This window comes from Amblyomma mixtum, chromosome 4 (assembly GCF_055824585.1).
Source record: "Amblyomma mixtum isolate Tamu chromosome 4, ASM5582458v1, whole genome shotgun sequence".
Taxonomy (NCBI): Eukaryota; Metazoa; Arthropoda; class Arachnida; order Ixodida; family Ixodidae; genus Amblyomma; species Amblyomma mixtum.
In genome coordinates, this window is record NC_143015.1 from 144,082,582 (window position 1) to 144,226,760 (window position 144,179).

Here is a 144,179-nt window from a genome sequence, read left to right on the forward strand (position 1 = left end):
AATCTTTTTCACCCACAAAAAAACTCGTACCCTAGCGGTGACTGACGGAACTGTTCATGCCATTTCTCATCGTTTGAATCACAGTAAAGCAGTTTATCCACCACAAGCACATAACACCGTGCACCTAAACGATTTCCTCGCCCTGGCAGCAAAGGACTGTAAACGCCTTCCTGCCAACGCAATTGATCTTGCGCATCCACCACTCTGCAATGCATTCATTAAAACAACTCTTTGAAGAACAACTGCTATAACCACCCCTCATGTAACACCCACGGGGGAATTTGGGGTATAAAGAAATAAAACAACTACATAATGTTTCCAAATGAAAGCTGTGTCGGTTCCAGAAATAACTCGTCGATGGAGAATGGTGACGACCAATGACTAGCCGCGCATTGGCACCGATTTCCGGATTAATCCGCGCTGCTTCTGTACCCGGCATGGTACCCGCCATAGGCGCAGTCAGTCTCTGCGCATGCAAGAGCGTGGCTGCTGTTCCCGCGCAATTATCCCCTTTGTCCCCGCATTAGGTTCCCGACGCTGATTAATAGAACGATTATCTATTGAGATGGCATAGTAGAGGGTTTTCGTCGGCGATCTCCCCACACGCTCGTCTGGAAACGAAGGTTTGTGTGCCCTCATATGTTTGGCCGTTCTCTCCTCTGGTCCCCTACCGGCAACGCCAATAGATGAGACGCTGACGTGACGCGGAAGAAAAGCTGCGCCTTGTGTTAAGCCTTTATGATTAAATGGAGAGAAGGGGTGGTGGTTGCAAGCTAAATAGTACAGTGTACTATAGTTGGATACTACTCAAGAACGCAGCGGCTTTTAACCATAAAAGGACCCCCTTCATTCAATGGCGTCGGCCAATTCTCATGACCCTGCTAGCGTGACTATGCAGGGAGCGGCGCAACATAGGAGAGAGGGGTATCTCCAATCACAGAAGGATCATCCGATCATCTACCACTCCCTGCTTTGTCATCCGCTGCCTTCTTAAGTTATTTATACCCGGAGTTGATTCTAAGAGAAAGCAAGCATGGCAGCGGCGGCAGAAAGTTAGGTGGGCGAATGAGATACACTCTTCGAGATACAGTGAGAAGTTTGCGGAGATAGTGGTCGCAGCTGGCAAGGGACAGGGTTATTGGAGAGATATGGGAGAAGCCTTTGCCCTGTACGGGGCGTTGTCAGGCTGATGATAGTGATGAAGTACTATTAGTTCACTATGTCCATAGCTTACCCTGGTTGCCGGAAGACATAAACAGGATGGCGCCAGCATAACCTTTCCCCCTCCTTCTGACCGGCAGGTCGGGGTCATTATCGGATTTTCAGGAAAACCGGGTGACCCCGCTAATGTGACATGCGACGCGATCACCATGATGCTGCGCGCCGCAGTTTCCTGCATAGCCTGGCCCTTCAAATGACGTCACATGAATAGGGCTATTCGTGACAGAAAAACAAAATGTCGCTTTGATATAGGTCTTCTGCTGTGCATGCCAGTTAAGGCATATTATTACTAGCACGTGCAATGTAGGTCTCTTGGTGTTCCCCACTTCTGCTTGGCCATATTTTTGCCTCCAGTAGGTGATAAATAAGATAATAATAATAACACATTTTCATGCTTTCCGGTCAAACACCTCCCAGTCTACATGTGTTTCAGTTAAGAAAAGCTTTTCTGTGAAAAAGAAAAAAAATTGCAAGGGGTTAAAAAATCGTGCGGGGCTTTTTAGACGGGTTTCAGAAATCTGGAAGTCAGCTACCTTGCCTTGTAAAGCAACAAATCTTTCAGCGGCGCGACGCAGCTCGTACTGAAGGCAGAATTTGGATGCCGACATCCATAGACCTTTCCACGACCCTCAAAGCGACTGGATTTTGAGCTGTGTGAAGAACATGGGGGAGCTTAATCGTAAACTATCTCCCACTCTACAAGCTGTTATCGATAAGCTAAACTAGGTCATTGGCAAGCTAAAGTCAGTAAGATAAATTAGTAGGTCGTGAAGGTGGTTTTCTGTGACTCCAAAAGTCTATAGACAAGCGTCAGGCCGTGACGTCACGGAGATGCGGCGGCGCTGTAGTCAGCAGTGACTTTCGTTGTGTAGGCAAAAGCGGGTACCATGTGCCTTGGGTATGCCATGCTTGAGCGTTTTTGAAAGCATTTTGCAATATTCCGGCAAGCTGTGGTGTGGGTGCTTGAACCGCAATGCTGAAGAAAGCCAGCGGCACACATTTCCACAAGTTTATCGCATTTAGATATGGGCCAAAGCGATCCGCAGCCTCGCTTTGGCCCATCGCTTTGGCCCAAAAGTTCGGCGACGGATCGGCTGCGCGGCTAGTATTGCATTTCTGCATCGAAATATGATAGTTTGCGTCTCTTAATCCGCATCATAGCATAGTGGGCGAGTTGGTATTGCATCTTTAAGGAACGAAACAGCGCAACTAAAACGAAGGACCAAGAAAAAGAGAGTGCGTGTTCGTGTCTCTCTTTTTCTTGGTCCTTCGTTTTAGTTGCGCTGTTTCGTTTCTTAATCCGCATGTCTGCTCTTCAGTCGCGAGGCGAACAGTGCAAGAATCAACGTCTGCAGCTTGTTCGCGTTCTGTCGGGCTCTCATTATGAGAAGTCAGGACTCGACATTCCATATGGGTGTGACCGTAAATTCAACGCAGGGGACCGTTTTCAGGCGACAATCACCCGGACTACGTCCCGGGCATCTCTTCGAACTAAAAAAAAAAAACAGCTGCTGCTGCCAGTCGCCTTAAGCATTCATCGGGCCACTAAGCGCGACGTTTGAAGCAGCACTGTAGTCCGGTAGTAGGAATATAGCACGCGTAGTTTTTTCTCTATTTTCGCTTCCACGAGCTTCAACTTGTACGTTTTTTCACCACCTATCCAAGAAAACGATTAAATGTCGCTAAGGTATCGGCAAAATCATGCAGTGTTATTTCCCATTTTACCTGAATTTTACAATTACTGGTCAATCAGAACCTGGCGAAAACCGCAAATACCAGACCAAAAACCAGTTATTAAGCAGAATAAGGCCTGCAATCAGAATGACTTAAAATATTTAGCGCTGCAGAGCAAACGTAACTTCGTTCTAGCTCGAGGTAAACTTCTATCCATTCGCCTGTGCACCTCTCAAAGCCAAGCGAATAAAAAAGCATTTTTTCAGACATTACCAGTGAAGATCGCATTTGCATGACTCATTTAAAGTAACTGCATGGTTTCAGTGTCCAGTAGTGTTCGGCGTTCTCCACAGTGAAGTGGCTGCACGAGAGCATGCAGGCACATCACAAAGGTTCGTCACGGGAAAAAGCTGCCTCCCGTCGTCCTTCTTCATGCACTTAGCGATCGGGTATGCTGTATCGCCTCAGATGTTGAGACTGCAGACCTGTATACCTCGTGCTTTCTCGGTTTCATTTTATCAGCCAACCTAGTCGACCGCCGTAGCCGCGCCGTTGCTGCCAAGCACAGGAGCGCAGAAGGAAGCCTATGCAGCGCTTCGCCAGATAATTCCGGCTGGCGAACAGGTTGAAAAAGTGCTGAACTGCTCTCTGGTCACCAACAGAAATGTTTCTAACCACAAGCGACGCGCACGCTTTGAAATATGCACGCAGGCGAGTTGGTTTCGGAGGCAGCATCGCTTGGCGCGGGGTAGGCATGCTACGTTTTTGCCTACACCCCGCGTCGCTGCCGTCCGCAGCGCCACCTTTGTTTACAAACATTACGCTTGTCTATAGGGCGCTGCATCTAATTTCTGCCCCTAAAATAGTTCAAGCCGCCATGGTATAGTTTTAGCTTTGTACGGTGCCTAATCCAGATTTCTCCAACCCTTACATGACAGCTGTCGTCTTATCAGCACGAATGCTTGTCTTGGAAAAGCGGCTCCCTTTCAACGCTTTGTGGGGTACCCTGTTTAAGGATGCAAGCACCCCTTACCCCGAACGGGCAATCCTATCACCTGTCAAACCAAGTCACTTCTTTCTCTGAATCAGCTTTCTCAGGAAGAAGTATAGTTGGATACAATGCAAAAAAAAAAAACTCAAAGGAGCCCTTGCAGCCAATGGCATCGACCGATTCTTTTCCTTGACCCACCTCTTTGGACCTGCTAGCGTGAAATCGCAGGGAGGGGCACACGGAAGGGGGATAACGACGGTTTAACCGGATTAACTACGGGGTCTTGAAAATCGACCACCGGTATGTGCCCCTTCCTTCTTCAGTTGTATCTCACTATAGGGGTTTGTCTGTGACATGCTTCTCCAGCAAAAACTGTGAGTCACCCACTGATAACACTGCCGAAAGCCGCCGAGGCGTGGCTACAAAACCGGGTGATTCTTCGAAGCCAGGCCACTTTCACGTCAACCGTCTGATAGTTGTGTCCACTGTCCAGAAGCCAGCACTTTGTTATGAAAGGAACACATGCGGCGAATGCTGAAGCCAAGCCAGTTCCCGCCATGTCGTCAACGCCTCCGGCCGAAGATGCCGCTGTCTATTCCGTGCCTCCGTGTCGAGTCGTGTGGGTGCCGATCAACCACATAGACCTCACGCAAGTGGACTCCAGCGCACTGGCAAGGGACACTGCATTGAGCGATTACGTCGCCTGGTGCCACAGCGTAGAGTGGTACGGGCCGTCGCATGCCCCGGTGCAAGTTAGCCTGGATGCCGACATACGCTGCTGTCGTCGAAGACGTGTCGGCGCATCGCCAGGGATGCTCCTGTGTCACTGCACGAGACGAGCCAATGTCCGAACAAGCTCCCGGAGGGCTCCTGGAAAGCTCTGCCTCGACCGAAGACGATGTCTCGTCAGTGCCACGTGGAAGCGACTCCAGGAAGAACGACGGCCAGGGTACGTGCGAAGAAACACCAGGGGATGCTTCCACAGCTGCCGGCGATGGAGCTAACTGATGATGTCACGCTGTGTGTACCATTACGTCGCAATAAACGTAAACTTGACTGACGCCCTCTAGTGTGCGAGTTTCAATGGGTTCAACATTATTTGCCCGGACTCTCTCTACAGTGATTGCTGTATGCGGTACTGAGCCGGAGTTGCATCCAGCGTCGTAGCGACAATTGATATAAGTAAAATATGACTACGATTCATGTGTAACCTCTGGTGCAAAGCGGTGGTGACGTTTACTGCAGGCTGCGAAGGCAGTCAACAGAGTGAAGCAGGACAGCTGTTAATCTACTCCATGACATTTAGATGCAGCAGGCTAACAGTTCGAACTGTTGGAAACCATTTTCAAAGCAGCCGCCGCGGTGGCTCAGTGGTTACGGCCCTCGGCTACTGACCCGAAAGACGCGGGTTCGATTGTCTCTCATAGCCTGAGTCGCTTTTGGACGTTAAACCCCATAGACCAAACCATTTTCAAAGCAGCGAAGCGAGGCCCTTGGTGCATGCATCCGTGGAAGTCAGAACTTTCGGAGGGTATAGGATGGGAGTTCCTCGCACCGTCAATAGTAACGTTTACAGAGCGCCATAAACACACACAAATAAAAGCAGAGACGTACACAACACAAGCGTTCTCTGCCTCGAGACCATGTTTTAACCGGAAAGCATTGGAAGACCGAGGCGAAAAATACAACAGAAGATTTTCTGTCCTCACAACATATTTTCTGCATGGTTCTGCTCATGAACTTGTAGCAACAACAGAATTTTCTGTGCTTATTATAGAAATGTTGCGCACAACTACAGACTAATGAAAATTACTACAGAAATCACTACAATCCTATAGTCGGATATAACTTAAGAAGCAGCGGTTTTTCCCGGTAATAGGACCCCCCAACTAGGTAATGGCGTCGGCCATTTGTCATGACCCAGCTGTGCGACAAAGCAGGGAGTGGTAGATGAAAGAGGACAATCCCTTCCCTCTAGGATGGGGGATAGGCCGCTCCCTGCATTGTCAGCCTAACACATTCATGAAAATCATGCGACGGAATTGGTTGGAAGGGGTCCTCTTACGGGGAAAAGCCGCTGCGTTTGAGTTGTATCCGACTTAGAGATGTAAATTTTCAACAAATTTTGAATGGCATGAAAAAAAATATTCTTTTAAGGGTTTTTTTCATGGAAAAGTGGAAATTTTGCAAAGCGTGTTAAAAGCAGATTTATTTGCAACAGCACAACGATCAATAACAATGCTCCGAAGTTCAGTTGAATATGCAGTTATAGATGTCATATTGTGAAACGAACTTCTTGTTCTATTGCACCGAGAAGATAAATAATGATTTGCACTTCAGGCGAATATGGAGACATAAAAATCATATTTGTGGAACGAACTTCTTGTTCTATTGCACCGAGAAAGGGAACATGAAAACTGATCTATTAGTCACTCCATATCGGACTCACCGTCGGAGTCACCGTCGCTGGATGCGGCACTACGCGCAGCAGCATGGATTGAAGTTGTGTCCATAGCTAGGTTCGAGTGCGCATACACGAGCTTTCGAACGCGTTCCCCTGAAAGCCTGTTCCGAATCCTTGTATGGACGTTTCCGAAACGTGACCAGTTTCGTTCGCAGCTGGAGGATGATGGTGGTATCTGCAGCAGTCGGCAAGGGAGTTAGCGGCTGGTTGGTGCAAAGGCCTTGCCACCAGGTAGATGGGGCCACGTGCTTCGCTGAGTCCCAGACCCCTGTCCTGGATCAAATTCCTGCGGATGTCCTCTACTCTGCTACGTTCGAAATCAAGAAGCTAGGCTTGTATTTGGCTAAAATCTCCTACGTGCACAGCAGCCTAATATTATTTACGCTGTGTGTGTCGCGCTCTAGAATTTGCAGCCATTTTGTTCTACTTCAGCCGTGAGTTCAAGTATTAGTGTGTTTTTAAGTCAAGCCTGGATCTTATATGTGACCTGGCCTTCAACCCGCGTACTCGCAGCACGAACGTTTTAAAAGCACTACCTGGCACCGGCGATGACGACTGCTCTCCAATCGTTCAACGATGCACGCTGCAAAGGTTTTTAAAGCAAAAGCAGAAACCTAAACTGAAATCAAGTAATCATAAAACCTTGAAATTGCATTGTGAAATTTTCGATGTTTCTATTTTTTCTCGACTGAAAAAAACTTAAAAAAAAACGTACTGTACGTACGCCATCAGTATCACTGGAATCATTGTGTGTAACATTCGATCCCGGCCGCGGCGGTTGAATTTCGATGGAGGCAAAATTCTAGACCCTCCGTGTGTCGTGCAATTCCAGTTCACGTTAAAACGCCCAGATGGCCGAAATTTCCGGAGCCCTCCACTATGGCGTCCCTTATAGCCTCAGCCGCTTTGGGGCGTTAAAACACCCATAAACCATAAACTAAATAAGATGGGTTTACTGTTCTCTACTTGGCCGCAAGGGGCTCTTCACACAGCGACAGGAGGTTTAGCCCCATCGTCATCATCACCAGCAGGTTTCTGCGAGAAGGAGGGGAAGACACGTCGTCGAACGCCGGCGCTATAAAAGGAAGAACCCAAAAGGTGGTAGTCGTCAGTATACAAACGTTCACACTTCACTCTGCTACGTTCTCCTCTGGCCCTCTTGTACTACTTCTGGAACGCCGGCCGCCCATAGACAACTGATATCCCGTGCCAGGAAGCCGTCGACTAGACCTTAATGAATGACTCCCGAGATATAAGGAATTCCCAGTCAGCGTTCAGTGGTGAGTGCGTTACACTTTTGAGATGTGGAATGCTTTAAAAAGTGTTTTTCTTTCAAATATTCCGTTCTATACGCCAGATATGCGTCTGCATTCAATGTTTCAAGGAGCTGCACGACTTCCCCTTCTTACGGGCTTGCATGAACAAATGAACAAAGCGCGTGGAGCGCGTTTTTGCAGTGTTCGACTCGACGAAGTAGGCCGCCACGGTGGCTTAGTGGTTATGGTGCCGGGCTGCTAACCGGAAAACGCGGCTTCGATTTCGGCCGTGGCGTTCACGTTTTGGTATGGAGTCGAAATGCTAGAGGCCCATGTACAGGGTCGTCCACTCTTTAGTTAGAAGGCGCTAGCGCATGGCCGTGATCTTTGGAGGGTCGCTGCGTCCGAAACGGCTGCGCATCGAAGCGAAGTGGCAGATGACGCGGAGCACCACGTCCAGGTACACCTTCTCCTGCGCCACTCTGCTGCGATGAGCGACTGTGTCGCACGCGGTGGCCCCCTGAAGAATGCGGCCATGCGCTAGCGCGTTCGCGTTAAGATTGGACGACCCTGTACTGTGCGTTGTTCCGCCGCCCTGCGCTACGGTGCCCCTCATGCCTTGAGTCGCTTCGGGTCGTAAAACCCTACAAAGCCATAAAACCTAAACGAGACATAGGCCGCGTCTCCATGATTGTGCCAAACAGGGCAGGCCCTATCTAGTACGTCGCCACGTGGTCGTCCCTAGCGTCGTGCAGGAACGTATACCTTGTTTCACACACCGAAGCGAGACTTGGAGTGCGCCTCCGTGGTTCCGCCACACCCGGACGCCTTGTGTTATCGAGCCCTACGAATCAGACGCGTATCTAGCGTTGCATAAAATCTGAGCTTCGAGACGACGAAGCGGCGCTTAGGCCTTGGTTCCGTCACACCCAGACGCTCCATCTTGAGGAGCTTGATTTAGTTTGATTTATGGGATATAGCGTTCCAAGCGACTCAGGTTATGAGAGATGCCGTAGTGAAGGGCTTCGGAAATTTCGACCAGCTGGGTTCTTTAACGTGCGCTGACATCGCACAGTACACGGGCCATCTTGAGAAGCCTTATGTACAAGCCGCGTCTGGCGTCACATAGTGTGTGTTAGTTGCTCAAGGTGATGAAGTTGGGCCTAGGGTGCGTCTCAGTAATTAGGAGAGCAGAAAGTTGGGCTAGTCGGTTGATACGCATACTGAAAAAATTGCTCAGAAAAACGGCGACAAAGCACTCGTCCTTGTCTTCTCTTTGCTTTGTCCTCGTTTTTCTGCACAATTTTTTTAATACTCAGTAATTAGGCCGCGTCTTCAGGGCCACACGTACCCTGGAGTCTCTTGCGTTGCATAGAATTTTCTGTTGCTGGGCGCACCGTACCTTATCAGCCCTGGCGTCTCTCGATCCATGTGTTAAATAATTCAGGGGGCACTTTGGCTCTCTAAAGTGCTGCAAGGCGAAAGCGTTTCCTGGAGCACTGTGTTTTTATTTACTTTTTTGTTTTTCATATTTTTTTTTTTATTTTGCTCCTTTTTTCTATTGATTTTTATTTTTATTTTCATATCTTATGCTTATTTTGTTTTTATTTTTGTTTATTTCCTTATTTTTATTTTTCCTTTTCTTGACTTTACTCCTTTTATTTTACTTATGAAACCCATGCATTCACAAGATGCGCCTTTATTCATGCTCGAACCTTGAGCCTTCTTGGCGGAGTGGTAGCGTCTCGGCTTCAAATGCCATAGGTCCTGGTTAAGCAGTGACGCCGAAAAACGGACAAATCTGCCGACGCGTCTGTCGACACGGCGGCCGACGCGTCTGCCAACGACAGTATGAGGCATTAAAGACTTTCGCCTTAATATGACGAAGCGACGCTTCTACACACATCCCTGATTCTGCCACGACGGGTCCCCGAGTTAACGACTCCTGTAGTAACGGGAGCCCTTCTGGTGTAGCTAAATTTTTTTTTTTATCGTGTTCGACGCGATGAAGCAAGACGGCGTCTCGGTGAATTTTCCCTGACGGGCGGTGTGCACCGCAGAACAGTGCCCTAACAGGCCCTCGCGTCTCTCCACCTCCGTAGGTTATTCAACCGTGTTCAACACGACGAAGCCAGCGCGTTTCTGACTGCGTCTCGCCGGGTTCGTCGTTTAACGGCGCCCTTCTCAAGAGCTGCCAGTCTGGCGCCTCGTGCAATTTTCAGATGCGTTGCATCAGATGAAGCGCCACTTCGAATGCGCCTTCCTCACTGTTCTACGACCGGTGCTCCGTGTTGCTGAGCCCTATTTGAAACGCCTTTCTGGCACCACAGAAATTTCTGTAGTGTTCGATACGGCAAAGCCACTCTTATACGCGTCTCCCTGATTGTGCCACGAAGGGTATGCATGTTACAAAGCTCAACTTTAAACGACGCGTGCTCCATGTTACGGAACCCTATTACGCGACAGCGTATACAGCTCGTTCAATCGAAAAGCCGTCGGTGTCGTCTTAGTCGTAGTGGTAGCTGCAGCTGTCGTAGTTGCCACAACTTAGTCGCCGTCGTAGTCTTAGTCGTAGTGGTTGTCAGCAAAATTGCCGACGATTACGTAACTTCCTAATAAGAAATTTGAGCGCAGCACATCAGCTGTTTCAGCTTTTCGATATATTGAGGCAAAGAATTCGAGCAAGACATGTGTGTACAATTACAGACCTGTTTTTCACGCATATTTCTTCCTCAAGAAACACTCCGCGAATAGTTCTTCACTGTCATGAAGGAAGCTGTGGTTAGAAATTAGAAATTAAAAAAAAACAATAAACAGTAAGGGAAGAACTAAAGAAAACATTAAAAATTAAAAGTAAAAAGGAAAAAATAAAATATGAAAAATAAATAAAAACAAACAGTGCGCGAGGAAACGCTTTCGCCTTGCAGCACTTTAGAAAGCCAAAGTGCCCCCTGAATTTTAACCGCGCCGATTTCTGTCTCCGCCTCCGCACAGGCAGTGTGTGAACGGCCGAACGCCTGCACCGTTATCGTGGTGCTCCCAGTCCATTGTGGGCCAACTGCGACAGCCATGACGTCAAACCAAGCGTAACTAAAGCTTTTCGCTTGTATATCCAGGCTTAACCAGAGCTAAGCCACTGCCAATTTTATTGCGAAAGCAATACTACTTGCACTTTCACGCCGTTGCGTGCCGCGGCCGGTGACCACCATCGCGCCGCGGCGGTGACCACCATTGACCTTCATTTGACCTTGATTGCATTACATTGAATTAGATTTGATTGGACTGGATTGGATTAGATTAGAATAGATTACATTGGATTGGATAGCGGAATGAATTTGATTTGATTGGAATGGATTGGATGGGATTGCATTGGATTGGTTTGGATTGGAGTGGATTGAATAGGATTGGAATAGATTGCATTGGATTGGAATGAATTGGGTGGGATTGGATTGGTTTGGATTGGATTGGAGTGGAATGAATTGGATTGGAACGGATTGGACTGGATTGGTTTGGATTGGATGGGAGTGGAATGAATTGGATTGGAATGGATTGGATGGGATTGGATTGCAATGGATTGCATTTGATTGGAATGGATTGGATGGGATTGTATTTGTTTGGATTGGATTGCATTGGATTGGAGTGGAATGGAATGCATTGGGTTGGATTGGATGGGATTGGATTGGTTTGGATTGCATTGGATTGGATTGCATTGGATTCAATTGGATTGCATTGTATAACCGATGCATCACCACAACTCTAACCACAGGCACCACCACCAGCTACACTACGAGCTGTACAATGGCGTATGTACGGATATTGCTTTCGCAATTACCGGGCTTAATTAACCAAGCTAAGCCACAGATTTTTTTATTGCGAAAGCAATACTACTTGCACTTTCACGCCTTCGCCGTTCCGCGGCCGGTGACCACCATCGTGCCGCGGCGGTGACCACCATTGACCTTCATTTGACCTTGATTGCATTAGATTGGATTAGATTGGATTAGATTACATTGGATCGGATTGGATTGGAAATTTTTTTATTGAATGTAAGACGGCGAAGCGAGGCATTAAGCCGAAAACCTTTAATGGCTCAATCCTCCGTCCGTTCGGCGTTACATCCAGCGCCTGAGGTGACTCATCGACGAGCGCAGCTGACGTCATAAAACGGATGACGGGTGTCCACCGAGATATGTGAGAAATACAAATTTCCTTTCCTCAAATACAATCTACTTTTTCTTCATTATGGCCCCTCTTTCTTCTTTCATTCCCACTTCCTCACCGTACGGTGCCGTTCAGGTGTCCACCGAGGTGACAAATAATTACTGTTCCATTTTCTTTCCTCAAAAAACGTTGCTTTCAAAGGTGTTTCCATCCTCCTTCGTGCAGACTTTCCCAAAGAACCAGCCAGACACTATTTTCTGGATACCGGGACACACTGGAATCGAGGGCAACCAGAGGGGCGACGAAGTAGCTCGCGAGCATACGAACCGAGCGCTTCAACACGCGGCCCATGAGGAGTTCTCCCGGGTAGTCCCGGAGTATTCGGAGATATTGAATTATTACAGAGGAATGAGGGCAAAGTATCCTCCCCCACAAAACCTTTTAAATCATCAAGAAGCAGTATGCTGGCGGCAACTGCAAACGGGAACCTTTGCGAACTTACATATATTAAGCAAAATGTACCCGGATCAGTACAGGGACATATGACCATGGTGTGGGGCCAAACCCACCCTATATTATATCACGTGGGAATGCAAAAGAAACGAGGCTTTCCATAGAATACAAAATCCGAGTGCGGAACAGTGGGAGAGTTAGCTCTCCAGCGGCAACCCGGTTCTCCAGAGAGAACTGGTCATCCATGCCCAGCGAGCAGCCAAACTCAGCGGTGCCCTGGAATAGGGGCGCCGACCTCTGTCGACCGTAATAACTTGCAAAATAGAGCAAATAAAGTTTATTCTATCCTATCCTCTCCTACGTTCTACTCCTAAAGGCGAAGCTTAAGCGTCGTTAATTAGCATTAAACGAGTATTTAGTCACTGATAAGTATTTAGTCATTAATCAGTAAATAGCCATTATTTAGTAATTAGTACTTAATTATGTGGGACGTCATCCAGTGGTGACGTCGCCAGTGCCACTGAAGCAGAGGTGCGGAAAACGCTTTCGCCTCTACGCATTTTAGACAGTCAATGTGCCCGCTGAATTTTTTTACGCGTGTTTTCGCGATTGTGCCGCACAGTTTCGCCGCCGTGAGGAAACTTAATGAAATGGGGGCGTCTCTCGCGCAACACGGAATTTCTGTTATCTACAGCGAAGTGAGACGTAGACCACGCTTTCTTGACTGACCTGCACCCCGCGTCCTATGGCGCTGTTCGGTGCAGGCCAGACGCCGGTACGAAATTGCACAAAACGTTCTCTCGCAATCACATGCGTCTAAGCGAGACTCTTCATCCGTATGGCTTTTCATTGGTGTTGGTATCTCTTACCGTGCGCGCCTTGTGAAGCGCAGTACGTGCTCTCTGGTGTTTGGCCTGTCAGCACAACGCCGCTAGCCAAGCTGCTGGATGCTGCTAGGGAAACTCATCCCTCTGATATCTTTTATTGTAAGTGCACTACTAATTCTCAAACGGGTAATTTTTGCTTTCCCTCCTGTGGTTAGGTGGAAATTGTACATCTTGAAAAATTTAGCGCGACACACAAGGACAGAAAGAGTAGACGACACGAGCGCTGACACAGTACCGCTGGGTTATTAAAGTCGAAAGGTAAACATGAAACAGAGCCCAAGGAACTAGAAATGTAATTTAACAATACTGCAGTTTTTCAAGATGTATGTTAACCAACTCGCCCAATCTGCAGTATTGTTAAATTACATTTCTAGTTCCTTGGGCTCTGTTTCATGTTTACCTTTCGACTTTAATAACCCAGCGGTACTGTGTCAGCGCTCGTGTCGTCTACTCTTTCTGTCCTTGTGTGTCGCGCTAAATTTTTCAAGATGTATGTTAACCAACTCGCCCAATCTGCAGTAGTGGAAATTGTGCGTGCCTCGCAATTTTTCTTTTCTTTTAATGTCATTCTACTGTGCTGTCGTCAGAGTGGAGGGCCGTGACATTGTTTCTACTAAGAACCGTTCTGTCATTTGTTTGCTGAGATCTCAGTGTAAATTCTCTGACTAAATGTTTTCTTTGACTAAATGTTTTCTTTTTTTTTTCAAATGAGCAGGACACCATAACTCTAGTCGTGTTTCGCTATTAAGGCGAAAGCCTTTCATGGCTCCTGCTCGCGGTGTCCGTCCGTGCGCTGGAATCGCGCCAGCTGTGGCCTCTCCTCCGCGCAGCGGCGCAAACTCTCCCATACTTTCCTTTTCCTGAAATTCATTTTCTTCACTACGGCCCCTCTTTTTCTCTCTTCTTTCACTCCCACTTCCTCCCTTATTGTATGGTGCGGTTCGGGTGTCCACCGCGACGGTTGGTAGGCAGCGGCTCATACGGCCGCATCAACAACACAACAGCGCGATTCAGGCGTCCGGTGACCCAGGCGGCCAGTTTGCACACTTCCTTTGCTTAAAAAATTCAGGGGGCACTTTGGCTCTCTAAAGTGCTGCAAGGCGAAAGCGTTTCCTGGCCACTGTTTGTTTTTATTTACTTTTTATTTTTTCATAATTTGTTTTATTTTTTTGCTCCTTTTATTAATTTTATTGTTTTTATTTGTATTTTCACATCTTATTTTTATTTTGTTTTCATTTTTGTTTATTTTCTTATTTTTATTTTTTATTTTCCTTTCCTTGACTTCACTCCTTTTACTTTATTTACGAAGCCCATGCATTCACTAGATGCGCCTTTATTCATGCTGGAACCGTGAGCCTTCGTCGCGGAGTGGTAGCGTCTCCACTTCAAATGCCAAAGGCCCTGATTCGATTCTCACACTCGGCGCAGTTTCGTTTTAAGCAGTGACGCCGAAAGGCGGACAAATCTGCCGACACGGCTGCCGACACGGCTGCCGACACGGCTGCCGACGCGTCTGTCGACACGGCTGCCGACGCGTCTGCTAACGACGGCATGAGGCATTAAAGGCTTTCGCCTTAAAATGATCGGAGTGTAAAACGCCAACGCCAGTGAACACAATGAACGCCGAACGGGCATCGGCGACGGTGACGCCGCGAAACGGGCGCCAAAGAGCTGCGCTCTAAAACACCACAATCAAAAAAGCGACCGCAGTCGCCAAAGACTTTATTAATAAAATCCGCACATCCGGGAAGTCCGCCACGCGCCGTGTGGTTCGGGGAAGCGGCGGTGGGTTGACCACAAGGCTTTCGCCAAGCACACTTTAGGATTTTCAAAGTGTCTTCGGTCATTTTTTTCCCTTTGTGTCATGAAATGGTCACAAGTCCAGGATTCGGGGCATCCATTTTAATTATGAGAGCACTGTGACATACTCGACGATGTCGTGCATGACATCGTCGAGGCAACACAGACATGTTGATCAAATTCAAATTCTTTATTTACATTTAAAAGTACACAAAGATGTGTCCAACACTGTCAGGACCATTTGAATCTTCGAAGAAGTGAGTCGATCATACGCTCGAAAGTGGCCGGATCATTGCATAGACCTAACGGCATTACTTTAAACTGATGCGGACCGTCGGGAGCAATGAAGGCCGTTTTTTCATGGTCGATGTCGTCCAAAGCGATTTCCCTATAGCCGGAACGACGGTCGATAGATGAGAAATAGTTGGCTCCATGAAAGCAGTCAAGGACATTGTTTGTACGGGGTAATGGATAGACGTCTTTAGTGGTAATCGATCCAAAAGTGCAAAGTACCATCTTTCTTTTAGAGCGCAGCTCTTTGGCGTCCGTTCCTGGGTTTCGCGTCGTCGTCGGCGTCGGCCTCGTAACCAGCTCCGCCCCCCTTTCATCCCCCCAGCGCTAGCAGCGACCGACTGATAACGACCGACTGATACCGCTGGATGCCGCTGACGCCGCTAGAGAGTCAAGATAATGTGACTGCATAGAACACCGTCGCCGCCATGCAAAAAGAGGAGGAAAGGGTCCCCCCCCCCTGTTCTTGTGTCGCGGATAGGGTGCTCTTCAGTTGCCGACGCGCCGGTTATTTCACGTAGGCCCCGGCACGTCGACGAATACGTGACCACCTTCCCACGGCTAGACCTGGTTCTTAGGGCTGCGGAAGCGAGGGTATCATATTGTTTGTGTCGGCATCGGCGGCGTTGTCCCTGAAACCAACTCCGCAGCTGGGGTTGACTCACTATCGAAAAGGTGAAACAGCTTATTTGCTGCGCTCAAATTTCGCATTAGGAAGTAACGTAATCGTCGGTAATTTTTAACTAGGACCACAGGGGATGCCCTCTGATTTGAGGAGGGCCCAATAATGTCCTTGACTAGCATCTTAACTTCCTTTGTCGTCTAGCCGTGTCTTGAACGGGCTTGCCGTCACGTACAATTAGATGTGAGGTGCTGGGGAATCATCGCCATGTTGGTCTGGGAGCTTCAGCGTGCCGCGTCTACCACGGTAGCCAGCCTTGTGTTCCCGGTCAGCACCGCCGGGCTGTGCCCAGCCCGCCTGACTGGAACTGACCTCGCCGTTCGCCCCAACCTCGTCCTCCGCCCTAAACACAATACATGACGAACTGATCCCGCCGACCAGACCCTACGCGACCCGACCGATCAGAGACACGTGCGCACACAGCCCCCTGCCCATGACGTCTGGTGCGCCCATGAACCTTGGCCGTCGGCTCAAGGTGACCTGTAGCCCGGAAGCTTCCAGGACCAGCGCTCATCGATCGTCATCTGCTCATCTCTTTCATCGTGGCGGCAAGCCCTGCACTTTCTTCTCTTATGCGTTCATCCACCCTGTCACGCCCATCGTCACGTCCTCTATTTCATCGCCACTGCCGTTCTCCTAGTTCGCGCGATCGGGACGATCACTCGGTAGCCCCGGGTAGTGTCACGGACTAGAACACGACAGAGTGCCCAGTGGCGCGGCGTGGAGCGCCCGCACTCGACCCGCCGCCATTAGATCAATCCTCGCCATGTGCCATGCAGTCCTGTCGTCCTCGGGCTTGCCGTCACGTAACAATATTATTTTAACCTGTCAGATTTGCAAAACACACAGTCACCAACATTCTGGCAAATTTTATGATGGCACATACCAATTCATCCTCCTATTTTGTACCCGCCGCGGTGGCTCAGTGGTTCCGGCGCTCGGCTGATCGCCCGAAAGACGCGGGTTCGATCCCGGCCGCGGAGGCTGAATTTCGATTGAGGCGAAATTCTACAGGCTCGTGTACTGTTCGATGTCGGTGCACGTTAAAGAACCCTAGGTGGTCGTTAATTCCGGAGCCCTTCACTGATGTTCTGTCTGTCTTCTCTTGCATCAGCAGGAGGCCTTGGCGGTGGGGCCCTCGGTGCAGATGCAGAGGGCGCACGGGTCGGCAGTCCACCTGCGGCTTCGTCACGTGGGTGTTACAAAGGAAGCTGTGGGCCGCTTTCTCGGCACCCAGGCAGCGGTGGCAGTCCGACCACGCCATCAGGTGAGGAGGTCTGCGAACAGCTCGGCCGTTCCCAGGCCTACTTGAGTCACGTGACTAGGGGGAGCGGGTATGGAATTTTCCTTACCAAGTGCTCTTGATTCGCCGAAGAAAGCTTGACATCACTCATCGCCGGAGTAATATGTTTCGGTGTTTTCTATGTCAATCTGTAATGTCCAGGCTAAAGTGCGATTTCAACGCAAGTAATTCACTACAATGCACTTGCGGACTATTTATTATTCAATTTTAGTGCGTTAGCCTATTTGCCGCATTCAGTGGTGTTAACAGCTTGTGCAAGGATGGTTTTTTTTATTTGATTCTGCATTGTGGTTCAAGATAATTAAAGTGGAGTACTGCGTGCGAATAAATCCTTTATACCAGACATAAACCTCGCCTTTCGGTTAGCATAGCCCCTTGCACGGCGTAGAGCGGTGGGAAGGAGAAAGAAGTGGTGTTAATGTTCTTTGTTATTTCACTTCAAATATTCTTTTGTTGTTTTTCATGAATACATTTTTCAAAATTCACGTTTGGCTCCGATATTTTGTCGTAATCCTATGAAACTTTCCTTATGTATACCACTATACCTTGGCCAATCCCCCCACGTGGGTATGTGCCATTATAAAGAGGTGAAGAAGAAGAAGAAGAGGGCAGACATGAAGCGACGTGCTTAAACTCTTGAGTGAGTGAGTGAAAAACATTTATTGCTCCAAAAATCAGGTTTTAGCGGTGGGCCGATGTCGTCATGTCTTCGGCCTCTTCACAAGGTCGGCGCCCCTATTCCAGGGCACCGCTGAGTCTTGCTGCTTCGCAGGCGTGCTGCACCAGTGCCCTTTGGGCCGTGAGCTCGCTGCTGGTCAGCAGGCCCTCCCATTGTTCCGCATTCGGGTCATTTAGCTTGTGAAATGCTCTGTTACGTTCGCATTCCCATGCGATGTGATATAGAGTGGGGGTTGCTCCGCACCACGGACATGTGTCCCTGTATTGTGTAGGGAACATCTTATGTAGTATGTATAAATTGTGGAAAGTCCCTGCTTGCAGTCTCCGCCAGCAGACCGCCTCGTGCTGTGTTAATGATGTGTGGGGTGGTGGGTATTTGAATCTCCGCCCTCTGTAGTAGTTTAATATTTCTGCATACGTTGGTTCCACTGTCATGGGGTCCTCCAGGGTTTCTGACTGCCCTGCTCGGCTCGTGATCTCGCGAACTAGGCTGTCTACCCTCGAGTTACCCTCTATCCCGGTGTGTGCCGGTATCCAGAAAATCCTGTGTCTTAAGGTCTTATTTGGAAGCTTTGCTTCGAGGAGGATGCTCAGCGCTTCCTTGCTTATTTTGCCCTGTATGTAGTTCCTGCATGCTGCTTTGGAGTCTGTTAGGATTATCAAAGACTTGTTCCTACGGTAACCTTCGGCCGCCGCTAGAGCTACGGCAGCTTCCTCCCCCTCCGTTACCGTACAGTTTCTTAATGTCGAGCTGCTAATTGGTTCCCCCATGTAATCTACCACTGCTGCCGCGACTCGGAACTTTCTGGTCCTGTGGTCCCATGGATAGAGGGCCGCGTCTGTGTATACTGTGTTTTCCATTGTGGCTAGGTTCCGCTTCACATAGTCTGCTCTGGCCTGCCTTTTAGCGGCATGGAGGTTGGGATCCATGTTTCTCGGCAGAGGGCTGATGTCCAGTGTCTGGCGGACCTCGTCTGGAATGCTAGCTGTTCTATCTGCGATCCCTTCTACATTGTGCCCTAATCTCTTTAGGAGCTTGCGGCCGGTGGCTGTCTGCTGAAGCCTGGCTATTTGCGCACTTAGCTGGGCTTCCGTTAGTTCTTCGAATGTGTTGTTTAGGCCCATTTGTAGCAGCTTTTCATTTGATGTGTTTCTCGGCAGGTGGAGTGCCGTCTTGTACGCCATTCTTAGCAGCGCCTCCGTCTGTTCTTTGTCTTTCTTGGTCATGCGGTGGTATGGCAACGAGTACGTGACTCTGCTGACTATCAGGCTTCTGACGAGCTTGATCGTGTCGCTTTCTTTCATCCCGCTTCTGTTCTGTGATACCCTCTTTATCATGCGGCTTATTTGTTCTGTTGACTTCTTGAGTAGGCTAATTGTGTTGGTACATCTCCTGCTTCCTTGGATCCACATGCCCAGGATGCGTATCATATCCCTTTCTGGTATATTTTGGCCTTCTAACTTTACTGTCAGTTCCTCCTTGGTAGGGTTGGACCCTACCCTAAGAAGTTCCGACTTTTCTGTGGAGCAGGCTAGGCCCCTTTCCCTCACGTACTCTTCTACACACGTTGCTGCTTCTTGCAGTCTCTCTTCCTTTTGTCCTAGCGAGCCTCGATTCACCCAGACCGTAATGTCGTCGGCGTACATCGCGTGCTGGATGCCATCGATCTTGCTGAGTCTTCTGGCCAGTCCGATCATTGCAATGTTGAAAAGCACTGGTGAGATTACGGATCCTTGCGGCGTGCCCTTACGTGGGGTGGTAAAGGTGTCGCTTCGCAGGTCTCCCAATCCCACTGTCGCAGTGCGTTCTGACAGGAAGGACCTTACGTAGTCGTGGGTTCTTCTTCCGCAGTTGGCGTTGTTTAGGCCTTCCATAATGGCCTCGTGGCTAACATTGTCGAAGGCCCCTTTGATGTCCAGGGCCATGATAATGTTTTCGCCAGTTCTAGGTGCCGTGTCTATGATCTCTTCCTTGATCTGCAGCAGGACGTCTTGCGTCGACAGGTTCGCCCGGAAGTCGAACATGCTGTGCGGGTACTGTTCTTCGTCTTCCAGGTATTGTTGAATTCGCCTGGTGACGATTCTCTCGTACAATTTGCCAAGGCACGACGTGAGGGAAATGGGTCTCAGGTTCTCAATCTGAAGCTTCTTGCCGGGTTTGGGTATCATAACCACGACAGCGTGCTTCCACTCCTTCGGCACCACTCCCTCTGCCCACAGCGTGTTGAGGTACGCCGTGAGCTGGTCGATCGCCTCGTCGCTGAGGTTGCGGATCAAGGCGTTCTTGATCTTGTCTGCGCCGGCTGCTGTATTTCTTGTTGTCGCGCTTATCGCCGCCTGGACTTCCTTTCTTGTGATCGGCCGTTCCATTGCGGGATTGTCTGCTCCTTGGTACTCCCCATTGTAGCCCTGGGGGTTGTCCTTGCCGTAGCATTTGATGCGGACTGCTTCTAGCAGTTCTTCGTCCGATCCTTCTTACTGGTAGGGCAATTTCTGAATTGCCTTGCCACTTTCTGCTTTTGTCTTGGTTGGGTCCATGAGGGCCTTGAGTATGCGCCACGTCTTCGCCGTGCTGTGCGTGCCGTTCAGTGAGCTGCTGAACTGCTGCCATCCCTGCCTGGCCAGTTGCGTGGCATACTCCTCTGCCTTCATCGTGATTTCCGCAATCTTCTTTTTGAGTTTTCTGTTTAGCTTTTCTTTTTTCCAGCGTTTGGTGAGCCCGCGTCTTGCCTCCCATAGCCCGAGTAGCCGCCTGTCCACCTCCGGTGCTTGTTCTGTTCTATCTATTTCCTTTGTATAGAGTTCTTGTATTTGTTTCAGCTGTTGGCTCCACTCCTCTATGGAAGTGATTTCCCCTTTTAGCCGTTCGCTGTGCTTGCGGAAGGCACTGGTAAGGTGGGCCGTTCCGATCTTCTTTACGTTGTCTGCTTCGATTGCCGTTCTTAGAATGTAGTGGTCACTGCCAAGGTCTTCCAGCAGATTTTCCCACTCGGCCTGCTTTGCTCCCTTGATAAAGGTGAGGTCAGGGCAAGTATCTGGACCCACACTGTTACCTCGCCTAGTTGGTTGGTTTTCATCCGTTAGGAGGTCGCAGTCTATGGTTTCCGCCGCTACGCATATCTGCTGCCCCTTTTTCTCAGTTTTTTGGTATCCCCAGCTCGAGCTCCTTGCGTTAAAGTCACCCGCGATTATTAAGGTGTTCGTCTTGGCTAGCTTATTCGCCTCCGAAAAAAGCTTGCTAAAATCGCCATCCCTTTGTCTGGGGGGGCTGTAAAGGTTAACTATGAAAGTGCTTTTGGCCTTGTGTTTCTTTTTGGGTATAATCTCTGTTATTACATGTTCTATCTGTGTGCCCTCAATCTCCTTGTGTTCTATGGTGACCAGCTTGTTGCTGATGAGGGTGGCGGTGCGTCCGCTTTCCTGGCATGTATAGCCCCTCAGGGTGGGTGTTATGTTAGTCTCCTGTAACATGATGATGTCTGGTGTTGCGTGTCTAGTGTTAATGAACTGCTGGAGGAGTCCCTGCTTGCGCTGGTATCCCCTGCAGTTCCACTGCCATATGTCTAGTTGGTTCTGTCCTGCCATATTGCGTCACTACTTTTTCCACTTTGGTTTTCTGCTCCGAATCTTCTTTCATTAAAAAGCCTGTCTCTAGCGTCATTTGTGGTTTTTTGTGTGTTTTGGCTTTTGACGTATGTTCGGAAGTTCTGATCTTGCAGCGCTACTTTCTGCTGCATGTGTGTCATTTGGTTTTGCATCTGCGTTTGCAGTTGCGTCATTTGATTTTGCATCATACTCATAAAGCTCTCTAATTTGCTTTCTAAGCTCTGTGGTTGTTGTGTATGCTGCTCCAAGGGCGGGCCCGGCGTTCGCGGAGGCGAACCCTGCCTCTGGAGCTGCATCTCCCTTATGAGATCATCTATTCTTTTTTTAAGTTGCCGCGTTTCCTCGCGACAAAGTTCGAGCTCTTTTTTTAGAGCCTTGTTCTCATCAGCTAGTTTCTTGTCATTATTTGTCTGATTTTGCTGACCCGAGTGCGGAAAGAGTGATTTGGGAGGGCCTGCTCCCCAGCTCACCTTCACTCCACTCTTCTTCTTCTGTTGTTTTTGTTGTCCCGGGCCTCCGCTTCGCTCTTGAAGTGTCCGTATTCTGTGCAATGCAGCGCACATTCAGGAATCCCAAGTTGTCGGAATTCTTCTGGAGCGCTCCGCAACAGCCTACGCATAGCCAATGGGTCACTTGGGGGTGGCATACACAGAAATGAAAAAATAAAATAACAGATGACTGCCTGGCGAAATCGAAGAACGCAATTAGCATAATTTTCTGATGCCATAAGACACTTTCTTTTGCCTTCGTCCATAAACATATAGTATAAATATAAATTTTTGTAACAGAAGTTTAAGTAGTTATTAGACAAAATTAAGTCATAACTACTGACTACAGAAAAGTACTCCCCAAAAAACTGCAGCACTACTGAAAAATGCTACAAAGCAACCGTAAAACTCTCTTTACGAAAAAACGACTTGAAGGAATTGGTGAGCGCTAAAAACCACGGAAAAAGTACTAACACACAGGAGGAAGCGCTTCCGTGGTTCTTAGTGCTCACCAATTCCTTCAAGTATGTAATTCCAACTAGCCCCAGTAGTAGCTCTTTTGAAAAAACGACAAAACATTTTGTCGTATTTTTCACACGATGCTCTAGTTTTTTTTTTTTTTCCGACTGGGTAGCTTGGGTACACGCGCGTTTGTTAGCACCTACAGTATAAACCCTCTGACATATATCAAGCACTACGTTTTGGTTCCTGTTAGCAGCTACACCGCGCACCAACATTCATCGCGCTACCATATCAATGCTCGTGTACTCCACATTTAAATGCTTGGGGAGAGGTCGAAGCCCACCGTCCCTCTGAAATCAACGTATTAAATCTCTGGTATAGAGCGACCTCATACCAATAGCCAAACAGTACAGTCTATTATCTATTAAACTGGCAAGTCTAAGAAACGTTTGAAGCAGGTTTTTATGCTGGCATAACTATAACATAACTATAACTATAGCACCCAGAATTCACAGTTATATACTTCACAATCATCCCATTTTAGAAGTAGAAAGCTATAAGTACCTCGGAGTAACCCTCACGAACAAACTTACTTGGTCCACTCATATAGCTGACATCTGCTCATCAGCAGTAAAGAAGTTATGGTTTATTAAAAGAAAACTCAGAAACTCTCCCGTGAGTACCAGAATCACTGCATACAAGGCTTGTGTTAGGTCCCGACTTGAATATGCGGCAGCAGTGTGGGACCCGCATAACAAGAAAGACATTGCTCAACTGGAGCGTGTTCAGCGAAAAGCAGTTCGTTTTATTTATGGGAAATATAGAAGGATAGACTCTCCAACTGCATTAATTCGAAAGAGTAATTTACAGTTCTTGGCAATAAGAAGAAAAGTTACCCGTCTAGTACTGCTTCATAATTACATGTCTGGAAATTTGAAGGCAGATCTTCCTGATTGCGTGAAGCTGGCGAGCACTAGGAGAACACGTCATGTACATGAGCAGTCATTAGCACCAATTTTTGCACGAACTAGTGGGTTTAAGAACAGTTTTTTTCCGAACACTGTCGCGGAGTGGAATGGCCTTCCTTCGGGTCTATGTAAGTCTAGAAATTTTGAGAAGGAGCTCAAGAACTTATTGTATGGCTCCTAGTATCTTGTTTGATGACTCTGGATTTGTGTCCTGTTTACTGACTCGCGGTGTTGTAGCTGATGCTCTTTTAGAAATTTTTTTAGTTGTATGCCCCTCCTGCTTGGGCCAACTCTGGCTTGCAGTATACTGAAATAAACATTATCAATGCAATGTGACAAAACCATGGAATCCGTAGAATGAATTTCATTTTTCAATGTTAATTTACCGATGCTACCTTCTTGCAAGCAAATCTGGGAACTTTAATATTTTTGAACGTAATTATTTTCACAGTCGGCTAAAATTCTTATTAAGTGTCCATCGCTGTGACAATGCTGCACATAAAGAGCGAAAATTATATCATCTGTTTAAAACCTTGTGGTTGATGCGCAAAGCAGATTCAATAGGTAGTCAGCTATTCCCTACGTAGTACTTTTTAAAAAAGCACGAAACATGCAGAAACGTAGAAGAAATAACACATATTCTTGACGTGGGAAATAATAAAGTTGGACGGTAGTATGCCCTTGAAGTGTGTACCTTTGTGTGCGTATGACCCGGCGTCAAATGTTTATTTAACACGACCTCGGTGAGGGAGTGGCCTTTCTTTGCATCCGCTGTTCAGTGCTTCAATATGAACTCTGTACCACTTAATACTGCGTTCAGAATTAGCCCGTATATATCTATTCCAGCCTACGTGGTATGACCCCAGTGAAATTAAATTTCTTTACTAATATCGTTTCGGTTTCACACGCATCTGTTTGAAATATTCTGTTCCCAATCTGGTTACTGGCTTGCTACAAGTAAAATTAGGTATGTTTGTGTTGTTGGGAACAAGTTGCCCTAAATAACTCTTCGTTTCAAGTACAGACCCATGATCGTAAACATCGGTGTGCATGCGTGTTCTTCTTCGCAGGCCGCATCGGCGTTTTGGATGTGCAGGCATTTTCAAGTCGCCTGATCTGCCCCAATACGCTACGCTGGCTTCTAAGGGGGTAAGTGTGTGGACGTCACTAGCCTGGAAGGCTAACTTAGTTGCCTTAAAGGCAACAAGAGAGATAAACAGGGGAGGAGTTTGAATTCCAGCCGAGTAATCTGACAATGAAATCCAGAGGGGCTGCACTGCATGGGTTGCTTTGGTGCCTTTAATTCCGGACAGTGTAATGAGGGTTAAACCCCTATATTCATCGACCCCCGCTAGGTGTCCGGGTCTGTTAGGCATCTAGGATATTGTCATTGATTAAACAACGCATCTTCAAATTTCAGAAACGGTCGAGCTGCTTTCATATCTGTCTAGCAAACTGGCTCACCTGAGCAGCTGGGCAGGAGTTAGTAGTAGGATATAGTAGTTCAAGATATCAGGCATCAAGCCAATCAAAAGCAGCCTGGAACAGAGCAAAGTGAGGAAATTTTCACCGAATGAGCTCTAGACTACAGCTGATACTTTAAAAGAACCCTGCGGCGCAGTAGGCACACATTTAGAGCAACAGATGATGGCCTCGAGAGAAACTGCAACGTGTTCCTAATGGGGATCAATTGATGGCAACGATATGCGCGCACTATACAGTCAAGCACCGACGCAGAGTACTTCAAAATAATTGTAGTGCGTGTTGTTCCTTCAGAACTTAGAAGAAATAAAAGCATTCGCTGCTCATTACGTTAAGGTCGCGTTATTAAAAAGTTACCGAAGGCAGCTATTCCTCACTGCAAGGAATAGGCCGAGTCCAAAAAGGGTATAGCACACTGAAAAAGATGTTCCAGGATTTTCTCTAAATTCTCCACGATAACGCCCGCTTTCAAAACCACGTCTTCAACATGACCACCTGGAAGATTATCGAAAGGGCTTGGTCGAGCTTCTGCACAAGTCTCGTTTGGCCCGGAGCTCGCTTGACCTGGAGTTCTGGTTACTTACGTCGTGCCGTCTGTGTACAAAAATATCAAAGAAAACAGCATTACATGCACTAATTCTCTAAGTCTACGCACAGGTCCTAAATAGAAAAATGCACTGGTACCGTTATTTAAAAATATTTTATGCATTTTAACAAAAGCCAGATAAATTTTAAAGTTCTGCTGGGTCGCCACCTCACGATTAGTGGCAACAAGACTGCTGATGTGTACAAGCGCGCAACAAAGAAATCAAGATAGTTATTCCGCCCTGCAAATACTGCATGTAGCTGGCACAATGTGAACTAATACAATAATTGCCAGTTCGGCAGAGATGGTCGCAGCAGTGATAGCCCCGCGAGTTTCTAAGCAGTCGAGCAAGCGGTTGAAAATTTCTTAAGGTAGTGTTCCCCTCAAGAAACCTTTGTCTTTCTACTCTGCGAAGATTTGCTTCGCCCTCGTTCGAACATGTGCCCTTCGCTGTCTTCCATGATCCTCGGCTCCTGTTGTCTCTATAAGCATTTCTAGCTATATGACAATTAGTGCGGCCGCCGCGATGGCTCAACGACGCTCGGCGCTTGAGCTGAAAGACGCGGGTTCGATCCCCGCCGTGGCGGTCGAATTTTGATGGAAGCGATTCTTCGATGTCAATGCGATGTCAGTGCACGTTTAAAGAACCGCAGGTGGTCGAAATTTCTGGAGCACTTCACTACGACGACGCTCATAGCCTGAGTCGCTTTGGGACGTTAAACCTCCATAAAATAAAAAGACAGCTAATGCGCTTACCTGAACCTTTTCTAGTTGTATGTATGCACACCTGCCTAAAACTGAGCCCTCAAAACAACAAAATGAAAACCTTTTTTTTTCTGTCTAAACATTCAACCACAGAGCAGAACGATATCCTCTGCATTTTTCCCTTGGCGACTCGCACACCGCTACACCCATTGCAAAGCTGCGCTTCTAGGCTGCAAGGAAAGAGTTTCTGAGAGGCTAGGTCGTGTTGTGGAAACGTCTGCGGTCATGTTTAAACCACGTTTTCTTTATAGGGTTTTAACGTCCCAAACCGACTCAGGCTATGAGGGACGCCGTAGTGGAGGGCTCCGGAATTTCCGGTCACCCGGGGTTTTTTAACGTGCACTGACATCGCACAGTACACGAGCCTCTAGAATTTCGCCTCCATTGAAATTCGTCCGGCGCGGCCGAGGTAGAACCCGCGTCTTTCGGGCCAGCAGCCGAGAGCAAAAAAAAATGCAATACGAGAACACTTTGGCAACCAAGGTGTTGAGAGGCGAAAGCCGAGGACACTATGCCGTGACGACTTTCGGTGGATGTGACGTCTCACCGTTCCCGTGGCAATATCGACACGCTTTGTTAGCGGACGACAGTATGAGCCATTAAAGGCTTTCCCCTTAATAACCAGTGAGCCATCGCGGCGGGGCCTGTGTTTACACCAGGGATACTTGCTTGTGCACAGAGGGGAAGTATAGTAATGTTCTGCTTCTATCTTGAAACCATTTCTTCAAGCAGCAGCAAGTGGCTGTGGTGCCGAGGCAGCCTTGAGAAAGGGCCAATTGCTGTCGCCACGTGGGTGCCGCCGCTTCTTCGCCACCGTGGACTTGATGATAGCAGTGACGATGACGACTGCATGTGAGGAGGACTCCGAAAGTTTTGTTTGTTTCTAGACTCATCTCCGCCTCAGCCGAAGAAAGCGGCAATTTTCGCTTACCCCAAAGTGCGCCATTTACTTCTGAGATCGCAGTTTAAATAAAGTCTTCAATCAATCAGTCCACGTTGCTTCCTGTGAAGGAGCCGTCTTGCACCCGAGCCCACCGCTCCCCTCAATCGAGATGGTGACTTCCAGTAGAAGTCGCCCGCGGCCAAGACTCCGACCGATTATGCTAGGGCGTAAGCGCTCCTGAGTGGCTAGTCCCGAAAAGGGTCACTGGTTGTGCTAGGCCAGTTCACCCCCAAAAATAACTAACTTCTCGCCACTCTAATTTCTTTCTTTTTCCTGAAATTCAGCTGCAATCAGAGCAAAAAAAAAAGTGAGTTGATGAGGTCACCCCCCCCCCCCCCCCCCCCAAGACAGTAGGTTTCTGTGATACTCGAGTACAGCGTTACCGCGCAGTTGCGACTTATTTTTAGTCATATTTGTCTGCGTTCATTTCAAGTGTTACTGCCAACATAGTGCACCTCGAAAAATTAACTTCTTAGTAGGCTCTGCGTGGCACGTGTGTGCGTCGCGTCGCCCCAATTTTGGCTGAATTAAACAGTAAAACGAAGACCCCGGCCAATGCCTAATGCACGTAATTGCCGGCGTTCGTCTCATCTTTACTCGAAGCCAAATCATTCTCACCGCAGAAGACACCTGCTATCTCCTCTAACGGTCCACGCTCCTCACATTTGCAGATATATAGATGACGCCTTCTTTTGTAGCTGAGTGGCAGCCGGATGTGATAACTCTCTTGAAACTGAATTACACCCTTGTTACGAACACTTGTTTGGCCACCTGTAGAGTCTGCGGTACTCGCTGTGATCTCAATACCCACCTTTTTACTCTGTCCTTCAGCAGCAGCAAAAGCCTGTGCCCTTCGAACCGTCAGTGCGGATGCGGAGGACCTGAGCTGAGCGTTGATAGCCCACCTTACGTTCGTTCGTCGTGTGGGTGCCGGCAGATGTTTGCCCGAATCCTGGCCGGTTCAACCAAGGGGCGAGCTAAGGCGCCACTCAGAGGTGAGCAGAACCGCTTATAATTTGGCCCACTATGAATAATATGGCTGTGAAGTGAGCAGCTGAAGAACGCTGGCGTTCTCTCTCACCGCTAATTATGCTGTTGATGCCGAGGATTGCTTGTCATACACTACTATTTACAGTGAGCAGGTATTTACTCTTTTTTATTCCGTACAGGTTGTTTTATAGATAGCGAATATAGGAAAGAGCGATATGTGTTTGATTATTTCATGTCAAGGAGGATATGCGGCTGGGATGAAGTGCAATTAAAAGACGTATTCTTTCAGAGAAACTGCCTCACTACCAGTTTACTTTTTTTTTCTAAGGGGCGGTATAATGTTGCGGAATTGTAGAAATATAAAGTGAAAAATTGGACACTAACAAAGCCATTAGTGAAATTGAATAGTTTATGGCCCTGCTCTCTGAGATAATCGAGGTAATAAGGAAAGCAAAGATGCAGTCACTGTATCTCTCTAGATGTAAACGTGAAGCACACCATGTGAGACAGAGTTTCTTACGATTACAAGCTGACGGCGCTGTACTTAGCCATCATGGATGCTCAAAGCATCATGGGCCGGTGAGCTACCTAATGCGGGACAGTCAGATTTTTTCGGGAGCATAGAGAGCCGTTACTGAAATTTGGAATTCCGAAAACGATGTTCTCCGTGTGCGTGCCTTTGCCGCGTACGTAGTGCGCAAAAGCCATAGTGGCGAAAACACCCCGAAAGACGCGGGTTCGATCCCGGCCGCGGCGGCTGAATTTCTTGAAGGCGAAACTCTAGAAGCCCGTGTGCTGTGCGATGTCAGTACACGTTAAAGAACCCCAGTTCGAAATTTCCGGAGCCCTTCACTACGGCTTCTCTCATAGCCTCAGTCGCTTTGGGACGTTAAACCCCAATAAAACCAAACCAAGCAACAGCACGCGACGCCAATAAAAGGTTTCTCTTTTATTGCGTAAGCAATACTGTATACGCCAGGTCTAACCGGTCGTCGCGGGGTCCGGGGACCCCCCGCTCCTCAAGGAGTCGCCGCCGCGCCTAACAGATGGCGTGACGTCAGCCTCTCCGTTGCTATGGCGGCGTCTGACGTCATCTTGCTCTCTCCACAGCAGCCAGGAGGAGCCGGTCGTGCCGCGCTCCTCGAGGAGTCTCTCCATGGAAGTCACCGACGAAGAGTATATTTCTGAATCTAGTTGCTCTACTGCTTCTGAATAGTTTAACTCTGACAGACAAGCAAGCTAAGAAGGATGCAAGAAAGAGGTTACAACGTGTCCAAGAAACGGAAGAACGAGAAGAACGACTGCGGAAACGACAAGAAGCCGAAGCAGCTAAACGAGCTGTATCGAGTTCAGAAGCTGGGATTAGGCAAGCTAAACGGAATGAAGCCAAGTTGATGTGACCAAGCATAACACTGTATTGCTTTCTCAACCAACCAGGTTTAACCAGAACTAAACCACACCAATTTTTTTCGAAATGCCCTTAAAAAGCCTCTTAAGGTGTTTAAGCAACATTTTTTATATTTTTTTTAAGTGCACGTGTTAAGCACAAAGTATTAGTTGCTGCAGCATGCAATAGTTGGCCAATAGGATAGCTAGCCATCTCTTACTTTGGGCAAGCTTTGCATTTACACGCTTTCCTGTACGTTTGTTGCAATTTATAGACACGGCTTTGAATGTTAGGGCAATCTTCATTATTAACGTCTATTTTTGCATTATTTTATGGCCAAAATTTGTGGTTCCGCAGTCAGTAGTTCACCAGTAGCTTAGAGCGCCAATGGTGGCTGAACTCCCATAAATGGGGTGAAGGCTTTCTCTCTAGGTAATAGTAAGAAACTCTATGGTGTGAGATCTTACGTGGGTATAGTAAAAGCGAACAGGACACGATTAAAGGCAGGCCGCCTGATGGAGCGTTTCACGTGCCCGACTGAGGTAGTCAAAAGTGATCTGGAGTCCTCCCCTGCTGCTGCATTCATAGCCGACGTAGTACTCATTCTGCGACCGTGACAGAAATGTGGTTTACATGGATGCCCGCTCTTGCTGCAGTAACTTATAGCCACTTGTCTTATTGCTCTCCTCGGCTTGTACCGTTTAATGGGTGCGCCCTACGGTGATGCCAGAGCATGCTCGCTTAGAAAGTCTGGAATGCCACTTCTCGATTCCGTTTTCCACACTTATTTCTATCTTTTCATACTCGTGGGATGCACTCGTACAAGTTCACTGGGAGTAAATGTGCCATTTTCTCAAGCGTTCGAAGCTACCTTCGGCGCGCGTGCCTTCGGGCAGTGGCAAGCGAAGCTGAGTCTTTTGACGGCACCGCGGTTACAAAGCCCAGTCGGGCAATGTTTGTTTATTCTGGTTAGCCAAGGTCGCCCTCAAGGCCAATCATCAAGAAATATTTATCGTTGGGACCAAGTTAAGCGGTGCTGTCGCACCAAAAGCAACCTAAAAGGTGGTGACGAAGGTTCTCCCCGGCCTACGGAAAGTGATAGCTTCAGTTCTGCTATCAGTTCCCCACTGCATATCTCGGAAGCACACTCTAGGACATTTTTTCCTTTCGTCAGTGAACAGGAACGAGTGCAACTAATTGGTGTTTCGGTGTCTGTTTGCTACATTATACTATTCTTACCTCTTAAAAAAATAAAAATCATTATAGTTGTTGACAAGAATCGTGACCCCCACAGTTGCAGCAATATAAACGGCATCAGGTAGAAGTGACATCCAGATTTGGAGGAACTAGAACGCGCAACAGCCAATGAACGGAAAGCAGATCTGACGACTTTAGGAGAACGTGCTGCAGTTCGAGTCGTAACCTGTATTGACATGCTTTACCGAAGGATGAGAACAAGAAGAAATGAGTGCTGCAGCCCACTTTGCTGCAGTCCGCAGGCCCACTTAACGCAGTTTGTTACCAAGAAGGGGAGGAGTACTGCGGTACATGGAAGTAATGAACACAACTGGCATAGCTATAAGATTTTTAACTCTCATGTCTGGAACGCCTCCATGTACAAAGCTTGGGAGGTATCTGTGCCATTTTCGCACCATCATCAATGTCGGTGCTTCCATTCCTGAGGTGCTTAATAGACCGGACTCGTTCGTTTTCGTGCCATTTGTCCACGTGCTGCATCGTGGCGTAAAAAATCTCGGTTCAGCAACAGCTTGGACTTTTATTTCAGCTATGCATGCGGGAGCATCAACTAATCAGATGCGCCAAAAATCCAGCAGTCAACACAAAGCTGTGGCAGAACCGCGGGGCAGGAATGCGGCTCCCGAATGACGTCATCACCTTTCCTGCAGCTACAGGCCATCATGGAGCAGGGCTCGATCTAGAAAGGCAAGTCGACTTTCATGATGTACGGAAAAAAGATTTGGAGGCGCCACTTTTCCTTCTCCCTACAGCAGCTATACAGTATTCTCTCTGGTGGATAACAAAAGAGATGGGGGCGGCTGTACCCCTCCCTCGCGTGCACTGGACAACAGGTCACCGTCCCGACAGATCTCATGTGGTACAGTGGCGAATCGTTTGAGCGGGATACACTAGGAAATACGGTGCCCACTGACGTATTCAAGTAAGCACGAAATATGGAGTCCTATCATCCGAAATTGAATCGCTCGCGTTTACATCATCAGCTGACAGCAAAGGGTGGACGGAGGCGGCAGGTCACTGCTGACGAATTCCCAACGCGGCGAAGCGTGCAGCGAAACAATGTTCACCCAAGTGCCCCATCGATTGAGCGACACTCATAGCGACAAGTGCAAACGCTTTTACATTCACACAGAAGAACTGCTCAGGTGTCCCCAGGATATTTTATTCACATTGATCATACTGTCGTATGCTATAAACCAATATGCACTAATATCCTGAAGCATGCGGCAGTTCCCGCTTTTTTACCCGCATGAGTATGGGCGTGATGTTATCGTTCATGCAAATATCCCAACCTGCTGCTTTGTATTGTCTATGAAGCATTCCTATTTCCTTGTGATGATTATAGATTTTTTCTCGTCTTTCCTCTGTATTAGCCACCGGAATGTCACTTTGTGGTATCTAGGGCTTAACGTATATGTATTTAGCTTGTACATATACAACACAACAGTGGTATGGTTTTTTCGCGTTATGTGCACGCTGTAAAAATTCAGGGGGCACTTTGGCTGTCTAAAGTGCGTAGAGGCGAAAGCGTTTTCCGCAACACTTTGACTGCTTCTGTGGCACTGGTGGCGTCACATGTAATTGAGTACTAATTACTAAGTGATGACAAATCACTAATTAATGGTTAATTACTGATTAATGCCGCTTAAGCTTGCCTTTAGGAGTGGAACGCGACAGCGTGTTGTAGCGCTGCCAGGGAGTCCACGGAACGCCACCACCCGTTCGGCGCGATGCCTTGCCATTTGAACGCAACGGTTTTTGATGAGAGGAAATGGAGCAGTAATTCTCTGTCATCTCGGTGGACACCTGAACCGGACCGTAGAGGAAGGGAGGAAGTGGGAGTGAAAGAAAAAAGACAGATGGCCCGTAATGAAGAAAATGAAAATTGTATTTGAGGAAAGGAAATTACGCAGTAACTGTCTCACATATCTCGGTGGACACCCGTCAAAATTCATGGGGGGGGGGGGGGGGAACTTTTTTGACCTAAAGTGCGGTCACTGATGTGTGGTTAAGATGTTAAGCTTCGCCTCTAAGAGTGGAACGCGACAGCGTCTTGCAACGCTGCCAGGGAGTCCATAGAACGCCATCGCCCATTCGGTTCTACGCCTCGCTCGTCGGTAAATTGGTTTTTGAGGAAAGGAAATGTATCTGTCTCTCTTATCTCGGTGGACACCTAAACCTCGCCGGGAGGGAAGGGAGGAGGATGGCAGTGAGCGAAGACACCGTATTCACTAGACGCGCCTTTGTTCATTCCGAACCATCGAGCTGGCATGGCGGAGTGGATAGCATGCTCGTCTCGCACTCCGAAGACCGGGGTTCGTTTCCCAAGCTCGACCAATTTCTGACTCGTTTTTATTTATTTATATGGTCTGACTAGAAAAGTTAATTAGGCTAATTGGGTAATTAAGCAATTAACTAAGCTCAGTTTCACTTACTTGGAGCATCACTATATGATCCCTTCAGGTTGGTTTTAGGTTTGGTTTTATGGGGTTTAACGTCCCAAAGCGACTAAGGCTATGAGAGACGCCGTAGTGGAGGGCTCCGGAAATTTCGACCACCTGGGGTTCTTTAACGTGCACTGACATCGCACAGTACACGGGCCTCAAGAATTTCTCCTCCAAAGAAATTCTAGCCGCCGCGGCCGGGATCGAACCCGCGTCTTTTGGGTCAGCAGCCGAGCACCATAGCCACTGAGCCACCGCGGCGGCATATGATCTCTTCAATTGGTTGCATGGTTACTAGCCAAAGTACAATTGGCCCCGTTTGAAATGCGCGCACTGTGACGTCACGACAATTTCGACCAACTGAAAAGCGTGACATATCTGTCGACAACTGCTGCTTACAGCGATGAGACATTAAAGGCTTTCGCCTTAATAGATAATTATTTTTGTTGAACTTGGTTGCTAGGGCGCTCCACTTCTGAGCCGGAGGACTAGGGTTCGGTCCGTCCTCGGCGGCAGAGTTTGGACAGAGGCAAAACTCAAAAGCGCCCATGTGCTGTTTGATGTCAATGTCCATTACATCTCAGGTCATTCAAATTTATTTCGAACACACCACCACGGAGTCCCTTGTAGCCTTAGTCGCTCCTGGACGTCAAACCTCCCATACTGTACCGTACCATACCGTATGTGAAACCTCCATTCACATACCATACCATGCCGTAACGTACCATGCGGTACCATACCACCTTTTTTTTTAATAACCGACAAGTGCACTGAAGCTGGGCCACTAACGTCCTATGTGGCCCTGATTTGCAGCTCGAGCCCTAGCCCGTGTCTGGAGCGTTATCGCCACGTGGGTGCCGCCGACGCCCGGTTTTCGTCCAGCAGCACCCTACTGCCCCAGCTCTGCGGAAGAACTGAGGGAAGAAGGTGAGGATGACTGCCCATGGCTTTGCCCACGCAGCTGATGCGAAAATGACTCCGTCGTACGTGGTCTGAATGCCCCAACTAAAGAACTGAAGACAAGCCTAGACATATCCGTGTGTGTCGTTTCCTTTCACTGTGTAAGTCTTTTGCGCTGATCCAAATTTCAACGATATCTGGAATCTGGTTCTAACTTAAAATCTGATGCGGAGCACTCGCATCAGGTTCCCGCAAATCGTCAAATAAGAGAGTTCGAGTACTCGGCTACTCAGTGAGATTTTACTGAATCGAATAAGCATGCATGGTTGCGCGTGAAATATTGAGGCGGTCAAAACGTAACAAGCTTTTTCTTTCGGTATATAACTCTGAGCTTCCCTTATTTTAAATATCCGCCTCCCATGTTCTGCGCAATCGTTGCAACAAGGAAGTGAAAGTTCTAGAATCGGCGCGAAGCAACTCTGGTGAGATGTGATCGTTACGTTGGGCATTTTGTTTTTCTGTTTTCTGTGAGAAAAGGGTAAAGCTACCCTAATCAGTTTCGCGAAGTTGTGCTGTTTCATTCAGGATACTGCAAACCAAGCAAGGGGTTTTCCTATTTGCGCGCTGATAAAACAGGACTAACTATTGAAAACTAGTATGACACGACGAGTCAGGGTATTACGTTTCTGCTGTGTTCGTCCTTCGCTACTAACAAGCTGTGTTTCTTTCGTCCCGTGGGTGCCATGAAAGCCGAGGCTGGCTTTCCTCGCCACCTCGGCTATCAAGCGAGTGGAAGCGAAGACTCCAATCCGGGTGCGAACAACCAGCAAATATTTGTCCAGTTCCAAGCTCACTTTAATTGCGTGGCCAGCCAAAGTGTGCGAGCGTTTCTGGCTGCAAAAAAGCATCCCGCTTGCTCCGAAGATACTTTTCCGAGCTAGCTAATGATCGTGGCTTGTGCGCATTGTTGAGGCCTGCAAAACCAGAAAACTCGCGGCATAAGAGTTTGGTTTCAGAGCTTCCAGCCGTTACTGTATAGAGTTACTGTCTATGAGGTTGCTGGCGTCGACCTCCTGTCGGGTCCTATCCGCAGTTTCCAGACTTACTTGAGAGCCAGCGAAGGAAGCTCCATTAAGCATGAAACGGCGGAAGCACCGAGCACAGAAAATCGCAAATGCCTGATAATTCTGTGCACTTAGCACACGAATACTTGCTGTTGGGAGCACTGCCCCGTAGGTCGAGCACAGTAGTGGCTAGCTTTCAGTTCTTCATATTCTTTTAACCCGTACTTTCTATATAGAACGCGGTGCGCGTTAAAGAACCCCAGGTGGTCGAAATTTTCGGAGACCTTCACTACGGCGCCCCTCATAGCGTGAGTCGCTTTGGGACGTTAAACCCTATAAACCAAACCAAACCATCCATTAAACATTTTTATTAAATGCACCTGCGCACGCATTTTCAAAATTTATCAATATCACATACTCAACCCTTCGCTTCTCTGAGGGTATGACCCCACTTCGCCATTTCAAATACCATCAAAGTTTGAATAAGCATACAACATTTAAATTTTTCTTAGTCGTGATTAACTTGCTGAAAAAGGCACCCTGCCATCATTGATAACGGGCCCCAATTCCTTTCCCTTTCCCTACAAAGCCCTTTTAGCTCTAGTTTAAAATTTGCGAGCCTTTTTACGCAGGTTGCGTTCACGGGAACCGTACATCGGAAGAATATGAAGCTGAAGAAATTTTTCCCGGTTCTGAGACAGAACTTTAGATTAAGGCTGGAGGGCAAAATTTCGTCACTGTTTGTGGCTTTCAGAGACTTCCTACAGAAAACAAAGATAAACCATTTTCTGAATGGTATCGTATGTGGTACAGGTTTACAGGCCAGTTGTGACAAATCTGGCATCGAAAGAAAACGACGGGGTACTTTTGGCTGCTCTTGGCCTCTGTGTGGCGACTTTCCAGAACTGTTCGAGGGCAAACAGCTTAGACAGTGCTCGCTACTGGGCGTCTGTTTAATGGAGGCGAACTAACACAGCTGTTAAGACCATATCTTGTTTTCTGCAGAGCACTGCTCCTGTCTAACGTCCGCCTCACGGAGTCACCACCATGATGGGTACGTTGCTTACTTTGCTGGGCCTTGCATTTGTATTTCCTTGGTGCATACAACTCGTTTGGAATGCCGTATCATAGAGCCTCCAGTATAGTATATACGAATGTCTGTTCGAAGTAATTCTCCATCCTTTTGCTCTAGAGGCACGTGTGTGCCCTGCAGTGTCAGCGCACGTATAAGAAAACCAGGTAGTCTTATAATTCACCAGATACTCTCGATTAAACCGTTCTTAGCCTTTTGCGTCGCTTCGGGACGTTAAACACCACATTTTAAATTTGATTGAAGTTGTAGCCAGTAGCGTTGACCTAGCAGCAAAAACATTTCGTGATGACATTGTTACTTAAAATGCAACACACTGTACCTGTCACTGCAACACTAACGGTCTCCCTCTGGATGTGCAGCCCGAGTCCGTGGCGAGTGTGCCACCAATGTTTGAGCAAGGCGCGCCTATGGCGACTGGACAGACGACGTCACGAGGGTGCGCAATGCATCCACGCCTGAAGAAGACATGCTGAAGGTGAGGAAGTCTGCCAGCCGCTCTGACCACGCAGTAGACGCGCCCATTGGTCCATCGTTCGTGCTCCAACGGGTGGAATTTAAGGCGCAGTGTACTGGCCTAAACTCGTACAGGATGGGCATCGACTACGATGAAACTTGTTGGGCAGGCCGGCGAAAGATGGGCAATCGCGATTGTTGAAATGCGCGCGGTAAGTGGTCGATTCATAAACTACCTTTTATGCAATAAATGCGCGTATTTCATCGGAAACATACAGGCAGTCACAGATTAACTCTTGCGCATGCTGGACTGCTCGTAACGCACCCGTGTTTTGAGATTTCCGCTCCCAGTGTTGACGCTTAATCCGCCTAATTGTACGCATGCGAGACGTGTGCACTTGGCGAGGAGCTTCTCGTGTTCTATCGTAACCCTAAGGCATGGGGTTTTTCATTTTCGATTGCGGTTAGTGAAAGCGAAAGATCTCGTGGTCGTTTTGCCTCTTGTTGAGCAACAGAAAGCTTGCTTTTTTTTGTGTGTGGTTTAGAGTGACGATCGAGCACGAGAGAAACCATGGATGCAGCGTAATCCCTGCCACGCCACGACAGTACCAATGCTGAAATGCCTACTCGCTTCGTTCAGTTGTTTTTTTGTTCCGTATTTCCATTACTAAACAAGCTCTGCACGAGTGGCGCATGTACGCTACAAGCAAAAGGCACGAATGGACCGAAGCAGCAAGGCTGGGTGTCTATAGCGTTCCGCTGGCGATTGCAAGGCCCCAGTTTGAAATCCCTCTGACAGTGACCACATTTCGGTAGGGCCTAGATAGGGGCTGAACGCAAAATCTTTTTGTTTTGGTACGACGTCACTGCACGGCAAGAGTGCCTGGTGGTCTAAAGTAATTCAGAGCCCTCCACTGAGGTTTCGCTCATAGGCTGCGCTCATAGGCTGCATGCTGCTACGGGATCCTAATACTTCATTATAACCTACAAGAAAAAAAGAATAGAAGGTTAATTGCTTATGTTTCTTCTGCAGCTATAAAAGCTGCTGTCGTGTGGATGCTAATCAGTAACTACTCAGGTATTTGAAATCTACCTCGCCTTAGGGAATTCGCCTAAGCACAATTACCGGCGAAAAACCCACAGTGCTGTCAGTCTCTCTTATTGCGCAATACGGCCGAAACGGCTGAGTCAGCGTTGCGTGTTGAAATCTTTGCTTCTTTTCTATCCTCCACCAGGCTGGGTGTCTTTCTCGGAAACCAACTCCTATGGTCTTCCTGGTTTTCGCAGTGACATCGTCACGTCAGCGGTTGCGACTCCCAGCTACACCTCCAAGATCGGCTCCAAGGGGCTGCGGTGTGCAGCAGCTGAAGTGCACACGCGCACCCTTCGTGGCAGAAGGTGAGGAATTCTTCCACGCGTCGCGAGATGGCGCCAGTTAAGCTAATGCCCTCCGTGAATTTGATAGTGGTGTTTTTATGTGTGTGTTTATCCAGCCAGGGCGCCTTTGGTAGGCGCCCGCCCGTTACAAAGGGAAGGCTACATCATCATCATCATCATCATCATCATCATCATCATCATCCCTCTGGTTTGGCAGGAGGCGCCATGATTTTTGCAGATAAAATCGCGCGCGTAAACTTCATTCTTCTTTGCGCGCATTATTCCGCACACTCAAACCAAGTAGTATCCCCCTTCCTCATGTGAGTGTTTATGGAGGTGCGTTAAAGTCTTTGGGAGCGAGGCTTCGTCCAACGCCCACATTTCCACTGCAACTACTTTCCTCACTTCCCTTTAGACACTCCTTCGACATGGGTACATAAACAGCGCAGAATTCATTGTCTGGTGTGTAGTATTCACACACACAAGTTAATGACAGTGCAGCGAGTTATGAAAGAAAATGCAGGTCTAACGTTAAGGGACTGGAAAGGGCAGAGTGGGTGAGGGAACAAACACGAGTTAATGACATCCCAGTCGAAATCGAGAGGAAGATATGGGCTTGGGCAAGGCATGTAATGTGAAGGCAAGATAACCGCTGGTCGTGAATAGTAACGGAGATATACGGGCGAGGCCTTTGTCCTGCATTGGGCGTAGTTAGGCTGATGATGAGGGTGGTGGTGATGTAGTATTCGTTTTGGGGTTCATTATTTGCATTCAAATTGTTTGACGCGGCATCATTCCAGCAACATGAAGGGCAAACCAATAGTTTAATTACTGGCGAACTTTCTGTTATCAAAAACCTACTGACTCTAATTTTCACTTCGGATTTTCAAAGGGCGATCACTTGCCACAGGCTGCCAGTCGGCCCCGAGAAGTGTACTGCCGTGGCTCTCTCGAGTACAATGCCAGCTGTGTTCTCTGGTGGACGCCACACCCCTCGTCGAAGCCCGATCGACGGGTGGAGGCGCAGCGACCACGCTTCCAGAAGCATGTCGGCGGGCCGGTATGTATGGCGCTCTGAGTGTCAGTGAGGCTTCCGTGACGCAACACACGGCAAGAGTTCCAGCATGCGTCGAGGATAATAAGCGGAGAATATCTCATCTCTTAATATTTCATGTATTGTTATATAGGCCAGGAGCAGCAACAAGGAAAGACGCTGTTTTACAACGTATGGCCCAATCTCCGCTGAATTGAAGAATGAGTAATCATCACACGCCCGGTGGACATTGAAGTCTTTAGTATGAAGACTTCGCGAGATATTCATGTCTGCATCCTCCTCAGGCACGTCTCTCTCCTGCCTTAGCCGCCTTTTAATTCATTCATTTTGCTTTAAGCACCTTTCAGCCGTGTTTCTCATGACCCTAATCTTTCATCATCGTCATCATTATCAGCCTGACTACGCCCACTGCAGGGCAAAGACTTCTCCCATGTCTCTGCAATTAACCCTGTCCTATGGCACCTGCACCCACCGTATCCCCGCAAACTTCTTAATCTCATCCGCCCGCCTAACTTTCTGCCGGCCCCCTGCTACGCTTGCCTTCTCTTGGAATCCACTCCGTCACCCTTAAGGAGCATAATCTTCACAGAAGTTCGATATACATATTTACGTGCGGTGCACGAAATCTGCACCAAAGCGCGCATTTAGCGGCTACATCCGTGCGACCGCCTCATCGTGTGCACCATGTGTTAGGAATTGATTGCATTTGGTTTGGTTTGGTTTGGTTTATGGGGTTTAACGTCCAAAAGCGACTCAGGCTATGAAAGACGCCATAGTGAAGGGCTCCGGAAATTTCGACCACCTGGGGTTCTTTAACGTGCACTGACATCACATAGTACACGGACCTCTAGAATTTCTCCTCCAAAGAAATTCAACCGCCGCGGCCGGGATCGAACCCGCGTCTTTCGGGTCAGCAGACGAGCACCATAACCACTGAGCCACCACGGCGGCTGGTTGAATTTGAATGTTTATTTTCAGAGCGACAGCTCTACTCGATGCACCAACGGCGCTCAACACCGAGGAAGCTGTCCGCTGTTATAAATTGACCTTCATCCTTAGACAAGGACAAAATGTGCTTAGGTATATAGTTGGAAAAATAGGCAGACTATCCACGAATGGGAGCCGAATCCACGGCGGCTCGAACAGATAAGCTTTACACAAAGCTGCGCGACACACCTACGCTATCGGCACAGCCCAACACGCCTCATGTTGTTTTTGCTGTTGCCGTGGTGGCATGCCTCATGTTAAACTGCACCACACTGCTACGCTATGCATTGCGGGGAGTCGTCGTCTTCAACTTCCATCTGCTCTCTCCGGCCGCACAGCCCGCTAACCGTCTTCTCCATAGCACAGATCCGTGCTTTCGCACTGATTCCCCGGAGCAAATTAGACCCACCCCCAAATTTTGGCCTTGCCCGATTAGGACCAGACTCGATGTCCGGCCATAATTGAGCTTGCCCCACACGATGGCGATCTCCGAATTCGGCCCAGGTCATTTCCAAAATTTGGTCCGGGACACCATCAAAAGTTTACCTGGGCCATCTAGAATCGATGGTGAATTTATCTAATATTGGCGCGTTTCACTGAGAAGACTGTAAGGGCAGGTTCGTTGAGATGGCGCTCGTTTGTGTTTCTTCTCACGCTCTCGTCGCATGCTTTTGCAGGCTTCTTAAGTCTCCTATACCAAGTGCTAAAACCCCAATCGAATGCCCTATGCCGTTGACTCCAGCAGTTTCATTTTGGCAGGCATCCTCCAAAGTCACCACATTAATGTAACAAAAACTTCCCATTCACCCGTATTATCCCTTTAGCTTTAAAATCTGGCGTACTGTTCAAATATGGCGTACTGTGCAATGTTTCACTGAGCTTCAGGTTTATACAAGCCATTCCACAATGGATTTTATAAACTTATCCCTGCACCTCATTTTCTTCCTCAATCCCATAGAACTGCTTTCTATTAGTATCCATTTTGATACTTTCGTAGTTTATACTATTCAAAGTGATTTCTAATCGAAAGTAGTTCAATGGAAGAAGCGATTCCTGACGTTCCTCTGCTGATCGCCTCTTTCAATCTTTCATTTCCGTTTCTCACAAAAATCTGATAAACCATGATTTCCGTTAAACAAACCGATGATGACTTTGAACAAATCGATGATGATCGAGCGCACAGTCCACAGTCAGTTGGCATGGAATGATCCCATTCTCATTTGTGCGCCTAACATGCACTGCCTTCCTTCGCTGCTATCGGCAGCGGCAGTCTATATTATGCCGTTCTGATTTGGTCTCTCCACGTTAGGCCTCCCAACTAGAGCGCCCGTTCTATCGCTACATGTCTTCCTCCACGACATACTTCTTAACGTCACTGCCTTCCTTCTCCAGCTCGGGCTGTGTGTCCTCCTTGGAAGCCAAAGCTGGGCTGGATCGCCTCCTCTCCGGCACCGGCAGGAGGTGCCAGCAGGAGGCAGTGCATCAGTTGCCGGCAGCGGGGACCACTTCGCGCCAGCCAGGAGGAAACCTGCGTTGATCCAAAGGCGGAGGCATCTAAGGTGAGGACAAAACCGCTTCAGTGTTCCTCACGCTGTGTGCTGTAACGAACTCTCACTGTGACTACCGGCCACAATGATGATGCGGATAAGAAAGTTCCCGTCAGCTGCCTGCGTCCAATGACCCGAATCCACGCAAGAAGGAAATAACCTCTCTCTGCGCCCTGGAGACAGCCTTTCCGATATCAGCCTCCAAGAACTGGATTGGCCTTGCATCACCCCTCGCCCCCAACCTCACCCCACAGGTCGATGAAAAGGGCCCATTTAAAGATAGCTTCTTTCCCAGATCTGTATCGAATGGAATGCCTTGCCTCCTCATATTTCCCTGACATCGAGCATCACCTTCTCATTTCATGAGTTCTTACGATGCCCGTGCACTTGATTGTTGTTTCTGTTTTTCTCTGGCAACATTATCTACATATGGTCGTCATTTCCTGTAAAATGTTTCAATGTTGGTTTCAATGTTGGCAGCATTTCTTGGTTTTGAGGAGCTTTAGTCACCCTATCGCAACATCAACTGCAGTTCTAAAGTAGTATGGTCCACAGCTGGCGCGCACCTGAGAAAAAATTTAGCACATTCTTTCACCGGGTGCAAAATGAACCGCACTACACACTGACCAGCACACCGCAACGCTCGATATGTGGCGACACCTCTAGACAGCTAAGAAATGCAGCTTTTATTCTTCTCCTGTTCCTAGAATTTTGTCCCCACCTGTAACGCTGCAGTGGCCGCTGAATGAAATCTGCATGTCTGCCTTTGTACAGCAGAAGCAGGCGCAGTCTCGGCTGATGGGACCATCGGTGCAGAAGCAGACGACTTGTGCAGACGGGGTGGGCTGTGCAGTCGTCACGTGGGTGCAGCCCTGAAAAGGCGGTCATTTCTCGGCGCAATGGCGATGGTCCGAAACAAAGACAAAGAGGTGAGGAGAAAAGGGAAGGGTTGACTCTGTCCAGACGGTAGGGTCACTCACTTGGCCAACTGTCGTTATCACTGAAGAATGCTTGGCATGCAGCTATTGTTTTAACATACCGGAAAGTGAATTTTGTCAGCAATATTGTTGTAAAGAGAATTCCGCTACGTAGGCAATGAACATCCGTTCCTGTCACGTCGAGCTCTCGAGGTCACGTGACCAGCGCGGGGGTCACGACCGTGCATGCGCATCATAGTGGTAGCGAAGGTGGCCACAAAGTGTGTAGGTCATTAACTGTTACTTCCGGCAGTACGTGCCAACAAACGGCAGCATTACATAGCATAGCCGAAACATTTCGTGATTAATACGTCGGGCAAAACTTTGTGGGTGGTTTGGACGCCAAGGAGGACATCTGTCAAGAACGGTGTCTAATAAATACACGAATAAACAATTCAATTGACTCGCGAACCGGAAGTCGTCACGGCATAGTGTCCTCAGCTTTCGCCTCTCAACACTTTAGTTGTTAAAGTGTCCTCGCAATTTTATTTTTTTTCCATGCCTAGGCGTCGGCTCAAAACCGGTCGTTCAAGCAAAATCTAGGCTAGCAGCGCTCCTTGCGGGGATGTAGCAAATGCTGGACTATGTGGCTCAAAAGCAGACCGTGTGTCCCGAGAACTTTTGACCGGCCCTTTACCGTGCCCGCATGTGGCGGCGCCTGTTCCCGATCTGGGTACTGGATTGCTACTAATAAGATGACAAAAGAGTTGTAGCAATATTTCAAACGAAGTAATTTCTCCTAAATATTTCTTCTTCTAGAGTATAGATGCATTTTCGTAAACAGCGACAAACATTCATTGGTTTACATGGATGCTTTTCGCAGTAGCACCGGCGTTCTGGATGTGCGCCCTGTACGAAGCGGGACTCGTCACTACTTGTCCGTACCGAACTCGGGGTAGGTTTGATTACTACTTCGTTGAACATAGAAAGCTTTCTTCTTTGCCTTCAGCGTTGAAAATTGTCACTTCCCGTTAATGTGCTTTTAAAATGTATGTTGACAATATACGAAGTCTTAAAAGAAAACTAATAACGGCAAGCGAGGGCTGAGTTCTGCTCTGTGTTCTGCTGCGTATGAAAAGGACCTTTTCGCTCCTTAGCATCCGCTTCAGTGCCAGTGAGCCTGATAGACTGACTGAGCATCATAGGGAACAGTGCTATCCCACCATCTGTTGACAAATCTTTACCATTGTTGTAGGCAGAAAAGCGGTTTTGGTTTCGCTCGTTCTGAGCTTGGCGGGGAGATTTAGCGTTTCGCCTCATTCGTCGGCAGCAAAACGTCACAAAAATGACCCACTGTCATTTTGTGCCCGTGGAAATGATTGCGGAAATTGGGGACTTCATTTGCAAATTTTTCATTATCACAGTAACCTTTTTTGCGTACAAGAAAAATGTTTCTAGTATTCCCGTACAACCATGTAAATGTTTAAGCTCATTGCTTGTGTTGATACTCACTTGTGTGTCCCTTTTCTTGAGCAGTGAGACGACCTAGCCTACCTGGAACCGAAGCGTCAGCTCAAGCTGGTACGGAAGTTCCGAGCCCCAGCTGAGGCCAATGGACTCCTGGATCAAGAAGTGCCAACCACTACTACCCTCACCAACGTCCTCTTAGCCCACCACCCGTAATCCCAATTTTTGCCAGTAAAGTTTATCAATCAATCAGTTGTCCGCTCCATACTTCATTGCGTTCCTACATATTGATCATTATAGAACGTACCAATTTGGTGTGCCACATAGCGCACCTGCCTTAGCAGCTAACACTGAGATTTGTCATACGTGTACAGTTATCAGCAGCGTAGCGTTATTTGTCATACGTGTAAACTTATTAGCAGTATAGCTTATGACACATTGTACTTCGAATCGAGCATGCAGAAATTATAACCACCGGCCACCAGAGTTGCTGACGCCCAGCAGTTCCTGTTAAGTTATTGGAGCGGTAATGATCTGTGCGTCTGCCAATGTAATTACCCTTTAATAGGGACGAATAACCGCTAAAGACACCAGGCGGCAGTAGGCAAAACAAGGCGGTGTTGGCAATTCGGCGCTTCCCCTCCACTTCGCCTAGCACAACCGGCACATATCACTTCCGGCACCTACAACGCTGTCTCGTAACTCCTCTAACCCGACATCCTCTACGTGGACGCGGCTGGACATATCCAACCAGGCTACTAAACCGCTGTCGCCGTCCTCGAGGATGGCACCATCGGGGCCGCAGCTACCCTCCGAGCCAACCGTAGAGAGGGGCTGAGGAAGCGTCCATCACCTTGGCGCTCGTACACGCTACATAAGATCCCAACATCGCGGAATACCGGCTCCCAAGATGCGTGGCGGCTTTTGTCCTTTCGGAAAAATATAAACAGCTCGGAGAGGACAGATATCAATGAGTAATTACTCCCTTATTACAAATCTACTTCACCTTGGGGGATTCCCCTAAATATTTGACCGACCCAGTTCCTACTTCGAGTTATTGATCTATTCGGTCTCGTTCTACCACAAGCTTGCCGTCCCGGTTAGCTCAATTGGTAGAGCGACTGCTTCGGCGAAGCGGTGGACTCGGGTTCGAACCTCGGCCCAGGACAAATTTTTCTTTACGAAGTTTATGAGAAAGCTGTATGCCTTTCCTTCGTAGCCGTATGGCTGCGCTCGGGTGGATGTCAATGAGTAATTACTCCCTTGTTAGCATCTCTACCTCCACCCGCGCTGTACCCCCAACTCCTCCACCCTCATCCTCTCCACCCACCTCGCCACCTGTCGAACCTCCTTCGAAAAAGAGGAGGCCTGATGAGACGCCAGCACAACCCATAGACTTGGAAGCAAAATTTCAGGACTTCGCCAAAAACTTAGAAGCTCGGCTCGCAGAGCGCATTACTGCACAGGTCACTGCACAGTGCCAAATTCTGATTGAAACTACCATTACCCGTTTAATGGATACTGTCATAACTAGCATCATGGCCAAGGTAGAGGAGCGTTTACCTCTCCTTGTTCATAGCCTCTCACCGGCCTCTCCTCCCACAGTGCCACCCTCCACACCCCTCCTTCGCCCCTCCACCCTACAGCATGGCCCCTCCGACGGACCATAATTCTTTGCATATTATTCAATGGAACTGCAGGGGCTTTCGGCGTAAGCGCGATCCTCTGCTGCAGATTAACGCTACCTCCTCATCCCCACCAGACATCATCGCAATTCAGGACGCAAACGTTTGCAAACACCTTCCAGGATACGCTCTTATCCCCTCGGACTCTACTGATCTTCCTCGGGTGGTCACATACGTCTGCAACTCTTTGCATTACATGGAACACACAATTACCACACCTATCGCTCACACCTTCATCGAAATTTTACCTCCAACCCCTGCTCAATCTCCCTTGTTCGTTCTTAACTGCTATCTTCTACCACGACAGCCAGTTAATCTACTCCCTCCACTCCTCAAATCCGTGACGCAATTGGCTGGATCAAATCCCCTACTCATTGCCGGTGACTTCAACTGCGCACACGTGGACTGGGGCTATCGGCGCACAAACCACAGAGGCACAGTTCTCTGCAATGAAATGATGGTGCTCCACTTGTCCATCTTTAATGATTTCAGCCTGCCTACGCGGGTTGGTAACAGTGTTACTACAGATACCAGCCCAGATCTCACGCTTGGAAGAAATGTGGCCCACCTGCAGTGGGAAAGAACCCAAACCACACTAGGCAGCGACCACCACCTAATTCGCATAACACTAAGCTATCGCCGCCCTCAGCGCCAATTTACTGTTAGACAAACTAATTGGGACCAGCTACGAAAATTTCGCCAGGAACATGTACAGTCAACACAGGTACCCTTCGACCTACACACCTGGACTACCCAGTTACAGGAGGACATTCGCCAACATACCCAAACGCTAGACACTACCCCAGACACCCCCGTAATTGACAGTAAGCTCGCGCACCTCCTTCAAGCTCAAGAACGCATAACACACAGATGGAAAACTCAAAAACACAATAGGAAACTAAAACTCAAACTGGCACAGCTTCAGACCCAAATAGAACACCAAAGTACCACTCTTTGCAAAGCTAACTGGAATCAGATTTGTGACAATCTCCGCGGCAATCTCTCCACAACCCGTGCCTGGCACCTCTTACGCCACATGCTAGACCCCACGAAATCTAAAACCCAGACACGCCTTAGCATTCGCCGCCTTACTCATAACCACAGGCAGGACACGAACGCCTTCCTCGCGCAGGTGAAATCAACATATACCACCCCAGGTGACCCTTGCAAGCACCCCGAGTACACGGGTCCACCTCAATCCCAGCTTGACGCCCCTATTACAGAGGCGGAATTTCGGACAGCCCTTTTGAAATTACGCAATACTGCACCCGGGGAAGATCAAATTACCAATGCTGCCATCCGAAACCTTGACGATGCCTCCATATCTCATCTAGTCACCCACTTTAACGAGAGCTGGAAGTCAGGTACACTCCCTGCCACCTGGAAGCATGGAAAAATCATATTTATTCCTAAACCCCACAAACCCATCAACATAGAGAATATCCGACCAATTTCTCTGACATCTTGTCTCGGCAAGGCATTCGAACACATAATTCTTGCCCGACTAACCACGTACATGGAAGACAACCACCTTTTTCCGCACAGCATGGTGGGCTTTCGTGCGCATCTATCAGCACAGGATGCCCTACTACAAATTACACATGACGTGCTTGATGACACGATCCCCTACCTCACTAAAGCTATTCTGGCGGTTGACCTCACAAAGGCATTTGACAGGATTCGACATGTTGCCATTTTGCGAGAACTACAGGCACTAGAGGTAGGCTCAAATACCTACAACTACGTTCGCGCCTTTCTCTCGGGCCGCACTGCCTCCCTGCACATAGCTGAGCTGAGCACACCACCTTATACACTCGGCGAGCTTGGAACACCCCAAGGCGCGGTCCTCTCCCCCCTTCTATTTAATATTGCTCTCATCCCCCTAGCTCATAAACTCGCTCTCATCCCACACCTAAGGCATACCTTGTACGCTGATGATATTACGGCATGGACCACTCACGGATCTGATAGAGAAATTGAGGAAACTCTTCAATTAGCAGCTGACACCATCTCCGCTCATGCGTCATCTATTGGGCTCGAATGCTCCCCCTCTAAATCTGCGCTTCTCCTCATAAGACCGAAATCTGCAGCTAATTCGCCCATTCAAATCACTTTACAAGGAACCCCTATCCCCGTCACCCCTACCCTCCGTATCCTTGGCCTTTACTTGCAGGATTCCGGACGCAACGATCATACCCTTAAAACCCTCAAGGCCTCCAAGCAATCCGTGTTGCAACTTCTACGCCGCGTATCCTCCCTGCACAAAGGTTTAGACGAAGCGGATAGCATGAAAGTAGTGCATGCTTTTACACTTAGCCGCATTTTATACGCCACCCCATATCTTAAGCTGAACCGCATAGAAACAGAGCGAGTGAACGCCATGATTCGTCTAGCAACCAAGGCAGCCTTAAACCTACCCCGCAGCACTAGCACAGCCAAGCTCCTTGAATTAGGCATGCATAACACCATTCAGGAACTAGTAGACGCGCACCTTCAGACACAGTATCTAAGACTTGCCGCGAGCGCAACTGGCAGGCATATCCTCGCTTCCCTTCGCATCAACATTCCCGCTAATCAGACATCCCTTATAGCCATTCCTCGACACATTCATACCCCCCTCGTTGTGAAACCTTTTCCCCGGAACATTCATCCCCAGTACCACATCCCTCGCCGCATGGCTCGCGCTAAGGCCCTACACAAGTATTACGGACAAGCCCAGGACGCCATTTGGGTGGACGCCGCGTGCACAACTCATGAAGCTGCAGCTGTTGGTTACAATCCAGCCCTAGCACAGCCCCTCACACACCGCCTTCCCTCGGGCTGTACGTCTGAGGAGGCAGAGGAAACCGCCATCGCCCTAGCCCTTGTACATTCCAATGCAAACTACATCTTTAGCGACTCCAAAACGGCTCTGTTCAACTTCGCGAGAGGCAGGATTCACGCCCATGCTTGGAAGTTGTTGAACACCCCCTCCAAAAACTTACCACGCAGGGTAGAGCTCCAGTGGGTGCCGGCTCACTCTGGGAATCCAGGAAACGAGGCTGCCGATAAATTGGCCCGAGGTTTGATTTGCCGGGCTCAGGACGGCCTCGGTCCAGGTTTCTCGAGAGAGCGGGCGCACACCTTTGCAGAGCTCACGCAAATGCCCCGCTTGGACCGTCGGACTTACCCTCCTCCACACCCCTCCCTTACCCATTCCCAACAGATCCTCTGGAGACGCCTCCAGACCCGCTCTCTCTCATCCCCTCAGCTGCTATCTCTCTACTGTGGCACCTCCCCTGCATGCACCCTGTGCGGCGACCCTCACGCCACACTCTCCCACATCCTTTTCGGCTGCCCTGCTGATCCTCCCCCGCAGGGACAGCCCGCGTTATCAAGTTGGGAGGACTGGGAGGTCGTGCTCTCGTCTCCGGACCCGCCATCGCAGCTTGCTGCGGTGCTTCGGGGTGCCGACGTCATGGACAAACACCGCATGAACGTTACGACGTAGAGTGGGACCGTGCGGTGGTCCAGGGACCCAAGGGGGGGTCTAAACACACTTGCCATGATAAAGTTTTTCTCTCTCTCTCTCCCTTGTTAGCAAGAAAAGGAAAAAGAGCCATGACCAGCAACGCTTTGCCGGGCTTAAAGCCAATTCCAAATAGATGAAAAGGATGAAAAGGAGGAAAACGCTCAAAATAAAAATTAGAGAAAAGCAGGGCAGCAAAAAATAAAAACCATAAAACGACAGTCTAAACTCAAATGTACGCACCAACTGCCCGACGCATTTTTGCACAAAGCTCTCCTTGCACAAAGCTGCTCGCTACCCGAGATAGAATCATCGCGTGGGTTCCCGCGCAAGCCTCGATACCCGAGAAACTTCGCGTTCGTATTGACCCAACAGCTATTCCAACCAAGCACCGGAAGGTCGGACGTCCAAGCCCACGCAAGAAATTTCGCGGTATCGATAGCCCCACACACACAAATTGCGGTTCATTACAAAAACTGCTACTTCTCGCCGCACACTGGATTCACGAGTACATACTGGCGGCAACTGCAGACAAACTGCTCCATCTGACCTACCTCCTCCATTGCTACTACCTTACCCTGACCGTCCCACTTCGTTCAAGAAGCGGGATGACGAAGGCCGCCCTCATTGGCTACCTGCGGGAACGTCTCCCAACCGTGGAAGTACACCCCATCCCCAAGCCACCCCCCTTCCTCATGGGAGGCCGCTCTGCGAGCTGCTCACACAGCTGTCTAAACATGGCTGGTAGACAAGAGCTCTCTGTGAAGCCTAGCCACGTGGACTCCTGGTCAAGCGGGAGCCCACCCTCAAGGACCTATTTTTATTGCGAAAGCAATACTGCGCCAGGTCCAACCGCTCGTCGCGTGGTCCGTGGACACCCCTGCTCCTCGAGGAGCCGCCGCCGCGCTGAACAGATGGTGTGACGTCAGCCTCTCCGTTGCTATGGCGACGCATGAGGTCAGCTTGCTCTCTGCCGCCGTGCGCTCTCCATTGCGTTGCCGACAGTCTCTCTTTCTCTCCCTCTCTGATGCGCAGTAGCAATTGCGCATCGTCAACTGCGTGGTTCGTGGTGTACATAGTGTGGCGCAAATAAACGCGCGCGGTAGAATGCTTCTCCCAGCTAAACGGGTGCATTGTTCGAGCTGAAATTTCGCAGCGAAGTCGAATTTGGTCGGCAAAATTGTTTTATACCACCTGATTCGAACAGTATAAGTAGGATATTCAGATTGTCTGCGGCGACGACGAAGGAAATTAAGCCGCTCTGTCAGCGAACGCACCGGTGGCTCCATCTCGCGTGTTGGTGGTGAAGATTCGGCAAAGGAAGGGGACACGCGAGGTATGAAGACGCTCTTTCAACTGGTTTTTTACCAGTCACAGAAAACTTAGCTTGGCCAAACTAATTTTTCAGCAAGTTAAGTTTTATGTGACCATTAAAAGATCAGTTGAAAGAGCGTCATCAAACCTCCCGAACCTCGCTCCATTGCTGAATCTTCACGGCCAACAAACGAGATGGCGCCACCGGTGCGATCGCCGACAGAACAGCTTGATTTCCTTTGTCGTCGCCGCAGACGACGTGACTATCCGACTTATTCTGTTCGAATCAGGTAAGTACCCCAAGCAAACTGGTATAAAACAGTTCTGCCGACCAAATGCCACTTCTCTGCGAAATTTCAGCTCTAAAAATGCGCCCGTTTAGCTGGGAGAAGCATTCTACCGCGCACGTTTATTTGCGCAACACGCGTTATATAAAATTTGCAGTGGCTTAGCTCTGCTATGCCAGGATATAAGTAGCCTGAGGTGAGGGCGAAGTGTCCACATCTCGGTGGTCACCTGAACCAGAGGGAAGGCACTTCACTGCCCTCTTGGAACGATGGACAACTCAACCGTGCTTTAAGCTAAGTGGCGGTAGTGACAGGCGTGCGCTGCATGCATTCGTATTGACAACGTTGTGATAGAAACGCGGCTGTGAAGCCATAGGCCGTCGGCGTTTATTGTGTTCATTGGCGTTGGCGTTGTCAACGTTTTGCGCTCCGATCATTCTGAGGAAAGGAAGGGGTGCGCGCGGCGAGGCACGCCAGCTGTGCGTAGTGACGTCACTTGATCCTCGCGCATGCGCAGCATGGTCCTGCAAGAGCACGCGAAACGGCGAGACTGTGGGCAGTGTAGCTCACGCAACAATATATGGCTACGCGCAGATGTTGCTTTCGCAATCCTCCAGGTTTAACCAGAGCTAAACCGCAGCCGATATTTTCGCTTGAACACCACCACCACTTTCTCTAGTAATTTTGGCTAACTGTCACACTACCAACGTTCCTCAATTTCTCCCTTTTCTTGTAGGAAACCTCATGTAACTGTATGAAGCTTCGCTAAAGTGGTTCTTGCGGCGTTCTCTGAAATCATTCTAATACGTTTTGGACCCGCCATTGCCGCCGAAAAAAATTACCGAAGACACTTTGGAAATCCTAGTGTGCTTGGCGAAAGCCTTGTGGTCAACCCGCCGCCGCTCTCCCGAACCGCTTGGTGGTGGTGGTGGAAAACAATTATTCACACATGCACTACTGGAGGTGTTGCATGAGCTGACCCAGAGGGAGCCAGCCCTTACAAGTACTAGGTGGAGGTCCCTAGTTCGGGACCCCAGTAGCGTCGGCTGCCGCCCGGGCTCGCGCGACCAAGGCCCGTTGGGCCTGCAGGTCAGAGCAGCCGAGCAGGGTCGCCTCCCAGTCCTCCCGGGTTGGGTTGGGGTGAGGGGAGTTAGCAGGGTTGGAGGGGCAGGCCCAGACCATGTGGTAAATGTCCGAAGACTTCTCCGCACAGTGCGGACAGGTGCCCGAGAAAGAAGGGTCGAAGTGTTTGAGAGCTGCCGGGCACAGCAAAGTATTGGTATACAGGCGAAGCAGAAGCCGCTCCTCCGCCTTTGAGAGACCTTTACACGGGCGGGGTAAAGACCATGGCCAGATTGATAATGTAAAACAAATTATTTAAAGGAGTAAGCGGGAGTGAATTCGAGTTCCTGTTCGTCGGGGACGGAGGGCAATCCGGTGAGAGAGCGCGCGGGCGGCGCCGTCAGCTGCCTCATTTCCCTCAAGGTCCATGTGAGCAGGAGCCCAAACGATACGCCGGTGCGCGGGGTCCCCGGTGTAGACGCTGTTTTGGAGAATGCGGTAGGGTAGATATGGTACCCAGCCCTGCTCGACGTTCCGACATGCCCCTCGCGAGTCGGAAATAATTATTTTTGAATTGGAATCAGATGCAGCCAGCGCAATGCCGACCTCCTCCGCGTGTGTGATGTCACGGGCTCGGAAAGTGAGGCCGTTCACTGTTTTGGATTGGTGGACGACTGCGGCCGTGTACCATGGCTTGGCGCGTCGCGGGCTTCCCGCATGTGAGGTTTTTATACTTTGGTGACTGCGGTGTTCAGTCTTTTAGAGCGAGCTCTTTGGCGCCCGTTGCGCGGCGTCGCCACATGGTGTGGGCCTGCCAGCAGAACCCATCCCTGCCCCCTATCCCAAACCCCACCCGAGAGAAATGGGAGGCAACACTGTCCGGTTGCTGCACCCTCGAGGCCCAAAGGGCCTTAACGCAGCGCGCCGGGGCTGCTGCAAACGCCATTGGGGTGCCTGACTAGGCATCCCACCTAGTGGTTGTAAGGGAGTGACCCTTCAGGTCACGACCCCCAACACCTCTTCCTATGATTAAATAAATGTTTTCACCACCACCACCACGCCGTTGTCCGTTCGGCGTTCATTGCGTTTATTGGCGCTTGCGTTGACGTCTTACACTCCGATCATTTTAAGGAAAGGAAGCGCTCATAACTGGCTCCCTGGGTCAGTGGACGCCTGAATCAATCACACTTTTGTGTTGTTGTTGCGGCTGCAAGAGCCATTGCCTAGCAACCGTCGCGGTGGACATTCGAGCCGCGCCGTACAGAGGGACCATAATGAAGAAAATGAAAATTCTATTTGAGGAAAGGAAATTACCCAGTAACTGGCTCGCATCTCTCGGTGGACACCCGTCATCCGTTTGCAGAGAAAGGGAGAAAGTGGGAGTGAAGCAAGGAACATAAAAAGGGCCCGTAGTGAAGAGAATCAATTTGAGGAAGGAAATTACGGAGGAGGCTTCGCCGCTCCGGGGAGGAGAGGCCACAGTTGGCAAGTTTTCAGCGCAAGGACGGACACCGTGAGCATGGCAGGCTTTCGCCTTAATATCTGCGCCACCGCGCACGCTTCTCTATACTGACTCCATGCAGAAGCATTTACGGCTCCCCGCCACGTGGCCCTGGACACTGTGGGTGATGCCAGCCACATGGTGAAATCATATCCGTGCCCTATACTCACCACACCCAACGTCAACCAAGCTGATAATACCTCTAATTCACTGAATGAAAAACACCCGCCACCATCTCTGAAGCTTTCCGCACGAGAGACACCCGTTTTACAGAAGGAATACCTCCGGCGCTCTTCGCGTGCTTTTAAGGCGGAAGCCTTTAATGCCTCATCGTTGTAAGCAGGAGTTGTCGACAGAAAATGTCACTCTTTTCAATTGGTCGAAATGCTCGTGACGTCACAGTGCGCGAATTTCAAATGGGGCCAATTGTACTTTGGCTAGTAACCGTGCAACCAATCAAAGGGATCGTATAGTGATGCTCCAGTTAATTGCTTAATTAATCATTTAGCCTAATTAAGATAGAGAATGAAGAGGTCAGAAGACAGAGGAAAAGAAAAGAAAGACGCGCGTCGCAGCGACAACAGCGTCCGCGGAAGGAGACGCTGCTGAAAAAAAAGAGATAAGTACGCAGCCGCGTTCGCTCCACCACCACGCACTTCCCCACTCAGTTCGACGTTGCTCGTTTCATATACGTTGTGTCGAACATCCTAGACAGTTCCAACATTTGACAGGTGAATGACAGAACACGATGGATAGAAATACAATGATATAAATATGAAATAGCCTAATTAACCTTTCTAGTTAGACCGCATAAATCAATAAAACCGAGGACGAAATTGGTCGAGTTGGGGAATCGAACCAGGGTCTCCGGAGTGCGATACGAGCACGCTAGCCACTCCGTAATGCCAGCTGAATGGTTTGGAATGAACAAAGGCGCGTCTAGCTAATATGGAGTCTTCGTTCACTCCCATCTTCCCCCTTTCCCTTACGGCGAGGTGCAGGTGTCCACCCAGATATGCGAGAGAGATACATTTCCTTTCCTCAAAAAATAAATTTACCGTCCAGCAAGGCGTACAGCCGAATTGCCGATGGCGTTCTGTGGACTCCCTGGCAGCGTTGCAAGACGCTGTCGCGTTCCACTCTTACAGGCGAAGCTTAACATGTTAACCACACATCAGTAACACACGCAGACAGCCAATAGACGCGTCATTCGCTGGTAGCACTTGAATCATCATTCACAACCACATTCGTGGCAGAATGCTGTACTCAGGCTTTCGCCTTGCACCACTTTAGTCGCCAAAGTGACTCCTAATTTTTATTCTATCGCGTGAGTTAGACTCGGGTTCAGGTCTTCCTCTTTTGTGGTGGTGGAGATGGGGGTCCGTTTGGGCGCGACACGTTGCAGGAGGGAGATGAGACGTAGACGAACTTCTTTGCGGAAATGTACAAGCTGGGTTTATTTACAACTATTTACACATATACACATCGACCAGGGTGGTCGCTAGCATTCAGGACGATCGGGAGCGCCAGGCCAGAGCTCGCCCCTACGAAACCCTGTCCTGCCTGGCCGACTGAACTCGCGCTACGCGTAGCGGCTCCTCGTCCTTCGGAACGTGGCCAGCGCAAAGCTTGACCCTGTCCGTCTCGCGATTCCGACTCTCCACCAAGAGTCCCTGCCCAAGTCTCCCTCTTTGGCGCCAAAACGCCTCCTTAAATAAGTTTCCCCAGCATTCTGGGGACCAACTTAGTGACCAATGAGAGATGGGCTTCTTACAACCAATCAGAGACACGCCGGTACCCACGAGCTTGTTTGCTCGCGAGGGCCGCATGCCTTTGAAGAAGCCGATAGCGCTTTTGCGCTTTTCCACACACAGTGAAACACTTTGACAACACCACAAAAGCACGCAAGCACCACTTCCATCAGCTGTGGCTCCAAACACTCCAGGGTGCATCTGAGCCCTCTGGCCAGAGGCAGAGTAATCACAACTCGTTACCCGAATGACCACTTCCATCAGCTGTGGCTCCAAACACTATAGGGTGCATCTGAGACCTCTGGCCAGAGGCAGAGTAATCACAACTCGTTACCCGAATGACCACTTCCATCCGGCCTCACGACCATTCGTAATTACACTCAGCTGCCTCCCACGCAAGCTTCCCCCTCAAGTGTCCCTGAAGTTTTCTTTCGCACTGTTCGACGCCGCGGTCGAAGGGTCATTGAACTTAACCCCGACAATAGCCGGGGTACGCGACTCGTACGCACTGTCCGCGGAACGGATCCCCTTCCGGCACCCCTCGCTGCCATTGCTTCTTTTACCTTTTGGGGCGGCAGCCCTTTGACCCCAGCGTTTCCTCTGTCTGCTTAAAAGCTACGCCGCCTAAAACATCTTAAGATAAGGACCAAGTCGGCGGCGCCCGGGGGGGGATATGGGGATGGCCCGCTGCCCGGCGGCCCGCAAACTCAACTGCGTGGATGTAATGTTTCCGGCGGTCTAACTTAGTCATTACTCATTAATGACTAAGTGCTGTGCTGCTAATTAACGACACTTAAACTTCGCCTTTAGGAGTGGAACGCGACAGCGTATTGTAGCGCTGCCAGGTAGTCCACGGAACGCCACTACCCGTTCGGCGCGATGCCTTGCCCTTTGAACGCAACGCTTTTTGAGGAAATCAAATGGCGCAGTAACTCTCTGTCCTCTCGGTGGACACCTTAACCGCACTGTACAGGAAGGGAGGAAGTGGGAGTGAAAGAAGAAAGTGAAAGAGGGGCCATAATGAAGAAACTGAAAATTGTATTTGAGGGAAGAAAACTGCGCAGTAACTCTCACATATCTCGGTGGACACCCGTCAAAACGCGGACACACCTGCCGACACAGCTACTAACACAAGTATGAGGCATTAAAAGCTTTCGCCTTAATATTTCCCGTCTTCGCTTCCGCCACGAAGGTAGCCATGTATCAATTTTGGGAACACGCCCCTGGCACGGGGTTGGACGCTAACGACGTCTACGCAGCCAGGGATAACACCCAAGCAGGCCGCCAAACACACGCGTGTGGATACACGGGCCCCAGCCTCGAGCCCTTATAGCATTCATCAACGAAAACAGCCTTTCGGAGCGTGAGCTACACTGGCCGAGGTTGAGCAGTTTCGCGTGGCTCCTGGAGAGCCGTGCTGCGCATGCGCGAGGAGCAATTGACGTCACTACGCACAGCTGGCGTGCCTTGCCGCACGCGCTTGCCTTCTCTTCCTTAAAATGAGCGGAGCGTAAAACGTCGACAACGCCCACGCCAATGAACACAATGAATGCCGACGGCCTAGGGCTTCGTTGTGTGTGTTCACGAAAGAATGCAGGAGATTCCTTTTAGTATTTGCGCCGATTCCTTATTAATGATTCTGAGAAAAATTTGGCGGACGCTGTACCTTCACCTTTAGGAGTGGAACGCGACAGAGTGTTGCAGCGCTGCAAGGGATTAAACGGAACGCCATCACCCGTTCGGCGCGACGACCGTTAGAGAAATCGAAAATTTTCAGGAAAAAAAATGACGCATAAACACTCTCACTTCTTTTAGTGGACACCCCAACCACGAATAATATCATTCTTTTAGCACCCCCCGATTATAGATCGCCGGTTCGACTCACTGCCGCGAGCTAGGCTCTAGCTTAACTAGTAAGTTTATGCTGCACGAAACCCTGAATGGTATGGCTCCATCCGGAAGATTCTGCGGCAGACGGGTGGCATGATACGATTTTTTTCCGACGCGCGGTGCCAACAACAACTACGACGTCGGCGGCTTTGCGACCGAACGAGCTGTATACGCTGTCGCGTAATGAAAATAGCGACGGTGCCGGCCTACAAAAGCGCGCTACTGCTCATAAATCTTACGGCGCACTGACAAAACTGATAATGTACTGTACGTACGCCATCAGTATCACTGAAATCACTGTCCGTAAACATTCGATCCCAGCCGCGGCAGTCGAATTTCTACGAAGGCAAAATTCTAGACTTCCGTGTACTGTGCGATGTTAGTGCGCATTAAAACCCCCCGAAGGCCGAATTTTCTGGAACCCTCCACTATCATCATCATCATCATCATCATCATTTATTGAACCCTTAAAGATCCCGTCTGGGACATTACATAAGGGGGGGGGGTGGTAAGACAGTGGTGTGAAACGGTCATACAAAGGCATGTAAACATAAAAAAGCATAACAAAAATAACAAGATTAACAAGTTTGACGTGAAATTAGCGTCAGGTAATTCAAATAGTACAGAATATATAACGCAAAGCAGTAGTATATAAAATTAAACATTAAAATGTATGGAAATTAAATAAGTGGGAAAACACTTGTGGGGGGATGTCGCAATGCCACAAGCAGTTCAAATTGCAGGCAGAGCATCGCGAGGGAAGTAGCTATAGTATGGCGTCCCTGATAGCCTCAGCCGCTCTGGAACTTTAAAACCCCCATACACCATAAACTAAATAAGATGTGCTCACTGGTCTCTACATGGCTGGCAGGAACTCTTCAAAGACAGCAATAGGAGGCTTAGCCACATCGTCATCATCACCAGCAGGTTTCTGCGAGAAGGAGGGGAAGAGACGTTGTCGAACGCCGGAGCTATAAAAGGAAGAACCCAAAAGGTGGTGGTAGTCAAACGTTCATACTTTACACGTCTCAGTTCTTCTCTGGCACTCTGGTAGTCCTTCGGGAACGCCGGCCGCCCATAGACGCCTGATATCCCCTGCCAGGGTGCCGTCCACTCGACCTTAATGAATGGCTCCGAGATATGAGGACTTCCCAGTCAGCGTTCAATGGTGAGTGCATTAGTTTTTTGATGTGGAGTGCTTTAAAACGCGTTTTCCTTTCAAATATTCCGTTCTATACGGCAGATATGCGTCTGCATTCAATGTTTCGAGGAGCTGCACGAGTTCCCCTTCATACGGCCTTGCATGAACAAAGCGCCTGGCGCGCGTTTTAGAGCGCAGCTCTTTGGCGTCCGTTCCTGGGTTTCGCGTCGTCGTCGGCGTCGGCGTCGGCGTCGGCCTCGTAACCAGCTCCGCCCCCAATGTCATGCTTTTCAATTGGTCGAAATGCTCGTGACGTCACAGTGCGCGAATTTCAAATGGGGTCAATTGTACTTTGGCTAGTAACCATGCAACCAATCAAAGGGATCGTATAGTGATGCTGCAATTGCTTAATTAATCTATTAGCCTAATTAATATAGAGGAGAATGAAGAGGTCAGAAGAAAAGAAAAGAAAGACGCGCGCCGCTGCGACAACAGCGTCCGCGGAAGGAGACGCTGCTGAAAAAAAAAAACAGATAAGTACGAAGCCGCGTTCCCACCACCACCACGCACTTCCCCACTCAGTAAGACGTTGCTCGTTTCATATACGTTGTGTCGAACATCCTAGACAGTTCCAACAATTCACAGGTTAATGACAGAACACGATGGATAGAAATGCAATAATGTAAATATGAAATAGCCTAATTAACCTTTCTAGTTAGACCGCATAAATCTATAAAACCGAGAACGAAATTGGTCGAGTTGGGGAATCGAACCAGGGTCTCCGGAGTGCGATACGAGCACGCTAGCCACTCCGTAATGCCAGCTGAATGGTTTGGAATGAACAAAGGCGCGTCTAGCTAATACGGCGTCTTCGTTCACTCCCATCTTCCCCCTTCCCCTTACGGCGAGGTGCAGGTGTCCACCCAGATATGCGAGAGAGATACATTTCCTTTCCTCAAAAAATAAATTTACCGTCCAGCAAGGCGTACAGCCGAATTGGCGATGGCGTTCTGTGGACTCCCTGGCAGCGTTGCAAGACGCTGTCGCGTTCCACTCTTACAGGCGAAGCTTACATGTTAACCACACATCAGTAACACACGCAGACAGCCAATGGACGCGTCATTCGCTGGCAGCACTTGATTCATCATTCACAACCACATTCTTAACGTACGCTCCCTTGCCGCACATGCCAAGGAAGTACACCACGATCACATTCTGCGCCATTCCTCTGTACTTTGCTTTGCTGAAACCTGGATGGATCCCGAAGAGCCTCTCGAAATCATAATTTCCTATACTGCTGTGGTGCTCGCAGAGACCACAACAGAGCGGCGGGAGTCGCTATCTACTTGCGCACAGGTCTCTCTGCAATACCAGTCGAAATGTTTGGCACGTCACATGAAGTTGGCGAACAGTGCGCCGCAAAGTTGCCCAACGGCTTGCTGGTAGTAGCTGCCTACTTCGCCCCTACCGCACTCACGAAAGACGTCGTGCACTTCCTGCAACTCGCATTAACCGTCCATCGATCCACACCGATGTTAGTAGTGGGGGACTTTAATGTTGACATAAAGACAAACAGCAATTTCCTAACACTTATGCGGGAGAACATCCCGTTCCTCTCGCTCGTAACGCGTCCCACGGCTGTGACAACCTCGCGAGGCACTTGTATAGATCTCGTCTTTGAGAATCAAGCATTGGTGTACCAAGTCGAACATATATCAGTCTATTTCTCCGACCACAAAGCTTCATTCATGACCGTCAAGAACTGTTAGTGGAATCTTTGTTAAAAGAATACGTGTGAAAAAAAAAAAAACTCTGTGATAGCGCATACATGTGTTGCTCGATTTCTTTGCCTCAATCTATCGAAAAGGTGAAACAGCTTTTTGCTGCGCTCAAATTTCGCATTAGGAAGTAACGTAATCGTCGGTAATTTTTTGCAGTGTTGAACTCGACGAAGTAGGCCGCCGCTTAGTGGCCGCCGAAGTAGGCTTAGTGGTCATGGTGCTCGACCACTAACCTGAAAAACACGGCTTTGATTTCGGCCATGGTTTTCGCGTTTCGGTTTTAGGTTTAGGTTTATGGGGATTTAACGTCCCAAAGCGTCTCAGGATATAATAGACGCCGTAGTGAAGGGCTCAGGAAATTTCGACTACCTGAGGTTCTTTAAAGTGCTCTGACATCGCAGAGTACACGGGCCTCTCAATGTGGAGTCGAAATGCTAGAGGCCCATGTGCTGTGCGATTTTCCGCCGCCCAGCACTACGGCGTCTCTCATGTCTTGAGTCGTTCTGGGACGTAAAACCCTACAAAACAATAAAGCCTAAAAGAAACATGGGCCGCGTCTGCATGATTGTGCCAGACAAGGCAGATCCTCGTAGGTGCCCACGTGGCCGTGTCTAGCGTCTCGAACTTTTATCCTGTTTGATGCACCGAGGCAGGACTTGGAGTGCGCCTCCGTGGTTCCGCCACACCCGGACGCCTTGTGTTATCGAGCCCGACGAACGAACCGCGCGTTGCCCCGCCGCGGTGGCTCAGTGGTTACGGCGCTCGGCTGCTGACCCCAACGACGCGGGTTCGATCCCGGACGCTGCGGTGGAATTTCGATGAAGGCGGAATTATAGAGGGCCGTGTACTGTGCGATGTCAGTGCACGTTAAAGAGCCCCAGATGGTCGAAATTTCCGGATCCCTCCACTACGGCGTCCCTCGTAGCCTGAGTTACTTTGGGACGTTAAACCCCAAGAAACCAAACCAAACCGAATGAACCACGCATCTATCGTCCATCAAATCTCGGTTCGAGACGACGAAGCGACTCTTAGGCCTTGGTTCCGCCGCACCCAGACGCTACTTCTTGAGAAGCATTATGAACAAGCCGCGTCTGGCTTCGCATAATGTGCGCTAGTTGTTCAGTGTGACGAAGTCGGACCTATAGCGCACTTCAAAGTACCATTAGGCCGCTTAGGGGACGTCTGCAGGGCCACACGTACAACATACCCTGGCGTTTCTTGTGTTGCATAGAATTTTCTGTTGCCAGGCCCACCGCACCTTATCAGCCCTGGCGTCTCTCGAGTCATTTCGGGTTCGATATGCCGAAGCGACGCTTCGCGGTCGGCCGAATTTTCATGGAGGCGAAATTCTAGAGGCCCGTGTACTGTGCGATGTCAGTGCACGTTAAAGGACGCCAGGTGGTCGAAATTTCCGGAGCCCTCCACTACGGCGTCCCTCATAGCCTGAGTTACTTTGGGACGTTAAACCCCAAGAAACCAAACCAAACCGAATGAACCGCGCATCTATCGTCCATCAAATCTCGGTTCGAGACGACGAAGCGACTCTTAGGCCTTGGTTCCGCCGCACCCAGACGCTACTTCTTGAGAAGCATTATGAACAAGCAGCGTCTGGCTTCGCATAATGTGGGCTAGTTCAGTGTGACGAAGTCGGACCTATAGCGCGCTTCAAAGTACCATTAGGCCGCTTAGGGCACGTCTGCAGGGCCACACGTACAACATACCCTGGCGTTTCTTGTGTTGCATAGAATTTTCTGTTGCCAGGCCCACCGCACCTTATCAGCCCTGGCGTCTCTCGAGTCATTTCGGGTTCGATATGCCGAAGCGACGCTTCGCGGTCGGCCGAATTTTCATGGAGGCGAAATTCTAGAGGCCCGTGTACTGTGCGATGTCAGTGCACGTTAAAGGACGCCAGGTGGTCGAAATTTCCGGAGCCCTCCACTACGGCGTCCCTCATAGCCTGAGTTACTTTGGGACGTTAAACCCCAAGAAACCAAACCAAACCGAATGAACCGCGCATCTATCGTCCATCAAATCTCGGTTCGAGACGACGAAGCGACTCTTAGGCCTTGGTTCCGCCGCACCCAGACGCTACTTCTTGAGAAGCATTATGAACAAGCAGCGTCTGGCTTCGCATAATGTGGGCTAGTTCAGTGTGACGAAGTCGGACCTATAGCGCGCTTCAAAGTACCATTAGGCCGCTTAGGGCACGTCTGCAGGGCCACACGTACAACATACCCTGGCGTTTCTTGTGTTGCATAGAATTTTCTGTTGCCAGGCCCACCGCACCTTATCAGCCCTGGCGTCTCTCGAGTCATTTCGGGTTCGATATGCCGAAGCGACGCTTCGCGGTCGGCCGAATTTTCATGGAGACGAAATTCTAGAGGCCCGTGTACTGTGCGATGTCAGTGCACGTTAAAGAACGCCAGGTGGTCGAAATTTCCGGAGCCCTTCACTACGGCGTCCCTCATAGCCTGAGTCTCTTTGGGACGACCCCGATAAATCAATAAACCAATAGCTTCAAGCACGCCTCCCTGATTTTGCCACAATGGAAGGACTCGAGTATTAAGTGGACGCCCTTCTGGTGTAGCGCAAATTTTTTTGTGTGTTAGACTCGAGGAAGTGCGACTGCGTCTCAGTGAACTTTACCTGAGCAATTTTTTTTTGTGCGTGTGTTCGACAAGATTAAGTGCGACCGCGTCTCAGTGAATTTTCCCTGCCGGACGCATCGTAGAAGCGACCCCTAACAGGTCCTCGCGTCTCTCGAGCTCCTTAGGCTACTCAGTAGTGTTCAACACGACGAAGCCAGCGCATTTCTAACTGCGTCTCACCGGGTTCGTCGTTTCACGGCGCCCTTCTCAAGCGCGTTGCATATGATGAAGCGGCACTTCGAACGCAACTTCCTTATTGTTCTACGACGGGTGCTCCGTGTTGCTGAGCCCTATTTGAAACGCCTTTCTGGCATTACAGAATTTTCAGTAGCGTTCGATACGATAAAGCCATGCTTATTACGCGTCTCTTTTATAGTGCCATGAAGGGTATGCATGTTAGGAAGCTCAATTTGAACCGACGGGTGTTCCACGTTACGGAACCCTATTACGCGACACCGTATACAGCTCGTAGTCGAAAGGCCGTCAGCGTCGTCTTCGTCTTAGTCGTAGTGGTAGTTGCAGCTGTCGTAGTTGCCACAGCTTAGTCGTATTCTTAGTCGTAGTGGTAGTTGCATCAAAATTCCCGACGACTATTTAACTCCCTAATGCGAAATTTGAGCGCAGCACATCAGCTGTTAAGCTTTTCGATAGATTGAGGCAAAGAATTCGAGCTAGACGCGTGTTTACAATTACAGACTTATTTTTCACACGCATTCCTTCCTCAAGAAACACTCTGCGAACAGTTCTTGATTTTCATGAACGAAGCTTTGTGGTCGGAGAAATAGATAAATATATGCCCGACTTGCTGCTCCAATGCCTGGTTCTCAAAGAACATGTCTATGCAGATATTTCGCGAGGTTGCCACATCCGTGGGAGGCGTTACGAGCGAGAGGAACGGGATGTTGACCCACATGAGTGGTAAGGAATTCCCGTTTGTTTGTCTTTACATCTACATTAAAGTCCGCACCCTTCCTACCACCCTGGCAGCTAGGCGGCAGTTACTGGTTGGTCGCGAGAGTTCGCTTACCGTTGTCAGCGGTAACGCATACGGCCAGCCTACATCTCTCTCCCATCACCCTACGTACCTATAAGCGCGATTCATTCGTTCAATGACCCAGGGAGCCAGTTATACGCACCTTTCCTTTCCTTAAAATGATCGGAGTGTAAAACGCCAACGCCAACGCAAATGAACACAACGAACGACGAAGGCCTATGGCTTCAGCGCCGCGTTTCTGGCACAACGTTGTCAATGCCAACGCATGCAGCACACCTCGCACTACCGCCACTTAGCTAAAAGCATGGTTTATGCTTCTTCCCCCTGGTTCACGCGTCCACCGAGATGTCTGAGACAGATAGTGCGCCATTAACTTTCCTCAAAAACCAATTTACCTATTTTGCTCTGTTTCCAAGCTCCCGCGCCATTGGTTTCGCAGCTTAAACCGCGACTAAGGTGTCCATTGTTGGCTACAACGGACAACGGCGACGGCAACACCGCGACACGCAGAAACGGGCACCAAAGAGCAGCGCTCTAAAAAAATCGTATCATGCCAATCGTTTGCCGCAGAATGTTCCGGGTGGTCCCGTACGATTCAGTGTTCCGTGCAGCATAAACTCACCTAGTTGGACCCTAGCTTGTGGCAGTAATTCGAACCGCGAGCTATAATCGTTGCTGCGGGTGTCCACCGAAATGTGACACAGTTACTGCCCCATTTCGTTTACTCAAAATGCTTGCCATTCAATGCTGGAAATGTTTACAAAGGGCAAGGCGTCGCACCGAACGGTCGAAGGCGTTCCGTGAACTCCCTGGCAACGCTGCAACACGCTGTCGTGTTCCACTCCTAGGCGCGAAGCTTTAGTTTCCAATTTTTTGAACAGACTCTTTTCTGGCGCCATATTGCATTTTCTGTGGTGTTTCTCTGGAACTTATTCACCCGCCGCGGTGGCTCAGTGGTTACGGCGCTCGGCAGCTGGCCCCAAAAGGCGCGGGTTCGATCCCTGCCGCGGCGGCAGAATTTCGATGGAAACAAGTCTAGACGCGCATGTACTGTGCGATGTCCCCAGAAGGGGCCCAGAATCACAATGTTAGTTAACTGTTCTGCCTGTTGATTGCATACAGTGAGTTATAATGGTGCTATTAGCGTCGGTAATACCGCGTATATTCCGTTTTTTAATATTTTAATGTCCTCCCAAAAACAACTTCATGGCTCTGATGGTGTCGCCGCACAGTGGCGGGTTTGTAGAAGCGGATATGACATCACCGGGCGCGAGCTTGATGATCGGACAAACAGTAAATATACTGCAAATTGTGTAAATAAATAGAGACACAATTTTTCACCTGTCTGCGTTTTATATTAGATCAACAAAAACAACTTGTTTGCCTTAGATAAAAGCCCTGCAAAGCAAGTAAAATAAAAATACACCACCAGGGGCGCTCTGGCATGGAAATAACGCTGCCAGTCTCAGCAAGAACGAGTTACAGAGAGCAGGCAACCATGGAATACAAACTTCCGCGACGTGCTCTGGCTGGCTGTTTTGATTGGTTGCGCCAGGTGCCGTCATTGGGAGAGCGAAATAGGAGTGGGAAGCCCCGCCAAAATCGAGTTGAGGGCAGCGTTTTGTTTGCTTGTATTTTGAAATTTCTTCACTGAATAACTCCCGTTCTTGTGCATCGATTCCTGTAATTCTTTTTAAGTCAGCATCTTTGTGACATAAAGAACCCACCTGAAGTATAGCCGGTATTCCCCCAGGCAGTGTTTTGCAGCCCCTTCAAAGAACCCCAGGTGGTCAAAATTTCCGGAGCCCTCCACTACGCCATCCCTCATAGCCTGAGTCGCTTCGGGATGTTAAACCCCAATAAACCAAAGCAAACCTAGAACTTAATATTGAATGTGAGACGATCGACGAAGCGAGGTATTAAGCCGAAAGCCTTTAATGGCTCATTCCCCCGTCCGTCCGGCGTCACATCTAGCGCCTGAGGTGACTCATCGACGAGCCCAGCTGACGAAACGGATGACGGGTGTCCACCGTGATCTGTGATAAACACAAATTTTCTTTCCTCAAAAACAATCTTCTTTTTCATCATTATGGCCCCCTCTTTCTCTTTCTTCTTTCATTCCCACTTCCTCCCTTACTGTACGGTGTAGTTCGGGTGTCCACCGAGGTGACAAAGAATTACTGTGCCATGTTCTTTCCTCGAGGAGGAGGAGGATAAACTTTATTTCCGTCGACAAATGTATCTGACGGTGTGGGGTTACAGCCCCATCAAGTGGCCATGAGCCCGTGGCGTTCGGCGACTTCTAGGGCTCTTGTCACAACCCGGATCTGTGTGTCCGAGTCGGAACTGAGCAATGCGGCCTCCCACTGGTGTGGATTCGAGAGCTGCAAGCCTCTAGGGGGGTAGTCCCGAGGGCAAGCCCAGAGTATGTGAGATAGAGTGGCATGTTGGCCACACATTTGGCAGGAAGGGGAGTAGACCCCAGGGTATATACGGGCATATATCGCGGGGTTGGGGAAGGTGTTCGTTTGGAATTGCCTCCACGCAACTTCTTGGGGTTTGGTGAGAGAACTATGTGCGGGGGGATATAGAAGTCTACCTAAGCGGTGGTGCCTGGTTATGTCATGAAATGTGACCATACGATCTCTCGCCGTCCGCAGGACGAGCGACACCACAACCCGGTCGACGAATCCTCGGGCATAATTGTGGGCAGCCTCGTTCCCTGGATGCGACGAGTGCGCAGGGACCCAGATCAATTGGATCGGGCGGAGTTGAAGTTTGGTCGAGTGGAGGAGAGAGAGGGTGACAGGGGAGACCCGGCCTTTGGCGAAATTACGAATCGCAGATTTAGAGTCACTTAAGATGGTCTCTGCAGAGGTGGAGACCATCGCCAAGGCTATGGCCGCCTCCTCGGCCTCCTCAGGCGATCTGACGGGAATGGAGCACGCAACTAGCGGCCGTCCGCAGTGGTTTACAACCGCGAGCGAAAAAGCTTCGCGGTCGGGGTATTCGGCGGCGTCGACATAGACTGCTGTCCGATCTGTTAAATACTTTTTGTGCAGAGACTTAGCCCTGTGCTTCCGGCGAGCGACATGATACTCTGGGTGCATATTTTTAGGAAGAGGGGTAACGATAAGGTTACTGCGGATATGGTGTGGAAGCTGGACCCTGTCGGGTGCGGTTGTTTCGAAGCGTATTCCAAGCTTGTCGAGTATGTGACGTCCCGTGGAGGTGTGAGTGAGACGCTCGTACTCAGAAGTGAGATGAGCTTCCGAGAGCTCCGCCACAGTGTTGTAGACCCCTAATGCCAGTAGTTTATACGTGGGGGTCCGGTGGGGGCGATGAAGAGCCGCCTTGTATGCCTGTCGAATAAAGCAGTCAACGCGGTCCTGTTCCTGGCAGCTAAGGTAGAGGTAAGGGAGGGTATATGTGAGGCGACTGATAACAAACGCCTGAACAAGACGTCGGAGGTCAGCCTCTCGCATGCCTCTATGTTTATTAGCAATGCGACGAATTAGACGAATGGTCTGCGATACAGAGACTGTAAGTTTAGCTAGAGTGTCGGTGTTTTTCCGATTGCTCTGGATGAGGAGCCCCAATACCCTAATGGTGGATACTTCGCGTATGGGCTGGCCACTAGCTGTAATGCAGATGGGAGGATGGCCGTAGAGGCCGGGTTGACCTCGGATGAGCAGCAGCTCGGACTTCTGAGGGGAGCACGAGAGGTCGGCTGCGGCTACATGGCGTTCAATGACATCGACCGCTCGAAAAATGTTGCTTTCAAATGTATTTCCAACCGGCGAGGTATCGCGCAGAACGGGTGGTGGCGTTCCGTGGACTCCCTGGCAGGGCTACAGCACGCTGTCGCGTTCCACTCCTAAAGCGAAGCTTAAGCGTCATTAATTAGCAGTTAACGAGTATTTAGTCACTGATAAGTATTTAGTTATTAATCAGTAATTAGCCATTACTAAGTAATTAGCCACCGCGGTGGCTCAGTGGTTATGGTGCTCGACTGCTGACCCGAAAGACGCAGGTTTGATCCCGGTCGCGGCGGTTGAATTTCTTTGGGGGAGAAATTCTAGAGGCCCGTGTACTGTGCGATGTCAGTGCACGTTAAAGAAGCCCAGGTGGTCGAAATTTCCGGAGCCCTCCACTACGGCGTCTCTCGTAGCCTTAGTCGCTTTGGGACGTTAAACCCCATAAACCAACCAAACCAAACAACTAAGTAATTAGTACTTAATTATGAGGGACATCATACAGTGGTGACATCACCAGTGCCACTGAAGCAGTCAAAGTGGTGCGGAATACGCTTTCACCTCTGCACACTTTAGACCGTCAAAGTGCCCCCTGAAATTTTTTATGCGTGTTTTCGCAATTGTAGCGCACAGGTTCGCCGCCCTGAGGATATCTAATGAAATGAGTGCGTCTCTTGCACAACACGGAATTTTATATGTTCGATACAGCGAAGTGAGACGTAGACCACGTTTCCTTGACTGATCTGCACCTCGTGTCCTATGGCGCGGTTCACTGCAGGCCGGACGCCGGTACAGAATTGCACAAAAAGTTCTCTCGCAATCACATGGGTCTAATCGAGACTTAGAGCACGTCTTCATCCCTGTGGCTTTTCTTTGGAGTTGATATCTGTTACCATGCGCGCCTTGTGAAGTGCAGGACGTGCTCTCTGATGGTTGGCACAGGCATGTTGATCATTTGAATCCTCCAAGAAGGGAGTGGATCATACGCTCGAAAGTGACCGGAGCATTACATAGAACGAATGGAATTACTTTAAACTGATACAGACCATCGGGAGTAATGAAGGCCGTTTTTCCTCGGTTCATGTCGTCCACACATACCTGTCAATAGCCGGAACGACGATCGACAGAAAAGAAATGGTTAGTTCCATGACGGGCAGTCAAGGGCATCATGTGTACGGGGTAATGGATAGACGTCTTTTTTTTTTGTAATTCAGCTGGAGTATCTGTAATAAAACTAAAAGCGCAAGGTACCATCTTCCTTTTTAACTAGGACCACAGGAGAGGCCCACCGACTTGAGGAGGGCTCAGTACTGTCCTTGCCTAGCATCTTATCAACTTTATGTATCATGTAGTCATGTCTTCATCGGGCTTGCCGTCACGTGCCATTAGGTGTGAGGTTCTGGGGAATGGGTTCGATCCCGGCCGCGGCGGCTGAATTTCGATGAAGGCGAAACTCTAGAGGCCCTTGTGCTGTGCGATGTCAGTACACGTTAAAGAACCCCAGGTGGTCGAAATTTCCGGAGCCCTTCACTACGGCGTCCCTCATAGCCTGAGTTGCTTGTGGACGTTAAACGCCAATAAAACAAACCTTCGCCTTGCTGGTCTTGGAGCTTCGCCGTGCTTAGTCTGCCATGGTCATCGGCCTTGTGTTCCTGGTCAGCACCGCCCGGCTGTGCACCTGCCCGCCTGACCGGAACTGAGCTCGCCGTTCGCCCCAGCCCCGTCCTCCGCCCTAAACACAAGACACGACGAACTGATATCGCCGACCAGACCCTACGCGACCCGACCGATCCGAGACACGTGCGCACACAGCCCCCTGCCCATGCCGTCTGGTGCCACCATGGACCTTGGCTGTCGGCTCAAGGTGACCTGTAGGTGACCTGTAGGTCACCTGTAGCCCGGAAGGTGACCTGTAGCGCCAATAAACTCCCAAGTATTTAGCCGGTGGCTGCAGGCCGTACATATGCATGTAAGTGCTAGATTTATGCTGTCACCTCTGATAGTGATAGGGGAGGACACAACACCGAGTTTGCTGAGAAACGCAGCTTTTACAGCGATAACTCTGGAAGCTTTGTTCGAAATCACGTCGTAGTTGGTGCAGCACGCACGCACGCACTCTCACTCACACACACAACCCTAACGCTTGCACCTCGTGTCTATTTACTCCGCATAGCTTCTCCGCCACTCTCAGCAAGAGAAATTCCGCAGTGCCTACCGTTGCGCTATTGTGAGTATAGCGAAAAAAACGGGACGACACCATTCACCCCGAATATCTAACCAGTCCCCTCGTGTGCTGTGGGATTTCGGCGTCAGTTGACGAATCTCAGGTGGTTCAAATTAATCCGGATCCCTCCACTACGCCGTCCCTCATAGCCTGCGTGTTGCTTTGGGACGTTAGACCCCACAATATAGAATTTTAATTTATTGTCACTCCGTAGGCAATTGTCATTTCTTACCATCTGATCTGTTCCATAGTGCGTTCCCGACGGGGTCAACGTCCAGAAAGCGTTCCCAAAGGGATCAATGTCAGACGAATTTTTTTCTCTCTGTGATCCGAAGCTCATAAAGCCTAGCTTCTAGCTAGATGATGAGTATTGATGTTCTGTCTGTCTTCTCTTGCATGAGCAGGAGGTCTTGACGGTGGGGCCCTCCGTGCACATGCAGAGTGCGCCCGGGTCGGCAGTTCACCTCTGATTCCGTCACGTGGGTGTTAGGCCGGTAGTACACCTCTGATTCCGTCACGTGGGTGTTAGGTCGGCAGTCTACCTGCGACTTCGTCACGTGGGTGTTAGGTCGGCAGTCCACCTGCGACTTCGTCACGTGGGCGTTAGGTCGGAAGTTCACCTGCGAATTCGTCACGTGGGTGTTAAGTCGGCAGTCCACCTGCGACTTTGTCACGTGGGTGTTAGGTCGGCAGTCCACCTGCGACTTCGTCACGTGGGTGTTAGGTCTGCAGTCTACCTGCTACTTCGTCACGTGGGTGTTAGGTCGGCAGTCCACCTGCGGCTTCGTCACGTTGGTGTTACAGGAAGCTGTGGCCCGCTTTCCCGCCACCAAGGCAATGACGGCAGCGAAGCGACGGCATCAGGTGAGGAGGACTGCGAATAGCTCGGCCGTTTCCAGACTCACTTGCGTCACGTGACTAGCGGGAGAGGATATGGTGTTTCAGTTACGAAGTACTTGAGGTACACCGTAGAAAGCTTGGCATCACTCATCACCCGTGTAATATGTTTAGGGGTTTTCTATGGCGATCAGTAAAGTCCAGGCTAAATGACTACAATGGACATGTGGACTATTTCATACTGAATTTTATTGCGCTGGCCTATTTGCCGCATTCAATGGCGTCATCAACTGGTGCAAGGCCGGTTTTTTTATTCTTTATTGTGGTACAAGATAACTAAAGTGAAGTACTGCGTGAGAATAAATCCTTTATACTAGCCATAAGCCCGGTCTTTTCGGGTAGTATATCCCCTTGCATGCCGTAGAGCTTGGGCGGGGGGGGGGGGGGGGGGGGGGAACGGAGAAACAAGTGGTGTTAGGAGGAGGTGGAGGGAGGGGGGAGGTAGAGAGATGGAAGAGCGTACTTGACGGTTGAAGTGTCCATTTATCTGTGCAATGGAGCGCACATTAAGACACCTCAAGTTATGTGAATTATTCTGGAGCCCTCTCCAACAGCCTACTCATAGCCAATGGGTCCCTTCGGGGTGGCATAATCAAAAATGATAAATCTTAAGTGTCCATCACTGTGAAAATGCTGGGCATAAAGAACAAAAATTATGTCATGTGTTTAAAACCTTGTTGATGATGCCCAAAGCGGAATCAGTAGGTTGTCAGCTATTCCGTAAGTAGCACTTTTCGGCACGAAATATTCGGGAACGTACAATGAAATAACACATCTTCTTGACATGGGAAATAATAATGGTGGGAGGTAGCATGCGCTTGAAGTGAGTACCTTTGCGTGCGTAAGACCCGGTGTCAAATATTTATTTAACACGATCTTGACGAAGGAGTGCCGTTTCTTTGCATCCGCTGTTCAGTGCTTCAGTCTGAACCCTTTACCACTTAATACTGCACTCGAAATTAGGCCGTATATATATATTTCCTCCTGCGGGGCGTGACTCCAGCGAAATTAAATTTCTTTCCTAATATTACCGTTTCGATTTGAGTGCCCACACGGCTGTTTGAAATTGCCTTTTCCCAACCTGGTTACTGGGTTGCTGCAAATAAAACTAGGTATGGATGTGTTGTTGGGAACTAAGTTGCCCTAAATAACTCTTCGTTTCAAATAAAGACTCATGGTCGTAAACAGCGGTGTGCATGCGTGTTCTTCCTCGCAGGCCGCATCGGTGTTTTGGATGTGCGGGCATTTTCAAGTCGCCTTGTCTGCCCAATTCGCTATGCTGGCTACAAAGGAGGTAAGTGGGTGATCGTCGATATCCTGGAAGGCTAACCTTAGGCTCATTAAAGGCAGCAAGGGAGATAAAAAGGGGAGGGGTTTGAATTCTAGCCGAATAATCTGACCATGAAATCCAGAGGGAGTGTACTGCATGGGTCACCTCGGTGCCTTTAATTCTCGACAGCGGAATGAGGGTTAAACCCTAGATTCATCGACCCCCACTAGGTGTCTGGGTTCGATAGCCGTGTTAGGAGGTGATCCTTTATTAAACAACGCATTTTCAAGCTTCCAGAACGGTCGAGCGGCTTTCATATCTGTCTAGCACTATCTCGCCTGAGCAGATGCGCAGAAGTTAGTAGTAGGAATTACTATTTCAAGATATCAGGCATCTCGCCAATCAAAACTGCTTGGCACAGAGCGAAGTAGGCAGATTTTCACGGCAGAGCTCTAGACTACAGCTGATGCTTTAAAGAACCCTGCGGCGCAGTAGATACATATTAAGAGCAGCAGATGATGGCCTCCAGGGAAACTTTGTAAGACGTTCCTAATGGGGATAAATTGATGGCAACGATATGCGCGCACTACGCAGTCAAGCACCGACGCAGAATATTTCAAAATAATCGTAATGCGTGTTGTTCCTTCAGAACCTAGAAAGAAAGACATTCGGTCCTCATTCCGTTCAGGTCGCGTTATTAAAAGTTACCGAAGGCACCTATTGCTCACTGCAATGGAGAGGCCCAGTCCAAAAAAGCTATACCACACTGAAAAAGATGTTCTAGGATTTTCCCTAAATTCTCCACGATAATGCCCGCTTTCAATCCCACGTCTTCAACGTAATCACGTGGGAGATTATCGAAAGCGCTTGGTCGAGCTTGTGTGCAGGTCTGGTTTGACCCGGAGGTCGTTTGACCCAGAGTTCTGATTTCTTACTTTGTGCCGTCTGTGTACAAGAAAAATCAAAGAAAACAGCATTACTTACATTTATTCTCTAAGTCTACCCACAGGTCCTAAATAGAAGAATGCACTAGTACCGTTATTTAGAAATATTTTATCTATTTTAACAAAAGCCAGGTAAGCCTCATGATTAGCGGCCACAAGGCTGCGAGCGCGCAACAAAGAAATCAAGATAGTTAATACGCCCTACAAATAGTGCATGTAACTGGCACAAGATGAACTAATATAATAATTGCCAGTTTGGCAGAGATTGTCGCAGCAGTTGCAGCCCCGCGAGTTTCTATGCAGTCGATCAGGCGGTTGAAAATTTCTCTTTAAGGTAGTGTTCCCCTCAAGAAACCATTGTCTTTAAACTCTGCGAAGTTTTGCTTCCGCCTCGTTTCAACATGTGCTCTTCACTGTCTTGCATGATCCCCGGCTCCTGTTGCCTCTATACGCATTTCTAGCTACATGACAATTAGTGCAGCCGCCGTGATGGCTCAACGACGCTCGGCGGCTGAACTGAAAGACGCGGGTTCGATCCCGGCCGTGGCGGTCGAATTTTGATGGAAGCGATTCTTCGATATCAGTGCAATGTCAGTGCACATTTAAAGAACCGCAGGTGGTCGAAATTTCTGGAGCACTTCACTACGACGACCCACATAGCCCGAGTCACTTTGGGACGTTAAACCTCCATAAACTAACAGGCAGTTAATGCGCTTATCTGAACGTTTTCAGGTTGTACGTTTGCACACCTGCCTCAAATTGAGTTCTCAAACCAACGAAATGAAATCATTTTTTTTTCTTTGTGTCTAAACATGCAACCGTGGAACAGAACGATATCCTCTACATTTTGCCCTTGGCGACTCGCACACCGCCCCTCCGATTGCAAAGGTGCGCTTCTAGGCTGCAAGAAAAGTTTATTACAGGCTTGGTCGTGTGGCGAAAACTTCTTCGATCATGTTTAAACCAGGTTTTGATCATGGGGTTTTGACGTCCCAAAGCGACTCACGCTATGAGGGACGCCGTAGTAAAGGGCTCGGGAAATTTCGGTCACCCGGGTCTCTTTAACGTGCACCGACATCGCACGGTACGCGAGCCTGTAGAATTTCCCCTCTATTGAAATTCGTCTGCCGTGGCCGGGATCGAACCCGCGTCTTTCGGGCCAGAAGACGAGCGCAAAAAATTGCAATGTGAGGACACTTTGGCAACTAAAGTGTTGAGAAGCGAAAGCCGAGGACACTAACTACGCCGTGACGACTTTCGTTGGATGTGATGTCGCACCGTTCCCGTGGCTATATCGATACCCAAATTATACACCTTTCGGGAATCTTAAGTGTTAATTACGCTTAATTACAGCTTTCTCCATCTACTTCGACAGAAATTCGATGTTTTCGCCATTATTCTGTGATAATTTTCACTATGCCGTGACGACTTCCGGCGGATGTCATGTTACACCGTTCCCGCGGCAATATCGACGTCGGCGCTCTTTCGACGCAATTTCGGCATTTTTGCCTATAATTAATTAACAAATTTTTCTACAGTCATCAAATATGGCTTCTAGGTTTGTTTTTTTCTCCTCTATCGGAAGCAGTCATTGGTTTTCGTCTATGTTTTTTTAGTTCCTGAGTTAAACGCGTGTGACACGCTTTGTTAGCGAACGACAGTATGACCCATTAATGGCTTTCGCCGTAATAACCACTGAGCCATCGCGGCGGGGCCTGTGTTTAAACCAGGAATGCCTGCTGGTGCACAGACGGGACGTATAGTAATGTTCTGCTTCTATCTTGAAACCACTTCTTCAAGCAGCAGCGGGCGGCCGTGGTGCCGAAGCAGCAGTGATGAAGGGCCAATTGCTGTCGCCACGTGGGTGTCGCCGCTTCTTCCCCGCCGTGGACTTGATGACAGCAGTGACGATGACGACTGCATGTGAGGAGGACTCCGAACATTTTGTTCGTTTCTAGACTCGTTTCCGCCTCAGCCGAAGAAAGCGGCAGTTTTCGCTTACCCCAAAGTACGCCATTTACTTCTAAGGAGTATTCGCGTAAACTAATAGGCTTTGGTTCTGTTTTCTTTAGTCTACACAGGTTTTTCAAGTTTGAAGTAAAGTTTCAAAAGAAAGGGCGGTGGCTGTGGAAGAGCAAAAAAATTAAGTTTATGGCGGAATTAAGCAGTAAAACGAAGACCCCCGCCAATGCCTAATGCGCGTAATTGCAGGCGTTCCTCTCATCTTTACTCGAAGCCAAATCATTCTCACCGCAGAAGACATCTGCTGTCTTCTCTAACGGTCCACGGTACTCACATTTGCAGATATATAAGTGACACCTTCGTTTCTAGCTGAATGGCAGCCGGATGTGATACCTCCCTTGCAACTGAATTACACCCTTGTTACCAAAACTTGTTTGGCCACCTGTAGAGTCTACGGTACCCGCTGTGCTCTCAATGCCCATCTTTTTTTTCTCTGTCCTTCAGCAGCAGCAAGAGTCTGTGCCCATCGAACCCTCAGTGCGTATGCAGAGGGCCAGCGCGGTGATAGCCCGCCTTACGTTCGTTCGTCGTGTGGGTGCCGGCAGAAGTTTTCCCCCGATTCCTGGCCGGTTCAACCAATGGGCGAGCTAAGGCTGCACTCAGAGGTGAGCAGAACCGCTCATAATTAGGCCCGCTCGAATATGGGTGTGAAGTGAGCAGCTGGAGAACGTGTGTGTATGTGCGGGGATGGGGGGGGGTTCTCTCTTACCCCCAATTACGCTGTTGATGTTATTATTTCCAGAGAGCAGGGGTTTGCTCTTCTTTTATGCCGTACAGATTGTTTTAAAGCTGGCGAATAGAAGAAAGAGCAATATGTGTTTGAGTATTTCAAGTGAAGGACGACACGTGACTGGGATAAAGTGCATTTTCAACACTCATTCTTTCAGGGAAACTACCTCACTACCAGATTACTTTTTTTCTGAGTTGCGTTGTCATGTTGCGGAATTGTAGAAATGTAACGTGAAAAATTGGGCACTAAAAAAGCAATTGGTGAAATTAAAAATGAGATTGCCAGTCCTTTGAGATGGAGGTAATATGGAAAGCAAAGATGCAGTCACTGTATCCCTCTAGATGTTAACATGAAGCAAGACATTCTTGAAGGCAGGCGCGTGAAGGTGCGTTTGAGGTAGTCAAAGGTGATCCGGAGTCCTCCCCTACTGCTGCATTCAGAGGCGCCGTGATGGTGATTCTGCGACCGCGACAGCTAGTCGAGGAAGATGGCTCCCAAGCGGTGCAGCCGTAACAAACATAGGCAGTCATTGGCAGTTGAATCAAAGCGACAAAGGCTTTCGCCTAGCGAACTTTAGGCTGCCAAAATTGCCCCCATAGTTTTCTGTTAGCGAGATGGAAGAGAGCCATGTGGTACATTGAAGCAACGGTACCTCAATGACATAGCTAATATATTTTTCATTCCTGTGCCTGCAACACCTCCATGGACAAAGCGTAGGAGTTAACTGTACTATTTTCACATCGTCATCAACGTCGGTGCTTTGCTTCCATTCCTCAGGTGTTTAAGAGACCGCACTGGTTCGTTTTCGTGCCGTTTGTACAAGTGCTGCGTCGTGGCATAAGAATTTTTAGTTCAGTAACAGCTCGGACTTTTGAAGCGAGAAGCTTCACTAAGTGGGTCGGAGCCGAGCTTCGCCTGAGCCGTGAGCCGCTGCACAGATTTGCCAGTTCTGCGCATGCTCGAAACCGAGTGACGTCACACGCCGCGCAGGTGGCCGCAACCGGACCTTTCGCCGCAGCCGCGCGCTACTGCGCATGTGCGCCGCCGCTACCGCTGCTCGCGCTGCTCCTCCTTGCCACCGTTTGACCTTCCGATGGAGCCGCGCCCTACTTCAGAATAAGATGGAGCCGCGCCCTACTTGTATGCGTCGAGGCTGGGAATCGAACCAGGGCCTCAGGCGTTTGAAGTGGAGGCGACACCACTCCGCCACGAATGCTCAAGCTTTGAGCATGATTAAAGGCGCAACTAGTGAACGCATGGCTCCGATAAATGAAATTAAAAGAACAAAAAATAAAAACGTAAAAAAACAAAAGAAAGAAATAAAAAATAACTACAAAAAACATAAAAACAATAATAATAAGGAAATAAATAGAAATAAAAAGAAATTAAAAGTCATGAAAAATAAAAATAAAAAAATATCCCACTAAAATAGAAAAAAAATGAAATAAAAAATAATATATGAAAAATGAAACAAAAAACAAGCAGTGCGCAAGGATACGCTTTCGTCTTGCGGCACACTTGCGAGCCAAAGTGCCCCTGAATTTTAACCGCACCGATTACCGTCTCCTCCACCTCCATGCAGGCAGTTTGTGAACGGCCGAACGCCCCCACCGTGATCGTGGTGCTCCCAGTGCATTGTGCGCGAACTGCGACAGCCATGACGTCAAACCAAGCATAACTGCAGCTTTTCGCTTGTATGTCCAGGCTTCACCAGAGCTAAACAATTGATAATTTTTTATTTCAGCTTGCAATGCGAGAGCGTTTCTTGGCTCGATGTGCGAAAACCAGCCGTCAGGAGAAAGCTGTGGAAAGTGAGCAGGAAAGCAGGAACGTCAACTTCGAACATCCTCATCGCCCCTCCTGGAGCTACCAGCCTTCTCAAAGCAGGGCTCGATCTACGAAGGCAAGTCGACTTTCGTGATGTACGGAAACAGATTTGAAGGCGCCCCTCCTACTCCTCCCCACAGTGGCTGTACAGTACCCTCTCAGGTGCATAACAAAAGCAGACTGCGCTCAAGATGGGGGCGGCTGTACCCCTCCCTCGTGTACACTGGACGACGGGTCACCGTCCTGACAGACCTCATGTGGTACATGTACGCAGTGGCGTATCGTCTGTGCGAGTTGCACTATAGAAATACGTTGCCCACTGTTGTATTCATGTGAGCGCGGCTTATGCAGTCCTATCACCCCAAATTGAATCGCTCGCGTTTACATCATCAGTTGACAGCAAAGCGCGAACGGAGGCGGCAAGGTCACTGCTGACGAAGTTACAACGCAGCGAAGCGTGCAGCGAAACAATGTTCACCCCCCATGTAAGGTATCGGTAGCGTTCGCGGGGGTCATCGGAACGCGGCTGGGGGCACTCAAAGCGGAGCGTCTCCTTTCTTGGAACGCGGCCGCTCGCGAACGCGCCGGGAAGTACGGGTGTCCACCCGACACGCGGTACCGAGCACGAATGTATATTTGTGTTTATTTTCATTTGACACGACCGTGCGTTTGGGTTTGTGGAAAGGGCGTTTTGCCCTACGGAAGCTGGAGGGCTGGCCAGGCTCTCGATAAACCAATCATGTGAACATCGTAACATGATTGGAAGCCACCAAATGTGGGCCGGGCCTTTAAGTCTTTAAAACCGGGCCCCGGAGCTGGAAGCGGGGTTCTGGGCTAAGGTGAGATGCAACGCATCTTCGGCAACGCCGAGTAGGGGCCTCCCCTAGTATTAGCCAGTTCCGCCCTTTTTGTTGTTTGTCCTTGTGCCGTTAATTTGTCTCGAGTGTCTAAACTTCTATACGCTGTAAATATTTGTATATAAAACTTCAAGTATCCCTTTTTGTTATCCCTGTGTCTTCAAGTCTTCAAGTTGAAACCACCCGTCTCTGGCGGGGCACCTATGGTGCAAAGAAGAAGAAGAAGAAGAACCTGTTTTTGGTTTTGTTGGTGCAACTGGTCGCATCGCGACAGCTTGGACTTCGGTGAATGTGCTGGTTTTACAGGTGTGAAACGCACATTTGAATGTGTACGTTTTGTTTATGTTATGTCACCCGAAGGGTAGTTTCGTGTCAGACACCGATCCCTTTTGTTTGTAATTCTAAAAGTGCCATTTGAGCCCTTTGTAGAATCTTGGGAAGGGCGTGTAAGGTATCGGTAGCGTTCGCGGGGGTCATCGGAACGCGGCTGGGGGCACTCAAAGCGGAGCGTCTCCTTTCTTGGAACGCGGCCGCTCGCGAACGCGCCGGGAAGTACGGGTGTCCACCCGACACGCGGTACCGAGCACGAATGTATATTTGTGTTTATTTTCATTTGACACGACCGTGCGTTTGGGTTTGTGGAAAGGGCGTTTTGCCCTACGGAAGCTGGAGGGCTGGCCAGGCTCTCGATAAACCAATCATGTGAACATCGTAACATGATTGGAAGCCACCAAATGTGGGCCGGGCCTTTAAGTCTTTAAAACCGGGCCCCGGAGCTGGAAGCGGGGTTCTATGCTAAGGTGAGATGCAACGCATCTTCGGCAACGCCGAGTAGGGGCCTCCCCTAGTATTAGCCAGTTCTGCCCTTTTTGTTGTTTGTCCTTGTGCCGTTAATTTGTCTCGAGTGTCTAAACTTCTACACGCTGTAAATATTTGTATATAAAACTTCAAGTATCCCTTTTTGTTATCCCTGTGTCTTCAAGTCTTCAAGTTGAAACCACCCGTCTCTGGCGGGGCACCTATGGTGCAAAGAAGAAGAAGAAGAAGAACCTAAAATTTATTTTACAGAAATACGTTGCCCACTGTTGTATTCATGTGAGCGCGGCTTATGCAGACCTATCACCCCAAATTGAATCGCTCGCGTTTACATCATCAGTTGACAGCAAAGCGCGAACGGAGGCGGCAAGGTCACTGCTGACGAAGTTACAACGCAGCGAAGCGTGCAGCGAAACAGTGTTCACCCCCCAAGTCGCCCATCGACTGAGCGACACTCTTAGCGACAAGTACAAATGCTTTTGCATTCACGCACAATAATTATCCAGGTGACCCCAGAATATTTTATTCACATTGATCATACTGACGAATGCTATAAACCAATATGCACTACATTTCTCAACCATGCGGCAGTTCCCGCTTTTTTTACCCGCATGAGTAAGCGCGTTATGTTATCGTTCATGCAAATATCCCAACCTGCTGCTTTGTATTGTCTGTGAAGCACTCCTATTTCCTATTGATGATTATAGATTTTTTCTCGTGTTTCCTCTGTATTAGTCACCGAAATGTCAATTTGTGGTATCTGGGGCTTAACAAATATATGTAATTACCTTGTATATATACTATTAGATAGTTGTATGCTTCTGTCAGGTTATGTACATAAGAACACTAAAAATAACTAACATAACATAACTGAAATAACATAAGAACACTAAAAATAAGGAAATAAACAGAAATAAAAATCGAAACGAAAAAATTATGAAAAAAAATTAAAAATTAACAAAAACCAAAAACGAAAAAAATGAAAAAGAAAATAAAATATGAAAAATAAAACAAAAAACAAGCAGTGCGCCAGGAAACGCTTTCGCCTTGCAGCACATTAGAGAGCCAAAGTGCCCCCTGAATTTTAACCGCACCGATTACCCTCTCCTCCTGCGACTCCGCACTGCCTGTGCGTGGACGGCCGAACGCCTCCACCGTTATCGTGGTGCTCCCAGTGCATTGTGCGCGAACTGCGACAGCCATGACCTGAAACCAAGCGTAGCTAAAGCTTTTCCCTTGTATATGCAGGCTTAACCAGAGCTAAGCCACTGCCAATTTTTTTTATTTCGGCGTTCAAGGCGAGAGCGTTTCTTGGCTCGATGTGCGAAAACCCAGCCGTCAGCAGAAAGCTGTGGAAAGTGAGCAGGAAAGCAGGAAAGTGAACTCCGAACACCCTCATACACCCTCCTAGAGCCTTCTCAAAGCAGGGCTCGATCTAGAAAGGCAAGTAGACTTTGGTGATGTATTGAAACAGATTTGGAGCCGCCCCTCTTCCTCCACCCTGCAGTAGCTATACAGTACCCTCTAAGGTGGATAACAAAAGCAGACTGCGCTCAAGATCGGGGCGGCTGTACCCCTCCCTCGCGTACACTGGACGACGGGTCACCGTCCCGGCAGACCTCATGTGGTACATGTACACAGTGGCGTATCGTCTATGCGGGATACACTAGGAAATACGCTGCCCAATTTCCTATTCATGTAAGCGCGGCTTATGCAGTCCTATCATCCGAAATTGAATCACTCGCGTTTATATCTTCAGTTGACAGGAAAGGGCGGACAGATCCGGCAGGTCACTGCTGAAGAAGTCGCAACGCGGCGAAGCGTGCAGCGAAACAATGTTCACCCCCCAAGTCGCCCATCGACTGAGCGACACTCTTAGCGTCAAGTACAAATGCTTTTGCATTCACACACCAGAATTGCCCAGGTGTCCCCAGAATATTTTATTCACATCAGTCATACTGACGAATGCTATAAACCTATATGCACTACATTCCTGAAACGTGCGGCAGTTCCCGTTTTTTTTACCCACAAGAGTAAGCGCGTTATGTTATCGTTCATGCAAATATCCTAACCTGCTGATGTGTATTTTCTGTAATGCATGAATTCCTCTATCCTGCTGATGATTATAGGTTTTTCCTCTGTATTAGTTACCGGAATGTCAATTTGTGGTATCTGGGGCTTAACATATAATGCCACGTATCATTGTAGTGTTTGTTCGTTCACGCTCAAGGCTGCAGGAAAGGGTTGTTATCACTTTTGTTCGTGACGCGAGAAGCGACCGGACTAATCTCGATTGTTTACAGCCATGAACAGCTGCATCTACTTGTTTCTAGATTACTCTAGATGATCTCGACCTGTTATCTTTGAAGTTTCCTTGCCGGCTTTAAATTGAACGATGCCGCGAGCAGCGGGCATTCGTAGATCGACGACTGACGAGCACGCTTGTTGCTGCCCGAGCTCGTCTAGAACCAGCGAAGTTTTTCGGCGCTGGCTTGCTGAGAAGTTTTGAAAAGTGCAGGCGGGCCTCGGATCCACTGCGACCCCGAGGATCCGCAACCAGCCTCCCAGCCCAGGCGCCGTGCCTTTGCCGGTGCTCGGGCAACTTCCCGGCCTTCAAGCAGCAGCCCAGTCGGCCGCCCGTGACGTCATGGGAGGCCCGGGACCTGCTGCCCCTCCGGTGTTCCGTGCGCCGCCCCCAAAGGCGCACTGTTTTTCGTTCACAGTTACATCCGACGCGACAGCTGACGACATCGTCGACAGCATCGAGTTGGTTGTCGGCCCGAAAGGGCTAGAGAGCCTCCAGCACCATGGAGGCATGAAGTTCTGCGTCGCCATGGCCTCGGCTGCGGCGGCGGAAAAGATGCTCGTGGAAGGCGCCTTCAACGTGAACGGCACTTCCGTCCCAGTAGCCTGCGTGGGTCCTGCCGTGGTCCACGTGACGGCTTTTCGTGTGCCGCTGTTCGTGGGAGACGCGGCGCTGGCAGCGGCACTGAGCTCTTTCGGCAAGGTGCTGGACATCACCCACCCCGTCCTCAAGGGCCGTCGTCACGTCGGCAACGGGACGCGCGTGGTCCGGATCGAGATGAAGCAGGCGGTGCCGAACTTCTTGACCGTCCAGGGCCACCGCGTCATGTTTGACTACCGAGGCGTCCGGAAGGTGTGTTTCCGCTGCGGGCAGGACGGCCACATCGGCGCGGCGTGTCGAACGCCGCGGTGCGCTCGCTGCGAGGTGTTCGGCCACGACACGGCCGGATGCGGAGCGGCTTGCAGGCGCTGCGGTGGAAGCCACGCCACAGCGGACTGCCTGCGACCACGGTCCTATGCGGCGGCCGCCGCCTCGAGAAAGGAACCGAGCAAGGACAACGTGGCCGCAGAAACGCGGAGCCCACCAACCGTCCGGACGCCTGTTGCCGACGAGCACCCAACGACCAGCCGCCCGAGGGAGCCCGAACCCGCCCCCGCGACGGAGGTGCCCGTGAAGGAGCAGCTCGAGGGGACGCCTTCAAACGAGGTGGAGCCGTTCGGTGCTGTTTTCGCGGAACCCTTGCCGCCGCTACACCGCACAGCTTCCTTCAACACCGAGAGCAGCAGCGGCGATGAGTCGAGCGTGGCGTCGGGCGACCTGGTGGACGTACCGGACAAAGTCACGCCGCTTCGCCTGACAGGCGACTTGACGTGCGGCCAGGTGTCAGGAACGACGACTCCTGGAGGTGCGGACGACGCGCGCTTCCCGTCACCAGCCAGCCACACCCTCCCATCGGCGACCCTGGCGTCGGCATCGGCTTCAGCTGCGAGCGTCGCCAAGACCACGCAGCAACCGGTGAGCGAGGCCACAAGCGCCGACGGCCCCGAAAACATGGACTTTTTCCGACCAGACTTCAAACGTGCCCACCCCCAATCATCGGAATCCGAAGGGACTGTTAACGAACGTTCTAGCAAAAAAGTGCCGCGCGCGCCAAGCGCCGCCCATGGCAGCGCTCTTTAGGTTGTATGCTATGCCGTCGGTGCTCTTGGCAGTCATGGCGGTTGTGCATCTCCTCTCCCTGAATGTTCGGGGATTTCAATCCGTAGACAGACAGAGAGAGGTGATGCACTTTGCCAGGGCTAGGGGCGTCGACATCCTGTTTTTACAGGAATGCAACTTCCGTACTTCACTTGATGTGCTGAATTTCACCACCCGGTTTTCTGTTTTTGCTTATTTTTCGTTGACTGATTTTCATATGTGCGGTGTTGGTGTCGTTTTTGTAAACCCCTGCCTGCGCGCGGGTGCTCATTGCACTTTCGGGCTGGACGGCCGCACTCTTGCGGTCGACTTCACACTAAACCAGCGGCGGGTACGTGCGTTGGTTGTATATGCGCCAGCACGGCGAACTAGTAGTTCTGATTTTTTTGAGCGCCTCGACTCATTCCTCCTTGATCCCTACCCCACTTTCATCGTCGGTGACTTCAATTGTGTACTTAACATCGACCGTGACGTCCGCGGACAGGGTCACGGTCGCCGTTATTGCGGTGCCCCCGCGCTCCGCGATCTCGTGACTCAGTTCCGCTTGTCTGACGCGTGGGTGCAGCTTCACGGGGATGCCTTTGGAGCGACGTTTGAGAGAGCACAGTCAGCGAGTCGGATAGACAAATTCTATTTTCCACCAGAGCTCGCTTCTTTTGTCGTTAGCTGCGAAGTTCTCGCGTTCCCTGCAGGCACGCCGGTGATTTCCGATCACCACCCCTTGTCAGTCAGGCTCGACTTTGGTGAGGACACCCCACGTACTGTTACGTGGCGCATGGACACGAGCCTGCTGGCGGACCCGGAAAGCGTGGCGTCGCTGCGTACGGCGTTGGCAGCATCGTGCAAGAGCTTCGTTGCGACTGATTCATGGGACACACTCAAGGCTCGTTGGCAGGCAACTCTGGTGGCGGCCGGTCAAGACCGCAGACGCCGGGTAACTCATGCACTGAATGACACCCTCAAGCGCATCCGTATAGTGCAAAGGGGAGCACCCTTAACCTTTGCCATGAGCGATTACCTGAGTCTACTTAAAGCACGTTACCACGTGTTGCTCTGCCAGTCATCACGGGCAGCTAGTCGTGCACACCAGCTCGGGCGGCCGATATCAGATCCGGCTGTGCTACGACACGTACGCGCAGGCACGGCAGAGGAATTCGCTTCCGCTACTGTGCCTTTCGTGACACTCCCAGACGGCACCCAAAGCAAAACCACGGCCGATATCTGCACGATCTTCGCAAGCCACTTTTCGAACCTGTTCTCTACGGACAGTTGGCTACATCTTCAAGATGGTTATGACGGGCTTCTACAAAGTTTTTTTGGAAACTTGCCACGAGTAGCTGAAGAGTTGCATGAAAACCTTTGCGCACCAGCCACAAGCCAAGAGCTGCACGCCATCCTGCAGAGTATGAATGCAGCCTCTGCCCCCGGTCCAGACGGCATTCCAACAAGTTTTTATTCAAACTTTTTTTACGAGATCCAAGGAGCGCTCCTGAAGATGGTCAACGGCTTCCTCGCGGATGGGTTACGTCCAAACTCTTTCCGCGAATGTCGCATCATACTCATTCCGAAAGCGGGCGGTGACCCCTCCGACCCGCAAGCATGGCGGCCCATAAGCCTCTTCAACGCAGATTACAAAATAGTAACATCTTTACTGAACACAAGAATGCGGACGATCCTACCTCACCTAATCCACCGGGCTCAAACCAGCAGCGTCCCTGACCGCTCTGTGTTTGATGCATTGGCACTCACTAGAGACCTGTTCACATTTGCCAGCAGGACAGGCTTCAGCGGGTGCTTTGTTTCACTAGACCAGGCGAAAGCATTCGATCGGGTGGAACACTCGTATCTGTTCGGAGTCCTTGAAGCCTTCGGATTCCCTCCGCAAATTGTCAGCAGGCTGCGCTTACTTTACGCAGACCTGAATGCTCGTCTCTCCGTAAACGGCCACCAGAGCGCTCCCTTCTCAGTCACCAGGGGCATAAGGCAAGGATGCCCTCTCTTCCCAACATTCTTCGTGTTGTGCCTGGATCCACTCATCCGGCGCATTAACGACAGCCCATCCATACGCGGCTTCCCTCTGCCTGGCCAGGGCCAAATCAAGGTATCGGCCTACGCCGATGACGTGTCGCTTTTCCTCAAGGACGAGGATAGCTACGCCGCTTTTTCGCGGCTGTTTCTCGAGTACAACGAGATATCTGGGGCCCTATTGAACAGGTGAAAAAGCAAGGCACTAAGGTTTGGCACCTTCACACCGAACCTTGCGGGCGAGGTGGAGTGGGTGCAGGGAGTGAAAGTCCTGGGAGTAGTATTCCTCGCCAGCGGAGAAGTAGCCCGCGAAACCTGGACTAACCTCCGCACGATTGCTGAGAAACGCCTCTCGGTGGCGTCAACTTTCCGCCTTTCAATGGCAGAGCGCTGCTATATAGTTAAGTCCACAATCCTAGCCGCATGTTTTTTTGTCGCCCGCGTCGCAAACCCACCGCGCACGTTTGCGCGCAGGCTAACCTCGGCCTGTGGCTCTTTCGTTTGGGCGGGCAAAACCGAACTTGTGTCACGAATGTTCATGCGCCTTCCATCGTACATGGGTGGGTTTGGTATACCTTGTATACGCACCATGTGCAATGTGCTCGCCTTGCGAGGAGTACGAGATCTTGTACGCAACCCAGACTATCCCGGGAGAACACTCCTCACATATTTTCTGGGTACAGCGCGTAACGTGTTTTTTTCACAACACGTGGTTGGCCCTACAGCCGAGCAGCCGCCGGAATTTTTCGTTAATGTGCGTCGCACACTGACGTCGTTGACTGCCAGCGTTCCCGATCTGGATGTTGATGAAACCCCGCCCTCCAGAATGTGTGAAGCACTAACGGTCGCTGCTCTGACCCGCGAACAACTCCAGAAAACGAGACGGGCACGCTGGCGCCAACTGACCTCAGCTACGCTTCCTGCAGATGTCAGGGACTTCGGCTGGCTGCGAGGCTGGCGGGTCCTGCCCACAAGAGACCGCCTTGCGGCGTGGGGCGTGGCGCCCTCCGCCCGATGCCCGCAGTGCGGTCTGCTTGAAACTTTGCAGCACGCAATGTTTGAGTGTGTAGTTGCGCGCACCTTTTGGACATTAGTGTCACGCATGTTTTTAACCCGCCTGGAAGCGCGCACTAGTTCTCCCGAAGTGTTTCAAAATATGCTCTTGTGTGTCGGCATGTTTGTTTTGTGGCGGCAGCGTGGAGTGGCATCCTTAAATGGGCGTCCGCAAAGAACAATGTTCCCAATGTTGCAGCGCCTGCGCACGCGCCTCTTTGAACAAGCATGCATGGACGCTCTGTCAATGAGCGAGGCTGAGTTCTTGCGCAAATGGTCGACATACTTTATCGTCCTGCGCGGCGGTCGAGTATCGGCATTTTTACTGCATTACTGACGTGCTCAGTGCTGCGTCACTGCGCATGTGCTTGACTGATCAGAGAATTAAGTTCATCTGTTTTGTTTTGTATTTTCTATGTTAAAACAGAAAAAAATAAACTTCTCTTTCTACGCCGCCACCGATTGATTCAGTTCTTTTGCGGGCGCAACTCAGCCCAAATAAAGAGCTTCATTTGCAAGTATTTCTGGTGTCTTCCTGGCCGCTGGACTGCCGTCACTACAACGTGACAATATGTAGTTAGCTTGTATATATTGCCGCGTATCATTGTAGTGTTTGTTTGTTCACGCTCAAGGCTGCAGGAAAGGGTTGTTATCATTTTTGTTCGTCACGCGAGAAGCGACCAGTCTAATCTCGATTGATCGCAGCCATGAAAGGCTGCATCTAGGTTTTTCCAGATTACTTTAGATGATCTTGTCCTGCTATCTGGAAGTTTCCTTGCCGGCTTTAAATTGAAGGATGCCGCGAGCAGCGGGCATTCGTAGATCGACGACCGCCGAGCACGCTTGTTGCTGCCCGAGCTCGTCCAGAACCAGCGAAGTTTTTTCGGCGCTGGCTTGCTGTGAAGTTTTGACAAGTGCAGGCGGGCCTCGGATCCACTGCGACCCCGAGGATCCGCAACCAGCCTCCCAGCCCAGGCGCCGTGCCTTTGCCGGTGCTCGGGCAACTTCCTGGCCTTCAAGCAGCAGCCCAGTCGGCCGCCCGTGACGTCATGGGAGGCCCGGGACCTGCTGCCCCTCCGGTGTTCCGTGCGCCGCCCCCAAAGGCGCACTGTTTTTCGTTCACAGTTACATCCGACGCGACAGCTGACGACATCGTCGACGGCATCGAGTTGGTTGTCGGCCCGAAAGGGCTAGAGAGCCTCCAGCACCATGGAGGCATGAAGTTCTGCGTCGCCATGGCCTCGGCTGCGGAGAAGATGCTCGTGGAAGGCGCCTTCAACGTGAACGGCACTTCCGTCCCAGTAGCCTGCGTGGGTCCTGCCGTGGTCCACGTGACGGCTTTTCGTGTGCCGCTGTTCGTGGGAGACGCGGCGCTGGCAGCGGCACTGAGCTCTTTCGGCAAGGTGCTGGACATCACCCACCCCGTCCTCAAGGGCCGTCGTCACGTCAGCAACGGGACGCGCGTGGTCCGGATCGAGATGAAGCAGGCGGTGCCGAACTTCTTGACCGTCCAGGGCCACCGCGTCATGTTTGACTACCGAGGCGTCCGGAAGGTGTGTTCCCGCTGCGGGCAGGACGGCCACATCGGCGCGGAGTGTCGAACGCCGCGGTGCGCTCGCTGCGAGGTGTTCGGCAACGACACGGCCGGATGCGGAGCGGCTTGCAGGCGCTGCGGTGGAAGCCACGCCACAGCGGACTGCCTGCGGCCACGGTCCTATGCGGCGGCCGCCGCCTCGAGGAAGGAACCGAGTAAGGACAACGTGGCCGCAGAAACGCGGAGCCCACCAACCGTCCGGACGCCTGTTGCCGACGAGCACCCAACGACCAGCCGCCCGAGGGAGCCCGAACCCGCCCCCGCGATGGAGGTGCCCGTGAAGGAGCAGCTCGAGGGGACGCCTTCAAACGAGGTGGAGCCGTTCGGTGCTGTTTTCGCGGAACCCTTGCCGCCGCTACCCCGCACAGCTTCCTTCAACACCGAGAGCAGCAGCGGCGATGAGTCGAGCGTGGCGTCGGGCGACCTGGTGGACGTACCGGACAAAGTCACGCCGCTTCGCCTGACAGGCGACTTGACGTGCGGCCAGGTGTCAGGAACGACGACTCCTGGAGGTGCGGACGACGCGCGCTTCCCGTCACCAGCCAGCCACACCCTCCCATCGGCGACCCTGGCGTCGGCATCGGCTTCAGCTGCGAGCGTCGCCAAGACCACGCAGCAACCGGTGAGCGAGGCCACAAGCGCCGACGGCCCCGAAAACATGGACTTTTCCCGACCAGACTTCAAACGTGCCCACCCCCAATCATCGGAATCCGAAGGGACTGTTAACGAACGTTCTAGCAAAAAAGTGCCGCGCGCGCCAAGCGCCGCCCATGGCAGCGCTCTTTAGGTTGTATGCTATGCCGTCGGTGCTCTTGGCAGTCATGGCGGTTGTGCATCTCCTCTCCCTGAATGTTCGGGGATTTCAATCCGTAGACAGACAGAGAGAGGTGATGCACTTTGCCAGGGCTAGGGGCGTCGACATCCTGTTTTTACAGGAATGCAACTTCCGTACTTCACTTGATGTGCTGAATTTCACCACCCGGTTTTCTGTTTTTGCTTATTTTTCGTTGACTGATTTTCATATGTGCGGTGTTGGTGTCGTTTTTGTAAACCCCTGCCTGCGCGCGGGTGCTCATTGCACTTTCGGGCTGGACGGCCGCACTCTTGCGGTCGACTTCACACTAAACCAGCGGCGGGTACGTGCGTTGGTTGTATATGCGCCAGCACGGCGGACTAATAGTTCTGATTTTTTTGAGCGCCTCGACTCATTCCTCCTTGATCCCTACCCCACTTTCATCGTCGGTGACTTCAATTGTGTACTTAACATCGACCGTGACGTCCGCGGACAGGGTCACGGTCGCCGTTATTGCGGTGCCCCCGCGCTCCGCGATCTCGTGACTCAGTTCCGCTTGTCTGACGCGTGGGTGCAGCTTCACGGGGATGCCTTTGGAGCGACGTTTGAGAGAGCACAGTCAGCGAGTCGGATAGACAAATTCTATTTTCCACCAGAGCTCGCTTCTTTTGTCGTTAGCTGCGAAGTTCTCGCGTTCCCTGCAGGCACGCCGGTGATTTCCGATCACCACCCCTTGTCAGTCAGGCTCGACTTTGGTGAGGACACCCCACGTACTGTTACGTGGCGCATGGACACGAGCCTACTGGCGGACCCGGAAAGCGTGGCGTCGCTGCGTACTGCGTTGGCAGCATCGTGCAGGAGCTTCGTTGCGACTGATTCATGGGACACACTCAAGGCTCGTTGGCAAGCAACCCTGGTGGCGGCCGGTCAAGACCGCAGACGCCGGGTAACTCATGCACTGAATGACACCCTCAAGCGCATCCGTATAGTGCAAAGGGGAGCACCCTTAACCTTTGCCATGAGCGATTACCTGAGTCTACTTAAAGCACGTTACCACGTGTTGCTCTGCCAGTCATCACGGGCAGCTAGTCGTGCACACCAGCTCGGGCGGCCGATATCAGACCCGGCTGTGCTACGACACGTACGCGCAGGCACGGCAGAGGAATTCGCTCCCGCTACTGTGCCTTTCGTGACACTCCCAGACGGCACCCAAAGCAAAACCACGGCCGATATCTGCACGATCTTCGCAAGCCACTTTTCGAACCTGTTCTCTACGGACAGTTGGCTACATCTTCAAGATGGTTATGACGGGCTTCTACAAAGTTTTTTTGGAAACTTGCCACGAGTAGCTGAAGAGTTGCATGAAAACCTTTGCGCACCAGCCACAAGCCAAGAGCTGCACGCCATCCTGCAGAGTATGAATGCAGCCTCTGCCCCCGGTCCAGACGGCATTCCAACAAGTTTTTATTCAAACTTTTTTTACGAGATCCAAGGAGCGCTCCTGAAGATGGTCAACGGCTTCCTCGCGGATGGGTTACGTCCAAACTCTTTCCGCGAATGTCGCATCATACTCATTCCGAAAGCGGGCGGTGACCCCTCCGACCCGCAAGCATGGCGGCCCATAAGCCTCTTCAACGCAGATTACAAAATAGTCACATCTTTACTGAACACAAGAATGCGGACGATCCTACCTCACCTAATCCACCGGGCTCAAACCAGCAGCGTGCCTGACCGCTCTGTGTTTGATGCATTGGCACTCACTAGAGACCTGTTCACATTTGCCAGCAGGACGGTCTTCAGCGGGTGCTTTGTTTCACTAGACCAGGCGAAAGCATTCGATCGGGTGGAACACTCGTATCTGTTCGGAGTCCTTGAAGCCTTCGGATTCCCTCTGCAAATTGTCAGCAGGCTGCGCTTACTTTACGCAGACCTGAATGCTCGTCTCTCCGTAAACGGCCACCAGAGCGCTCCCTTCTCAGTCACCAGGGGCATAAGGCAAGGATGCCCTCTCTCCCCAACATTCTTCGTGTTGTGCCTGGATCCACTCATCCGGCGCATTAACGACAGCCCATCCATACGCGGCTTCCCTCTGCCTGGCCAGGGCCAAATCAAGGTATCGGCCTACGCCGATGACGTGTCGCTTTTCCTCAAGGACGAGGATAGCTACGCCGCTTTTTCGCGGCTGTTTCTCGAGTACAGCGAGATATCTGGGGCCCTATTGAACAGGGGAAAAAGCAAGGCACTAAGGTTTGGCACCTTCACACCGAACCTTGCGGGCAAGGTGGAGTGGGTGCAGGGAGTGAAAGTCCTGGGAGTAGTATTCCTCGCCAGCGGAGAAGTAGCCCACGAAACCTGGACTAACCTCCGCACGAACGCTGAGAAACGCCTCTCGGTGGCGTCAACTTTCCGCCTTTCAATGGCAGAGCGCTGCTATATAGTTAAGTCCACAATCCTAGCCGCATGTTTTTTTGTCGCCCGCGTCGCGAACCCACCGCGCACGTTTGCGCGCAGGCTAACCTCGGCCTGTGGCTCTTTCGTTTGGGCGGGCAAAACCGAACTTGTGTCACGAATGTTCATGCGCCTTCCATCGTACATGGGTGGGTTTGGTATACCTTGTATCCGCACCACGTGCAATGTGCTCACCTTGCGAGGAGTACGAGATCTTGTACGCAACCCAGACTATCCCGGGAGAACACTCCTCACATATTTTCTGGGTACAGCGCGTAACGTGTTTTTTTCACAACACGTGGTTGGCCCTACAGCCGAGCAGCCGCCGGCATTTTTCGTTAATGTGCGTCGCACACTGACGTCGTTGACTGCCAGCGTGCCCGATCTGGATGTTGATGAAACCCCACCCTCCAGAATGTGTGAAGCACTAACGGTCGCTGCGCTGACCCGCGAACAACTCCAGAAAACGAGACGGGCACGCTGGCGCCAACTGACCTCAGCTACGCTTCCTGCAGATGTCAGGGACTTCGGCTGGCTGCGAGGCTGGCGGGTCCTGCCCACAAGAGACCGCCTTGCGGCGTGGGGCGTGGCGCCCTCCGCCCGATGCCCGCAGTGTGGTCTGCTTGAAACTTTGCAGCACGCAATGTTTGAGTGTGTAGTTGCACGCACTTTTTGGACATTAGTGTCACGCATGTTTTTAACCCGCCTGGAAGCGCGCACTAGTTCTCCCGAAGTGTTTCAAAATATGCTCTTGTGTGTCGGCATGTTCGTTTTGTGGCGGCAGCGTGGAGTGGCATCCTTAAATGGGCGTCCGCAAAGAACAATGTTCCCAATGTTGCAGCGCCTGCGCACGCGCCTCTTTGAACAAGCATGCATGGACGCTCTGTCAATGAGCGAGGCTGAGTTCTTGCGCAAATGGTCGACATACTTTATCGTCCTGCGCGGCGGTCGAGTATCGGCATTTTTACTGCATTACTGACATGCTCAGTGCTGCGTCACTGCGCATGTGCTTGAATGATCAGAGAATTAAGTTCATCTGTTTTGTTGTATTTTCTATGCTATGACAGATAAAATAAACTTCTCTTTCTACGCCGCCACCGAGTTAGTCAGTTCTTTTGCGGGCGCAAGTCAGCCCAAATAAAGAGCTTCGTTTGCAATTATTTCTGGTGCCTTCCTGACCGCTGGACTGCCGTCACTACAACGTGACATCTGGTGGAGGTGCTGGGTAGCCTCCCATGTTCCGGACACCCCCTACAAGTCGTGACGCCAGCCCTTCGAGTCATTCACGGGAGGACTTGACTCCAGTCTACCACGCAGCCTCTTGGAGCCTCCAGCCATGACTTACGCCGCAGCAGTGCGCCGTCCTGCACCTCGACGACGGCAACTAAGCCCCTATCGCCATTAGCCAGCTGCGCTGGAGCGCCGCCCTCTCGCCCCAACTCGCCCGTCCTACGAGCGTCGCACACGGCTTAGGAAATGCGACGAGTGTAGAACACCCGACCAGCGCCGCCAACTATGCTTCCACTGCGGAGAAGCCGGTGACATTCTCCGGTACTGCCCATACAGGAGAATGTGCATAAGAGGATTTTCTTACGACGCCCCACGACCCCGACCCAGCCAGCGACCAGCCGAAATCGAAGAGTTTTTGCGTCGGGAAGAATGCTCATCGCCGAGCCGCCTATCACGTTGCCCGTCGCCACCGTCCCTGCGCTATGTATCTCCTAGCCGAGGCTACGCAGTGCGTGGACGCCCTCCAGCCCCCGACGGTTGAACTGAGTAAGGCAGCCTCTGGAGGTGAGGTTGCTTCTGAGCGCAAGAACTAAGATCATACATGAACGGGAACACAGGACAATGCATCAACTACGACGAGAACTACGACGAGAACTACGACGAGAACTACGACGAGAAATACGACGAGAACTACGACGAGAACTACGCGAGAACTACGACCCCTACGACGACGACCCCTACGACGACAACTCCTACAACGACGACAACTACGACAACACCGACGACGACACGGCAGGACTTGAAGCTTTTACCGCTGCCCTTAAATCTTATTATGAACGCTAAAGGACTCGAACTTTGCATTCTCCGTGTTTATTTTCATTTTAAAGCATCGTGACGATGCTTCTTTGGGAGGGGGGTAATGCCGCGTATCATTGTAGTGTTTGTTCGTTCACGCTCAAGGCTGCAGGAAAGGGTTGTTATCATTTTTGTTCGTCACGCGAGAAGCGACCAGTCTAATCTCGATTGATCGCAGCCATGAAAGGCTGCATCTAGGTTTTTCCAGATTACTTTAGATGATCTTGTCCTGCTATCTGGAAGTTTCCTTGCCGGCTTTAAATTGAAGGATGCCGCGAGCAGCGGGCATTCGTAGTTCGACCATAGAGAAAGATATTGGTAAAGAGCGGACACTCCCATAGGGCCCAGCGGCCCATTTGACTGCAGCGCACCAAGCGGGCGGAGTCTCATAACATCCGGTTTCGGTTTCAACGCGCGCAGTTTGAATGGCTGCATGCGCTGCGCCTCGCTGCCTGGGACGACTTCCGGTTCCGGTTTCAGGGGCGCGCGGTTTGAATGTTAGCATACGCCGCGCCCCGCTGCGCCGTTGGCAGCGTATAATTAAATAGATTTCGAGTGCTTTTGATCAGCCATGAACGCAGCTGCATCACAGCCTTTGCCAAATATTAGCACTCCACAAAGAACACCAGGTTTTGAGTGAAATGAGAACATTTATTTTGTGCAACATAAACAAAGCCGTGGGATGCGGAAAATGGTTCCTGGCCTCCTGCTCAAGGTGATCCTGTTGCGGCACCACGGCACACAGCAGGTGTTGCCGACGGGTGGCATCACCTGAAAAATTCGAAAGTATGGTCATTCTCAGTCACCTTATATTGTAACTCTGTAAACAGTGAGAAGGTGCGAAAGCGGCGAGGGAACGAAATTACGAGCGGAGTAAACATGTTTTTGCGAAACTCGCGTGCTGAACGTCGTTGCGCAAAGTACAATACACATACCGTACTACACGGCAGATACCAATCAGCTTTTTGCAAGCATTTCTACATTCCCCGACGTTATTGTCTACCTTCTAAAACCTAGGTGGACAGCAGAGTACGCGGTTTGTTCGAGAATATTTCGTACAAAGACGGCCACAACACGGACTACGAACCAGAAGTACACAATGTGTTAGAAGCACTGAGAAATACACGGGTGCAACGTATGTTTTAAGAAGCATAGAAAAATTAAACTATCGGCGCAACAGTTCTTGGTTTTCAAGCTCTTAAGAGTTTAGAAAGCCCGACGTGTTGCCTTTTTTTGCCGGTTTTCAAAAGCGCATCCCTGTGTTGTCAATGCACGGGCGAAATGTGCGTTTCCAGGAGCGCAGATAACGGACTCTTTCACACGTACTACATACATATATACGTACTACAAGAGTAAGGTTTTTGAGCTTGCTTTTCGTGCATCATCTTTTTTTTTCCACCAGTCTAGAAAACTACGGTCCCGTACTTGCTGCGCGGGAACGGTCGTCTTCGCCGTTCGCCCACTTTCAAAAAAGTAGTACATTTTAACCTTACACCGACAAATGTCACCCATAAGAAGTTACATATTGTCGGGGGCCATACAAAAACGTGACGTCCCGAGAAAGCGCGAAACCAAGCAAAACTAACCGCTAGGCACAGCGCGTCGGGCCACAGGCCGTGGGCAGGTTTTTTTTTTTGTTTCTACGCACCGACCGGCGAGGCTGCATCATTCCTCCCGCCGCTCCCGCCACGGCGTAGCATGACACAGCGTGCGCGCGCCCTTCACAACTGCGCCGGCGTACTAAGCTAGAGTGCTCGAAATGCAGCGTAATTTTGCATAAAGTGCTTGAAATGTAGCGTACTTTTGCAAAAACACAACATTCCTTCCTTCACGTTGTCACAAACTGCAAGAATGCCGTGAACAACAGCCGGCTGGCCACAGAGCGAGCGCGCCGCTTCACGAACTGCAGACAGGCACCGGCGGCCGGCGCGGCCGCCTAAATTGCATGCAATACAGCGTACTTCCACAAATAAACATTTCTCACCTTGCCGCCGTCATAAACAGGAGGAGTTCTGCGTCGAAGGGCAAGAGAGACGAAAAAAATTGCGGTCTGCCCGCACGAACAAATACGCCGCACGCTTTCACGCGCACAAAACAGCCCCCACGATGTTCCGTTGTCTGCCACTCGGATGGGTCTGAGCCGCCGCGCCGGCTACCCGCCCGCGCGCGCGCGCGCGTTTAGAGACTGGTGGCGCCATCCTGGAGTTGGAAGATTATCTAGTGGAGGAGGAGGATTGCGCGTCATTTCCTGGGGCCAGATTTCGCCGAGTGTCCGCTCTTTACCAATATCTTTCTCTATGGCTACCCGCCCGCGCGCGCGCGCGCGTTTAGAGACTGGTGGCGCCATCCTGGAGTTGGAAGATTATCTAGTGGAGGAGGAGGATTGCGCGTCATTTCCTGGGGCCAGATTTCGCCGAGTGTCCGCTCTTTACCAATATCTTTCTCTATGGTTCGACGATTGACGAGCACGCTTGTTGCTTACGCCGCCACCGAGTTAGTCAGTTCTTTTGCGGGCGCAAGTCAGCCCAAATAAAGAGCTTCGTTTGCAAGTATTTCTGGTGCCTTCCTGACCGCTGGACTGCCGTCACTACAACGTGACAATATACTATACGATAGTTGTATGCTTCTTTTATATTATGTACAGGCTGTAATAGAAAATTATTTTGATAGCACTCGGTTGCTAGGGCGCTCCACTTCCGAGCCGCAGGACTCGTTTTCAGTCCGGCCTCGGCGGCAGAGTTTGGACGGAGGCAAAACTAAAAAGCGCCCATGTGCTGTTCGATGTCACTCTCCATTACACATCTCAGTCGTTCAAATTTATTTCGAACACTCCACCACGGAGTCCCTTAAGCCTTAGTCGCTCCGGGACGTCAACCCTCCCATACTGTACCGTACCATACCATATGTCAAACCTCCATTACAATACCATTCCATACCGTACCATGCGGTACCATACCGCCTTTTTTTTTTTTGAATAACGGATAAATGCGCTGAAGCTGGGCCCCTAACCCTATGTAATCCTGATTCGCAGCTCGAGCCCCAGCCTGTGTCTGGAGAGTTATCGCCACGTGGGTGCCACCGACGCCCGGTTTTCGTCCAGCAGCCCCCTACTGCCCCAGCTCTGCGGATAAACTCAGAGCCCAAGGTGAGGACGACTGTCCATGGCTCAGCCCACGTAGCGGATGCGAAAATGACTCCGTCGTCCATGGACTGAATGCCACAACTAAAGAACTGGGGACAAGCTCAGACATATCCGTGTGTGTCGTTTCCTTTCTCTGTGTTCGTCTTTTGAGCTGATCCAAATTTCAACGATATCCGGAATCTGGTTCTAACATTAGATCCGGTGCGGTGCAATCGCATCAGGTATAAGCAAATCGTCAAATGAGAGTGTGCCAGCACTAGGCTTCTCAGTATTACATTTTACTAAATCGAATGGGCATGCATGGTTCCGAGTGAAATACTGAGGCGGTCAAAACTTGTGGGGTTTAAATAGGGGAGAGATAAACACGTTCTCCCTTTTTAAGCACGGCTGACACAGTTCAAAGCCGCGCGGACCCCACCCCGTGGTCGCGTACGCTACCGAGCGCACGCCGACCACGGCGGGCCTTGCTCTGCGGGAACAAAGGAACGACACACTGGCTGACACAAACAAGGCATTTATTGCTATAGCAACAATAACGCCAGCTAGCAACAAAATACACTGAGGAATCTAGGATGTCCGACTCACCAGCACGGCTACGAGCGAACGTCCGCCCACGGTAGGGCAAAGGGATAAACTTCGAGGTCGAGCGGGACGGGCTTGGCGGGAGTAAGTTCCGGCCAAGAGGCGCCCGTCGACGAAGAGCGAAGCCGCGAGCGAAACGTCCGCTTGCTTCCCGGTGCCGAGGGAGAAGAGGCCCCGTAGCTCCCCGCGAGCGCGCAGCAAAACGCCATCCGTGGCGCTGGTGTCGCTGCGACGCGAGCGCCCTCCCCTGTTAGTGGAAAGTCACCGAACCGAGAGGAGTGCTTTGCGGAGGAGCTAACCACAGGGAACTAGCGCGTTGAGGGAAAGCGAACGCAGGGGACGAAAGCGTCCCCACATCCCCCCAACCTTAAATAGACCCCCGCGCCTGCAAGTTACATGCTATGGAGGAGTCTCCTGGTCTTCATGCACTTGAGGCAGGTCTTGCAGCGGAGGTCACGCCGACAGCGTGCACGCAGTCTTCCGCGGTATTCCGAAGGCGGCGTGAAGGTCTCCGCTGGGACGGCTCGCATGGCCCGCGGGCTATGTGCCCGCAGGCCCGCGAAGAGGAGGGCCGGTTGACCACTGCAGGCCAAGATTCCGCCGTAGTCGCCAGGGCAACAGCAGCCAGGGGTGGCTGCTGTCTGGTCTCGCCACGGCTGCCCCGGGCGGATGCGGCGAACAGGATACAAGCCGCTCCGTCGCAGCAGGCGGCAGCGAGACGATGTGCACAGGACAGCAAGCCGGAGTGGCTCCAGATCTGTAAAATTTCCGAAACACACTCCGCATGCCTTTAACGTAGGTCACGGGAGGGGAAACGGCGTACACAAAGGCCTGGTGGCTCAATGCTCAACTCGCTAGCAAAACGTGTCGGGCGGCTGTGCAACGCAAAGTTCGAGTGAACAAAGCCCTTTCTTGAGTTGAACGAGAATGCTCGGTTCATGCGAGGTTAAAAAAAAACAGGCGGCCAGCAAAGTGCGCCCCCTCTCAACACCACGGTCCGGTGGTCGTGTCACTTTTGACATGGCGCAGGCAGCTATGAATAGCCTTAGGCCTCACTACCATAGTGGCGGTCGATGACCCCCAACAAAAGAAAGACCCGAAACGGGTTTCGTGCGCGCAGCCGCGAGGAGACATCAGCGTTGTGGGGTGGTCCTCCCCGCTCACTGCACAAAGCAGCTTGAGCGATCGGCGCCCACCGTATCTGACGGTGTCGGAACGCCCGGTGCCGAGCTGCAATACCAGCGAGCTCGTTACTGCACCCGTGGCCCCAGGCCACCCGGCTCCCAGAGCCGCGACTCCCAGAGTCGAAAAAGAGACAGCGAGAAAATATATACAGAAAACCCGGACCACCCACGCGGCTTCCGTACTCACTCGCTTCGGGCTCGGCAACTCCGCGGGCGCTAGGCCTCGCGCTCCCTCGATGCGGACCAAGTGGTTCTTGAAGAAACTCCAGGAAGAAAACTTCACAAAAAAAACATGCTGAGCATGTCGAAAAGTTCAAACATGCTGCAGCGCAATACACCTCGCACTCAAGAAAGCATGCCGCAGGTCCTAGCGATCAAAATTCACTCTAGGCCTAGCACTTGTCAAGTCCGGACAAAGAGCGTTCCTCGAACCGAACAGACTGTCGTCCAATGTTCCAAGAGCAGGCCCCACGTTGGGCGCCAGATGTGGGGTTTAAATAGGGGAGAGATAAACACGTTCTCCCTTTTTAAGCACGGCTGACACAGTTCAAAGCCGCGCGGACCCCACCCCGTGGTCGCGTACGCTACCGAGCGCACGCCGACCACGGCGGGCCTTGCTCTGCGGGAACAAAGGAACGACACACTGGCTGACACAAACAAAGCATTTATTGCTATAGCAACAATAACGCCAGCTAGCAACAAAATACACTGAGGAATCTAGGATGTCCGACTCACCAGCACGGCTACGAGCGAACGTCCGCCCACGGTAGGGCAAAGGGATAAACTTCGAGGTCGAGCGGGACGGGCTTGGCGGGAGTAAGTTCCGGCCAAGAGGCGCCCGTCGACGAAGAGCGAAGCCGCGAGCGAAACGTCCGCTTGCTTCCCGGTGCCGAGGGAGAAGAGGCCCCGTAGCTCCCCGCGAGCGCGCAGCAAAACGCCATCCGTGGCGCTGGTGTCGCTGCGACGCGAGCGCCCTCCCCTGTTAGTGGAAAGTCACCGAACCGAGAGGAGTGCTTTGCGGAGGAGCTAACCACAGGGAACTAGCGCGTTGAGGGAAAGCGAACGCAGGGGACGAAAGCGTCCCCACAAACTTAACAACTTTTTCTTTCGACAGGTGTCACTGAGCTTCCCTTATTCTAAATATCCGCCTCCGATGTTCAGCTTAATCGTTGCAACAACGGAAGTTAAAGTTCTAGAATCGGCGCGAAAACACTCTGTGGTGAGATGTGATTATTACGTTGGGCATTTTGTTTTCTGCACCTTGTTTTTTTGCACCAATTTTTGCACCTTCGTAGAAGCAACTGCCTTCGACTGCCTTCAATAACTCATCTATTGAGAGTCCAGCCTTTTTCAACTTTGTCGTCCTTTCCGTCATGTTGAGGTGTTTGCACTGATGTATGTCAAGTCTTATTTCCAAACTCGCCTCTTCGAACATAGCTCTTGCTTTGGTCACACACGCAGCGTAATCCTTGATTTCCTCAAAGACAGATTTGACCATTTCAAAGTACCGCGCATAATATACTGCTCCGTAATCTATGTTTCCCATCCAGTCAAAACAGGCTTTGGCAGCAGAGGAATGTCAGCTGCTGTGGCGCTGATAACAGCAATTCATGACGGAGGTCTAAGAAACACCTGTTGCGGGCTAGATACTAACGCGTCCACTTGGGTAAAAGAGAGCCGGACAGATTCGGCGACAAGATGCATTACATTAACAACGCAGGTCAGGTGAATCATCTTGTTGTATAAAAGCGTCAGTCCGTTTCCTTCCTTGCACATGTAGGATGCCCCATCCGTGACGAACAAGAGTACCTTCTCATAGTGAATATTTCCTGGCCATAGAAGCTTCAGAGATGAAGAGAAAAAACACGCTATCGTCGAATGGCTCACCTTTTGAAGAATATCTGCGTTGAGAACATCTCCTCCGTCTTTCTCTGGGCTGGGTCAATGTTCCGATGATGGAGTTGGCCACATACCTGCGCTAGCCTCCGTGGTTTCGTCGACTTGACTCCCGAATGTAGTTGTCGCCAATCTCATCTCCGATTTTGGAGACAGTATCCTCGTAGCACTCTATTACGCATCTCTTACGAAGTGTTATTCATATGGAACATGCTCCTTGGTGTACTCTCCCAGAAAGCTGCAAAGATCACTGTTGGTTAGTTTCCACAATAGGATATCTGCCGCCAAAAATGCTTGACACAACTCTAAGGCAAATGACGATTCCTTTGCTGTCGCACTACCGCCGAAAGCCTCTGCCAGTAGGAGCTGCGATGTCCCCTTTTTCGTTCGCTTCAGGTTTGCAATATGCTTGTTGGTAGCGACGTGTTGCGTTACATGGCATCGCATCTCACTTGATACTGAAGTTTCGCGCGCTCTGCAGAAAAGCACATTTCCGTCAGTTGAAAAAAGCATCTGTAAACTGCGAAACTCACCGCGTGCAACGAGCGCCTCACGATGTCTTTTCTTTCGGCATGTCAATACGAAATGAAATGGAAAGCGCTAACAAAGAAAAGATTGTGAGCCCGCTCAAGCCGCGTGTTCTGGAAGCGGCAGGCAAGGAAGTGGCCATTCTCTGCGGAGGCGCTGGCTGCCGAGAAGCGGAGGCGCTGGCGCTCACTGCCGACGAGCGAGCAGTGAGCGCGCGAGTGTGCGAGCCTTGCGTGCGTTGAGGCAACAGTCCCCGGCTGGACGAAGCGCGTTGAGGTCATGGTCCCCGGCTGGACGGCACCGGTGCGGATAACGGGTTACACTCGAGAAGGTTATATAACCTCTTTGGTGTCGCCGGTTACGCTTCGAGAAAATTTTGCGTGATTCGGCGCGCGCATTTCACCATAATTAGATGTCTCAAAATTGAAAAACGGCACCGAGGACCGAAATGCCGGATTTAGGCATTTATAGGCAACAATAGTGGTTAAATAGGTAGTATTTCCTAAAATATGACAAAAAGGCAGGCAAGTGCGAAAATCCCCCGTTAAGGCATTTATAGGCATGCTTAGGCAAATGCCTGAAGTTCCGGGTTCTAGTGATGAACCATCATTTCAGTTAAACAAATCGATGATCATCGAGCACACAGTCTGAGTCAGTTGTCATGGAATGATCCCATTCCGATTTGTGCGCCTAACATGCGCTGCCTTCCCTCGCTGTTTACGGCAGCTTATATATGCCGTTCTGATTTCCTCCCTCCACGTTAGGCCTCCCATTTAGAACGCCGGTTCTACTGCTACATGTCTTCCTCCACAACATACTTCTTAACGTTGCTCCTTTTCTTCTCCAGTCGGGGCTCTGTGTCCTTCTTGGAAGCCAAAGCTGGGCTGGATCGCCTCCTCTCCGGCACCGGCAGGAGGTACCAGCAGGAGAGGCACTGCATCAGCTGCAGACAGCGGGGACCACTTCGCGTAAGCCAGGAGAAAACCTGCGCCTGTCTAAAGGCGGAGGCATCTAAGGTGAGGACAAAACCGCTTCAGTGTTCCTCACGCAGTGTGCTGTAGCGAACTCTCACTGTGACCACCGGAGACACAATGATGGTGCGGATGAGAACGTTCCTGTGCGCTGCCTGCATCGAATGACCCGAGTCCACGCAAGAAGGACATTGCTTTTCTCTGCGCCCTGGAGGCAGAGTTTCCGATCTCAGCTAGAGGTAGCCACAAAGAGCTTAGTTGGCCTTGCATCACCCCTCGCCCCAACCTCACCCCGCAGGCGGAGGATTAGGACCCATTTAGATATAGCTTCTTTCCCAGAACTGCATCGAATTGAATTCCTTGCCTCCTCATATTTTCCTGACATTGAGTATCACCTTCTCATTTCAGGAGTTTTTAATATGCCCGACTACTTAATTGTCGTTTTTGTTTTTGTTTTTCTCTGGCAACATTATCTGCACATGGTCGTCATTTCTTGTAAAATGTTTCAACGTTGGTTTCATGTTGGCAGCATTCGTTGGTTTTGAGGAGCTTCAGTAACCCTCTCGCAACATCAAATGCAGTCCTTCAGTAGTATAGTCCACAAGAGCTGGCACGCACCTCCGAAATTTCGCACATTCTTTCACCGGGTGCAAAATTCTCCGCACTACACACTGACCAGCACACCGCAACGCTCGATATGTGGGGACACCTCTAGACAACGAAAAAATGCACCTTTTATTCTTTTCCTGTTCCTAGAATTTTGTCGCCACCTGTAACGCTGCAGTGGCCGCTGAATTAAATCTGCATGTCTGCCTTTGTACAGCAGCAGCAGGCGCGGTCTCGGCTGATGGGACCATCGGTGCAGAAGCAGACGACTTGTGCAGACGGGGTGGGGTGTGCAGTCGTCACGTGGGTGCAGCCGGAAGAGGCGGTCGTTTCTCGGCGCAGTGGCGATGGTCCGAAACAAAGACAAAGAAGTGAGGAGAAAAGGGAACGGTTGACTCTGTCCAGACGGTCGGGTCACTCACTTGGCCAGCTGTCGTTACCACTGAACAATGCTTGGCATGCAGCTATTGTCTTAACATAGCGGGAAGTGAATTTTGTCAGCAATATTGTTGTAAAGAGAATTCCGCAACGTAGGCAATGAACATCCGTTCCTGTCACGTCGAGGTCTCACGCTCACGTGACCAGCGCGGAGGGCACGACAGTGCATGCGCATCGGGTCATAATGGTAGCGAAGGTGGCCACAAAGTGTGTAGTTCATAAAAGCTCCGGTCGTAGGTGCTAACAAACGACAGCATTACGTAGCATAGCCGAAATATTTCGTGATTAATATGTCGGGCAAAACTTTGTGGGTGGTTTGGACTCCAAGGAGGACATCTGTCAAGAACAGCGTCCAATAAATGCACGTATAAACAATTCAAATGACTCGCGAACCGGAAGTCGTCACGGCATAGTGTCCTTGGCTTTCGCCTCTCAACTCTTTATTTGACAAAGTGTCCTCGCAATTTTTTTTCCATGCCTGGGCGTCGGCTCAAAACCGGTCGTTCAAGCAAAATCAAGGCTACTAGCGCTCCTTGTGGGGACGTAGCAAATGCTCGACTATGTGGCTCAAAAGCAGACCATGTGTCCCGAGAACTTTTGACCGACCCTTTACCGTGCCCGCATGTGGCGGCGCCTGTTCCCGATCTGGGTACTGGATTGCTACTAATAAGATGCCAAAAGAGTTGTAGCGATACTTCAAACAAAGTAATTTCTTCTAAATATTTCTTCTTCTAGAGTACAGATGCATTTTCGTAAAGAATGACAAATATTCATTGGTTTACATGGATGCTTTTCGCAGTAGCATCGGCGTTCTGGATGTGCGCCCTCTACGAAGCGGGACTTATTGAGTCGCCTTCTCCGTCCCGGACTCGGGGTAGGTTTGATTACTGCTTCGTTGATCTTCAAAAGCTTTCTTCTTTGCCTTCAGCGTTGAAAATTGTCAATTCAGTTAGAAATGTGTCTTTGAAATTTGAGTTGACATTATTTCTAAATCTTAAAAAAAAACTAATAACGGCAAGCGAGGTCTGAGTTCTGCTCTGTGTTCTGCTGTGTATGAAAAGGACCTTTTCGCTTCGTAGCATCCGCTTCAGTGCCAGTGAGCGTGATAGACTGACTGAGCATCATAGGGAACAGTAATATCCCACCATCTGTTGATAAAACTTTACCACTGTTGTGGGCAGAAAAGCGCTTTTGGTTTCGTTCGTTCTGAGATTTGCGGGGAGTTTCAGCGTTTCGCCTCACTCGTCGGCAGCAAAACGTCACAAAAATGACCCACTGTCATTTTGTGCCCGTGGAAATGATTGCGGAAATTGGGGACTTCATTTGCAAATTTCTCATCATCACAGTAACCTTTTTTGCGTACAAGAAAAATGTTTCTAGTATTCCCGTACAACCATGTAAATGTTTAAGCTCATTGCTTGTGTTGATACTCACTTGTGTGTCCCTTTTCTTGAGCAGTGAGACGACCTAGCCTACCTGGAACCGCAGCGTCAGCTCAAGCTGGTGCGGAAGTTCCGAGCCCCAACTGAGGCCAATGGACTCCTGGATCAAGAAGTGCCAACCACTACTACCCTCACCAACGTCCTCTTAGCCCACCACCCGTAATCCCAATTTCTGCCAGTAAAGTTTATCAATCAATCAGTTGTCCGCTCCATACTTCATTGCGTTCCTACATATTGATCATTATAGAGCGTACCAATTTGGTGTCCCACATAGCGCACATGCCTTAGCAGCTTACCCTGAGATTTGTCATACGTGTACAGTTATCAGCAGCATAGCCTTATTTGTCATACGTGTAAACTTATTAGCAGTGTAGCTTATGACACATTGTACTTCGAATCGAGCATGCAGAAATTATAACCACCGGCCACCAGAGTTGCTGACGCCCAGCAGTTCCTGTTAAGTTATTGGAGCGGTAATGATCTGTACGTGTGCCTATGTAATTACCCTTCAATAGGGACGAATAACCGCAAAGGACACCAGGCGGCAGTAGGCAACACAAGGCGGTGTTGGCAATTGGGCGCTTCCCCTACACTTCGCCTAGCACAATCGGCGCATATCACTTCCACCTACAACGCTGTCTCGTGTAACTCCTCTAACCCGACATCCTCTACGTGGACGCGGCTGGACATATCCAACCAGGCTACTAAACCGCTGTCGCCGTCTTCGAGGATGGCACCATCGGGGCCGCAGCCACCCTCCGAGCCAACCGTAGAGAGGGGCTGAGGAAGCGTCCATCACCTTGGCGCTCGTACACGCTACATAAGATCCCAACATCGCGGAATACCGGCTCCCAAGATGAGTGGCGGCTTTTGTCCTTTCAGAAAAATATAACCAGCTCGGAGAGGACAGATATCAATGAGTAATTACTCCCTTATTACAAATCTACTTCACCTTGGGGGATTCCCTAAATATTTGACCGACCCACTTCCTACTTCGAGTTATTGATCTATTCGGTCTCGTTCTACCACAAGCTTGCCGTCCCGGTTAGCTCAATTGGTAGAGCGACTGCTTCGGCGAAGCGGTGGACCCGGGTTCGAACCTCGGCCCAGGCCAAATTTTTCTTTAGGAAGTTTATGAGAAAGCTGTATGCCTTTCCTTCGTAGCCGTATGGCTGCGCTCGGGTGGATGTCAATGAGTAATTACTCCCTTAGCAAGAAAAGGATAAATGAGCCACGACCAGCAACGCTTTGCCGGGCTTAAAGCCAATTCCAAATAGATGAAAAGAATGAAAAGGAGGAAAACGCTCAAAATAAAATTAGGGAAAAGCAGGGCAGCAAAAAATAAAAACCATAAAACGACAGTCTAAACTCAAATGTACGCACCAACTACCCGACGCATTCTTGCACAAAGCTCTCCTTGCACAAAGCTGCTCGCTACCCGAGATAGAATCATCGCGTGGGTTCCCGCGCAAGCCTCGATACCCGAGAAACTTCGCGTTCGTATTGACCCAAGAGCTATTCCAACAGAGCACCGGAAGGTCGGACGTCTACGCCCAGGCAAGAAATTTCGCGGTATCGATAGCCCCACACCAACAAATTGCGATTCATTACAAAAACTGCTACTTCTCGCCGTACACTGGATTCACGAGTACATACTGGCGGCAACTGCAGACAAACTGCTCCATCTGACCTACCTCCTCCATTGCTACCACCTTACCCTGACCCACCCACTTTTCCCCAGATGCTGGATGACAAAGGCCGCCCTCATGCACAACCTGCGGGAATGCCTCCAACCCATGGCAGTACACCCCATCCCCAAGCCACCCCCCTTCCTCATGGGAGGCCGCTCTGCGAGCTGTTCAAACAGATGTCTAAACATGGCTGGTACACGAGAGCTCTCCGTGAAGCCTAGCCACGTGGACTCCTGGTCAAGCCGGAACCCACCCTCGAGGACCTATTTTTATTGCAACAGCAATACTGCGCCAGGTCCAACCGCTCGTCGCGTGGTCCGTGGACCCCCTGCTCCTCGAGGAGCCGCAGCCGGGCTGAACAGATGGTGAGACGTCAGCCTCTCGGTTGCTATGGCGACGCGTGAGGTCAGCTTGCTCTCTGCCGCCGTGCGCTCTCCGTCGTCTCGCCGACAGTCTCTCTTTCTCTCCCTCTCTGATGCGCAGTAGCGATTGCGCATCGTCAGCTGCGTGGTTCGTGGTGTACATAGCGTGGCGCAAATAAACGGGAGCGGTAGAATGCTTCTCCCAGCTAAACGGGCGCATTGTTCGAGCTGAAAATTCGCAGCGAAGTGGAATTTTGTCGGCAAAATTGTTTTATACCACGTTTGTTTGGGGTACTTACCTGATTCGAAATGAATAAGTAGGATATTCAGATTGTCTGCGGCGACGACGAAGGAAATTAAGCCGCACTGTCTGCGATCGCACCGGTGGCTCCATCTCGCGTGTTGGTGGTGAAGATTCGGCAAAGGAGGGGGACACGGGAGGTATGAAGACGCTCTTTCAACTGGTTTTTTACCGGTCACAGAAAACTTAGCTTGGCCAAACTAAGTTTTCAGCAAGTTAAGTTTTCTGTGACCATTAAAAGATCAGTTGAAAGAGCGTCTTCAAACCTCCCGAACCTCGCTCCATTACTGAATCTTCACGGCCAACAAACGAGATGGCGCCACCGGTGCGATCGCCGACAAAACAGCTTGATTTCCTTTGTCGTCGCCGCAGACGATGCGACTATCCGACTTATTCTGTTCGAATCAGGTAAGTACCCCAAGCAAACTGGTATAAAACAGTTCTTCCGACCAAATGCCACTTCTCTGCGAAATTTCAGCTCTAACAATGCGCCCGTTTAGCTGGGAGAAACATTCTACAGCGCGCGTTTATTTGCGCAACACGCGTTATATAAAATTGGCAGTGGCTTAGCTCTGCTATGCCAGTATATACGTAGCCTGAGGTGAGGGCGAAGTGTCCACATCTCGGTGGTCACCTGAACCAGAGGGAAGGCACTTCACTGCCCTCTTGGAACGGTGGACACCTCAACCGTGCTTTAAGCTAAGTGGCCGTAGTGACAGGCGTGCGCTGCATGCATTCCTATTGACAACGTTGTGATAGAAATGCGGCTCTAAAGCCATAGGCCGTCGGCGTTTACTGTGTTCATTGGCGTTGGCGCTGTCAACGTTTTGCACTCCGATCATTCTAAAGAAACGAAGGGGTGCGCGCGGCGAGGCACGCCAGCTGTGCGTAGTGACGTCCTTGCTCCTCGCGCATGCGCAGTATGGTCGTGCAAGAGCACGCGAAACGGCGAGACTGTGGGCAGTGTAGCTCACGGAACAATATATGGCTACGCGCAGATGTTACTTTCGCAATCCTCCAGGTTTAGCTAGAGCTAAACCGCAGCCAATATTTTTGCTTCAACACCACCACCACTTTCTCTAGTAATTTTGCCTAACTGTCACACTACCAACGTTCCTCAGTTTCTCCCTTTTCTTGTAGGAAACCTCATGTAACTCTATGAAGCTTCGCTAAAGTGGTTCTAGCGGCGTTCTCTGAAATCATTCTAATACGTTTTGGACCCGCCATCGCCGCCGAAAAAAATTACCGAAGACACTTTGGAAATCCTAGTGTGCTTGGCGAAAGCCTTGTGGTCAACCCGCCGCCGCTCTCCCGAACCGCTTGGTGGTGGTGGTGGAAAACATTTATTTACACATGCACTACTGGAGGTATTGCATGAGCTGACCCAGAGGGGGCCAGCCCTTACAAGTACTAGGTGGAGGTCCCTAGTTCGGGACCCCAGTGGCGTCGGCCGCCGCCGGGCCTCGCGCGACGAAGGCCCGTTGGGCCTGCAGGTCAGAGCAGCCGGGCAGGGTCGCCTCCCAGTCCTCCCGGGTTGGGTTGGGGTGAGGGGGGATAGCAGGGTTGGAGGGGCATGGCCACACCATGTGGTAAATGTCCGAAGACTTCTCCGCACAGTGCGGACAGCTGCCCGAGAAAGAAGGGTCGAAGTGTTTAAGAGCTGCCGGGCACAGTAAAGTATTGGTATACAGGCGAAGCAGAAGCCGCTCCTCCGCCTTTGAGAGACCTTTACACGGCCGGGGATAAAGACCATGTCCAGATTGATAATGTAAAACAATTTCTTTAAAGAAGTAAGCGGGAGTGAATTCGAGTTCCTGATCGTCGGGGACGGAGGGGAATCCGGTGAGAGAGCGCGCGGGCGGCGGCGTCAGCTGCCTTATTTCCCTCGAGGCCCATGTGAGCAGGAGACCAAACGATACGCCGACGCGTGGGGTCTCCGGTGTAGACGCTGTTTTGGAGAATGCGGTAGGCTAGATATGGTACCCAGCCCTGCTCGACGTTCCGACATGCCCCTCGCGAGTAGGAAATAATTGTTTTTGAATTGGAATCAGATGCAGCCAACGCAATGGCGACCTCCTCCGCGTGTGTTATGTCACCGGCTCGGAAAGTAAGGCCGTTCACTGTTTTGGATTGGTGGACGACTGTGGCCGTGTACCATCGCTTGGCGCGTCGCGGGCTTCCCGCGTGTGAGGTTTTTATTAAGCATGAAATGCTTTTAGCTCCCGTTGTCGGCAGTGTGGTGACGTCACGCCGAGACCGAGAGCCATCATCCGGGCACTGAAATCCACTCATCCGGGCACTGAATTCCAGTCATCCGGGCACTGAATTCCACTCATCCGGGCACTGAATTCCAGTCATCCGGGCTCTGACACGAGAACATCCGGGCACCGTACGAGACTTGACATTTAACGAGACTCTCTAAGCCCTCCTACGCGACTGGCATGCAAGCGCCGGTCGGTCTCCAAATGAGACAAAAAATAACTGCTGCCAGTGCCTTCTCAATGTTTATCAAGATATCAGTGGAGCTGTGGGTTTGATAATGCACGGAATTTTAATTTCCGATTTCTAATAACGCGTGCAAAAAGCACATAAATGCCATGTTACACTTCGTTGTCGTACGTGATCCGGGGGAGAAGCGCTGCGTTCAAAGGGCAAGGCATCGCGCCGAACGGGCGGTGGCGTTCCTCCCTTCCTTTACGGTGCGGTTCGGGTGTCCACCGAGATGGCAGAGAATTACTGCGCCATTTCCTTTCCTCAAAAAACCTTGCGTTCAAATGGCAAGGCATCGCGCTGAACGGGTGGTGGCGTTCCTCCCTTCCTGTACGGTGCGGTTCGGGTGTCCACCGAGATGACATTAGGCCCGTAAACATTTCATGCTTACTCTACTCTCGTTTACGGGAGAGGCAGAGATTTTTTATTCTTTGGTGACTGCGGTCTTCAGTCTTTTAGAGCGAGCTCTTTGGCGCCCGTTGCGCGGCGTCGCAACATGGTGTGGGCCTGCCAGGAGAACCCATCCCTGCCCCCTATCCCAAACCCCACCCGAGAGGACTGGGAGGCGACACTGTCCGGTTGCTGCACCCTCGAGGCCCAAAGGGCCTTAACGCAGCGCGCCCGGGCTGCTGCAAACGCCATTGGGGTGCTTGACTAGGCATCCCACCTAGTGGTTGTAAGCGAGTGACCGTTCAGGTCACGACCCCCAACACCTCTTCCTATGATTAAATAAATGTTTTCACCACCACCACCGCGCCGTTGTCCGTTCGGCGTTCATTGCGTTTATTGGCGCTTGCGCTGACGTCTTACACTCCGATCATTTTAAGGAAAGGAAGCGCTCATAACTGGCTCCCTGGGTAAGTGGACGCCTGAATCAATCACACTTTTGTGTTGTTGTTGCGGCTGCAAGAGCCGTTGCCTAGCAACCGTAGCGGTGGACATCCGAGCCGCGCCGTACAGAGGGACCATAGTGAAGAAAATGAAAATTCTATTTGAGGAAAGGAAATTACCCAGTAACTGTCTCGCATCTCTCGGTGGACACCCGTCATCCGTTTGCAGAGAAAGGGAGAAAGTGGGAGTGAAGCAAGGAACATAAAAAGGGCCCGTAGTGAAGAGAATCAATTTGAGGAAAGGAAATTACGGAGGAGGCTTCGCCGCTCCGGGGAGGAGAGGCCACAGTTGGCAAGTTTTCAGCGCAAGGACGGACACCGTGAGCATGGCAGGCTTTCGCCTTAATATCTGCGCCACCGCGCACGCTTCTCTATACTGACTCCATGCAGAAGCATTTACGGCTCCCCGCCACGTGGCCCTGGACACTGTGGGTGATGCCAGCCACATGGTGAAATCATATCCGTGCCCTATACTCACCACACCCAACGTCAACCAAGCTGATAATACCTCTAATTCACTGAATGAAAAACACCCGCCACCATCTCTGAAGCTTTCCGCACGAGAGACACCCGTTTTACAGAAGGAATACCTCCGGCGCTCTTCGCGTGCTTTTATTCTATCGCGTGGATGTAATGTTTCCGGCGGTCTAACTTAGTCATTACTCATTGATGACTAAGTGCTTAGCTGCTAATTAACGACACTTAAACTTCGACTTTAGGAGTGGAACGCGACAACGTATTGTAGCGCTGCCAGGTAGTCCACGGAACGCCACAACCCGTTCGGCGCGATGCCTTGCCCTTTGAACGCAACGCTTTTTGAGGAAATCAAATGGCGCAGTAAATCTCTGTCCTCTCGGTGGACACCTTAACCGCACTGTACAGTAAGGGAGGAAGTGGGAGTGAAAGAAGAAAGAGAAAGAGGGGCCATAATGAAGAAACTGAAAGTTGTATTTGAGGGAAGGAAACTGCGCAGTAACTCTCACATATCTCGGTGGACACCCGTCAAAACGCGGACACACCTGCCGACACGGCTACTAACACAAGTATGAGGCATTAAAAGCTTTCGCCTTAATATTTCCCGTCTTCGCTTCCGCCACGAAGGTAGCCATGTATCAATTTTGGGAACACGGCCCTGGCACGGCGTTGGACGCTAACGACGTCTACGCAGCCAGGGATAACACCCAAGCAGGCCGCCAAACACACGCGTGTGGATACACGGGCCCCAGCCTCGAGCCCTTATAGCATTCATCAACGAAAACAGCCTTTCGGAGCGTGAGCTACACTGGCCGAGGTTGAGCAGTTTCGCGTGGCTCCTGGAGAGCCGTGCTGCGCATGCGCGAGGAGCAAATGACGTCACTACGCACAGCTGGCGTGCCTTGCCGCACGCGCTTGCCTTCTCTTCCTTAAAATGAGCGGAGCGTAAAACGTCGACAACGCCCACGCCAATGAACACAATGAATGCCGACGGCCTAGGGCTTCGTTGTGTGTGTTCACGAAAGAATGCAGGAGATTCCTTTTAGTATTTGCGCCGATTCCTTATTAATGATTCTGAGAAAAATTTGGCGGACGCTGTACCTTCACCTTTAGGAGTGGAACGCGACAGAGTGTTGCAGCGCTGCAAGGGATTAAACGGAACGCCATCACCCGTTCGGCGCGACGACCGTTAGAGAAATCGAAAATTTTCAGGAAAAAAAATGACGCATAAACACTCTCACTTCTCTTAGTGGACACCCCAACCACGCATAATATCATTCTTTTAGCACCCCCCGATTATAGATCGCCGGTTCGACTCACTGCCGCGAGCTAGGCTCTAGCTTAACTAGTAAGTTTATGCTGCACGAAACCCTGAATGCTATGGCTCCATCCGGAAGATTCTGCGGCAGACGGGTGGCATGATACGATTTTTTTCCGACGCGCGGTGCCAACAACAACTACGACGTCGGCGGCTTTGCGACCGAATGAGCTGTATACGCTGTCGCGTAATGAAAATAGTGACGGTGCCGGACCGCAACAGCGCACTACTGCTCATAAATCTTACGGCACACTGACAAAACTGATAATGTACTGTACGTACGCCATCAGTATCACTGAAATCACTGTGTGTAAACATTCGATCCCAGCCGCGGCAGTCGAATTTCTACGAAGGAAAAATTCTAGACTTCCGTGTATTGTGCGATGTTAGTGCGCATTAAAACCCCCAGAAGGCCGAATTTTCCGGAACCCTCCACTATGGCGTCCCTGATAGCCTAAGCCGCTTTGGGACTTTAAAAACCCCATAAACCATAAACTAAATAAGATGTGCTCACTGTTCTCTGCATGGCCGCCAGGAACTCTTCAGACAGCGACAGGAGGCTTAGCCACATCGTCATCATCACCAGCAGGTTTCTGCGAGAAAGAGGGGAAGAGATGTTGTCGAACGCCGGAGCTATAAAAGGAAGAACCCAAAAGGTGGTGGTAGTCAAACGTTCATACTTTACTCTGTTAAGTTCTGCTCAGTCCCTCTGGTAGTAGTTCGGGAACGCCGGCAGCCCATAGACGCCTGATATCCCGTGCCAGGAAGCCGTCCACTCGACCTTAACAAATGGCTCCGAGATATGAGGACTTCCCAGTCAGCGTTCAATGGTGAGTGCATTACACTTTTGTGATGTGGAGTGCTTTAAAACACGTTTTCCTTTCAAATATTCCGGTCGATACGGCATATATGCGTCTACATTCTATGTTTCAAGGAGCTGCACGAGTTCCCCTTCCTACGGGCTTGCATGAACAAAGCGCGTGGAGCGCGTTTTTGCAGTGTTGGACTCGACGAAGTAGGCCGCCGCGGTGGCTTACTGGTCATGGTGCTGGGCCGCTAACCCGAAAAACACGGCTTCGATTTCGGCCATGCCGTTCGCGTTTCGGTTTTAGGTTCAGGTTTATGGGGGTTTAACATCCCAAAGCGACTAAGGCTATGACAGACGCCGTAGTGAAGGGCTCCGGAAATTTCGACCACCTGGGGTTCTTTAACGTGCACTGACATCGCACAGTACACGGGCCTCTCAATATGGAGTCGAAATGTTAGAGGCCCATGTGCAGTGCGATGTTCCGCCGCCCTGCACTACGGCGCCTCTCGTGGCTTGAGTCGTTCCGGGACGTAAAATCCTACAAAGCAATAAAACCTAAACGAGACGTAGGCCGCGTCTCCATGACTGTGCCAGACAGGGCAGATCCTCGTAGGTGGCCACGTGGCCGTGTCTAGCGTCTCACAGGAACTTTTATCCTGTTCGATGCACCGAGGCAAGAATTGAAGTGCGCCTCCGTGGTTCCGCCACACCCGGACGCCTCGTGTTATCGAGCCCGACGAACGAACCGCGCGTTGCCCCGCCGCGGTGGCTCAGTGGTTACGGCGCTCGGCTACTGACTCGAACGACGCCGGTTCGATCCCGGCCGCGGTGGTGGAATTTCGATGAAGGCGAAATTATAGAGGCTCGTGTACTGTGCGATGTCAGTGCACGTTAAAGAACCCCAGATAGTCGAAATTTCCGGATCCCTCCACTACGGCGTCCCTCGTAGCCTGAGTTGCTTTGGGACGTTAAACCCCAAGAAACCAAACCAAACCGAATGAACCGCGCATCTATCGTCCATGAAATCTCGGTTCGAGACGACGAAGCGACTCTTAGGCCTTGGTTCCGCCGCACCCAGACGCTACTTCTTGAGAAGTATTATGAACAAGCCGCGTCTGGCTTCGCATAATGTGCGCTAGTTGTTCAGTGTGACGAAGTCGGACCTATAGCGCGCTTCAAAGTACTATTAGGCCGCTTAGGGCGCACCTGCAGGGCCACACGTATACCTACCCTGGCGTTTCTTGCGTTGCATAGAATTTTCTGTTGCCAGGCCCACCGCACCTTATCAGCCCTGGCGTCTCTCGAGCCATTTCGGGTTCGATTTGACGAAGCGACGCTTCGCGGTCGGCCGAATTTTCATGGAGGCGAAATTCTAGAGGCCCTGTACTGTGCGATGTCAGGGCACGTTAAAGAACCCCAGGTGGTCAAAATTTCCGGAGCCCTTCACTACGGCGTCCCTCGTAGCCTGAGTTGCTTTGGGACGACCCCGATAAATCAATAAACCAATAGCTTCAAGCACGCCTCCCTGAATTTGCCACAACGGAAGGACTCGTGTATTAAGTGGACGCCCTTCTGGTGTAGCGCAAATTTTTTTTCTGTGTTCGAAACGATTATAAAAAAAAAGTGCGACCGCGTCTCAGTGAATTTTCCCTGCCGGACGCACCGTAGAAGCGACCCCTAACAGGCCGTCGCGTCTCTCGAGCTCCTTAGGCTACTCAGTAGTGCTCAACACGACGAAGCCAGCGCATTTCTGACTGCGTCTCGCCGGGTTCGTCGTTTCACGGCGCCCTTCTCAAGCGCTGCCAGTGTGGCGCCTTGTGCAATTTTCAGACGCGTTGCATAAGATGAAGCGGCACTTCGAACGCAACTTCCTCATTGTTCTACGACGGGTGCTCCGTGTTGCTGAGCGCTATTTGAAACGCCTTTCTGGCATTACAGAATTTTCAGTAGCGTTCGATACGATAAAGCCATGCTTATTACGCGTCTCTTTTATAGTGCCATGAAGGGTATGCATGTTAGGAAGCTCAATTTGAACCGACGCGTGTTCCACGTTACGGAACCCTATTACGCGACACCGTATACAGCTCGTAGTCGAAAGGCCGTCAGCGTCGTCTTAGTCTTAGTCGTAGTGGTAGTTGCAGCTGTCGTAGTTGCCACAGCTTAGTCGTAGTCTTAGTCGTAGTGGTAGTGGTAGTTCCAGCAAAATTCCCGACGACTACTTAACTCCCGAATGCGAAATTTGAGCGCAGCACATCAGCTGTTAAGCTTTTCGATAGATTGATGCAAAGAATTCGAGCTAGACGTGTGTTTACAATTACAGACTTGTTATTTTTCACACACATTCCTTCCTCAAGAAACACTCTGCGAACAGTTCTTGATTTTCATGAACGAAGCTTTGTGGTCGGAGAAATAGATAAATACATGCTCGACTTGCTGCTCCAATGCCTGGTTCTCAAAGAACACGTCTATGCAGGTATTTCGCGAGGTTGCCACATCCGTGCGAGGGGTTACGAGCGAGAGGAACGAATGTTGACCCACATGAGTGGTAAGGAATTCCCGTTTGTCTTTTGTTTGTCTTTACATCTACATTAAAGTCCGCACCCTTCCTACCACCCTGGCAGCTAGGCGGCTGTTCATGGTTGGTGGTGAGAGTTCGCTCACAGTTGTCAGCGGTAACGCATACGGCCAGCCCACATCTCTCTCTACCATCACCCCACGTAGTACCTATAAGCGCGATTCAGGCGTTCAATGACCCAGGGAGCCAGTTATACGCACCTTTCTTTTCCTTTAAATGATCGGAGTGTAAAACATTGTCAACGCCAACGAACACAACGAACGACGAAGGCCTATGGCTTCAACACCGCGTTTCTGGCACAACGTTGTCAATGCCAACGCATGCAGCACACCTCGCACTACCGCCACTTAGCTAAAAGCATGGTTTATGCTTCTTCCCCCTGGTTCAAGCGTCCACCGAGATGTGTGAGACAGATAGTGTGCCATTTCCTTTCCTCAAAAACCAATTTACCCATTTTGCTCTCTTCTTTCCAAGCTCCCGCGCCATTGGTTTCGCAGCTTAAAGCGCGACTAAGGTGTCCATTGCTGGCTACTACGGACAACGGCGACGGCGACACCGCGAAATGCAGAAACGGGCGCCAAAGAGCTGCGCCCTAAAAAAAAATCGTATCATGCCAATCGTTTGCCGCAGAATGTTCCGGGTGGTGTCGTACGATTCAGCGTTCCGTGCAGCATAAACTCAGGCATTCGAACCGCGAGCTATAATTGGGGCTGCGGGTGTCCACCGAGATGTGAGGCAGTTACTGCCCCATTTCGAGGATCAATACTGGAAATGTTTACAAAGGGCAAGGCTTCGCTCCGAACGGTCGAAGGCGTTCCGTGGAGTCCCTGGCAACGCTGCAACACGCTGTCGTGTTCCACTCCTAGGCGGGAAGCTTGAGCCCTCCAATTTTTTGAACAGACGCCTTTCTTGCGCTATATTGCATTTTCTGTGGTGTTCCTCTCGAACTTATTCACCCGCCGCGGTGGCTCCGTGGTTACGGCGCTCGGCTGCTGGCCCAAAAGGCGCGGGTTCGATCCTGGCCGCGGCGGCCGAATTTCGATCGAGGCAAAAGTCTAGACGCGTGCCGAGGGAGCCGTGATGAAGGCCCAATTGCAGTCGCCACGTGGGTGTCGCCGCTTCTTCGCCGCCGTGGACTTGATGATAGCCGTGACGATGAAGACTGCATGTGAGGACGACTCCGAAAATTTTGTTCGCTTCTAGACTCGTTTGCGCCTCAGCCAAAGAAAGGGGCAGTTTTCGCTTACGCCAAAGTACACCATTTACTTCTAAGAAGGATTGGCGTAAACTAATAAGCTTTGGTTCTGTTTTCTTTAGTCTACACAGATTTTTCTTGTTTGAAAGAAAGTTTCAAAATAAAGGGCGGCGGGTGTTCGCGCGGAACAAAGGCAATTTAAATAGGAGGAAAACAGGAAAAGCAAATGTCCTGCTGCAGACTTAGTTTCAGATTACATTCTTCCGAGAGCTTAAATAAACCGCTCTGATTTATTTAAAGCGATGGAAGCTTCCTATTCACTGGACGCCACCAGGTACGAGGGTGCTTGCAATTTCTGGAAGCAAGAGAGCGCGCGTAGTTTCAACGACGTACATTCTGATAGCTCCGCTTGAAGGACACTTTTGTTGGAATCTACTAACTTCCAGCCCGTTCAACCGACGCTGCGGCGCAGGCCGATGAGCTGCCCGAAACAGAGCAAAAAATTGTGAATTTATGAGCTGACGTGCGCACGATAGTAGGTGTCTGTGATATTCGAGCTCAGCGTTAACGTGCACATGCGACACCTATTTTCAGTCGTATTTGTATGCGTTAATTTCACATGTTATTTACAGCATAGTCCACCTCGAAAAATCCACTTCTTAGTAATCTCTGCGTGACACGTGTGTGCGTCGCGTTGCCCCAATTTTGGCTGAATTAAACTGGAAAACGAAGACCCCCGGCTAATACGTAATGCAAATGCACGTAATTGCTGGCGTTCGTCTCATCTTTACTCGAAGCCAAATCATTCTCACCACAAAAGACATCTGCTGTCTCCTCTATCGGTGCACTGTCCTCACATTTGCAGATATATAAGTGACGCCTTCGTTTCTAGCTGAATGGCAGCAGGATGTAGAGTAGTATCTCCCTTAAAACTGAATTACCCCATTGTTACGAACACTTGTTTGGCCACCTGTAGAGTCTGCGGTTCTCGGTGTGATCTCAATGCCCACCTTTTTTCTCTGTCCTTCAGCAGCAGCAAGAGCCTCTGCCCATCGAACCCTTAGTGCGGATGCAGAGGGCCAGCGCGGTGATAGCCTGCCTAACGTTCGTTCGTCGTGTGGGTGCCGGCAGAAGTTTGCCCGATTCCTGGCCGGTTCAACCAAGCGGAGAGCTATAAGGCTGCACTCAGAGGTGAGCAGAACCGCTTATAATTTGGCCCGCTCTAATATATGTGTGAAGTGAGCAGCTGGAGAACGTGTGTGTATGTGCGGGGGTGGGGGGGGGGGTTCTCTCTTACCCCCAATTACGCTGTTGATGCTATTATTTCTAGAGAGAAGGTGTTTGTTCTTCTTTTATTCCGTACAGATTGTTTTAAAGCTGGCGAATAGAAGAAAGAGGAATATGTGTTTGAGTATTTCAAGTGAAGGAGGACACGTGACTGGGATAAAGGGCAATTACAAGACTCATTCTTTCAGTGAAACTACCTCACTACCAGATTACTTTTTTTTTCTGAGTTGCGTTGTCATGTTGCGGAATTGTAGAAATGTAACGTGAAAAATTGGGCACTAACAAAGCCATTAGTGAAATTAGGTGGTTTATTGCCAGCCCTTTGAGACCGAGGTAATAAGGAAAGCAAAGATGCGGTCACTGTATCTCTAGATGTAAACCTGAAGCGCGCTAGGCAAGATGTTGCATTGCTATTGGGTAAGGGAGCAAGACATTCTTGAAGGCAGGCGCGTGAAGGTGCGTTTGAGGTAGTCAAAGGTGATCCGGCGTCCTCCCCTGCTGCTGCATCCATCGCCGACGTGATGGTGATTCTGCGACCGCGACAGCTAGTGGAGGCGGATGGCTCCCAAGCAATGCAGCCGTAACAAACACAGGCAGCCACTGGCAGTCTAAGTAGCGCAACAAGGGCTTTCGCCTAGCGCACTTTAGGCTGCCAAAGTGCCCCCATAGGTCGGCAGCATGTTTTTCGCAACAGCTTTCACTTCAGAAACGGGTACTCATCCGAGGACAGTAATTTACTTGAAGACTCCATGCTTGCCTTCAGTGCTAATCTTTCCGCCCAAGATATCGGGTATATTATGCTGCTACTCAAGGCAGACGTAATACTCGTATACCCGAAACGTGGCAAAGGCGCTAAAGCTATGTTTGGCTTAGATTTAAACATGGCTTGCGCACGCACGACGCTATCTTACGGAATCTCTCGGTTATTAACCTGGGAGAAAGAACTTTCATTTGTGTTGCAGATGAGCTTACCAAAAGTTGTACAAAATTTTCCTGTGTGATCTAATTACTCAACTAAGTTGCTTAATAATTTCGTTCTGAGTGTTTTATTTCGGGTCGGTGTGACAAGGGCGCCAGTGATGGCACATGCATTAAGCACCAGAGGCTTTAAGATATTGTTTAGAGCTAATAAAGCACTTGCGCACTTTAGGCTGCCAAGTGCCCCCATAGTTTGTTTTGTTAGCGAGAAGGTAGGAGTCCTGTGGTACGTGGAACCAACGGTACTTTAATGAGAAAGCTAAAATATTTTTCGCTCCTGTGCATGGACAAAGCGTAGGTTATCGGTACTATTTTATTGCGAAAGCAATACCACTATCACTTTCAAGCCTTTGCGGTGCGACGGCGGTGCACATGAAATGACCTTTTGCATGACCTCTGTGTGACGTCACGCCAAAGAGCTGGGCGACCATCTCGCGCCGTCCGCGTGCGACGGCGGTGCACATGAACGGCGGCCTGACTGGACTGGATTGGACTGAATTGGATTGGATTAGATTAGATTAGATTTAAATTGGATTGTATTGGATTGTATAACCGATGCATCCCCACAAGCCTAACCACAAGCACCACCACCAGCTGAACCATGGCGTAGGTGCGGATATTACTTTCGCAATTACCGGGCTTAACCAAGCTAAGCCACAGCGAAATATTTTCACACCGTCATTAACGTCGGTGATTTGCTTCCCTTCCTCGGGTGCTTAAGAAACCGCAATGCTTCGTTTTATTGCCGTTTGTCCTTGTGCTGCGTCGTGGCGTACAAAATCTTGGTTCAGTAACAGCTCGGACTTTTGAAGCGAGAAGCTTCACTACGAAGGTCGGAGCCGAGCTTCGCGTTAGCCGTGAGCCGGTGTACAGAATTGCCAGTTCTGCGCATGCACGAAACCGAGTGACGGCACACGCCGCGCAGGTGGCCGCAACCGGACCTTTCGCCGCAGCCGCGCGCTACTGCGCATGTGCGCCGCCGCTACCGCTGCGCCCGCTGCTCCTCCTCGCCACCGTTTGACCTTTCGATGCAGTCGCGCCCTACTTCAGAATAAACAGCGTCGAGGCTGGGAATCGAACCAGGGCCTTTGGAATTTGAAGCAGAGGCGCTACCACTCCGCCACGAATGCTCAAGCTCTGAGCATGATTAACAGCGCACCTAGTGAACGCATGGCTCTCATCAATGAAATGAAGAATAAAAAAATAAAAACGTGTAAGAAGTAAAAACATTAAGAAAAACGAAAGAAAATAAGAAACTAAAATAGAAACATAAGAACACTAAAAATAAGGAAATAAACAAATAAAAAGTGAAACGAAAAAATTATGGAAAAAAAAATTAAAAATTACAAAAACCAAAATAGAAAAAAATGAAAAAGAAAATAAAACATGAAAAATAAAACAAAAAACAAGCAGTGCGCCAGGAAACGCTTTCGCCTTGCAGCACATTAGAGAGCCAAAGTGCCCCCTGAATTTTAACCGCACCGATTACCCTCTCCTCCTGCGACTCCGCACTGCCTGTGCGTGGACGGCCGAACGCCTCCACCGTTATCGTGGTGCTCCCAGTGCATTGTGCGCGAACTGCGACAGCCACGACCTGACACCAAGCGTAGCTCAAGCTTTTCGCTTGTATATACAGGCTTAAGCAGAGCTAAGCCACTGCCAATTTTTTTTATTTCACCGTTCAAGGCGAGAGCGTTTCTTGGCTCGATGTGCGAAAACCCAGCCGTCAGCAGAAAGCTGTGGAAAGTGAGCAGGAAAGCAGGAAAGTGAACTCCGAACAACCTCATCACCCCTCCTGGAGCCTTCTCAAAACAGGGCTCGATCCAGAAAGGCAAGTCGACTTTAATGATGTATTCAAACAGATTTGGAGCCGCCCCTCGACCTCCCTGCAGTGGCTATACAGTACCCTCTCAGGTGGATAACAAAAGCAGACTGCGCTCAAAATGGGGGCGGCTGTACCCCTCCCTCGCGTGCAATGAACGATAGGTCACCGTCCCGACAGACTTGATGTGGTACATGTACGCAGTGGCGTATCGTCTGTGCGGGTTACGCTAGGAAATACGTTGCCCAGTGTCATATTCATGTAAGCGCGGATTATGCAGTCCTATAATCCGAAATTGAATCACTCGCGTTTATATCATGAGTTGACAGCAAAGCGTAGACGGAGGCGGCAAGGTCACTGCTGAAGAAGTCGCAACGCGGCGAAGCGTGTAGCAAAACAATGTTCACGCCCCAAGTCCCCCATCGACTGAGCGACACTCTTAGCGACGAGTACAAAAGCTTTTGCATTCACACACAAGAATTGCTCAGGTGCCCCCTGAATATTTTATTCACGTTGATCGTACTGACGAATGCTATAAACCAATCTGCACTACATTCCTGAACCATGCGGCAGTTCCCACTTTTTATCCGCACGAGTAAGCGCGTGATTTCATCGTTCATGCAAATATCCTAACCTGCTGCGCTTTATTGTCTGTAAGGCATCCCTATTTCTTCATGATCATGCAGTAATAGAAAATTAATTTGATAGCACTCGGTTGCTAGGGCGCTCCACTTCCGAACCGCAGGACTCGGGTTCAGTCCGCCCTCGGCGCCAGAGTTTTGACGAGGGCAAAACAAAAAGGCGCCCATGTGCTGTTTGATGTCACTCTCCATTACACATCTCAGGTCGTTCAAATGTATTTCGAACACACCACCACGGAGTCCCTTATAGTCTTAGTCGCTCCGGGACGTCAAACCTCCCATACTCTACCGTACCATACCATACGTCAAACCTCCTGTACCATACCATGCCACACCGTACCATACTGTACCATACCCCCGTTTCTTTTTTAATAACGGACAAGTGCGCTGAAGCTGGGCCACTAACGCCCTATGTGACCCCGATTCGCAGCTCGAGCCCTAGCCTCTGTCTGGAGCGCTATCGCCACGTGGGTGCCACCGACGCCCGGTTCTCGTCCAGCAGCACCCTACTGCCTCAGCTCTGCGGGAGAACTCAGGGAACAAGGTGAGGATGACTGCCCATGGCTTTGCCCACGCAGCGGATGCGAAAATGACTCCGTCGTCTATGGACTGAATGCCACAACTAAAGAACTGAGGACAAGCCTAGACATATCCATGTGTGTCGTTTCCTTTCTCTGTGTACGTTTTTTGCGCTGATCCAGATTTCAACGATATCCGGAATCTGGTTCTAACTTAAAATCCGATGCGGTGCACTCGCATCAGGTTTCTGCAAATCCTCAAATGAGAGTGTGCGAGTACTAGGCTACTCAGTATGACATTTTACTCAATCGAATAGGCATGCATGGTTGCGAGTTAAATATTGAGGCGGTCAAAACTTAACAAGCTTTTTCTTTCGGCAGGTGTCAATGAGCTTCCCTTATTCTAAATATCCGCCTCCGATGTCCAGCTTAATCCTTGCAACAACGGAAGTTAAAGTTCTGGAATCGACGCGAAACAACTCTGTGGTGAAATGTGATTATTACGTTGGGCATTGTGTTTTTTGCACCTTCTTTTTGCACCAATTTTTGCACCTTCGTGGAAGCAGTAGCGCCCTTTCCTTCCAGTCAGCGAAGTGCTGCTTGTACTTCTTCGACTGCCTTCAATGACTCATCTATTGAGAGTCCTTTTCCAACTTTGTCATCCTTTCCGTCAAGTCTGTTTCCAAACTCGCCTCTTCGAACATAGCTCTTGCTTTGATCACACACGCAGCGTAATCCTTGATTTCCTCAAAGACAGATTTGACCATTTCAAAGTGCCGTGCGTAATATACTTCACCGTTTATCTATGTTCACCATCGAGTCAGAACAGGCTTTGGCAGCAGAGGAATGTCAGCTGCTATGGCGCTGAAAACAGCAATTCATGACGGAGGTCTAAGAAACACCTCTTGCGGGCTAGATACTAACGCGTCCACTTGGAGAAAACAGAGCCGGACAGATTCGGCGACAAGATGCATTACATGAACAACGCAGGTCAGGTGAACCATATTGTTGTATAAAAGCGTCAGTCCCTTTCCTTCCTTGCACGTGTAGGATGCTCCATCCGTGACGAACAAGAGTACCTTCTCATACTGAATATTTTCTGACCATAGAATCTTCAGAGATGAAGAGAAAAAACATGCTATCGTCGAATGGCTCAGCTTTTGAAGAACATCTGCGTTGCGAACATCTCCTCCCGCTTTCTCTGGGCTGGGTCAATGTTCCGATGATGGAGTTCGCCACATACCGTCCGCTAGCCTCCGTGGTTTCGTCGACTGACACCCAAATGTAGTTGTCCCCAATCTCATCTCCGATTTTGGAGACAGTATCCTCGTAGCACTCTTTTACGCATCTCTTACGAAGCGTGGATTCATCTGGAACATGCTGCTTGGTGTACTTTCGCAGAAAGCTCCGAAGATCACTGTTGGTTAGTTTCCACAATAGGATATCTGCCGCCAAAAATGCTTGACACAACTCTATGGCAAATGACAATTCCTTTGCTGTCGCACTACCGCCGAAAGCCTCTGGCAGTAGGAGCTTATATAACCTCTTTGGTTGCGCCAGTTACACTTCGAGAAAAACGTTTGGCGAGAACCGCGTCTATTGTACGCGAATCGGCGCGCGCATTTCACCATACTTAGATGTCTCAAAATTGAAAAACGGCACCGAGGACTAAAATGCCGGATTTAGGTATTTATAGGCAACAATTGTGGTTAAATAGGCAGTATTTCCTAAAAACTGACAAAAAGGCAGGCAAGTGCGAAAATCCCCCGTTAAGGCATTTATAGGCATGCTTAGGCAAATGCCTGAAGTTCCGGGCTCTAGTGATGAACCATCATTTCCGTTAAACAAATCGTTGATGATGTTAAACAAATCGATGATGATCGAGCACACAGTCTGAGTCAGTTGGCATGGAATGATCCCATTCTGATTTGTGCGCCTAAAATGCGCTGCCTTCCCTCGCTGCTTTCGGCAGCTTATATATGCCGTTCTTATTTCCTCCCTCCACGTTAGGCCTCCCATTTAGAACGCCTGTTCTACCGCTACATGTCTTCCTCCAAAACATACTTCTTAACGTTGCTCCTTTTCTTCTCCAGTCGGGGCTCTGTGTCCTTCTTGGAAGCCAAAGCTGGGCTGGATCGCCTCCTCTCCGGCACGGACTGGAGGCAGTGCATCAGTTGCAGGCTGCGGGGACCGCTTCGCGTAAGCCAGGAAGAAACCTGCGCCTGTCAAAAGGCGGAGGCATCTAAGGTGAGGACAAAACCGCCTCGTGTTCCTCACGCTGTGTGCTGTAGCGAATTCTCATTGTGACTACCGGAGACACAATGATGATGCCGATGAGAACGTTCCTGTGCGCTGCCTGCGTCGAATGACCCGAATCCACGCAAGAAGTACATAGCTTCTCTCTGCGCCCTGAAGAAAGTTTCCGGTCTCAGGAAGAGGTAGCCACCAAGAGCTGGATTGGCCTTGCATCTCCCCTCGCCTCAAACCCACCCCCACAGGTCGAGGAATAGGACCCATTTAGAAATAGCTTCTTTCCCGGAGCTGTATCGAATTGAATGCCTTGCCTCCTCATATTTTCCTGACATTGAGCATCACCCTTTCATTTCATGAGTTTTTACGATGCCCGTGTACTTGATTGTTGTTTTTGTTTCGCTCTGGCAACATTATCTGCATATGGTCGCCATTTCTTGTAAAATGTTTTAATGCGCCCTGCCTGTTAGGGCCATACATTTTCTCAGTATATTTGAAATAAAAAGAACGAAATGGGGGTAACATTTACGATGATGCCTGGTGATGCATAATTACGGCAGAAACTTTAGCCCGCTGTTACCTCATCCTGGAGTCCGTTGCCCCCGCGAATCTTTTTTCTCCTGTTCTGGCCTGTTCTCAGCAGTCCGGCTAGCTTGGACGCTCGTAGTTGAACCAACCAGAAGTGTCTGGTAGACACATGATCGGATAGTGTGGACCACATTGGGAGAGCTGCGTGCTGCTCGCTATGACTTGACCCCGTATAGTCAAGTGACCGATGCTTGCAACGTAATAGCCCCACCTGCGCCAAGAATAAAACAGCCACGCAGTGAATATCAAATGAGAAGCAGTAGAGTGCAAAGTCCTCTGGGCTCTGAATGAGGTTCCGCCTCGCCCTCCAGAGATGATCGCCTTCGGCGGTTTGCTGCATGCCGCTCGCATGGTTGAAAAGCTACCCTATGGCCCCTGTACATGGTATCCCGGTACATGGTACATGGCAGCGTCCCTGTACATAGTATTCAAAAAGTTGAAATAGATTACCATCTCCAGATCGCGATCTGATGACGAAGGGTCAACGGGAGCAGACACGGAAATTCACAACTGTGAATGAATGAAGCTCTTGTTACTATCTCAAGGTTACATGATCAACTACGGAGAGAGGACCCAAGGAAAAAAACCAGAGGTAGAGTTGGCAGAACAGCAGACTGGGCGAGTTTGTGTTCCATGGTGACAAGTACGAGGGGGTACCCAAAAGAAACCGGACTTATTTTTGTTTGAACTTATTTGCTCACATTTTAAGCACAGACCTTCAAACTCCTTCAAAGTGTTCCCCACTTGCAATGATATGCTTGTCGAATCTTTCATTCCAGTTTTCAAAACATTGTTTAAATTCATCTTTTGTAATGCTTGACAGTGCATCCGTCGTTTTTTGCTTCACCTCAGCAACATCAGCGAAACGCTTTCCATTCACCTATTTTTTCATTCTAGGAAAGAAAGAAACTAGCGCGGGGCAATGTTGCGAGAGTATGAGGGTTGAGGAATAGGGGTCATGCCATTTTTGGTCTAAAATTGTCGTAGAGACAGGGCTGTGTGAGCAGGGGCATTGCCATGATGGAAAAACCAGTCACCCGACCGCCACAAATCTGGCCGCTTCCACCGCACACTGTTGCCCAATATTTTCAGAACATCCAAGTAGAAAGCCTGGCTAACTGTCTGACCCTGCGGAACAAATTCTCAATAGACGACTCCTCTCACGTCGAAAAAACAAATCAGCATTGTTTTGAGGTTTGGTTTCACCTGACGAGCTTTCTTGAGGCGAGGTGAATTTGAAGTTTTCCATTGGTATGATTGTTGCTTTGATTCAGGATTCGTCAGGAACACTTGAGTTGTCCCCATAGCATCGTCCTTGTACGTCTTTCTTAATATTTCAAGAGTTTCCATTCAACTTTTTCTGAGCAAAAATCGGAATTTCACCGGCGCACGCTGTTCACGAAAATCAGCCATTGCAAAAACATCATTCACACAAAACAGTCGTCACTCTAAAACTCTGCCTAAACTAGTCTGACCTCCTTCAACGACGGCACTCGGCTTACTGACTCTGGAATGTTCATTCTATGCGCTCCTAGTGGCAAAGCGCGGTACCACAGAAGCTTGGCCGACGAAAAAATTTAGTCCGGTTTCTTTTGGGTACCCCCTCGTACATGCAAACAGCGCTAAACAACAAGACCATTACGAGGAGACCGTGTTTGTCTGCTCCTCTTTCTGGTCCTGTTGTTTAGAGCTGTTTGTGTGTACTTGGCAGAGTTGACCCCGGTGAATGTCGCGGCTGAAAAGTGCCTGTCGGCAGGAAGGGATGACGCTTGTGTCGAGAAGAAGCCTTACGTAGGGAGAGCAGGACGAAGGTGGAGTACGATAGAGCCGTGGTTTTACACAGGATTGGGGTCGTTTGTGGTTTATGGGGTGGGTTTAACATCCCAAAGTAGCTCGAGCTACGAAAGACGCTGTATAGCGGGGAGCTCCGGGTGACTGAGCATAGAGACCGTCACGACCGCTTCTTGCAGAAAAATGGTGGCGTTTCATAAGGTGTGCTGGTGAACACATATCCAGACACAGTAACCTTTTGATGTGCCATTGTTTACGCAGGAAACTGCAGCTGGTAGTTGGTTTTGGTTCTCCCATACCTGAATGGGAACTGGGCATACTCCATCTCTTCTTTAAGGACGCACTGTATTGAGCGATTAGGTCGGGAGCGTGTGAGAGCAGCGTATCTGTTGCAAGCGTAGCATTTGTTGGTTTTGAGGAGCTTTTGTCACCCTCTAGCAACAACAAATGCAGTCCTACACTAGTATAGTTCATAGCTGGTGCGCACCTGAGAAAAAATTTCGCACATGCTTTCACCGGGTGCAAAAACCACTGCACTACACACTGACCAGCACACCGCAACGCTCGATATGTGGCGACTCCTAGGCAGCGAAAAAATGCAGTTTTTTTTTCTGTTCCTAGAATTTTTATCGTCACCTCTAAAGCTGCAGTGGCCGCTGAATGAAATTTGCATGCCTGCCTTTGTACAGCAGCAGCAGGTGGTGTCTCTGCTGATTGGACCAGCAGTGCAGAAGCAGACGACTTGTGCAGACGGGGTGGGCTGTGCAGTCGTCACGTGGGTGCAGCCGGAAGAAGAGATCTCGGAGCAATGGCGATGGTGCGAAACAAAGACAAAGAGGTGAGGAGAAAAAGAAAGGGTTGTCCCTATGCAGACTGTCGGGTCCCTTGGCACACTGTCGTCTTCACTGAAGAATGCTTGGCCTGCAGCTATTGTCCTAACATACCGAGAAACAAATTTGTCAGCAATATTGTCTAAAGAAAATTCCGCAACGTAGGCAATGAACATCCGTTCCTGTCACATCGAGCTCTCACGGTCACGTGACTAGCCTCTCACGGTCACGTGACCAGCGCGGAGGGCACGACAGTGCATGCGCGTTGGGATCATAGTAGTAGCGATGGTGGCCACAAAATTTCTAGGTCATAAACTTTTACTTCCGGCCGTAGGTGCTAAGAATCGACAGCATTACGTAGCATAGCGTAAACACTTCGTGATTTACACGTCGGACAAAGCTTTGCGGGTGGTTTGGACGCCAAGGAGGACATCTGTCATGAAAGGCGTCCAATAAAAACAGAAATAAACAATTATATTGACTCGCGAACTTTAGAGTGCAAAATATGACAAGCCATTGAAGGTCGACGACATCTTGGATGTACCAAGTTGAAATTTCTCAATTGACATGTGGTTCGAGGCATTTCAAGTGACGGTATTTGTCAAAGGAAGGACATACACGAGGGTAACGCATAGCACCTGCTCCAGAAAAAGAGGTGCGTTCCTAATTTCCGGAGCACATGATTTCCTCTCAGGGTCGAAATATCATGAAAGGCGTCCAATAAAAACAGGAATAAACAATTATATTCACTCGCGAACTTTAGAGTGCCAAATATGATAAGCCATTGAAGGTCGACGACATCACTGTGAAAATGCTGCACATAAACAGCGAAAGTTATGTGTCTTTAAAACCTTGTAGTTGATGCTCAAAGCGGATTAGGTAGGTAGTCAAGTATTTTCTGAGTAACACTTTTTTAGCACGAAAGATGCGGAAACGTAGAAGGGAATAACACATCTCCTCTTGGGGAAATAATTAAGGCGGGAGGTAGTATACGCTTGAAGTGCGTACCTTTGTGTACGTGAGATCCGGTGTCATAAGTTTATTTAACGCGACCTTGGCGAAGGAGTGCCGTTTCTTTGACTCCGCAGTTCAGTTTTTCAGTCTAAATTATTTACCACTTTATTCTACACTCTAAATTAGTCCCTATATATCTATTCCAGCATGCCTGGTATCACCATTTCTGTTCGAGTGCACACATGCATATGTTTGAAATTGTCTGTTCCCAATCTGCTTACTGGCTTGCTACAAAAAAAAAACAGGTATGGATGTGTTGTTGGGAACAAGTTGCCCTAAATAACTCTTCGTTTCAAATACAGACTCATGGTCGTAAACAGCGGTGTGCATGCGTGTTCTTTGCAGGCCGCGTCGGCGTTTTGGATGTGCAGGCATTTTCAAGTCGCCTTGGCTGCCCTGAGTTCCGACTGGCCAAAACGCTACGCCGGATACAAAGGGGGTAAGTTTGTGGACGTCGCTATCCGGAGAGCCTAACTTTAGGTACCGTAAAGGCAACAGTGGAGATAAAACGAGGAGGAGTTTGTATTCCAGCCGAGAAAGATGACCATGAAATCCAGAGGGGCTGTACTGCATGGCTTGCTTTGGTGCCTTTAATTCTGGACATTGAAAAGAGGGTTGAACCCTGTATTCATCGACCTCCGCTAGGTGTCTGGGTTCAATAGCCATGTTAGGAGGTGGTCATATATTAAACAACGCATTTTCAAGCATCCAGAACGGTCGAACGGCTTTCATATCTGCCTAGCACTATCTCGCCTGAGCAGCTAGGCAGAAGTTAGTAGTAGGAATTAGTAGTTCAATATATCAGGCATCTCGCCAATCAAAGCAGCTTGGCACAGAGGGAAGTAGAGAGCTTTTCACGGCGTGAGCTCTAGACTACAGCTCATAATTTAAAAGGGCCCTACGGTGCAGTAGGCACACATTAAGAGCAGCAGACGATGGCCTCCAGGGAAACTTTGCAAGATGTTCCTAACGTGGATCAATTGATGGCAACGATATGCGCGCACTTCACAGTCAAGCACCGACGCAGAATATTTCAAAATAATCGTATTGCGTATTGCTCCTTCAGAACGCAGAATGAAAGACATTCGGTGCTCATTGCACTCAGATCGCGTTATTAAAAGTTTACCGAAGGCAGCTATTGCTCACTACAATGAATAGGCGCAGTCCTAAAAAAGTATAGCACAGTGGAAAGGATGTTCCAGGAGTTTTCCCTAAATTCTCCACGATAACGCCCGCTTTCAAAACCACGTCTTCAATATGACCACGTGGGAGATTATCGAACGTGCTTGGTCGAGCTTCTGTGCAAGTCTTGTTTGACCCGGAGGTCGTTTGACCCGGAGTTCTGGATACTTACGTTCTGCTGTCTGTGCACAAAAAAAAATCAAAGAAAACAGCATTACTTACAGTTACTCTTTGTCTACGCACAAGTCCTAAATTCAAAAATGCACTAGTACCGTTATTTAGAAATTTTTTATGCCTTTTAACAAAAGCCAGATAAACCTCGCGATTAGTGGCAACAAGACCGCGTGTGTGTTCGCCGCACAAGCATGCAACAAAGAAATCAAGATAGTTAATACGCCCTGCAAATACTGCATGTAGCTGTCACAATATGAACAAATATAATAATTTCCAGTTTAGCAAAGATGGTCGCAGCAGTGATAGACCCGCGAGTTTCTATGCAATCGAGCAAGCGGTTGAAAATTTCTCTTTAAGGTAGTGCTCCCCTCAAGGAACCAATGTCTTTCTACTCTGCGAAGTTTTGCTTCCCCTCCGTTTGAACATGTGCTCTTCACTGTCTTGCATGATCCTCGGCTCCTGTTGCCTCTATGAGCATTTCTAGCTACATGACAATTAGTGCTGCCGCCGCGGTGGCTCAACGACGCTGGCCAGCTGAACTGAAAGAGGCGGGTTCGATCCCGGCCGTGGCGGTCGAATTTTGATGGAAGCGATTCTTCGATGTCAGTGGGATGTCAGTTTACGTTTAAAGAACCGCAGGTGATCGAAATTTCTGGAGCACTTCACTACGACGACCCACATAGCCTGAGTCGCTTTGGGACCTTAAACCTCCATAAACTAAGTAGGCAGCTAATGCGCTTACCTGAACGTTTTCAGGTTGTACCTTTGCACACCTGCCTCAAATTGAGTTCTCAAAACAAGAAAATTAAATCCTTTTTTTTTCTTTCTGTCTAAACATGCAACCGTGGAACAGAACGATATCCTGTACATTTTTCTGTTGGCGACTCGCATACCGCCACTCCGATTGCAAAGGTGCCATTCTAGCCTGCAAGAAAAGTTTATTAGAGGCTTGGTCGTGTAGTGAAAACTTATTCGATCGTGTTTAAACCAGGTTTTGTTTATGGGGTTTTTAACGTCCCAAAGCGACTCAGGCTATGAGGGACGCCGTAGTGAAGGGCTCCAGAAATTTCGGTCACCCGGGGCTCTTTAACGTGCACTGACATCGCACAGTACTCGAGCCTCTAGAATTTCGCCTCCATTGAAGTTCGTCCGCCGCGGCCGGGATCGAACCCGCGTCTTTCTCGGGCCAGCAGAAGAGCGCAAAAAATTGCAATGTGAGGACACTTTGGCAACTAGTGTTGAGAGGCGAAAGCCGCGGACACTATGCCGGGACGACTTTCGTTGGATGTGATGTCACACCGTTCCCGTGGCTATATCGATACCTAAATTATACACCTTTCGGGAATCTCAAGTGTTCTTTACGCTTAATTACAGCTTTCTCCATATACTTTGACAGAAATTCGACGTTTTTGCCATTATTCTCTGATAATTTTCACTATGCCGTGACGACTTCCGGCGGATGTGATGTTACTCCGTTCCCGTGGCAATATCGACGTCGGCGCGATTTCGACGCAATTTTCGCCTTTTTGCCTATAATTAACGAATTTATCTACAGTCATCAAACTTGGCTTCTAGGCTTACTTTTTTCTCTTCTATCTGAAGCGGTCATTGATTTTTAGTTCCTGAGTTAAACGCGTGTGACACGCTGTGTTAGCGAACGACAGTATGAGCCTAAAGTCTTTCGCCGTAAAAACCACTGAGCCATCGCGGCGGGGCCTGTGTTTAAACCAGGGATGCTTGCTGGTGCACAGAGGGGACGTATAGTAATGTTCTGATTTTATCTTGCAACCACCTCTTCAAGCAGCAGCAGGCGGCTGTGGTGCCGAGGCAGCAGTGATGAAGGGCCAATTGCTGTCGCCACGTGGGTGTCGCCGCTTCTTCCCCGCCGTGGACTTGATGATAGCAGTGACGATGAAGACTGCATGTGAGGACTCCGAACATTTTTTGTTCGTTTCTAGACTCGTTTCCGCCTCAACCGAAAAAAGCGGCTGTAAGGGATCGTTAGTGTACGCGGAGTCATTGGAACGCGGCTGGGGGCGCTCAACGCGGAGCGTCTCCTTTCTTGGAACGCGCCCGCTCGCGAACGCGCTGGGAAGAACGGGTGTCCCCCGACACGCGGTACCGATTCGCGCACATGCTGGCACGAATGTGTATTTGTGTTTGTTTTTATTTTTATTTTGTGGTGGAGAGAGTGCTCTACCTTACGGAAGCTGGAGGGCTGGCCATGCCCTGGATGAACCAATCATGATAAGAGCGCAACATGATTGGAAGCTACGGAATGTGGGCCGGGTCTTGAGGGCTTTAAAACCGGGCCCCGGAGCTGGAAGCGAGGTTCTGCGCTAAGGTGAGATGCTACGCATCTTCGGCAACGCCGAGTAGGGGCCTCCCCTAGTGTTAGCCAGTTCCGCCTTTTTGTTGTTATATATCTTTTGCCACTTAATATGTCTCTAGTGTGCCTTAACTTGTATATGCTGTAAATATTTGTATATAAACTTCAAGTGTTCGCCTTACCCCTGCATCTCAACTCATCGTGAGAGCGTCTCTGACGGGGCACCCCTGGTGCGAAGAAATAAGCTTCAGTCTTCCAGTTGGAACAAACCGTCTCTGGCGGGGCACCTCTGGTGCAAAGAAGAAACTGTGGATCTTTACTGGCGCAGTCGACAGGATCCTGCGGCCATCGGAAGACGGCGCAGGAAGAAGATTGAAGGCAGGGAGAAAGGCGACGATCAGGCAACAGCAGCGTTCGAGAAAGGACCTGCGGAGAGACGGCGGCAAGGACGTAAGGACCACGGCAGTAGTCCAGCGACGCGGGACTGCGTCCGGTCAAGGAAGGCAGAGCGTCGAGAACTCGACGGTCACCGGCGGGTCGCAGCAAGTGACAACGTGCACAGGACCAGCAGCGGGCGACAGCTCATCGCAGCGTCCGGTGCAAGTGGCGGTGGACTGCGACGCCAAGGAGCTGGCAATGCGGATCGACGCATCGAAACTGAGTTTCCTTCGTCGCATTGTTAGCGTCCCTGTGCATGTGTTCGAGCCGGTAGGACAGTTGAGTACAGACGGCGGTATGGAGGGCTATCCATGCCGGCCCTCACTCGATGTGAGGTACCAGGTTGAGTTAGCGAAGGCGCGCTTAGCGGACCTTCAGGCTCAACTCGCGAAAGTGAATGGCGGAAAGGCGCTGCTTCGTGAGGAAGAACCTCAGGAGGTTAAGTATGTCTTGAAGGTAATCGAAGCCAGACGCCAGCAGGTAGAGCTCGAGATTTCTAAGATCAAGGAGTCTAGGAGAACTAGCCAACTAGCCAGGGAGAACTGCTCCGAGTCCCGAGCAGAGATGTCGCCAGTGCTGGAAGGCAAAGGCATATGCCTGTCAAGCACAGGAAAAGAAAACAGCCAGAGAGAAGTAAAAAGAGAGCCAGCTTTCCGCGAAACTGGAATCTCTCGTGAAGAAAGTATCCTGACGGAACGGAGCGTCGCGGTGTTAGAGGCGGTGAACGCGCACTCCGACGATCCAGCTGCGCAAGTTAGCTCTACCCCAAATGACACCAGGGACGCGGACGCGAGTTCAGGATTGTTGGAAATCACTCTAATTCCAAAAACGCGGTCTCAAGCGGGCTGCGAAAAAGAGCAGTGGGTTCAGCGTGAAACGACCAGCAACGACAGACGTCAGACTGGCGAGCTAGGGATAGGAGGAGGTCAAACGTTGCCGCAATGGCACACTGTGCCAGGCATGTGGCATGAAGCGCCACGTAGCACTATTGGTGGCAAAGTCCTTTCATTTGAGGACAGGGAAATTCGTGGCGACTTGCCACAAGGCAAATTAGGATTAAGTGGCTGCGAAAGAGCGCAGGTAGCCTCAGAGTTATATGATGCCACGAAATCGGCAAGCGCCTATAATACAGGGAGCGTAAATTTCATTGCATGCCCGTGCAGGAACGGGACAAATGGCTCCAAGCGAGGCGAAGCAACAGGAGGCAGGGGCGTGGCTTTCAAATTGAAAGTCGGTTCGAGGAACAGTACGCTCCGGGCTGCGGTATGTCAAATTAGATGTAGCAAAGCCGGCCGCACTGTTATAGTTAGACTGGACAAGGCTAATGTTCCTTACGCAGTACGCTGTTCGTACTGGTGCGCCGGAGAGAGCGTTCCCTTAGGGGCGTCGCATGGTCAAAGATTTGGACTTATCGAGGATCAGGACGTTGTTTTCGATCCTGGAGGGCTGCATTTTTGAATTCTTGCCCCGCTGTGGCACCAGCCTAATGAGCCGAGTGGCAGTTAGGCGTTGTGTTGAGACGCGTAGTGGCTCGAACGCACACAAGGACGCTCGGTGCGACTAAGGAGGCTCACGTGGCCACTTAAGGACGTCGTGCGAGTGCTACTGAACGCTCCAGTTGCGAGTGTCGGTGTGTGTGTGTGTGCTCGTTCGCGAGCAGGACGAAGGTGTGTACTTTGAGGTGGTGAACTGGGTGCAACCCACCAACTTGGACTCTGTGTTACGGCGCACGGCAGGCATGCCACTGTGTGTATTTTAGTGTGCAATTTGCCTATGTTTTCTTGGTGCCTTAAGCATTTCCCTTAATGTTGTGTTGTTGCCCATGTGCATTATTTTGCTTTTGGTTTTGTTTGTGCCAGTGCTAGTGTATCCGCGGTATGTCACCCACAGGGTGGTTTTGTGACCCGTACCGATCCCTTTAGTTATAATTCTAAAAGTGGCATTTGAGCCCTTTGTAGAATCTTGGGAAGGGCGTGTAAGGGATCGTTAGTGTACGCGGAGTCATTGGAACGCGGCTGGGGGCGCTCAACGCGGAGCGTCTCCTTTCTTGGAACGCGCCCGCTCGCGAACGCGCTGGGAAGAACGGGTGTCCCCCGACACGCGGTACCGATTCGCGCACATGCTGGCACGAATGTGTATTTGTGTTTGTTTTTATTTTTATTTTGTGGTGGAGAGAGTGCTCTACCTTACGGAAGCTGGAGGCCTGGCCATGCCCTGGATGAACCAATCATGATAAGAGCGCAACATGATTGGAAGCTACGGAATGTGGGCCGGGTCTTGAGGGCTTTAAAACCGGGCCCCGGAGCTGGAAGCGAGGTTCTGCGCTAAGGTGAGATGCTACGCATCTTCGGCAACGCCGAGTAGGGGCCTCCCCTAGTGTTAGCCAGTTCCACCATTTTGTTGTTATATATCTTTTGCCACTTAATATGTCTCTAGTGTGCCTTAACTTGTATATGCTGTAAATATTTGTATATAAACTTCAAGTGTTCGCCTTACCCCTGCATCTCAACTCATCGTGAGAGCGTCTCTGACGGGGCACCCCTGGTGCGAAGAAATAAGCTTCAGTCTTCCAGTTGGAACAAACCGTCTCTGGCGGGGCACCTCTGGTGCAAAGAAGAACCTGTGGATCTTTACTGCGGCAGTTTTCGCATACCCCAAAGTACGCCAATTACTTCTAGGAAGGATTCGCGTAAACTAATAGGCTTTGGTTCTGTTTTCTTTAGTCTACACAGATTTTTCACATTTGAAGTAAAGTTTCAGAAGACAGGGCGGTGGCTGTTCGCGCGGAACAGGGTACATTTATATAGGAGGAAAATAGGAAAAGCATTTGTCATGCTGCAGACGTAGTTTCTGATTATATACTTCCGAGAACTTAAATAAACCGCTCTTTTTTATTTAAAGCGATGGGAGCTTCCCATTCACCGGAAGCCACCAGAGACGAGGGTGCTTGCAATTTCCGGAAGCAAGAGAGCGCGCGCAGTTTCAGCGATGTTCATTCTGATAGGTCCGCTTGCAGGACACTTTTATTTGAATCTACTAAGTTCCAGTCTCTTCTGCCGACGCTGCGGCGCAGGCCGACGAGCTGCCCGAATCAGAGAAAAAAAATTGTGAGTTTATGAGCTGACCCCGCACGACAGTAGGTTTCTGTGATACTCGAGTTCAGGGTTAACGCGCACCTGTATTTGTCTGCGTTAATTTCACATGTTACTGGCAGCATAGTCGATTTCGAAAAATTCACTTCTTAGTAGGCTCTCCGTGGCACGGGTGTGCGTCGCGTCGACCTAATTTTGGCTGAACTAAACAGGAAAACGAAGACCCCCGCCAATGCCTAATGCATCTTTATTTCAGATCGATAGCTCTTCTCGGTGCACCAAATACGCTCAACACCGCGGAACCTGTCCGCTGTCCTAAATTGACCTTCAGCCGTAGACAAGCACAAAATGTGCCTGGGTAGTAGAAAACAAAAATTATTCAGACTATCAACCAAAAGGGAGCCGAATCCACGGCAGCGCAAACAGATAAGCTTTACAGGACGCAACGCGAGACCGCTAGGCTATCGCCACACCCGAACACGCCTCGTCTTAAACTGCACCACACTACAGCGCTATGCATTGCGGAGAGTCGTCGTCTTCAACTTTCATCTGCTCTGTCCGGTGGAACTGCCCGTACATCGTCGTCTTCTTCGTAGCACAGATCGGTGCTTTCGCACTGATTCCCCAGCCCAAATTAGAACTCACGGCCCGAAGTTTGCCCTTGCCCGATTAGAACCAAACTCGATGTCCAGCCATAATTGAGCTTGCCCGACACTATCGCGATCTCCGAATTCGGCCCGGGTCATTTCCAAAATTTGTCCCGGGCCACCACCAAAATTTTACCTTGACCACCTAGAATCGATGGTCAGTTTATCCAATATTGGCGCGTTTCACTGAGGATTCTGGAAGAGCAGGTTCGTTGAGATGGCGCTCGTTTGTGTTTCTTCTCACGTTCTCGTCGCATGCTTTTGCAGGCTTCTTATGTCTACTATACCAAGTGCTGAAGCCCAATCTAATGCCCTACGCCGTTGCCTCCAGCAGTTTCATTTTGGCAGGCAGCCTCCAAAGTCAGCGCGTTAATATAATAAAAACTTCCCATTTACCCGTATTAGCCCTTTAGCTTTCAAATCTGGCGTGCTGTTCATATTTATTTATTTATTTATTTAACAATACTGTCAACCCTCGTGTGAGGGTCCTTACAGAGAGGGTATAAAAATTTCATAGAAAAACAGCACTATTCACAAGCATTGAATACATCAGCATGACACGGTACATCATTCAGTCAAGCATCAAATGGCACTTTCAAGCAGGTGGTTATCCAGAGATCGTTCGAATGCATGCACATCACTCTGTTCCACAACACTCATTGGCAAATCATTCCACATTTCAACTGCATGAGGGAAGAAGGAATGTTTGAAAGTTTCACTACGGGCGTTGTAAGGCTGAATTATCCGACCATGATTTGTTCTAGAACTGCGTTTGCCTGGTGCTTGTATGTATGTTTCCTTCTGAATATTTATCTGTCCTTGGAGAATCTGGAACAATAACTTCAGCCGATTTTTTTGTCGTCGTGTTTCTAATAAATCCAGGTTACAGGAAGAGAGCATATCCGCAACTGAGTCTGTCCTTCGATATCGGCAGCAAATAAAGCGTACTGCGTACCTCTGAACTCTTTCTAATTGTTTCTTTAAATAATTCTGTTTAGGACTCCATACTACTGACGCATACTCAAGGACTGGCCTCACAAAAGCTTTATATGCAATTAGTCTTACATCCCGTGTAGCATGCTCCAATTTTTTTCTCAGAAAATATAACTTCTGGTATGCTTTAGAACAAACCTCTTCTATATGTGTGCCCCAATTGAAGTTTTGTGTTATTGTCATTCCTAGGTACTTAAACTGAGTTACATTTACCAAACATTTGTCACCAATGACATATGGGAACAAAAGAACAGACTTCTTCGTTGTAATGTGCGTGTATATTGATTTCGAATAATTTATTTCCATGTTCCATTTTTTGCACCATTCGCTTAAAGCCTGTAAAGAGTTGTTAATTCTAAGCTGGTCGTCCTTGTTTCTAACTGTAGAATAAATTAAACAGTCATCTGCGAATAGCTTTAGTCGTACATTTGGTTCCAGAACAGCTGAGATATCATTAATATAGACTAAAAATAACAATGGTCCCAGAACAGAACCCTGCGGAACTCCTGAAAGCACTGCTAGTGGGCTGGACACATGACCATCCACTTTGACCACTTGGTTACGATTTGTTAAATAAGCTTTAATCCATTTCACAATATTCAAATTAATACCAGCTCTTTCCAGTTTAAAAACTAATTTATTGTGCGGCACTTTGTCAAAAGCTTTGGCAAAGTCTACAGCGATTACGTCAATCTGCTGCTTCCCATCAATCGTCATTGCAAAATCATGAATTGTCTCTACAAGTTGTGTAGTGGTGGAAAGGCCTGCTCTGAATCCGTGTTGGTGAGGGTAAAGTAAACCGCTTGTTTCTAGGTGATGAAAGATGTGCTTCGCTATAATATGTTCCATAAGTTTACAAGAAATCGATGTAAGAGATATTGGGCGGTAGTTATTTACAAGTTCTCGGTTTCCCCCTTTAAACACCGGAATTACTAGTGCATTGTGCCAATCTTGTGGTACACAATGGGTGTGCAAAGATTTTTGAAAAATAAGTATAAGGTATCTCGACGCCCACTCGGCATATCTTCGGAGAAACTGGGTTGGTATGTTGTCTGGTCCAGTGGCCTTCTTAGCATCCAAATTGAGGAGCTGCTGAAATACACCCTCCTGCGTAATTATGACGTCATTCATTTGGCTAGGCAACAGGTGTTCTGCACTAACGTCTATGTCATCTTGGGTTGCAGTGAATACCGACTGGAAAAAGTGATTAAAGTAATCTACTATATGCTCCTTCTTTATCAGTACCTTATTTTCGTGCTTAATCTCCTGTATTCTCTCCTTCCTATCACTAAAGTATCGCCAGAACTTTTGCGGCGACGTTTTGAGGAAGCGGCGCAGCGTTTCATCGAAGAACTTTTTTTTAGCTTCTTTCAGCGCTTGCTTCAGCTCAGCACGATGTCGCAAAATTGGGATACGTTTATTTTTCTTTTTACGTAGTCTTTTTATTTTACGTTTCATATGAATTATGTCCCTGGTGATCCAGGGGCTTCGGTGCTTCGTCTTTTTAACACGAGTTGGAATATATCTGTCAACGCAGTGTTGTATAATTTTCTTAAATTGCTGCCACAACTCTTCTACCGTTATGGAATCATAGACAGTTTCAAAATCATCAAAGGCAGATTCCAGGTAGTCAAGAATGGAGGTGTCGTCCGCTCGCCCATAATCTTTAACGCGCACAGGGATATAAGGCCTTGAGCACTCACTGGTTGCAAGTGGTATGGCAACAACAATCATCTTGTGGTCAGAGACACCATCTTCAACGTTAACAGTGTGTTCTTTTATGTTATTTGACAGGAACACCAAGTCCAATAATGACCGCGAATTTGGCGTTATTCTTGTATCTTCTTGCACAATTTGTTTTAGGTTATACGCGAACAAAATTTCTAATAGTTTCTCTCCGTTACACGAATCAGGACCAAAAGAACATAGCCGTTGCCAATTAATTTGTGGTAGGTTAAAATCGCCGGTCATTATTAGTCTCGTGTTCGTTTTGATATGGCGTACTGTGCCATACTTCACTGAGCTTTAGGTTTATACAAGCCATCCCACAATGCATTTTGTAAACTTACCACAGCACCTCATTTTCTTCCTCTATCCCAATGAACTGCTTTCTATTAGTATCCACTTTGATAGTTTCGTAGAGGATACTATTCAAAGTGAATACTAATCGAAAGCATTTCAATGGAAAAGCGATTCCTGACGTTGCTCTGCTGACCGCCTCTTTCAATCCCTCCTTTCCGTTTCTCACAGAAAGCTGATAAACCATGATTTCCGTTAAAGGGACACTGAGGAGAAATTGAAGTTGGCTTGTATCGACAGAATACCAGCTCCTGATTACAAAAACGCCACTCATACTGACAACAAAGCTCTTGTAACGTAGAAAAGAGCAAGAACCAAAATACAGGTATCGCCGCCACAGGCCAAACTCGCAAGTACAAGCGTCATGACGTCATATAACAAAACAGTGTTGCTAGAACCAATGGTTCTAGCAACGCTAGGACACGAGAAGCACAAATCACTGAGGTGCAGCCAATGCATGCGCAAATCTCCTTGACGTCGCCAGATGGCGCCACGTGCCGGGCAGCTACGCGCTCGCCTGAAGCATCGGGACCAATCAGCGCCTGCTCGCCGGCGTTAGGCGGGCTCCCGGTATTCCGCTAGCGGTATCAAGGTACACGGTATGCTAAAGGTGTCTATTTGCGAGAACTTCGTTGACGACTTCGAGAACGAGATCCATCGTAACGCTCGCAAAACGCCGGTGCAAACGTAAGCGAAGCGACTGTAGCGACGGCTGCAATAGCCGATAGATGCCTTCAACGTGCGGCCGGCGGTAGCTTTCTTTTCGGCTGCTGCTAAGCCGCACTGCTGGCCGCCAGAAATCACGGAGTCTGCATCACGTCATGTCACGTCATGTTTCACGTCACTTAGTCCTCTGTCGTCATAGCCGAATCCCAAGTTTGAATCACAGCGGCGGGAAAAACCTTTTCAACTTCGAATCCAAATTTCTTAGAAATCAATGCATTTTTCGCTGCCGGCCAAGTGGCAACAAAGCCATGACATGCCGAACTATCGGATTTTGCTATAAAAAATATATTAATAGTGCTCTCCTCAGTGTCCCTTTAAACAAACCGATAATGATTGAGCGCACAGTCTAGAGTCAGTTGGCGTGGAATCATCCCATTCTCATTGGTGCGCGCCTAAAATGCGCTGCGTTCCCTCACTGTTACCGACAGCCTATCCATGCCGTTCTCACTTCGTCTCTCCATGTTAGGCCTCCCACCTAGAGCGCCTGTTCTATCGCTAGATATCTTCCTCCGCAACATACTTCGCAATTTCTCTCCCTTCCTTCTCCAGCTCGGGCTGTGTGTCCTCCTTGGAAGCCAAAGCTGGGCTGGATCGCCTCCTCTCCGGCACCGGCGGGAGGTGCCAGCGGGAGGCAGTGCATCAATGGCAGGCTGCGGGGACGACTTCGTATAAGCCAGGAAGAAACTTGGGCCTGGCAAAAAGCGGAGGCATCTAAGGTGGGGCCGAAACCGCTTCAGTGTTCCTCACGCTGTGTGCTGTAGCGAATTCTCACTGTGACTACCGGAGACACAATGATGGTGCGGATGAGAAAGTTCCTGTCAGCTGCCTGCGTCGTATGACCCGAATGCACGCAAGAAGGGCATAGCTCTTCTCTGCTCCCTGGAGGCAGAGTTTCCGATCTCAGCTAGAGCTAGCCACAAAGAGCTGGATTGGCCTTGCATCACCCCTCGCCCCAACGTCACCCCACAGGTCAAGGAATAGGACCCATTTAAAAATAGCTTCTTTCCCAGAACTGTATCTACTGGAATGCCTTGCCTCCTCATATTTTCCTGACATTGAGCATCAACTTCTCATTTGATGAGTTTTTACGATGCCAGTGTATTTGTTGTTTTTTTTCTGGCAACATTATCTGCATATCGTCGTCATTTCTTGTAAAATGTTTCAATGTTGGTTTCAATGTTGGTAGCATTTGTTGGTTTTTGAGGAGCTTTAGTCACCCTCTCGCAACATCAAATGCAGTTCTAAAGTAGTATAGTCCATAGCTGGCGCACACCTGAGAAAAAATTTACCACATTCTTTCACCGGGTGCAGAATGAACCGCTCCACACACTGACTAGCATACCGCAACGCTCGATATGTGGCTACACCTCTAGGCAGCGAAGAAATGCAGCTTTTATTCTTTTCCGGTTCCTATAATTTTGTCGCCACCTGTAAAGCTGCAGTGGCCGATGAGTGAAATCTGCATGTCTGCCTTTGTACAGCAGCAGCAGGTGGAGTCTCTGCTGATTGGACCAGCAGTGCAGAAGCAGACGACTTGTGCAGACGGGGTGGGCTGTGCAGTCGTCACGTGGGTGCAACTCTGAAAAGGCGGTCATTTCTCGGCGCAATGGCGATGGTCCGAAACAAAGACAAAGAGGTGAGGAGAAAAGGGAAGGGTTGACTCGGTCCAGTGGGTCGGGTCACTCACTTTGCCAACTGTCGTTATCCCTGAAGAATGATTGGCATGCAGCTATTGTCTTAAAGGGAAGCTGAAACGGTTTTTTGAGAATTCGAGGTCATTCAAGAATTCGAATCTATCAAGCTTCTAGATAAAGCATGAAAAGTATTTTTGCACTAGCACTTAAAATGGTGTCATAATCATCGATTAAAACCGCGACGATGGCTATGCTTCTTCTCACTACGTTGGAGGAGTGCGGGGAAACTCGGTAGTGACGTCATTGTTGCCGATATTTCAATGTCCGCTGCTTACGCCTACATGCTGCTGTGTGTCGTCAGATGGCGCCAAACAATGCATCGTGAGCTTCACCTTCGATGTCGTCGGTTTTCTTTCATGGAATAACCGTTTCTTCGCTGGAAACGTAGTGCCGTCATACGTGACGTCATTATCAGGGCCTCTGCTCTTCGCTGTGCACTTCAGAGAAACCTGAACGCCAACGACGACTTTATTCGGCTATTACACCACCATTTCAAATACTAGAGCAAAACGATTTTTCAGGCTTTACCTGCACGTTTCGCACATTCGCCAGCCTTAAACTCATCGAATTCTAAAACCGCTTCAGTAGCCCTTTAACATACGGGGAAGTGAATTTTGTCAGCAATATTGTTGTAAAGAGAATTCCGCAACGTAGTCAATGAACATCCGTTCCTGTCACATCGAGCTATCACGGTCACGTGACCAGCGCGGGGGTCACGACCGTGCATGCGCATCGGGTCATAGTGGTAGCGAAGGTGGCCGCAAAGTGTGTAGTTCATAAAAGCTCCGGCCGTAGGTGCTAACAAACGACAGCAATACGTAGCATAGCCGAAACATTTCGTGATTAATACGTTAGACTAGACTTTATGGGTGGTTTGGACGCCAAGGAGGACATCTGTCAAGAACAGCGTCCAATGAACACACGAATAAACAATTCAATTGACTCGCGAACCGGAAGTGGTCACGGCATAGTGTCCTTGGCTTTCGCTTCTCAACTCTTTAGTTGCCGAAGTGTCCTCGCAATTTTTTTTCCATGCCTGGGCGTCGGCTCAAAACTGGTCGTTCAAGCAAAATCAAGGCTACCAGCGCTCCTTGCGGGGATGTAGCAAATGCTCGACTATGGGGCTCAAAAGCAGACCATGTGTCCCGAGAACTTTTGACCGGCCCTTTACTGTGCCCGCATGTGGCGGCGCCTGTTCCCGATCTGGGTACTGGATTGCTACTAATAAGATGACAAAGAGTTGTAGCGATATTTCAAACTAAGTAATTTCTCCTAAATATTTCTTCTTCCAGAGTATAGATGCATTTTCGTAAACAGCGACAAACATTCATTGGTTTACATGGATGCTTTTCGCAGTAGCATCGGCGTTCTGGATGTGCGCCCTCTACGAAGCGGGACTCATCACTAGGGTCGCCTTGTCCGTACCGAACTCGGGGTAGGTTTGATTACTGCTTCGTTGATCTTCAAAAGCTTTCTTCTTTGCCTTCAGCGTTGAAAATTGTCAATTCCCGTTAATGTGCTTTCGAAATGTATGCTGACAATATATGAAGTCTTAAAAGAAAACTAATAACGGCAGGCGAGGGCTGAGTTCTGCTCTGTGTTCTGCTGCTTATGAAAAGGACCTTTTCGCTCCGTGGCATCCGCTGCAGTGCCAGTGAGCGTGATAGACTGACCGAGCATCATAGGGAACAGTGCTATCCCACCATCTGTTGACAAATCTTTACCACTGTTGTGGGCAGAAAAGCGGTTTTGGTTTCGTTCATTCTGAGATTGGCGGGGAGATTTAGTGTTTCGCCTCATTCGTCGGCAGCAAAACGTCACAAAAATGACCCACTGTCATTTTGTGCCCGTAGAAATGATTGCGGAAATTGGGGACTTCATTTGCAAATTTCTCATCATCACAGTAACCTTTTTTGCGTACAAGAAGAATGTTTCTAGTATTCCATTACAACAATGTAGGATGCGAGTTTTCCCTTTTTGCTTGTGTTGATACTCACTCGTGTGTTCCTTTTCTTGAGCAGTGAGACGACCTAGCCTACCTGGAACCGCAGCGTCAGCTCAAGCTGGTACGGAGGTTCCGAGCCCCAACTGAGGCCAATGGACTCCGGGATCAAGAAGTGCCAACCTCTACTACCCTCACCAACGTCTTCTTAACCCGCAACCCGTAATTCCAATTTCTGTCAGTAAAGTTAATCAATCAATCAATTGTTCACTCGCCTATTTCTTTGCGTTGCTACTATTGATCATAATATAAAGTCATCAATTTGATGTCCGCATGATAGCGGACATGACTTAGCAGCTAACCCTGAGGTTTTTCATACGCGTAAACTTATCAGCAGTCTAGTCGGTTGGTTGGTTTATGGGGTTTAACGTCCCAAAGCGACTAAGGCTATGAGAGACGCTGTAGTGGAGGGCTGCGGAAATTTCAACCACCTGGGGTTCTTTAACGTGCACTGGCATCGCACAGTACACGGGCCTCTAGAATTTCTTCCCCAAAGAAATTCAACCGCCGCGGCCGGGATCGAACCCGCATCTTTCGGGTCAGCAGCCGAGCACCATAACCACTGAGCCTAAGCCAGGGAAACCGCTCAATCTACAAAATCTAAGGCCTATATCCCTCACATCTTGCGTTAGAAAACTGATGGAACATGTCATACAAACGCGACTAAACAATTTCATGGAAGACAACGACTTATACCCCCATCCGATGATAGGTTTTATATCGCATTTGTACACGCAAGATGTCATGATACAGCTCAAACATGACATATTAGACACTAAGTCGCTCGATGCGAAAGTAATAGTGGGACTTGACCGCACTAAAGCTTTAGATAATGTAAAACACGAGGCGATACTAGAAAACCTTGCTCTTCTAAAAGTCGGGGAGCGAACATACAACTACATTGCCAATTTCCTTTGGGGCAGAATAGCGCGCATCCACTTTGGTGAAAGTCAGTCTCAAGGCATACAATTCGGCAGCATAGGCACCCCCCAGGGTTCGGTACTTTCCCCTCTTCTCTTCAACGTGGCCATGATACGGCTCCCGAAGAGGCTGGAGGGGATAGATGGCTTGAATTTCTGCATGTATGCAGACGACATCACCATGTGGATGACCCATGGACACGACGCGCACATCAAAAGTACGCTACAGAAGGCCATAAATGAAGTAGAAAACTATGTCAGCCGTAGGGGCTTGCAATGCTCGCCGCA

General features: G+C 49.9%; 1 protein-coding gene and 4 long non-coding RNA genes across 6 annotated transcripts; all 5 read left to right on the forward strand.

Moving 5' to 3' along the window:
• The first annotated feature begins 28,057 nt into the window (after positions 1 to 28,057).
• Positions 28,058 to 34,289, forward strand: LOC149348580 (uncharacterized). The gene is made up of 2 exons (XR_016292274.1): positions 28,058 to 28,156; positions 34,053 to 34,289. It is a non-coding gene; the product is annotated as an uncharacterized LOC149348580 (long non-coding RNA).
• A 2,371-nt stretch (positions 34,290 to 36,660) lies between these two features.
• On the forward strand, positions 36,661 to 39,867 carry LOC149348581 (uncharacterized). Its single transcript, XR_016292277.1, has 3 exons — positions 36,661 to 36,771; positions 38,037 to 38,147; positions 39,019 to 39,867. It is a non-coding gene; the product is annotated as an uncharacterized LOC149348581 (long non-coding RNA).
• Positions 39,868 to 42,381: 2,514 nt separating this feature from the next.
• LOC149348582 (uncharacterized) lies at positions 42,382 to 103,988 on the forward strand. The gene is made up of 3 exons (XR_016292276.1): positions 42,382 to 42,643; positions 103,150 to 103,224; positions 103,809 to 103,988. It is a non-coding gene; the product is annotated as an uncharacterized LOC149348582 (long non-coding RNA).
• Positions 75,210 to 96,408, forward strand: LOC149348583 (uncharacterized). 2 transcript variants are annotated; one of them, XM_089585855.1, is made up of 3 exons: positions 75,210 to 75,377; positions 77,247 to 77,405; positions 96,035 to 96,408. In XM_089585855.1, exons 1-3 carry the CDS (start codon positions 75,351 to 75,353, stop codon positions 96,215 to 96,217), a joined length of 369 nt encoding a protein of 122 aa, XP_089441981.1. In that variant the 5' UTR covers positions 75,210 to 75,350; the 3' UTR covers positions 96,218 to 96,408. The 2 variants fall into 2 exon arrangements, with proteins under 2 accessions (XP_089441981.1, XP_089441982.1); XM_089585856.1 differs by lacking the exon at positions 96,035 to 96,408 and adding an exon at positions 77,470 to 77,677.
• A 16,987-nt stretch (positions 103,989 to 120,975) lies between the features above and the next one.
• Positions 120,976 to 126,653, forward strand: LOC149348584 (uncharacterized). The gene is made up of 3 exons (XR_016292275.1): positions 120,976 to 121,168; positions 123,236 to 123,389; positions 126,461 to 126,653. It is a non-coding gene; the product is annotated as an uncharacterized LOC149348584 (long non-coding RNA).
• The last annotated feature ends 17,526 nt before the right edge of the window (positions 126,654 to 144,179 follow it).

Coding starts and splice junctions, on each gene's coding strand:
- LOC149348583 (XM_089585855.1), top strand. CDS start 75,351: ATGGGCGAGCTAAGGCTGCACTCAGAG. Junction 75,378..77,246: donor AGCTAAGGCTGCACTCAGAG/GTGAGCAGAACC, acceptor TTTTTATTTCAG/CTTGCAATGCGAGAGCGTTT. Junction 77,406..96,034: donor GCAGGGCTCGATCTACGAAG/GCAAGTCGACTT, acceptor CCTGATTCGCAG/CTCGAGCCCCAGCCTGTGTC.